Below are 126,784 nucleotides of genomic sequence, written 5' to 3'. Positions count from 1 at the left end.
TACTGTACTCTGATAAAAATGCAGCACAACTCCAGACTCATACTTTTCCTATCCAAGGCCTGATCTTAAATCCACTGCTTTTCAGCAGTCGGCATTTCTCGAAAAACAGCTTTATTTTTCATCATGCCATAGTTGTACTATCCCTCTTCCTTTTAAAAATTGTATAGTAATCCAGCAATGCCTATAAAAATATCTTTTCACGAAATACCCTGATTTAGGAATTTAAAATCTTCATAGGTGTTTAACAGCTCTGCTGAGAAGATTCAGGATAGCCACACACACTAAAAACTGAAACTAAGTATATTAGCCTGATGGTGCAAATACATGCTGTAAAGTCCTCTGTCTGCATATGTACAACTTGTGAGGAGCATACATATAGAAAATGTACAGTTGTTTAATCGACTCTCTTTTCTAACTATGGCTATTACAAGATATCAATACACAAATCTAAGTTTGAACAATGTGGTTGTAGAGATATTAATTTACTGTTTTAAAATGCAGAGTAAAAAAAAACCTGCAAAAAAATCTTTTAAATCTTAATATAGATGTATATAAAATTACAGACCACAAATGTACAAAACATCATCCACATACAGCTTTTGTGAACTTTGGTTGAAAAATATCGAGGAAGCAATGGTGACCTCCTCACACCTGTATATTTATTTAGGGAGACAATTTCACTTTACTAAGTGGTTTTGGACATGACATTCTGGACAAGTAATCCATCAATAATCTCACTATATTTGGGTGGTGTAGGGGTGTCAAAAACACCCTCATCAATCCTGTAGTTCTCCTCAGAAGTTATGGGATATTTCTGTACAACAAATGAAGAAATCTGTGCTCTTAATCACAGTGTTGCTTTAAGAAAATATTACAATGATACATGCTACAAATCCATCTCTCTGTCTTAGACTCCTAAAACATGCACAGTTAAAGAAGTAGTACAGCAAAACTGTGACTGACAATAGCTTGTATCTTAATGACTATTCCTGAACAAACATCTTTAGAAAGTGTCATGGTCACTGTAAAATTCATTATAGGCCTCCTGACACTCCTCACTGAGGGTAGAAGAAATCAGGTTATCCTCAGTGCCACTAGATTTGCTCAAAGTAGTAGCCTGCATGCGTTGCACATGCTTCTTTGCGATCACAGAACTACTGTAGCAGGCTTTCTTCTGGCAGCAACCTTCAATCCACATTTTTCACTTTTGCTGAGAGGTGGCCTAAGGAAAACAGTCACAGAGCTAGCTGTCTACTGAGAGGGGCATAACAATACTTTAAACTAAAAATAATAATACTCGAAACATGCAGCAACTCAACCACATCAGGAAAGTTCCGATCTTCTGAAATGAGTCCTTTGTATGTTTAAGAGCTCCAGCTGCTTCAGCCCAGGATGCTGATGGGCTCTAAAATGTTTATCTGATTAAAAAGCTTCATTGTTCCCTGAATTGTCATTTTGCAGTGAGGTTCCCTTGGTATAGGACAAGTTTAACTTTCACATGTCCAGCGACAGTAAGTTCAGCATCAATCTTTTCTGCCATTTCCTTGACACTGGCTAAACTTGTAAAAGTATTTTTTTAAAAGCCAGAGTGACAAAAAGCTAAACATGACTGCATTTAAACACAGATCCTCAAAACTCATTTCACAAGTAGAGATTTATAATACCTTTGTCTCAAGTCTTCCACATGTTGAAAGGAAAAACGAATTCAGTGTTCTCAGGGAACTCATGCAAGATGCTTTCAGCAGGTTGCAGCCTGTAGCAGTTTTGCAGGAATCTCTCAGCAGCCTCCCTCACAGTTCAAAGTCTCATTGTCAAGGTTAGGAGGCATTGGCAGAACTGCACAGCATGAGCTATTTGCAGTGCATTTATGCCTGGTAGCTAAACGTATCCATTGAGGAAAGTCACTGACCAATACTAATATAAATTTTAAAAAATAACATACAAAAGAATTAGAAATAGAAAAAAAAAAAAAAAGAGCAAGCCACAAGTTTTAGAAGCTGCTCTCTCATCTAGATAAAAACATTCAGCTCTTTTGGATGTAGATGCTTCTCTAACACCAGTGAATTTTTTTCACAGCCCCAAACTGAAACCTCCTTTTTCACTGACATAAATTTCAAAACCTTTCAAGGCTGTTCTATCCAGCAACTACAGAGTTTATAAACACACCTGTTCCTATTGTGTTTATTTCCAGGCTTTTGAAGCTGTCCCAGCTCAGGTAGAAATGTAAATTTGCTGTACTACATCCTCTGGTTCAAGATGAGCTGTAAATTTGGAGTCCCAATTGCTGTGTGCTGTTTGTTAAAGAATATCTCCATAAATTGCTACAAAATATGCAGGAAGACACTGCTTAGGATACACCACTGTTTACAAATGTTGCATGAGTTTCTTGTAGATAATATTGCATTCACTTCAATTTAAGTCTTCCTGTTCATGAGCAGATTTCAAGTGGTTCTGCGTTCATAATTCAAAATTATTTGTGGAGTGCAGTCAAAGATGATTCTTTATCAGTTCATGAGCAGCTGCTGTGAGTATTTAAATCCAAATTGTTTCAGATGGGTTCATACATCATATGGTATACTGTTATTGGCTAATGGGATTGTCTCTCTCCTAGCTATAACACTGAAACATGCATATTGGATTACAACTGGAATCAGATTTCCCCACACAAATGGTTACATTTACAAATACTGAACTTGCCTGTTATGAGTTGCCTCTATCACAGCCTCTGGAGTCGCTATTTCCAAGTTTCACAGAAGGAAATTTTTCTCAGTAATATTTGTGATGCAAACAAAAAGGCACACCAACATCAATCAGGTGGATTATATTTCCAAAGCACACACACTTTGAAAATTCATGTTGCCCAGCCTGCTTGGATTTACATGCTTGAGATTATTAAAAAACCTAACCACTTAATCAATAGGCATTCACCAACTGAACACTACAAATCTGTTAACACTTGAAACACTTCTCAGCTCTTCTGTAACATTGCCCACAAATTTATACGCAAATGAGAGTAACAGCAGATCAAATCTGTAGATACTGTACACATTAAGCCTTCAGGCAAACTCCTTTCTGAATACAAGGGAAAATTCTCTGCAGAGGATGTCTCACAGACCGGTAGAGCTTCTATCTGTCAGATGAGTTCTGACAAGCCGAGGACAGAGAAAGGATCCAGCTGCAAAGAACTCCATAGAGCAGACCAGCCAGCAGCTCTTTCCCATCTGCAACACTGAAACCCACCTCTTGGATGTTAACTGAAAAACTTAAGGCAGCTAGCAACATCTCAAAGATGCAGCTTTTCCTTGGTCTGAAGCTCTACTCAGTAGGGCCTTACACTAGAGAAAGGAAGCTTTGTGTTCAGAATTGTGTTCTAGTATATTCACAGTGTTCATTCATTTTGTTCATTTGGAACCTGAAAAACGTTTGGACAAGTGTGTTACCAAGCAGTGATGGGCCAGGTGAGTTTACCCACCTGGAGCTTCGTGATTACCCTCCTGGGGCTTAGTGACTTCAACAAGGCAGAAAGGAAGTGATCTTCACGTCTCTCCCTATGCCCTGCACCCCAGCACCCTCAGGGCTATCCAATGCCATTGCTGTCACCTAACCAGCTGATATGTGAGGAGCAGCAGGACCAGTACTGGCAAAGGAAAGAGAAAGCAAGTCCAAAAGTCCCCAAATCCAAAACCACTTTTCATAGCTTTTTAGGCATGTAATCTCCCTAAACCTAATAAGACATATAGAAACTTTGGAGCTAGCTGCAGATGAGTTTAAGTACAAAAAATTGCATAGACATGTTAACATAGAGCTCTGAGGGCTAAAGTTTACCTTTAAATTACCAAACTACCAGGTAACCAAACTAGTCTTGCCCATGCTGTGAAGGCTGGACCATTGCTAGCATCCAGAATCATACACACGACCTTCACAGTACATGTAGCTACCTCCACATTACAAAACATTTATTGTTCTACTGTATACTAATGAACAGTCAGTATAATCATCTGCCATGCTCTCAAAAACGTCAATTTCTCCCTACTACTGTCTTAGCAAACAACTCTCTCATACAATGATTTCTCCTTAAGTGAGTCACTTACTCTTTCACTGTGTTCAGATCATCCTGAGCCCAAGATGGTTCATACAAAGAGCACCACAGCAGTCTGGTCTCCAGGGGAACATGGCAAGCCAAAGAATGAAGTAAACCCTAGAACTCCCCTTTTCAACCACAGTTCAATAGCTTCCCCCTGTCTGAACAACTACAATAAGCAGAGTAAGCCTTGGTTATAATTATATCTAATTATTGTAAACTTGTATCACATAAAATAGACATATTTCTGCTCCCACTTATAAGCCTTCTTTTTTTCCCCACCAGATCCTCTCATTCCTCAATAGTTTTCCTATATTAACCTAAGATCCCAGTTACTAATCTCCTCCTTCTGGTCTAATACTGAAGCAAAAAACAGGAGGCGCTGAGGGCACTCTTCATTGAGGTAGCCTCAACATTTACCACAAAATTTAGCCCAGCTTGTTCTAAGCCAGCCTCTCACAAGGTCTGACCAGAGTGCTCTGCCTTCTGGCAGCGCTGGGTGTTTCAGGAGACTGTAGATGTTTTCTCATCATAAAAAAGGTCAGAACTCAAAATACTCTGATGCTGCTCATCAAACATCCTTTTAGCACTTCCTCACAAGCCCTGATCAGGCATCACAGAAAGACAGATTTATTTCTTTCATGAAAGAAACAGCAGACCAGAGTCAGAGGATGCTATGCATTTGACTTCTCAGTCCTCATGGCAGCTACCAAACTGCATGTAAGAATGGATAACTGGTGGCAATACCCATGACCAATTTTGCTATAGGTGGCAGTGGTACTTACACAGGCACATAATGTTGTTCAAGGAAGAGAACTAACTGCTTTACAGCCCAAAGAAGAAAGCATAGCACCCCCCACTGGGACAGAAAATGTAAGTTCAAAATCGACTATTCAGGTAAATGGTTTTAACAGACATAGTTTGCAAGTTTAGTCTTGTAGCTTACTGGTCTATTCTGTGATATCTTGGGCTAATTGTGCTAGCACCTTTTATGCCTTGTGCAGTGTTGCAGTTTTGCGTAGTTGGGTGCTGGGAGAGAACAGGGGCTGTGGAAGGTGGTTGTTGTGAAGAGCTGATGGAATTCTCTGCGGCCCCAAAGTGTAAACATCGGCCAATTCAAGGCCAAAGTCGCTGCTGAGCCAATCAGAGATGGATTCATAGCACCTCTGGGAATCACATATAGGAGAAAAAAAAACCCAGAATCAGCTGCATTTTGCCACAGAAGGGAGTGAAGAGATGTAATGAGCTGTGCAAACACCAAGACCGTGGAGGGTGGGGGAGGAGGCACCCCAGGTGCCAGAGAGAAAGATGCCCCTGCAGCCCGTGGAGAAACCCATGGTGGAGTGGGTGTTCCCTCCCTGCAGTCCATGGAAAAGACTGAGACCCCACCTGTAGGCCATGGAGAAGCTCCACACTGGATGGAGCAGGTGGAGACATAGAGAAGTTGCTGTGACCCACGTTGGAGTGAGCGAGCCCCTGCCTGCATTTGCAGCCCATGAAGAGAAGCAGAGACACAGAGATGAGCAAGAGAGAGATTTGTGCTGGAACAGGTTTGCTGGAGGGAGGCTGGTGACCCCATGGAGGACTGGAGAGACATTGTGATTTATTGCTGCCCACCATAGAAGTGATCCACGGCAGGGCAGCTGATGAAAGAGAAAAAGCCCTGTGGGAAAAAGACTCACATTGGAGAAGTTTGTGGAGGACTGTCTCCTGCGGGTGGGATCCCACGGTGCAGCAGGGGGAGGGTGTGGAATGAATGCCCCACCTTGGCCGAGAAGGAAACCAACTTGCAAGGGACTGACTGCAGCTCCCATTTTCCCAGTCCCTGCCCCTGCCCCTTGCCATGATGGGGGGGAAGAAGAGAGTGAAATCATGACTAGACTGAAGTCTGCTAACAAGGGGCGAGGGGGGAGGCGGGGGCGGGGGGGGGGGGGGGGGGTTGGATAGAGGTGTTTTAAAATCTGGAAAAGGAAAACAGCTCATCAAGAAGTAACCGAGAACCCCATCTTTCCCAGTCCCTGCCCCCTTGTGCCACAATCGGGAGGAAGAAGGGAGCAAAATCATGACTAAAGAGAAGTCTGCTGAGAATGGAGGGGTGGGGGGAAGATGCTACAGAGACCTCCATTTTCCCCAGTCCCTGCCCCTCTGTGATGCGAACAGGGGTGAAGAAGGGAGCAAAATCCTGACTAAAGTCTGCTAAGAAGGGAGTGGTGGGGGGAAAGTGTTTTAAGATCTGGTTATGTTTGTTTTAAGATTTGGTCTTGCCCCTGACTCCGGTTTCACTGTGTGTGTAGTGTAATAAATTAGACAGTCGTCTTTCCTTCACTCTGTGTTGAGTCTGTTTTGCCCATGTCGTTGATGACAGAATGATCTCTCCCTGTCCTTATCTCGACTCCTGAGTCTCTCAATATGTATTTTTTTCCCCTGTCCAACTAAAAAGGGGAGTGATAGACCGACTTTGGTGGGCGTCTGGCCTCCAGCCAGGGCTAAACCACCACATGCAGATATTAAAAAGATATTATCAAATGGCTAAGGTATATATGCGTGTGAAGTTTGACTCTGGCCTGGAAAAGCTAAAAAATTGAGTAGAAAACCACCATAATGTATTTTTTCTCTGGAAAACAATGCCTCTGTCACTCAGAGTAGCCAAAGATGAGTTAAAATGTAATAAAATGTAATACTTTTTCAATAACACTTAAGTAAGCAGCATAAAATCTATTCACAGGGAATTAAAATATCTCTCGAAAAAAAATCTGTGGAAAATCAGTTTCCTTTAAAAAATCTTATTTTAACATATCTAATGTCTAGCAAAATTGTCCAGCTTCAGAATCCAAATTTAGCAGGTTTATAAGTGAAATAAACAGAATTTGTCAAATAGTTTCATTAATATATTTGCAAATCTGAAAAGCCCAATTGTCTGACCTCTTAGGTTTTGCATTATTTGTTATGAGTGCTATAGAATGCTCTGAATTTTGGCACAAATTATTATATGTTTAAAAGATCATACCAGCAGCACGTTTCCCTGCCCATATTGTGCAACAAACAACCCATGATGAACATCAAACACTGAATCAGCTTAAAAACAAGTCTGCAAATATACCAGCATGCAGGAACCATTTCTAAATAAATGCTTTGTAAAAATAAAATAGCATGAGCAACTGAATAAAGTAGAAAATAATTCCTAAATAAATCCAACAGCTTAAAAAACAAAGATTCTAATGTATATTTCTGTTATTTCTCTTCGAAGGTACTCTTTTTCAAACAGTCTAAGCAGCAGTACCCAGTATTTCCAAGTATCAGGCTGGCTGATTAGGAAATTATCTCTAATTAAGCATCTGTGGCAAAGCTGTCTGTCCTACTAGGCTAACACGATTAACTGTAGACAGCAGCATAAAAGGAAGACACGTTGCTAACTTTACACCTGGCCAGCTCCCACTCCCAGAGGACAGCATGTCATGCAAATCAACATCAGGATCAACTGGAAGTCTGTTTCTTACAGCTCACAGGTCAGCTCAGGAGGATTTAACCAATTTGCTAAGTATCCTGACTGCATGTGCTCCGTTGTTTATTGTTTTCCTTTGAAAATCTTGGTATAAGCACATTCCAAAACAAACAAACTTTAGAGTATAGATTACTCTCCTGCAGAGGCTGTATAGGAGCTTGTGGAAATACCAGAATAAGTTACAATTTGTTCACTTTCTGGGGATTTGCCTACAGGCATGAATGGAAAGGTCAAGTTGTGAACCACAATACAATGAAAGGCAGCAAATGAAAGGGCAATTAAAGTTCAAAACCACATAAACTGTTAAACCAGCACATTTACATTTAACATTTATATTATTGAACCCTTTGGCTCCACCTGTTCCAAAGGAGACTGCTCATCACCCTACCCACCTCCCATCTTCCTTGCATAACAAGATCTTTGAACAACCTCTCTGTTTCAACTCAAAAGCCCGACCCTGAGGCCATGAATGCTGCAATGCAACCTGACAGGTTTCCCAGCATGGCCACATCTCTGCAACCTCTGAGGCAGAGAGCTCTACAACTCATTTCAACGTCGACCTAGAGACCTGAATGAGGCAGGAGCAATAGGTCCTAATTCTAATTGCTTCCTACCAGCAATTCCATTTGCCTTTGCCTGACACAGTGACATACCAAGGTGGGTGTTACACAGAAATTCTTTGAAATAGAACAAATACTGCATGCATATACATACAGGCTCCAGGGAAGGAGAAAGACCTTGAATGAAATCCATGGGTTTCTCAATGCACTTTGGCCTCTCAGTAGTAACTCTGTGGCTCATTCACGAAGATCAGATTCTTACAAGAATTATTGGGTGATAAAAACTCAACGAGAATGCAGGATCCACAGCTCCTGACTGAAGGTGAAAGTAAAGAAAAGTGGAACAGCATAGATTGGAATAAGATGTTATCTTTTGCCTGCCAGATGTGAATTTGAAATTTTGGAAAGCATTGTCTCTGGAAAGATGTATACCGGTGTTGAGGAATACCAAAGGTAGCAATTCCAGCATACTGCTCAGGCCACAGAACGAGGAGCTTGCACACCGATTTCCTGCAGAGTGCAAAGTCATGAGGTAAGGAGCCAGACTCTGCACTGTGGCTGAATCTCAGCTGGAGCTACTTGTGTCTCCCCAGCAGAGACGCAGCAATCATACTACTCAAACTGGTGCTCTCAGCTGTTGTAGTGCTATCGATTCTCAAGCAATTCTCCCAGTTTGTACAATGCCTTGCCTCTTTTTTTTTTAAAATATGATATAGAGTCTCCTTCAAATTAACAAGAAACATCATCTGCTAACTCTTCATGGGGAATATTTAATCAGACTAAAGAGGAAGGCACAGTTTTGTAGTCTCTACTAGGATCAGCTCTTATGAGCCAATCCCCAAACAAGCAGCATAACTATCCTGAGAGCACGTGACACTTATAACAGCTGAACATCAGCTGGATGCTTTTAAAAATCCAGCACTGTGCATACAAATTAAATTAGCATATGTAATTAACTGGTTACCATAAGTTATTGATGCACAGGGTTCGGCTTTACCATTATATAAATAATCAGAAGTGTACTTGCTCTTCTCTGTCCACAGCTTGGCTGAGTGCTTCACAAAATCACACTGCTGCAATGTGAGAAACTGATGGAATTCAATTTCATGCAAGCATCTGAAGTTTCCTATATTTCTCCAATAGGTGAAATAATGTTAGTTTCATGTTTGTGCCTGTATATGTAAATTCCACCTCTTATATCTTGCTCTATTAGTTGGCTATTATGTGTAGACTGTATTTGTAAGGCTGCCCGAAAGTGGCCCTACTACATTACTAGTAGTGACCTACATATGGAGACTGTGTGGGTGTTAGGTTACTACAGCTGAGAAACATTAGTCTACAGCTCTTCCTCCCCTTTAGTAAGAATGCTTGTCTTGAACTCTGTAGATGGGAAGGGGATTGCTTGGTTTGTTCATAATCTCAAAGATGAGAACCTTGTGGAAGAAGGTTTGGTACTCAACAAGAAAAGAAGCCAACATTAACAGGCTCAAAGCAGCAAACAGCTGATGATTATTATAATCATGTATCTGTATTATGGTTCTCCCAAAGCGCATTGTACCCTTAAATGATTAATATAAATGCTTATATATAAAGACTCAAAGAAATATCTGATCATTCATTTTATTTCAAAGACTTAAAAAAAAGGAAGAAAAAATGGGAAAAAGGACAGAACAGGGTAGAAAAAAAGGGTACTAATCTTGTTTACTCTGAGAGAAAACACTCTGACTCTAAACTATAAAGATGTATATTAAGTGATTTCTAAAACTGAGCATTTTCCTCAGTGAACACACCAAAAAAGCTTTTACTGGCAATACCAAAAAAAAACAAACCCAAAAATGCCAATAAAGCTTGGTTTTTCTGGTTTTTAATTCCCCCTCCAGGTAATCTATGGTCTTATACTATCAAAATACAGACATGTTGGTTCTCTTTTAATATGGAAAAGCAATAGGAACCCAAAAAATGCTTAACAGGAATACTTTTCATATATCAAACTGTGTACTTTCAAAAGGCGCTGCGTAAACACGACACTGAAAACTATGATAAGGAACAGATATGTCTCATCTCAGAGATGGTAGTATGATCAAATAAACCATAAATAACATTGTACTTATTTTTCTTATATTGGTAACATCATACTATCAAAGTTATTGTCATGAAGCAAGACATACTGTGCTGCATAGATCACACAACAGGATAAAAACACCTGCTGTTTCAATGAGCTTATAGTTTAAATGTAATGCAAGGAATGACTGACAGATGAAAATAGGTTTGCTAATAATACTTGTCAACTTGACTAGAAAAGGCTTTCAAAATATCTCCAGTGGTGTTCTCAGTGGAAAAGTACAATGCCTCTTACCCTTGCAGGTTAACATTGAATTCACAAGATGATCAGTGAGAGAGTATCTGGGACTATATACCATATTCCTTTCAATTGCATGCAACAAAGTTAATGAAATTACAGGATTCACTCTGATATAACTGAGCAAAATCCATTTAGATACTTTCATTATAGAGTTTCATTTGTATTCATTCAGGTAGAAAGAAGAAAACATCAAGCATTATTTTTTCTTAGTTATGCTCCTAAGGCATCTATTTACAGAGAAATTAAGAATTCGTTAAAATTAGAGCTATAAATGGCAAGATTTTTTGAAAGAGATGAAAGAAGGAAGCACTGCTAGCATCCAATCATTAATGAGAGGTTAGGTATTTCCACTAAGCTGCTCAAATGATTTAATTTACTGAATGTAAGAGGAAAGGCTTTTCCTGATGTGCAAGAATGGGCATTTGCAGAGAAACATTAGGATTATCAGAAATGTAACAGCCAGGGTCTGTCCTCAAAACCTTGTGACATTTTGAAAGCAAGATGCACATTAACGGTGGAGGCAAATCTTTACCTGCGGACACAGAGCACAGCTAACAGAGGCAGCAGCTGTTGCTAGCACAATTTTGTTTCATCCTGCCTGAGTCCCTCGCAGCTACTAGCTTTTAATGTACTTATTGACAAAAGTTTTTATGATCTTTTCCAAGGGACTTTTATTCTACAGCTATTGGATACATATCATTCAGTACACACTAATGCTGGCATCATGAATGGAAATTCAATTGTGAGGTAACACAGCCACAGTCCTAATGTTTCAAAAACATAAACCCTACTTCCTAGCTGCATAAAATAATGTAATAGGCAAAAAACCACTTTAATAGGCAAAAATAATTTAAATCGGCAAAATAATTAAAAACATTGACTATATTAACAAGCAAAATAACTGCCTACAGAGTTCAGTATGACATCAATATTAAGAAGATACAAAGCTTCTCAAAGTACCCCTGATGCCACAGCTGACACGGGAGCAATGTGGACTCACCACAGTTGAATTTAAATAGAAAACCTCACTATAACAGTGGGAACTCACTTGGCTCCCTCAGCTGAGAAACCAAGGGTTGAAAGAAACAGCCCAAACCATCACACTCTTTTCCTTCTGTATACGAGTCATTTCACACCAAGGAAGGTCTTTTCACACTATGGAAAAGGTTCATTCTCTGAAGTACCGAGAAGCTCTGATCCCTGACAAAGTCAAGAGAGATGCTTCTAAAATATTTCAGCATCTTGCCACAGATGTTCGAGACTGCACATCCTAGGTCTTAAAGTGCTGTAAGTTGTGACATTGTGAAACAGAGATGAAAAGGAAAACATTTCATATCAAACTCCTTTTTGCCCATGGAGATATTTTGCAAATATGAGGCAAATGGACAGAGAGCAAGCTAATACCCCAATGACTGGGAAGTTGTAACATAGCTGCTTTAACCTCTGTGAAGCAGCTTTCAGGTGCATGTGCCAGATTATGGATTCAAGGACCCATGGATCTTTATTCTCATCCACACAATTATTCTTCAGCAAAAGTATCTAAATATGAAGAGAGCTAAGTGAGAAGTTTTCTTTAAATACATATAAAAGCAAAAAAAAAACCAACCAAAAAACCAGCTTGGATATATATAACCATCACATAACTGGAATATTCAGATTTAGAGGAAGAAAAAAGCATTACTACACATAATGAAACCACTAGCACCACAGTAAGAAACATGGAGAAATAATGCTACAAACTGGAAAATTACTCCTACCTGAAAGATGTGAGAGTCTTTTCCATTTGTCTTACCAGATAGTCATGAAAACCTCATGAAAATAAAGTCTCTTCTTGGAGACAGCAAGAAATATTGATTTTACAATTAAATACCCATTGAAACCCAGTGCTCAGATTATTCATTAAGATTACTGTTAGCTTTTCTGAGGCTCTGAAACAGTATTTTCAAAGCCACTAGAAAATCACTAAAGAAAATAACTAATTTTCAGTGGGAAAACCTGTTATTTCAACCAAAGAATATGAGAGATCAGAAGAGATATGTAAGCAGGTGAGAAGTACTGCACTACTCAAAAACATTTGGGATTTTTATTTCAGCCCCATTGACCTAAATTGTCAATCAAAAATCTTGGCAAGAAGAAAATCCCTTCTTTCCAAAAAAGTATTTTGAGGTGTCTAGGGAGAAAAAAAGGTCTTGCTAGATACCTTTGAACACTTTTAGTATTTCTTATCAGAAATGAAAAATTGAAAAAAAATTTATTTAAAAATATTTTAGTAACAAATACCTGGCTTACACAAATTTCATTACTTTCAAATTAGAATATTTGTAAGAAATTTGTTTTCTAAAATTATTATTTTCCATAAAATGTCTGCCCCATCTAAGCAAAAGATGAAAGAAAAAATTAATCTGAAAATCCTACAACATCTAAAATCTCAGCTGATGACAAAAATTAATCTTCTTAACTGCTTTAACTGGTTGAAGTTTCCCCAATTAAAAATTATTATTCCTCAAGGGGCACTTTGTCTATACAATATGGAAGCACAGAGCTGTGAAGCTCATTAGTAGAGAGAGAATTGGAAAACCTTTGAAGGCAATCACACAGGAAAGGAAAGTCTGTGTGCAGGAAAGCCTGCGCTAGGAAGAACTGGAAAAGGATTGACCTAACTAAAACCAAAACAATAAAAACCCAAATAAAAAACCCACACCCCACTATTTTTTGCTTAACGAGGTATACTAAATAATAAAATCTGAGATGGATTTATTCTGTTTTTCATTCATGTCAGAAAGGTTCCTCTTTTATCCACTCACATTTCTTTGAATATCATGCATCCATTTAGCTGCCATGCATCTCTATTTCACAATATTTGTATAAGGCAAACTATATAACTGGAAATTTGAACAGTTTTCGGAAAGTTTTAAGAGTTCTACTCCTTAGATAAGCTGTTTATAAGTAGCTTAACAGACTAATATTTCCTGCAAACTTAATACTACCCAATACAGTGTAAGAATATATTCATAATCTGCATTTAAATTTTATTTCAATCTAGATTTTATCCCATCTTTTTCTCACAACATCACATATAGAGTAAAACAAGATGTACCACATCTATGTCTGTACCTAGAGGTGTTTGAGCAGCTCACTGAACAATACTGCCTTTAAAAATCAGAAACCTTTAAGTACATATAATAGAAACCATAGTATCACACAAAACAAGGCAGAAAGCTATCTTAATCCAAATGTGAAACTTAGAGAAACTGAACAGTATAATGCACATTCTCTGAGTAACTCAGCTACTGAAATGGATGAATCACAGGCACAAAAGAAAAAAAGCTCTCTAACAAAAGTATCACTGAAAATTATTCTTGAGCAGGTATCTTACAAAATGCACACACAGCATCATTACAAGAACAAGAAGTACAGCAATCACTCACTTTCCTTATGTACCAAGAGTTATTAGTTCACATCTGTATGCCTGGAGCATACTTCTCTATCTAATGAGCATGAGAGAAAGCATTTTTCAGCCTCAACTATTCCCATATGATTGCTAGCGTTCACCATTTAGGCCAGGGCATCATTTCACAACTAAACAAAAGCCAAAAGAGTCATCATTACAGAGTATTATGTAGCAGAATACCTTACAACTGCAATGCAACTAACAGAGCATGAAAAAAACATAAGGATCAAATCATAAGGCAGCTTAGGGGAGCACAAAATATCCCCAAGGAATCTCAGACTTGGACTTTTCCATCATTTTAAGCAAGCTTTGATTCATCTAACAGCTAGAAGCACGTCCCTGTGTAGGTGATTGGGCACATAGCTGGGTGGTCTGAGACACAACCAAGTAACTAGACACACCTAACTAGAAGAACATCTTCCTTTGTCCCATTGCAGATAGATTTTTTTGGCCTCAGTAAATCTGGGACAAAATTTAGAAACCATTAACAGAAGGAATTAAGGATCTCAGACTTGTCCTCATCTCTTGTCACATCCAAGAAGGGCTGGAGATTTTCCTTGACCCTCCTTTTACTGTTAATATACCTACAGAAGGACTTTTTATTATCTTTTACAGAACTGGCCAGCCTGAGTTCCAGTTCAGCTTTAGCCCTTCTGACTTTCTCCCTACACGATCTCACTAAATTCCTATAGTCAGCCCAAGACACCTGCCCCTTCTTCCAAAGCTCATATTTTTCCCAAAGATCTTCCTGGATCTCTCTACTCAGCCAAGCTGGCTTCCTTCCTTGACAGCTCTTCTTCTGACAGACTGGGACAGCCTGTTCATGTGCCGCCAAGATTTCCTTCTTGAGCAGCAACCGACCCTCTCGGGCTCCTTTGCCCTCAAGGGCTGCCTCCCATGGAATCTTATTGAGCAGCTTCCTGAACAGTCCAAAGGCAGCCCTATGGGAGTCCAAGGTGCTTGTTCTGGTCTCTCCTTTCCTTACTTCTCCCAGTACTAAGAATTCTATCAGCTCATGATCACTGTGCCCCAGGCGTCCTCCAACCTTCGCATCACCCACTAGGCCTTCTCTGTTTACAAACAACAAGTCCAGCAGGGCACCTTCCCTCCTGGGTTCATTCAGGAAGTTGTCTTCCAAACACTCCAGGAACCTGCTGGACTGCTTCCTCCCTGCTGTATTGTACCTCCAGGAGACATCTGGTAAATTGAAGTCCCCAATAAGGATGAGGGCCAATGACTGTGAGACTTCTCCCAGTTGTTTAAAAAACAACTCATCAGCTTCCTCCTCCTGGTCAGACGGTATGCAGTAGACTCCCATCACTCTCTCTCCCTGGTTACGTTTTCCTCTGATTTCTACCCAGAGACACTCAGCCCTGTCTTCACCATACTCCAGCTCCAGGCTGTCAAAGCATTCTCTGACATACAGGGCTACCCACCTCCTCTCCTACCCAGCCTGTCACACCTGTATAGTGTGTAACCAGCAATTGCAGCACTCCAGCCACATGAATTATCCCACCATGTTTCTGTGATGGCAATCACACCACAGTCTCCTTTAGTTACAAGGAATTCTAATTCCTCTTGTTTGTTACCCATGCTGCGTGCATTGGCATAGATGCACTTCAGCTGATCTATTGATCTTGATATGCCCCAAAGGAAAAGAACACAAAGTAGTCTATGCATTGCTCTTCTGGGGCATGGTGCTCTGCTAGAGCACTAGTCATAGCACAGTCTCTAAAAAGGACAGGAACTGGTGACAAAATAAACACGGAAGCAAGTTAGTGTTCCTATGACAGTGAGCCAAGCACTGACATCATCTCCCCATCCTTAAGTGTCAACAGCTCATAGTGCATTCCATTTTGCAGCACTGTCACTGTAAAGTCTTACGATAGTGTACAGATTCTTTCGAGAGAAGTGAAGCTGTCTCTTGTTTATTTTATGTTTAGAAAATTTTACAAAATATGTCAGGATGTGTTGCAAACATTATACCAATTTATTTTTTTTTCTAACAAATATATCATTTTAATTCCTACAAATAATGCACATCCATGTAATTGTTTATTTGCTAAAAAGTCAAGGATCATGTCACTGCAAATTGAGAAATAAGCCATGTTCACAGAGATAAGGGTTTTTTATATAATCATGCATGTCATTATCAGATATTTCATCAAGCTGTTATTATTTTCCAACAGTAGATTTGACAGTGGTGTACTCACTGAGATGTCTTTAATTGTTAATGTAATAGATTTCAAGTTGTCATTGATGGGTACTAAAATATCATTCAGATATCAGCATCAGGCACTGAACTTCAAAGTGAGTCCTGCTGTTCAGTGATTACCACCAATGGAAAACTTTCGCTTTTAAAGATTACACTTACCATCAGATGTTTAATAAAACTTGCACCAACTGAAAGCTTTGTTAATTAATTAATATAATTAATTCATAGATGGGGCTACAATAAATATGCACTACTGTAAAAAGCAGTATCTAAAATATCAGTGTCCAGGACTTTCCTTCTGTTGTGATAAAGAAACCAAAAATAAATCAACTGTTGGACCACACCAAGCAATATGAAAATTGTGCTGTATCAGGCAGAGTGTGAAGTAAAACAGTACACCATAAAGATTCTAAAAGAAAATGGGAACAAAGCTCATGTCACAATCCCAGTGCATGTAATAGTGAGGCTCCCGTGCTAACACAGTACTCTAGCAGCCAGAGGAAGAACTTACATCACAAGCATTTTGACTTTCAGGTTAAATGGCTCTGACAAAATAACTTGTGTTCTGAAATTAAAGAGAAGTCTTTCCTTGTCCAATGAAAACAGCCTAGTGGTCTACACTTTTGGCTGGATACACAAGAGAAAATGTTGGGTCTGGGATTTCCCTCACGGTCTGGCTTTGGCAAACGGCAAGCCAAAATCACCTCCTTGCATTACTGGCTTAATCAAGGGCAATACTTGAGCCACTGCTTCTGTTTCCTTACTTTTTCTTCTGGGTGCTAAGAAAAGATCGGTGACTTTATGTGACACTTCTTAGTGGGAAATCAATAACTACCCCCAAGAAAATTTTGTCCTGTCTCAACATCCATTAGAGATGCACAGACTAAGAACTCTAGCTGAACTGTACCTTCCTAACAATATGTATTCACATTTTTGCTAGCACTATTTGCTTTTCATCTAGTCAGTAGAGTGCTTCTCTTCAGAGATTTGACAGATAAAAAGAGGCTGAACTCTTCATTATAATCTAGATAATGAAAGCAAGACATTTGGTGCTCAGACTTATTCAGAAGATCCCAGAAATTCTCTCTTCTGTTTCTCACTGATGATGAGCACTTGTTCCCTTCTTTAAAGAAGTTTCCACCATCTGCATTACTGAAGACTACCCCACACTCACACCTAAGTGTCTTAAAAAGCCAATGACAGAAAGCTTACATGGTGTCTGAGCTACAGATAAAATGGCGCCTGTTTAGCAACTTCCATTAGATCCACATCAAGAGTGCCTCTTCTTCCTGGGGTAATTTAAAGTATTTGAAGTGGACAAAACATTGCTAAGGTTTGTCACCTACCTTTCCTGTCTAAGAGAGAAAGAACAGTATAAACTTCAAGGTTGTCAAGCTCATGTATTTTGAGAGGGTTTGTGTGTCACTTATCAAGCATAATTACACATCAGAATATGGTCAGGACCTAGCTAAAGTAAACTGTAAGCTCTTCCTATTTTAACCTAATTAGGTAACGACACTAAGATTTTCAAAGAATTAAACTAATACAACATGTTACCTCTTTAATGCTTTTGTCATTACGCACTTTTGTTTTGTTTAATGTGAACCAAAGAAAGCAAGAAAAGTGATTACATTTGACAAGAAATTTCTTCCTTTCAGCTGAAGCTGTGCACATGTGAAAGACAGCAGGATCTGACTCTTCAATAGAAAGATCAATTAAAGACAATGAATCTACCTGTAAGAAGTTAGTAGCCCAGCAGATAAAGGAGCCAAGTCTAAACTTCATGCATACCTCAATATTACTCAATAGGAACACTTGAAGTATCACAGAAGGAAACTCCATTACATCCAGCTTTCAGGCTTTCCCGTACCAACATACAGCTTTGTCCTTAGTTAACCTAACAGCTGGCAACAGATGCACTTGGGATCTTTTTCCAGGTAAAAATCAATTAACATCTGCATTAGAAAATGGGCAAATACACATGAATACCAGAATCACTAGAGAGGTCTTAGAAAAATTGGCTACCTACAGATTTCTAGACTACATTCTAATACTGAGAAAATATCAGAAGAAATTTTGGAGCCAAAGTGAAAGATGAAAGTCAAATCTTCTGCACCAATGTCATTGATCTCCACTTCCATCTATAGGCTGCATCTATACCAGAAATTTCATTGTTTGTTTATAACAAAAAAGCCATTCTTGTCCCAAAGTTATTAAAAAAAATAATTAAAAATTACTGATCGTTTGAGCTACTAACAAAAAATTCAATGTAGCTCACACAGAACCTTAAATATTTTTTTAAATTCATATGACGGTTTTTCAGCCTTCTCCTTGCCTGGATGAATACACAGTCCAGTTTGCAAAAGGAGAAAAAATTTTCTCCAAGCAGGTTATTAACAAGAATCTATTTACACTTTCATATGCTTTGCTTACCTAGGTTTCAGCTGTTAGAGAAAATAAAAAGTATTTTTCAAGTCACTTTAAAAATGGCAACATATACTTGCTAATTCCTCTTGATGCTGAAAATATGATGTTTATAGAAAAACAAGCGTTATCTGATCTACAAAAATTTGAATGTTAGCAATTTCTAAATGCAGGCAAAATATTAATTTGTGTTGAGGGGGTTTTCTCCCCACTTCCTATTCACTGAGATATATTTTCTGCTTAAGTCTAAAGTGGATCTTCAGTCAGGACAAGAAAAATTTTAAAAAAATTATTCCTTCTCCACTGACTTTCCACTAACCAAGCAAAACATATTTTTGGAAGTTTAATTTTATAAACTTCCATTTACTATTCTGATCATATCACAAACACCTACATAGCATCACCTAAAGTTAACAGAGAAGTTGGCTAGCATAATTTGAGACATACCAAGTAGCAATAATGATTCTTTTATAAAATCAATTTATCACATTGAGATTTCAAGTACCACCTCACACTCTTGGAATTTTTTCCTTTTCCTTTTTTTTTCCTTACATGTGAATAAACTCTAAAGATCAATTTTTCTAACAGCTTCAGGTTATTGTTAATTCAAATGTCTGCCTGTTGGCTTCACTCAATAGTTACCCCATTTACAGAGTGTATTATCTACCCTTTGCTTCCATTAAATCCCAAGGACTGCCTCCCTCCAGGCTTTTATCCAGGTAACAAGCACATCTGAGACACAAGGGACAGAAAATGTAACCTTTCAAGCCTAAATCTGGTGTTTGCTGTAGTCAGTCAGTTAACTCCACTATTTTCCTGCATAGTTAAATTATTAAAACTGTCCCTTCTGCATATTTCTTGTATCTTCTGTAAATATGGAGTCCAACTTGAGGCTACCTTCTTCATATTTATTTTGTCAGGCTTTTATACACTAACAAGTAAAAAATGGTTCAAAAGAAGAAAAGAATACTGACAAGTCACTTAATTCATTGAATGACTAGGTACCGCTGCTATGTCATTGTTCTCTAACTCGCTAGGTACATGTTTACTCTTGACAAACTTCTTGTTTTTTGAAATCAAAGCTTGGACTATTTTTTAAAGCAATTATTTTTTCCTAATTTTTATTTTCCTGTTGGTTTGCCAGCCCTACAGGTAACCCTACATATGAAAAGCCCTGTCTGGTTTGCTACCAGACATATCTATTAACTCTCAGTTCAGCACCCAGCTTATACAGGGCACCAGCACCAGGGCTTATAGAAGAACATAGTGTGAAAAAATACCAGTTTTAGAGAACAGACATGATTACATCAAGGTCAAGAACTACAGCTCAGGAGCCAGCAGTGCAGAAATGTGTAAAACAGATTGGGAAATGGGATGGGAATGGAGATCACTGGTCAGTGGGACCATATGATGCAGTGTCTCAGAACTCCTGCATCCTCAAAACTGCAGGAGCTGGCAGGGACGGGTAGAGTTGTTGAGAACATTAAGGACACAGAGGGCGAAAGTTCTTTGACTTCTCACTCATCAATAAAAGATAAAATTTTCATTGACAAGCATTTAGGTTTTGCACTGCCTTGAGTTTATGTGGTAACCCACTTCTGTCACCATGAACCACATAAAGCAGATGTACGGCTGTTCGCTTCTGGCACTGAACGAGGCTGACGTTGCAGGCCCTGATCAGCACTGCGCTGATACAATAGTGGTGGACAATTTAAAAATTGTAGCATCATTTAAAAAACACACACAGCATCTTCACATGCCACTTGGCTTCTCAAATTCTACCCCATTTACTTTTCCTCAAAAAGCAGTTTTGAGGCTGGTCACACTCCTAGGTTCATTTATTTAATACATTTGAGCACTGAATTAGGCCTGTGCCCTTGTCTTAGGCTTTTGTTTCTTCATAAAACTTCAGTAACTACTCTACTTGGACTGTTCCATGTCATAACACATTCTGCCTATATTTTTCTTCTCTGCTTCACAGGTTAGTTTCTGGGCTAGAGTCTCTAGACAAACACAGTTTATAACCTGATTGAAGAAACTACACTGCAGACTAATGTGTGCTCAAAGAATTGATATCGGTACATTACTATTGTGAATGAATCAGATACTGATAGCAAAGACAGGTCTTCATTAATTTGGAAAAATACTCTAAGAAAAACAGTAAAGAAATTCCTATAGAAGTCTCCTGCATAATGCACAGGAAAAAAATATTACAAAGCATTTCCACGAAAACAAATTATTTCCATAACTTTAAGGCTAGTTTTCTGGGAAAATAAATTTTCATGAGTAAAAGAGCAGTAAGTTCTTTCTTGCTCTTGTTCCAGATTTCACAGAGAAGTAACAGCCTAAAAGAAGGAACAAATACATTAACTTGACAGAAGTTTTTCTGGGATATGTTGTCTTCCAAGCACAGCAGTAAAACAGTAAAAACAAACAAACAAACGCAGTAAAACACATCACAATAGTTTAGTTGCCATGCTTTATCTTTTAAATGAAGAAGAAATGAGAACCTCCACCCGGCTGTTAAAATAGGTAAACCTTGGAAAATTTAAATCGAAACAAAGTAAAAAAACAAAGCCTGCCTCTAGACTCATCATTGCAGAGAACAGAAGCTAGAGGATTGTCAGAAAACCTGTGTATACAGAAACTTCACTAACAAAATTATTTTGAATATTCACCAGCTACTACATCAAGTGTTTCAAGGCCAGGGAGCAAAGGGTAATTGTAAAAAGAAAAACCCCACAAACATCTTCCCCGGAGACTAGAGAAAACATACAGGCAGTGAATCTAAATTTCACATGGAATAATTGACTACAGCAAAAATAATTAACTGAAAAGAAAGATGCACCTTGGGTTAGATATTCCACAGTAGTATATATGATTAGTGAAATAATTTCCTGTCTGCATGCTGCAATATTAAGAATTCCTCCTGTGAGGGATGCTTTTAATATGTTGTTCACTTTTTCTCTTTTCATCAGTAGATCAAAGGAAGGTTAAAGATATCAAAAGAAAAAATCTAGTATATATGATCAATATATTTGCCAGTCTCCTATCATCTGATCTGGAAGAGTAAAAAAACATCAGATAGAAAACAGCTTTTGCAATGAGTTCCTTAAAGCAAAACAATTTAAATAATCAGAAAAAGATTACATTCTTTCCAGAGACTGGAAAGACACATTGAGCTCAATTCTATTATAGTAATATATAGACAAGGCCATCTTGGAGTGTAGCCTTTCCTTGTCCTTAGAAAATACTGAACTATTAAAATAGCTAAATCATTTAAATTTGTAACTTATACACAGATTTTGAAGAAACAGTTTCTTGGGATTCTTTCATAAAAGCATTCTAGATACTTAACTATCAATACTTTCTGTATTAAAAAATGTGCAGATTTTCTGAAATTAAGGTTAAGACTACTTCTTGTCTAATACTTCTTGCTTTCTTAGGCTACTAGAAAATACGATCTATTTTAGGATGGGACATACTGTCTGTGTTAAGGCAGAGTAAAGTCCAAGGTACCTGATGCAATTTAAGAACATTCAGGCCATGTATCAGACATTTGTTTTCCAATTAGAGTAGCGATTATTAAAATAGACCCCAAAGTAAAAGAATGTTGCTTTTGCAGGAGTAAAAGCAGACCAAAAACTTCCCCTGGCTTTTTGTTTCAACGTAATCAATCTTGAGTGCTTGTATATGTGTTCTACTAAAGTGTGTAAGCATCAGTGCCAGGGGAGGCTTTCCCACTGAGCTATGTCTGTCAAAAACTCTAAATAAAATGCTTTCCATCTGCTTACTAGAAGCATTTTTCATAAAAATGCTTTATTAATATTATTACTTGTAGTTGTTTTAGTTACAAATATCTAGGACAACTACATTATATGTCTATGATATATAGCCTCTAATATAATCTTAGATTTGTTACATAAATCCAAACTGTTAATTTCCTCCATTTCAGAAGCACTGAGAAATTGACCTGATGTATGGTTTTAATACTCTCTGGAACTTGAGAGGGCTGGAAACCACAGTTTGACAATATATGAGCATCTGCAGCAGTACAACAGCAGCACTCTCCTCAATACTTGATTTGGGATTTTTCAATTTTCCTATTCTTTTAAGATGAATAACTGATCTAGAAACATAACAAGCTTGCCTTGATGTTGAACATGCTTTAGCAGGGTTTTTTTACCCAATCAGGACTTTCATCTTTTAACTAGTCTACTACTTTACCTGATGTTGACCATTTCCTCATAAGTACTCCACTGTTCAAAGGCTCAAATTAAAACTATATAGATGTCACCTGACACAAAAAGAACAGGTTGTATAATATCACTTAAACTGACATCCCAGGTTAGTTAGTTTTAAATTCTGCTTTCTGTGCACTGAAGTAATTTCACATTTTAATCTGTGGACTTGTCTGCTCTTTTATAGTTAAATATTATAAAATTACTAAACTACTCCCTTAATTTTTTTCTGTCTGGAATATCAAAATTGACAAAAAAGCTACACTCTGAATGTCTTCCAGTGAATTACCTTTCCATAATTAACAATTTCATCAGTTCTGATGGGGAGGACTTCCATCATTTTAAAGATCAATGAAAAACCAGTAAGAAAAATGGGACACTGTTACAGGAAGAAAGTTTCACAGCTATTATAAGTCATTTTTTCTACTTTTTACATCAACAAAGAAGGGTAAATATCAAACCACTGTCATAACTGAAATTAATACAGCAGTTTCTCCTCTGGAGCCACTGTGGTAAGCAATAGAAAGCTTAACTAGCCTCCAACACTGGGAGGGGATCCCTGGTAAGGGCTCCTTGTGAGTTAACTCTCATCAGCCCTAACGTGACTTCACTTTCCATCCATATTCATAAAAAGAGCATATTTAGAATAGAGAATTTACTTTGGTCAGAGCCTTTTCTGGTGTATATGACCAATCGGCTTCCTAATTTAGAAAGGCTCCACTGCTATAGAGTAAAAGTGATTTTAGCCTTTGTGCTCTGAACAATGTTTTAATATTTTTATTGGAAATAGAGACAGTTAAAAAGTTATGGGAAGTCCTTCTATGTCTATCCTTCCTCTTCCTGTTTCAGTGACTGCAGCAGAACTAGAAACCAGCTTCCATCAGCTGTTCCCTGACCCACAGCCTTTTCTCTGAGCATTCTCTACTACCACCCATCAGTGCAACACCCTGCTTTTACCATCTGCCTCAGCCTTGCTGCAAAATACCCGGTTAGCTGCTGGCATGTTTGGAATGTAGTGCAGACATCCAGCATTTATTTAGAGAGAAATTAAACAGATGGTTATATTTGACAGTTTTGGATGTTCTGGCAGATATATTTGGATATATTAACAGGTCATAATTCACAGGTGTCATACACACGTGTACATACTATTACTGAATTAGAGACTTAAATAATTTCTATTTCCACCTCTGATTTTTCCAGTATCACATTTAAAGTATTTGACATCATGTAGCAGGCAAATGCATTATAGTCACCTCTATCAAAAAGTCTGCAAAACTGTTACGCAAATGGCTAATAAAGTCTATTTTGTCCCACCTTTTAAGCTTCAGAAATGTAATTGTTGAGATATATATTTAAACAAAACAGCTAAGCACACTCTGCCAGGAAAAAGCTGAATAATCCTGTTTCTGTCTTAGTAAAAAATATATGCAGCTGATGGGGAAGGGAATAAATACACACAGTGATTGAAAAATCAGAAAATAACCTACCTGAAATATTGAAAATACTGAGATGGAGATAAGGACTAGCTTGAAAACAAACAGCAAGGCAGAAGCACAACCAGTACAAATCTAGTTTCTAAGGGGCTTGATAAATTCTGAAATATATATTGTCTTACAGCAGAAAAGGTCTAATAAACAAAGGAAAATCACATAGCACACCACTGCTACATTTAAAAAAATAAAGTGTGGTAGTACATCAACTGCTGTTTCTCTTCGTGTCTTTGTTTGCCTCAGCATTAATCTCTATCATAACATAGAACTTGACGCTTCCATTTATATTAGGTGTTGTGGTGGTGTTTTTTTATTTTAAACTGGGCATAATATATTTAAGATAAACTTTTAGAAGAATGTCATTGAATGGACTTTCTGATCAGAATTACCTTCATGAGTTTGTTGTTTCACTTCTTGTTTTAAGTGACTGTTTTTCTCTTATTTCAAAGTGTTTGAGTTCTAAGTTAGTTCCAGGAAAACATTTTAAAAACGCTAAGCCTACACAGTTTTTTTAGCCCATCATTAACATTCATATAATAATTAATAGTACAACTTTAAAATATATTAATTATACCGTTAGGCTAATTTAAGTATTAAGACACATTAACAAGTTATCATGAGATAAAAACCTGCCATATATGTCATGATTTAAGCCTACATGGCAGCTAAGCACCACACAGCTGCACACTCACTCCCCCCATGGCATGATGGGGGAGAGAATAGAAAAAAGTAAAAATGTGAAAAACTGTGGGTTGGGGAAGGGCAGTTTAATAGGTAAAGCAAGAGCCACACGTGCAAGAAAAGCAAAATAAGAAACATTCACTACTTCCTATCAGCAGGCAGGTGTTCAGCCATCTCCCGGAAAGGTGAACTCCATCATATCTAATTTGTACTTGGGGAGACAAATGCCATCACTCCAAACATGTATGCCCTCCCCTTCCTCCCTCCCTCCCTCCCTCCCTCCCTCCACTTTATATGCTGAGCAGTACATCATACAGTATGGAATATCCCTTTGGTCAGTTGGGGTCAGCTGTCCTAGCTGTGTTCCCTCTTGTTCACTTCTTGTGTATCCCCAACCTACTCACTGTTGGGATTGTGCAAGAAACAGAAAAGGCCCTGACAGTAACTAAAACATCCCTGTGTTATCAACACTGGTTGGGCACAGCAGAAACCCAAAACACAGCCCTCTACTAGCTACTATGAAGAGAATTAACTCCATCCCAGCCAAACCAGTACACATGTCAGATGATGCATCTAGTATCTAACTACCTCTGTGCATCTAATTACCATCCAGTAAAATAGATTCTCCCACAATAAAAAAATTTCTAGAGCATTTCACAGGTGATCCCTGTAATACACTTTGTATGTGACAATAAAAAGCATTCCATTATACAATACATCTTAGCAGTTTTCTGAAAGGGAAAACCTAATGAATTCTACTTTATTCATCCCAATAAAGCTCCAGTAAAAAACAATCTACTCATGAAGGTACCTCTCATTCATTTCTTGAATTATAAATTGATATTTTCCTTCTGTTTGATGTACTTTATTTTCCACCAGAGACAGCCAAGATCTGATACTTTAATTGAAGGTCATTAAGTCAGACTTGATGTTAGAAATAGTAATTATTCCTGTCCAGGGACTGAAGACTCCTGCTGCTCTAACACAATACCCAGAACACTACACTGCAGTAGCAAGTTATTACTTGTGTGTGCTTGAATTGATGTATAGGTGCATACTACATAGGTACTTTTACTTGAATTAGGAATATGCTTTTGAAACAAATATTTAGTTATTCCACCAGCCAGCACTTGGGATCACACCTCCAAATGCTCTTAGAGCATTCTTCTAGAGAAGATTAACCACAAGACACACTCCAAAGACCAGCAGACACTCCATCAACAGGACTAGATTAAACCTACGACCAAGTAGCCCCTCAGCTCTTAAAAATACAGCATGAAAGTCAGTTCCTCAGCACCAGTAATGTGTCTCTACAGATCTTTTGCTAATGTACACATAAGCAATGCCCGCTGAATGGCAGCCTACTACTTGAAAGCTGTGACCACTATTGCTTTGAATTTCTTCTGCCTCCACAAAACTGTCTATCATCTGACCCTTGCATAAGTTATGCAACTAAAAATTAGTAGAATTTAGCTCACAGATAGGTTAGTAATAAACCCAGGCACTTTCAGGCAGAATTGTCTTATCATAGTCCTGAAAGAGGAATACTGAATGGACTTTAATAATTATGACTGTGTAACATTGCACCCAATTATGGTAACTCTTGTACTGTGTATGGGCCTCTTACTGCAGTTTTACACAATCTTGTTTGGGGAGATGTTGTTTGACACAGTTCAGTCAGAGGGTATTACAAAGATCTTTGTAGTCTCACAGGCAAATTTATTGTGGAAAGCAGGAAGGGTTTCTATTTCTACAGAGAAGTATAGTGGTGCAGAAGTTGCAATGAAAAGGATATCTAAGATAGCTGTTAAAGAAAATTTTAGAATGGCCATAGACATAGTACTTCAAAATATTTCAGATTAGAATAGTGCCAAGGATTCAGGCACATAATCCATTAATGTTTTCCTGAAAAATGAGTTAAAAAGAGTACACTGAAAACTCTTCATAGTGCATAGCAAGTAATAAGCTTCCTGGTCCTCTGCATAAGTGTTATGTCATAGTTTTCAGAAATCAGGGATTAATTCTATCCCCCAACATGTAATTCTTCTAACTTGAAACACTTCATTTCATTGTTCTGGTCTCTGCTTATTTTTTAATATTAAAATGCCAAAACAAATTATTTACAGACAAATTTCATGTAATTTTGTTAAGTACAGCATATTTTGCTGTAACTTCATGTGATTTTTGGCTCATGTAACAAGTTTATGATGAGTTACAACTGGTGTCAGTTACAGAAAAGTCAGATGTTGCAAAATTGGTGGAAGCAAATTCTTTTTAGAAAATAATTTATCTATTATCCAATTTTTTCATTTCACACCTGTGACAAGACTGTGACCTGATTTAAAAAACCAAAAACCTCCAAAGAAGCCTCAGTCATGGCATTCGTTCAGTACACACTACAGTATCAGAACGCTGTTACCAGATCAACCTGAGAGAGAGAAGGAGCTCTCCAGAGGCCTTTTTTTCTCCTACGTGGAGAATGGCTGAGAAAACAACTGCATTTGCAAAATCTTACAGCTGTGTGAACTGATAGAAGTAGGTAAAGGCTAAACCAAAGGGAAAAGCAGTGAGATAACGCTGTCTGCCTGATAGCACTGACTTCACAGGAAAATTGTGTAACAGAGCACCTGTATACTGCCTCCCATTCACAGATGTTTGGTAAAGGAATGTGCAATGCAAGGCATTTGGAACCTAGAAATAAGAAAAACCTCATACCTTCTCCATTTATTCTACTATTATTAAAAATACTAAAATAAACTAGCTTTGCCTTTCACACATTCATATTTTTTTTACCCCTACTCATAGTGTCACACCTAAAATGAGACCATCCAACTGACTGAAGTAGGAACTAGGTTCTCTAGATTTGTTCAGCTTCCCATCTGAGAGTATGACAGAAAATAAGAACAGCCAGCTCTGAAGAAAGAGTTATCCTCAGAATCACAGAAGATGAGCGATCAGCATAAAGAATTTCAACATGTTTTTCTGAGGTTTATCTTCCCTTTGAAACCATACAAAAGAATTAAATCTGCCTTTAACTGGCAGAGATCAAAGGTATCCCTGCACCCGAAATGTAGCTTAATGTTTCATTTATTTCTGTGACGCAGAAAACAACAAACTCACACAGTTCTAAACAGTTATTCAGCCACCTGAAACTATTCCTCTGGGACAAAAAACTATTAGTAAAGGCACTCTTCAAATGTGCAAAACTGGAAATATGTTCACCCTACTGTCAAATGACAGGTGATGTTTAACCATAAAGTTTGAGCATGTCATTAAATATCTTCTTCTGGCACTTCCTCCCTTCTTCAAGAGAGACATCACCTTGCAGAGTACAAAAGAACTGGACACAGCATGGTACCCCCACCTTCTCCCTTATGAGCTCCCCTGCCTCCCTCGCTCCAAAGATGCAAAATAGAACCATGAAGACAGCATTATTATTCTTTTTCATTAACCAATACCTCAGGTCTTCACCCTAGCTTTTGGGATTTCATAAAATTCATTCCTACTATCTGAGAACAGCAGAAATTAAACTAGTCATGCATGTAATCATGCAGGAAGTTCCCTGACAACACGCTTGCTGCTCTCACAGTATCTCCATAAGGTGCAGAGCATTCTCAGCGCTGATTGATTTTAGTGAAAACTGAGGATGGAACGGAAGTATTTAAAAAGTGTTTATTTGGAATGTCATAACTGTGACAGCTACAGATGTATATGAGTTTTTAAATTGCCTCAGTGTTCACTCATCCACAGTGAAAGTCTGAACTGGTGACAAAGTAACTAAGGCAGGTTTAGGATCAACAAGTCCTACATCAGAGTAATGTAGAGCATCACAATGGTATTCTTACACATATAATTAACAAATAACAAGAAATTACTAATATTGGGATTCAGCTTCTGCTCTTGTCCCCTCAAAATCTTTTGATAGCTATGTGATACAATAAAGTTGCCAAAGCGAACATCTTGTTTTCATTAGGTCCTCACTCCATTTACACTTCTAAATTGTGAACATATTTGAGAAAGCATACTGTCTAAAAATACTCTCTTGCAAGAGTTACTTTCCTCCCTCAAAAGCAGTCCCTGGCAGGAAGTTCATATTTGTTCAGTTGGAAATACATCCACCTCCATAGCTAGACCATCTTCAAAAAAAATCTAATTGCTTGCTGTTACAAAAATCATACTTCAACCTCATTAAGAGGCTGTCATTAAATGACACTGGTTCTCCAGTGACACATTACCTTTTTCTGGTCTCTACTTCATGAAATCCTGTGGGAATTCTCTCTTCTCTTAATGTTATCTCACATTAAGTGCAAGGACTGACTCCTTTCGTTTTCTGGTGTATACCAACTTGTACAATCAAGACTTCTCCTTGTGCCAGCCATAATTTTGACCATGAAGAGATTAAAGTGAAATCAGACTATTTTTATTCCTATTCCCTTGATTCTAATGAAAGAGATTAAAAGATTAAAAGGATATTATTTCACTATTCCTCAGAAAAACTATATTATAATCTACAATCGATAAATGTTTTCAAAAGAGACTATTAGCTCACTTTTCTCCCTGAAAGTCAGTTCTATGTAAATACAGTGTTATGTCAGCATGAAAAAAAGGCAAGGAAACTTTGATTAAAACATGTCAATGCTATAAATACAGATAGAATTCTACTGTCTTCTGGAATGTGAGCTCTTGTCCTCAGGAGAGTTTTTTAGATTCACAAAATTAGATCAGTTGGTAACTGAGTTATTTTAATTAAGATACTATCATTCTGTATTCTTTCTGATTAATTCTGATAAGATCTGAATTACTTTGTTTGAACATCCATAATTTTTCCTGCCTAAATTGCCTTTGAAAAACATTCAGCTCTGTTGCCTATGAACAATTCAATTGTAACCGCCAGCCTATCATTTTAAATTTTATAATATAAAAAGCTTAACTTTAATCCTTATGATTCATCTATTGTCAAGTTGAGTTTTTATTATTCAAAAAATATAATTTCTAGTTCTGATGAATTAGCGTCTAAAGGCTAAATTGCTACACTTGAGTTCAAAAGCTCTTCCAAAAGAATCCTTATCCAACTATAAAACTGTTACTATTAAAATATCCAAAATCTGTAGCTTGCCTCTTAGCTTTATGAAGTTCTCTATTCCTACTTTCCTACTTGCTCAATATTTTTCATAAACACCATATTTGAAAAGTCACACTTATGAAATTCACAGATCAGCAGTTCAATTATTCACTTTGCAAAGAATTCTTGTATTCAACTGCAAAATAAAAACACCTGGGCAAAAGGGATAGAAGGTGGCATAAGAAAAGCAATAACTCAGGATGAATACTGGTTAGTGTGTAATAGCATGGTATGGTGCCTTCTAAAACCCTCACTCCGTCTATAAAGCCACTCTACATATTTCATATCAGAAACATACATTTCATCCTCTCGCTCCGTCTATAAAGCCACTCTACATATTTCATATCAGAAACATACATTTCATCCTCCACTGTTAAGAAAAATGGTCTCATCTCTATTTCCCTCTGAAAGGAAAATGCCAGAAGACCAAATTTAGAGTATTCAGAGAACAAACAACGTGCATTTAAGGTATGAGTTGGATATTTATTTTGTGCATATTTTGTAAAGGTCCCCACCCTTCTTTCTACAAATATTCAAATACTGATTAACTGACTTTTCTGAAGAAATATATATATATATATACATCATAAGCAAGCATTTTTCACATAAAGTTAGATTTTCAATGTCACTCTAAAAATGCTGAGATTAGAGCCATGGGAGCAGCACTCGAAGCAAGAATATCGAATTTCTACTGCACTTTTTTTATATTTACAACATTCCCTTTGATGTGATATTTCTATCCACACATTAGGCGTGTCAGGCTGGTGTTACTGCTTTAGTCTAAAAAGTAACATTTTCTGTATCATAAAATCATATCCAGAAAAGAGGTTAAAACAACATAACAAAACAGATCACACAAGTGCACAGCTTTACAAAATGTATTTCAGCTATGGAAATTCAACCTGATACTCCAGCTCTTGCTCCCTGAAAAAACTCTAAGGAAAATAGCAGTTTAATTTCCCTTCTCATCTTCCACACGGTTTTAATGTAACTTCTGCAGAGCTGCAGGTTGAAAACGTATTGAGCTTCTATGAGTCTTAACCTGTCTGCAAAATTCTGGAGTTACATGTTACTTGTATATTCCATTGTCCTGACTGTCGATTTTCAGAACTTCTAGGGAGAGACGATTCTTATTAATTTCTAAATCTGCTTATTGAACTGCAAACCCCATGGAATTTCACGTGGCGTTTCCTGCAGTGAGTGAAGTATTCTTCCCAATAATGTAAGCAATCTTTTAAATGCATGCTTTATGGGCTTTTTGAAGTATAGAGTTTTAGCCTTTAAAGACTATGCAGGCTGTATATAGGGAATTTTTTCAGTTAACAAAACAATCTGTTCTTACCCTTCAGCACCTCCATACACAAAAATCTCTGGAACACACTTTAAACAGGAGGCCTTGTCACCATTGCAGCATTGGACAGTTTTCAGTAAATTTGACTCCAAGGGAGAAAATCATTAGGGTTTTTTTTCTAGAAACGGTATCAGAGACCTAATTAGAAAAGAGACTTAAGCTGTTACATGAAATGAAATATTTTGTAGTACATTTGTCTTTTACTTGCTTATGCACCAATCTGAAACTATTCCTGACCCGCATTGACATAAACTCTCAGAATTTCTGCAGTTGTTTAGACTGAAACCATTCCAATTGTTAGTTTATGTGATGACACTTATTTCTGAAATGATCATTATCCTGTACAGTCATCCTTAATGTTTATGTAGTATACGGATATAAGATGTGACAAGTACTTATAGAGGTACTCTGTGTTATGCCCTGGGACATCTCCAAATAAAATTAGCTCGTTCTACCTGCTAAAGATGCTTTCTACTCACTCTGGCTGTACAGGTTTTAAATAATCATCCTCAGGATTATTTCTGTTGCGTGACTGTCATGTCAGCAATAATAAGTGATGAATAGAAAATTGTGGTCTACGTTGACTCATTTTTTCATGACAAATTCACAAAAACTTGTCACGAGTACCAGAAATTACCTAAATATTAATTTATAGAGGACAACAAATGAAATTCAAGTTTTCAAGTCAAAAATAATTCTTTAGTTTGTTTATTTTGTTTGCTTGCAGGGTGGGGAATGTTGGTGGTGTTATTTGGGGGAGGGGTTCGCACTAAAATATGAATAACGTATTGCTTCTCTTGCTGAGAAGTTACTGTATTACAAGTGTAAATTTCAATGGTTAAGTTATGTTTTCTTCTGGGCTGGTGAAGTAAACTGAAAACAAAATTTTAAAGGGAATATAGGGATAAAAGGCTGGACCACATACATACCACCACAAGGGGAAGAAAAAAGAAGAAAAAAGAAGGAATGCAGGCAAGTAAGTAGTCAGTAGAGGACATATCACTGTCTGAACAGTGGCTTTCCAGGATCCACTAAAAATCCTGTTAATGACAACAGGATCACGGTCAGATAAACATGATACTCTGTACTGGCTATATATTTTACATCACCACCAACCCCCACTTGCGAAATAAGTGAAATTGAAGAGTGCACTCATCTACATTAAGCTTGGTATTACTATCAGAGGTAGGATTCTAACATTCTCTCCTTTATCATCCAGCATACCAAATAAAACCTGTTTCATGTTCCACTCCTCCATCCCTATCACCTTACCCAAATATACACCTAAAAAAAAGGACTTCATTCCAGAGTCCCTGTAGGAGCAAGAAACAGCTCAGAAGCAGGTCTAATTGGTGTGGAAACTGTCCATAATATATTTTTTAATGATTGTAAGAGTGATGTGAAGGGAATATTTATCAGACATGGATTTCTTTTATTCCTGAAAGGTCATATTTGGAAGGAACTGAGATGAGTGACTTTGAACTTCCCAGTCTTCGTCTCTGCCTTCTTTTTGTAAAGACTGTTTTTTTCTTTCAGTCATATCAGTAGTCTTTGAAAAGTCAATAAACCTTTTTTTTTTACATCCAGCAACTTTAGAATTATTTTGAGATTAACTGTCAGGAGCTTTTACGTTTTGTGTTGTCATTCAACATACAGGCTGAACTTCAATTTTGGAGTTTTTCTATTAAACTATCTTTGAATAAAATCCTACTCAGTGCCATTGAGATGTGAGCAGACTTTGTATTAATTTAAGAAGTGTGGAGTCCACTTTCTTTCTGTTTGGATCCACAGACAGGCACTAATTCAAACTTCTAGTTACAAAGATAGTTTATCTACTAGCCTTTGCTTTTATTACAGAGGCCATTAAATGAATTACTTTTGCAGATTAAATTTACTGTCCCTGGGAAACCTATAATATTAAGATTTCTCCAGTTGCCCTATTAGGCAGCAATGATAAATCATATAAGATAACTATTAACAATTATTAAGTCTGCAGCTGATATGCAAGGTAAAAGTTGCTGCTGCTGTTGACTTCAACTAAGCCACTGCAGTTTTCATTAGCCCAAGATCTTTCCTCAACTGATGAAAACACCAGAATAAACAATACCTCTAGTGAATTTTGGGGAATTGAGTTTGACGTATACTAATAAGTAGTCCTTAAGACACAAACTTGTGTTTTAAACAGGCATTCCAATTCCAGTACTAATGACAAGCCTCTTGGTTTCTAAGGGATTTGATTGCAAAGAAAAGAATCATCAGCTTTTGTGTTCCAGCACCTGCTCTTCATGGACCAGGCAACAAACGAAAGGTCTAACCCTTCACAAGTATTTCAGACAAGGGTCAATAGAGAGAGGATGAACCCAAATATAATCATGTGAGCCAACAAGGTAAAAATTATTTACAATTGTGTATGTTATGAGTTCTCAAGAATAGTTGTATTCATAAATTTCACCTAAACACTTTAGCTTGAGCTCTTTCATCATGAAAGGTGAAAATAAGAAATGGTATTCCCCTTGGCTTCATCTGGACCAGTGCAGGAAAACACTCCTTAAGTATTTTGTTAATTTGCAATATAATAATACACTACTTTCCTGTAAGTTAGCAGTAATTAAACTAAAGTCTGACATGTCACTGAGGCTCTAAGTCAGCATCTGCTATCACAGAGCTATTATTCAATAGTTTACAGATTCAGACAGCATGTTACACCAGTGACTCATATTTTTAAGATTTATTGATAATCACAAGGATCATACAGTTGTTTTAATAAATACTATATTCATCACAAAATATCCACTTACGTGCCATACTTCATTTAGCAATAATAATTTTCATTTTTTCCCCTCAGAAAAAAAATTGTATTCAAGCACCCTGTTACAATTTCACATAGAATAGACAGATGTTCTTAGTGCACAATGCAACTTTGCTATTTTAGGTATATGCCCAAGCTTCATCCCTCCCTTCAGCCTTCAAAAAAGAAAAGCACCTTGATAGACATACATGAAATTTCTCATAGACATGTCACTCCAGCTGCCTCAAAGGAAGTAATTTATGTCCACAGTGTCAACCACCATGAGAAGGAAAGGAAATTTAACCTTTCTTGAGACAGTAGAAGCAAAGAAAATAGTTATTTAAACTTTCCCAAAATTTAAAAAACAAAAGTGGATCTAATCCAAACAACCACAAAAGTTAAAGTTAGGTAAAAACATGAATATTCCCCTTGCTTTCTTCAAAATAGTTCAAGGGCAATAATTACAAGTGCATCCTTTCAAGTTTTAATGCTGGGAGAACATATGTGCTAAAACATTTTCTTCATGAAGACAGAAAAATGGACAAATAGATACAGAAAGACAAGACAGAGAGAAACAGCTCGTTTGAATCAGTGGGCTTATATACAGCACTTGGTGCCACGCTATTGTGTTTGTTAGGGATTGGGTTTCATCCGTTTTAAAGCAAACACAAATAGTGATTTGGAACTAAAATCATCAAATATCTTGAGTTGCAAGGGACCTATAAGGATCAAGTTCAACTCTCGGCTCCACACAGGGCCAGTCAAGTCAGAGCAGGGCACTGAATGCATCATCTGGACACTTCTTGAACTAGATCAAGGCTAAGCCTTAATTCAGAACTCAGACAACATTCTTACCACAGAATGCTCAGGTGTGAGAAATTTCAGCGTTTCTCTCAATTTTATATTCTTCCAAAACACCTATCTTTTATAAATGTCCTACCTCAAATTGTTAGCATTAAATTACAGCAATAATAATGACTTATTGCTGACCCGTTATCTTTGACATTCCAGAATGACACAGAAGGGCTGAAAAATGTGGTATTACATTCAATTCTCTTCTGCAAGAACAGATCATAATTCTAGAAATTATAATTTTTCTTCTAATAAACCAATCATCATCTAACTTTTCTGTTCATAGATCAGTTCATGAAAGTTTCACATTACTACGCATATAATAAGGAAAAAGTTTATTAGGAGATATTAAGCAAAATATTTAAAATGCTTATCACACAAGGCACGCTACTGTTTAGCTGAAGAAAAGTAGAAACAGGCTTAGAATAGAATTTAAAAACTAGGAATAATTCTATCTACGCAAGAGACAGAAAACCAGATTTCAACTCCAAATCAAAATGGCAAGTCTGTGTTACATTTGTGTTGGTATAAACTTTCAGTACTGAATCTTAGGTATTGAAATGGCAGCTTAATACAACGTAACTTCAACCACAACTTCGTGCTGTTGACATTGAATGGTTCCTTCTACACAGCAGTCTAATGAGCACCATGCAACTTCAGTTTGCAAGGGTTTTGCTAGGTGGCTAATTAGTTTGTCCAGCTTTGACACATAATTCTTTATAGGTCACATATAGCACATTTGAGAAAAAGCTAGATGACATAGGTTCAGATGGTTTAAAAACCTAAAGTTATAGTAAGAACAGGTCCAGACAGAAATAAAGGGGGTGGAGGTTGGGGGGTGTGTTTCAGTTTTCATACATGCATTTCACCTGATAAACAGCAGAAAGAAATTCCTCTTGTGCTTACTCTTGTAAAGGTCTTCAGGACTTCACTTGCGAAAACCATTACTTGCATATGACAGCAAGGCTCCCTGTGTGTCATATGTGTCAGGATTTCAGTTGCCTCATTACCCATTTTGGATAGTAGAGCTTTACAGTTTTCCCAAAGTTTTAATTACTGTGTTACTGCTAATTGAATTACTGCATCCCCAGGCATTCCACAAAACCAGACTCAGTTTTCACTACTGCAATCCATTAATCTTTTGATAATCTCTTCTAGCTGGAGTATTATTTCCATGTTGCCATTCCCTTTGCTATCTTTACTCTCCCATTCCACTAATTTTTCACCCAATTATCAGTACTAGTACCACCACTGTCATTTATTAACACTAAAATAAAACTGACTCCTCAGTCTCCCACTGAGACTGCTGCTTAATTTCCAGTGTTAATTACCAATATAGTATTTCAGAGACATCATTAGTGGATGACAGTCATAATTAGGCATTAGTATAAAAATTTATTATCTAGATATTTATCACAACTGAATTTTGCACTGTGTAGAAGTAGAAACAGTTGAAATAGGTAATTAACTCATCATGCGTAGAAACATAGTCAGCAGAGTTCAAGAGGAGAAACCAATGCTTGGCTTCTACCACAAACTACAAAATCTAAGATTACACAGCATGGTTTTGACTTTTTCTAGACAGCTAAGTGAAGATTCCTTTTGTATACTGTACTTCTGTATTAATGAATTTCTACTCGTTCTTTTCAATGGGCATTGGTAACACTAGAGTTAGTAAATTGTCTTGCAATATTTCCCACAAAATAATATTCTGCAATGCAGAAGAGAAAGCTTTTTGACTTTAATTACTAGCTCATGGGCTCAAATTGGTACCTGGGAAATCTCTGAGGAACACGAACACATTGGCTGAGCTTTCTCCCTATACACAGCTTTACAGATATTGACACCAAGAACCCATTCCCTGAAAGGCAGGCTGAGACCACTGCAGTGGCACTATCATCTGTCAGGTATTTTTCCACTCTGGCAACAAAACGCACTTCGTATAAATCCAGGTTTATTCATTTCTAGTGCATTGGCCAGTAAAGAAAAATCTAATTAACTGAACTGCAGTTAAAAAAAAAGAAATCAGCTGGACTGACTATTTATCTTCAGTTGTTGCTTCATATCATGTCTGGTTTACAACTGAGCATTTTCATCCTAGTAATTTGTGAGGCATGTATAAAGAGCTGACAACACTAGGTGCCAAAGAAGCAGCAAGCTTTCTACTCTAAAGCCAAACACCGTGCTTTATCTGTAAAATTATAGGTATGATCTTCACCAGAGGACTAAAAGAGTCTTCTTTGTCCTTAGTGGGCTATATCATTAGATAATATTACTGTTTTTATTGCCTTCTCCATCCCTTGTTGGAGAACCAGGATGGCAAAAGGAGCACAATTTCAGTTCGACAAAATTCATTGAGCTAATATGGTTAGTACTGGAAAAAGACAATTACTTCTCACTTCTAAATAAAATAGCTGTCACAGAAGAGAATATATAATTCAAAGCTATTAAAAAAGGGGTTAAACTCTTTTGGACCTGTAAAATAACACCTGTCCAGACTCACTAGATAGCACACTTGCTAACCGTGCTTCTCAGCCAGGGTCAAAATGAAAATGTACCTACCATTTGTGAACAGAGAAGCACAGAATTTGCCTACTGAGTGAGTCAAATGTCAGGTCTTTTTTCAGTACTATATAGATTGGTGCCATCTGTTCAGAGCACTCTTAGTTCTGGCTTAGGTATGAGAAATTAACGACTGAGAAGAGACTGAATCTTCATCTGTGTTCCTTAATTGTACTAAGAAAGATCCTTACATGTCATTATCATAAGGATTATATATCTATATTCCTGTACATTATTGTAAAAGCTTTTTAAGAAAAGTAAATATTTTAGGGAAGAGCAGCAGCAGGTTCTATAAATAAAGTCACAAAGTTATTTTCCCATAAGATTTCTAAAATTCTACATACATATATGTGCAAGTTTAGAAGTGCTAGCATTCAACAGAAGAGGTTATTTTATTTAGGAAATGAGCCTTTAAGTATTACAGAAACAAGATTTTTGCACTGAATAGCCATTCACATAAAGAGAACCTTTTGGACAAAGAAGATCTTTATACAAATCACTTTTCAGTCAGAGGCTTTCTGTACCCAGATATATAAAATTTATGTAATTGAGATTAATGGAAGAGAATTTTTTAAAAGACAATGAGAATCTAAGCTTTGATGTCTCATTTCCTCAGCTCCTACATCACCAGTGATGGGAGAGAATAAACATATCAGGGAGTGAAAACTGTTCCTATCATTATTATATAAGTGAAGACAATTTTATTGGTTTTGTATATAATAATATGCATTTTATATATATGAGAATTCTGAGCCTTGTATGCATCCCAGTACAAACACAGGAATTATTGATTAGAGACTTACTGTGAAAAACCATAGTCAGACAAATAACAATATAGTTCAGTATTAAAGAATTCATAATGCTACATGTGGATCCTGCAATTTATTCACAGCCATAACTAGTCCACCGACTGAATTATGATTCCAACAAGTGTTTCTGCAATCAAACCCAAATTATTTGATGACAGACCATAAGTGGATGCACCACCCAGACTGGGAAAAATAATATCTAAATCATTTCTGAACTGGAATATGTTAATAAAATCCCCTTTAAAACACTTTCATGATTTCCCAGGGGACTACAAAGTATTTATGCACCTAGAGTTTGATGAAGGACTCTAGTAGCTAGCACTCTTCCAAATGCAATCACAGAATTCTCTTGCATGATAGAAGCTAATTATCCAAAATATTGCTAATTGTGACTCTTAGTTATGCTACTGTTAGTCAAAGATATTCTGCTAAATTCATATTTCACTGGAACCTGTCTGCACACATCAATGAAGAAACAAAGATTACTCGTTACATCAAGTTTCAGAAGAGAACCAGAACACCCCTAGTTATTCATGCAGAGGCAAGCTTGGCTTCTCAGGATACAATGCTTCACAGGGATTTGTCTACTGATACTTTGTTGACAACAGTCCAGCCTTTCCACTACCATAACCTTTATGTTCCACAACTGATGTTTTAATGTCAAAGTCTATCCAAAGTCATAATGAATAAGCTTTCCAGAGTTAATTTTTTATTGTTTGAGGTTTGGGGGTTTTTTTGCATTTTATGTGTTGCGTTGCCAACTTCTTTGGGCAGGTGTCTAAGATAACAGTTAACTCACTTATCTAAGTTCTTGCCAGGAAGCATAGAAGTATTTGCTATGTGATCTCCCTTGGTTAAATGAACTAACTAAACAGAAATATTCTCCTTTACTGTAGTGATTTCCATTAAGAAACCCATGAAGTAATTCCAGCCTCATCAGTGGCATATAACATTTGTGTCAATGTAGAGTTTCTGCAGTTGTTGGACTTTGGTGACTTCAACAAGGAGTTTCGTTGGAAAAAAAAATTCAATGAAGGAAGAGTTGGTATATGAACAAAGGAGTTTGGCATTTAGAAATTGATGGGCCTCAATATTACCTACCTGAGGGTGTAAAGAGAGCTGCCTTATGATATTATAAGGCCACTCTTCACAACCTTTGAGAATTCATGGAGATCAGGGGACATCCCAGAACACTAGTAAGCCCAGATCTTACCAACCAACCTGATCACCTTATGTGACAAAGTAACCTGCTCGGTTGATGTGGGGGGGAAGTGGTGGACATTGGTTATTACCTGCATTTTTCCAAGGCTTTTGATATAGTTTTCCACAGACTTCTTCTAGAGAAATTGATGCATTACAGTACAGGCAAGTGGTCCATGCAGTGGGTGGGGAACTGGCTGACAGGCTGCACCCAGAGGGTGCTGGTAAATAGCTCCTTTTCAAACTAGCAACCTGCCAGAAGTGGGGTCCCCTAGGAATAAATATTGGTCCCAACATTGCTTAATACCTTCATAAGTGATCTGGATGATGGTGTCAAGTGTACCCTGAAGAAGTTTGCTGATGACACCAAACTGAGTGGGGAAGTGGACACTTTGGAAATGAGAACAACCATCCAGGAAGACCTGGATAGGACTAGAAGAGTGGGCTAACAAGAACCTTAGAAGTGTGAGGTCTTGCACCTGGGAAACAACCCAGGAGAGCAGCACAGTCTGGGATATACCCAGCTGGGGAGCACCTCTGTAGAAAGGTACTTAGGGGTCCTACTGGACAAGCAGCTCAATATGAGTGAACAGTGTGCTGTTGCAGCAAAGCAAGCAAACGACATGCTGGATTGCATCAACAAGGGCATCACCAGCAGACAGTCTTATCCCACTCAGTGCTTGTAAGACCACAGCTGGAATACTGTTCAGTTTTGGTCCCTGCTATACAAAAAAGAAACGGACAGGCTGGAGAGGGTCCAGAAGGGCCACAAAGATGATCAAAGGACTGGAAAGCCTGCCATATGAGACAAATTGTGTTTTTTCAGCCTTAAGACTTGGGGGGAGGGGCTTATGTTCCAGTATTTAAAGGGTGGCTACAAAGAAGATGGATACTCCCTTTTTACAAGGAGTCATATGGAGAAAACAAGGGGTAATGGAATAAAGTTACTTCTAGGGACATTATAATTGGACGTAAGAGGAAATTTTTTCACAATAAAAATAATCAGCCATTGGAATAATCCTCCCAGGGAAATGGTGGATTCCTCAACATTAGACACTTTTAAGATTTAGCTGGACAGGGTACTGGGCTGTTTCATTAAGACCATGCTTCAGAAAGGCTTGACATGATGCTCTTTGATATTCCTCCCAACCTGGTATTCTATGATTCTAAGATTCTTTATACTGGTCACTTCAGTGGCCGCTTAGTGAATACAGCTGTAGAACTGTGCATTACTGGGAAGACAATTAAGCACAATGGCATGCTTACCCAAACCTTGAGGGGACTGAGAGCCTGGTTTTCTTACTTACCTCAGACACAGGGCTGAGATCTTTGACTATCTGTGTCTAACAGCCCCCAGATTTAGTAGCAACATGCCAGCTGCATTTACACTGAGGAAAATGTTGCCATGTACAGAGCAGGAATTTTAGGGCACTCATCTAACAGAGGAAGTCTAGTTAGGAATGGGGCTTTACAGATCTGGTAAAGGTTTAGCATGGAAAACTCTGCAGCTGACTAAGGATCCGTTGACAGAAGACTAGAAAGTCCTGGAGGGACTATTCTTATACACTTTCCAAACTCAAGTTAAAGTCTTTGTGCATTTAAATTACATCTTCATCTCAAGGTATAAAAACTTGCCAAATTACTGTGATGAGAAAGGAAAGAAAAAAACAGAACACAAGCTATGTTACTATAATTATAGCTGAAAGCATCACAAGTAGTCTCTTGATAACACAGTGAAAGTTTACCACATGAAAAATATTTATAGCAGTAAAGAATATTCTTGAAAGTTTTATGAATTAAATATGTTTACAGATAAGAGTCAGAAATCAATACAGAGCAGAATGGATACAAAAGACTAGCAAAGTAAAGCTATATACATACGCCACGGAGTAAAGTTTTACCAAGTACAGCTAATGGAACCTCATTGATTTCACAATTTTTGTCAGATTTCTCAGCTTTCTAGTAGGGAAACAAACCGGTACCAGCCCTGGTTGTTTCTACTCCTAGTAATTACTCCATCCGGAAACTAGACTTACCTCCTACAGAAATGTTAAATTCTAAAGATACCTCCCCCTCTTCCAGGCAGACAGAAAAGCAAGAGCTGTGGTAACTAGTTATATTTTATGATTCTGCTGCACTTAAAGGTAAATCCTTCAACTCATATTAAAGCATCTTACTTTCCACTAAAATAAAATCGTATCGTCAGCTCCCATTTTGGCCTGACCTGTCCTAGAGGGAGCATACAGAAAAATTTAGTATTCTGTCAGTTGTCACTAACTTAGTGAGAAAGATTCTACAAAGCCACAAAAACTATAACCGAAAATTACCTCAGTTTTAACATTGCTAATTAATTACTGATAAAGACCTAGAAGAAACATTCACATTGTTTTATCCGTGGACAGATACAAGTAAATACACCGAATATATAGTCATATAGCTTCCTGCTTGAACACCATAGTCACTAATATACCACTATGCACAACATTCAACATATACTCTGGAACAATCATCACAAATTCCCAACCAACTATTTGGCATAATCTGATTGCTATGTTGCTCAAGCTGAAATTGGGCTTGAAAACAGGAAGGAAAAGCCTAAGTGCTAGTTGTCAAACACTTCCACATCTTTGCATATTTATGAAAGTCAAGATGTGTTAGGTAGTCACTCAAACATGGAAATGAAATATGCAAAAAGCCCTGAGCAGTAGCTGCACTCTGCTTTAACATGCCAAAAGTCAAGTAGCTGGCTCTGATTTAGGAGGTATCTTGCTGAGGAAATTATTTTGGTTTTATTTATTTCAAAGCCTGATAAAGTCTGATAAATAGATGATGGGATTTCCATGTCTAACACAAACTAAAACTATATTGAAAAAATCAGAAGCCAAATTTGTATATTAACTTTACATTCATGCTTCAAAGCATAATATAATTTGAAGTTGACAGTGCTTATCTGACATACTCTTAATGTGTTGGAGGGCACAGAAAGATAAATCAATATATTGATTTTTTTTTTGATGTCTTAGATAATAACTTAATCTGGCATTTCAACTGCTGGAAAATAGTGTTCTGTTCTCCTGTTCCACCGTACTCCTGGGAACTCCACAAAGACAATATGCAATAAAAGATTACTAATTTTTCATGAGTCTGGAGCAGAGCTTACAAAACATTCACAAGATCTTGGTACAGACTCCACAGAGATATCTCTAGAAAGCCAAGAAAAAGCAATAAAACAGGTTTCCTATGTCCCTGATAGTCAAGCACAGCAGTGCTGGAGGAACAGAGAAAGCAGTAAAACCAGGCTCAGTGGCTGAGGAGAACCACCTGAGCCAATTCAATACAGCTACTGACATCCCCTACTCCTTGCTTTCAGTGGCATGCAACAACATTAAGAACCAGAGATAAGGATGATGACTAAATACTGACATACCAATCAGATTTTGGCATGAGGTGTTCATAGCTTTTTTCTTACAGACTTAAACAAAGGTCCTCAAGATCCTCTCTCAGTGACTTTTTTTATATATACAAGCTTTTGGGCTTGCTGACTGGTGTTTTAAAGATCCATCATAGCTACAGGCTCCAGTTGAAGCACTCCTTGAGATACACACTCAACACCATAATTAGAGATGAATTCATCAATAGAAGGGATGAGAAAGCAGCTAGAATGTAGTCACCAGCACTAACTGTACCTTGCAAGACCACCATGTCTCTAGATGACCTGACACCACTAAACAACTTAGTGATGTTTTTTGTCTGGAGTCTAAAACTATGTAAAAGCAGCTAGCAGTGGAATACAGCTTCTTTACTCAACTGTATGTGTAACTAGGAGTAATACAAGATCACAAGATCACAAGAATCACAAGGTTGGAAGAGACCTTTGAAGATCATCGAGTCCAACCATTCCCATCCTGTGCTAAACCATATCCCTAAGTACCTCATCTACCCTTTTTTTGAACACATCCAGGGATGGTGACTCAACCACCTCCCTGGGCAGCCTGTTCCAGGCCCTGACAACTCTTTCAGTAAAAATTTTTTTTCTAATATCCAATCTAAACCTGCCCTGGCACAGCACAATACAAAGTATTACAGACCAAAAAAAAATACCTGTTGGGTTTGTATATGCTCTTTTGATAAATTGCATATCAAAGTTTGCAGATTGGATCAAACATCCTGTACCTTTACATAAGATGATTTGCCAAGTACAGACAACCTGAAAGTTGACAGCAGATAAAAGCATATCAGCATTATTTGGCATTTTACTGCTCTACTGAGAAAAATAATTTTGCATCTTGCTTGCCTTTCAATAACATCCCATTATATTCTGTGCCTACAAACTACCAAAACCCACCAGCTTTCTCCAGGAGACTCATTCTGAAAAATAAAACATTCTTTTTCAGAGTATATTTAAGAGGAGAAAAAAAGACATGGAGAAACTGAATAGGCATGTTACTTACAAAGTCACTTGCTTTGGGTTGGTTTGTTGTTTTGGTTTTGGGTTTTTTTAACACTCCTGCCAAGGTCCAGCCAAAACCAGATTCCAATTTCCTAGTATTAGGAAACTGAGCAAATCTTTTTCTTCCCTTCCTCTTCCTCCTCCCCCAGGATCCCATGTGGCTAATTTTCTTGATGTTTCCAATTCTCCAACAAATTCACTATTCCATGCTAAGTAAACTGTATGCACACATTGTATTCAACTCAAAAGCAGTAAGGTGACCTATAATTCATCTTTTCCCTATAGACCAGGAAAGATCATGTGTGACATATAATGGATACGTAAAATACCACACATCCCCCCAGCATTTCTAACTCAACATAAGAAACAGCAGAAAGAGTGATCAGGGATTGAACAAGATTCCTAGTAACATAGGGAATATGGGGCTTTATTTGGATAGGTAGACTAGCAATCAGGTATTGATAAAATTTTTTACCTCACTTGTCCTTTTGATGAATAACCACTGGGGGACAAAGGGGTAAAACACATGCAAAAAAAATTAAGGTAGTCATTGGAGAATGACTCTGTTGGGTCTGATGTTCATTATGTCCACTCTAGTAAAACACTCAAAACTTATATTCACAGTTGTTAATCATGCATTCATTGCAATATGTTGCTTCAGTGGAATTATTGTCACTTAAATGTAAAGTGACTGGGGGGAGTGTCTAGATGATCTCTCTCAGAATAACATTCTACTTGTTCCCTCAGCAGTTCTGCTTATATGCAGACAAATGTAATATGCATAACTCTGTGGGTGCAGTTCTTAATCATAGGCAGCATACTACTGAATAAAAATTAATAGCTCAGGAGTATAGTCATAGACATTGATTTGGACAGCTTGAAGTGCATAAGGGGCAAGTTTATATCTCAAGACAAATGATGTTGTGGATGGAGTATTGCATTAGATTAAGACTAGAGCATTTAGCATCTTCCAGATCTGAAGTCTATGGATTTGGTATGTCTTACTCCACAGCTAAAACTGTAAATACATCTAGACCTTATAGATGCAAAGACTTTTAAAGAAGTCTTGAAGAGTTATCTATCACTACTGAGATGGAGTTCATAATGCTTTTAGCTTTCTTGCTAGAAGCACTATTATTTTGGCTATAAACTACAATTTTAAAATTGCTACCTACTCAGAAATGTTTAATGCTCATCTGTGATATTAGAAACTACATGTTACACTACCCTATGAGGATATGGTGGTTTAGGCCTGGCTGGAGGCCAGACACCCACCGAAGTCTGTCTATCACTCCCCTTTGTAGTTGGACAGGGGAAAAAATACATACTGAGAGGCTTAGGAGTCAATGTAAGGACAGGGAGAGATCATTCTGTCATCAACGACATGGGCAAAACAGACTCAACACAGAGTGAAGGAAAGACAACTATCTAATTTATTACACTACACACACACAGTGAAACCCAGAGTCAGATAATGAAAAAGTACAACCAGATCTTAAACAACTTCCCACCACCACTCCCTTCTTAGCAGACTTTAGTCAGGATTTTGCTTCCTTCTTCCCTCCCACTGTGGCACGGGGAGGGCAGGGACTGGAGAAATGGGGTTGTCAGTAGCACCTTCAACCTCCACCCCTCCATTCTCAGCAGACTTCCCTTTAGTCATGATTTTGCTCCCCGCTTTCCCCACATCATGGCACAGCGGGGGGCAGGAACTGGGAAAATGGGGGTCTTGGTCACTTCTTTATGAGCTGTTTTCCTTTTGTAGATGTGCTGGTAGGGGGTTTCTCCAACACGGGTCACAGTATCTTCTCTATGTCTCCACCTGCTCCATGCAGCATGGAGCCTCTCCACAGGCTACAGGTGGGGTCTCCACCTTTTACATGGACTGCGGGAGACACCTCCTCTACCATGAGTTTCTCCACGGGCTGCAGGGGCATCTTTCTCTCTGGCACCTGGGGCACCTCCTCCCCCGCCCTCCCTGGCTTTGGTGTCCGCACAGCTCATTACATCTTCTCACTCCCTTCTCCAGTGCCAAAATGCAGCTGCTCACAGTTTTTTTTCTCCTATCTGTGATTCCCAGAGGCGCTGTGACCATCCCCGATTGGCTCGGCCCTGGTCAGCAGCAACTTTGGCCATGAATTGGCTGATGTTTACAGTCTGGGGCCTGCAGAGAATTCCAGCAGTTCCTTACAGCAGCCATTTTCTGCAGCCCCCATTCTCTCCCAGCACCCAGCTACGCAAAACTGCGGCAGAGGGGCATTAAAACAATCTCTCTCTCATTCGAGGATAGCTGCCAGAAGGATGAGAAGCGTATGATCTGTTCAACTAAACAGTCACCATGATTTATCACCACTAAAAACCCGCTTGTGTAGTTTAGGGTAAATTTCAGCCATGAAAAAAATCCCTAACTAAAACAATTCCCCTAAACTAAGAAGGAGGAAACATAATGGACACAAAGTTAAAATTCCAGCATTAAAAGCATTAAGAGTTTCAATCTCAGTAAGTGTTAAGAATTGTTGTCTGCATTCTAGCAAATACTTGAGTCTAAAGGACACCAAGATCCAAGCATTCAAAATGTACAGAAAGCCTCTGGGGTAGTACCTTTAATCCCAACCTCATGTGGCCTACAAGTTAGAATATGAATTTAACTTTATCATGAATTAACTTGATGTGTCCAGAACTCTTGTTCCTAACAAAATGACCCCTGAGTGAACTTCTAATACCCATCATAGAAAGAAATGGACAAATCTTAACCAGTATTTGACAGAAGTGGAAAAACACCCCTTTAAAGTACCTGGGAAAAGAATTACAGGTTACATCCCCAGAGAAAGAATTCCAAGATATATTCCCAGTCATATATATGGTCAACTTTGCAATGGAAACATCTGGCATTCCTAGACCATTCTCAGGGTAAAGAGTTGCTGTCTGCTATAAATACCCTAATGTAAGAGAAAAGATAGTAGGATCTCTAACACATAGCCAGCCCTCTTTCTTGCACCACTTCCATACTTATGCCAATCCAGCAACTAGACTTTGTTCAGCAGAATTACAACAGATCAATATCTGGGCAGATGAATGTAGAATTGGACTATAATAATTTTAAGATCATCATCTGGTTGAAAAAGCTACCTGCAACTCATTCTTGGGTTCCATATTCAGTTATGAAATTAGGTTGGTCTTGCAGGAATTTCAGAATTGTCTGGTTGGTTTACTGAATCCATTTAGGGGCTCTGTTCTTATTTCATTGTTTTACCTAGCAAACCTTCATGTTTTCTCAGGATTTCTTCTAACACAGGCAGAGAGGAGAAGCTGAGTTTGCATTAGAACAGCAACAAAAAAAAAAAAAAGTATGTGCTACAAGTTGATTTTTCAACCTCAACAAAATTTTTTGCCCCTCTCCTCTCTCAGCCACAGCTCCTGTGCAGAATTAGGGCTCTAAATTATGCTGAAACACTATAACCAACATAGGTAAGAACAAAAAAATAATCAAACTCAAAACTCAAGCCAAATGTAAAGGTTAGAAAGCTGCGAACCAAAGAAAGGAAGACTAAGATGAAATCAAATATATTTTCATATCATAATGGTATTAATAAACACTATCTGGCCACCCACACATCTAATTTTTTATGGAAGAAAAATATTTTCTTTCCCAATACCCTTCCCAATAAGAATAGTGCTCATATCTCTTTTAGTGCTGAACTGCTTCTTTTATGGTCAGATACAGTACTCAGTATTTGTACAAACCCAGGATCCTTAATATTGGATTAAGGGATTACGAGCAGTGGGTTTTGCAGCCTTTTTCATTTTCTCACTCCTATCATACCAGCATTTACTGAGTTGAAGTGTGCTGGAGGCAAGTTCAATTTCCATCTCTGCTCAGGGGAGTGATTAAATTTAGCTGATGCTGAGAAAGAAATTCAGTGCGATGAATGTAGCAAGTCTTGACTGCCAAGTCTATGAGAAAGGATTAGTACCACAAGCAAAACAGAACTACCAAAACACCTGCAAAAAATTTACACATAGAAAGAGTAGGAAGGGAATAGAAATTTAATCTTTTTCTGAAAAAACAAAACCAATGCACTAAGTCCAGGACTTAAGCATATTAAACTCAATTGTACATTTCAATACCAAAGAGCATTCTAATAGTACAAATTCAGCTTCATTAGAATAATATTTAAATCAGAGAGCTTGGAACATTATTTGATATTTGAATTTTGTGACTAGTTGCATCATTTTTATAAAACAAAATAAATCCTACATTTGGTGTTTCACTGAAGCTTGGAATTGATTGCAATTGTGCAGCATTTATTTATTCCTGACAATACAACATTGCATGTCTGCCTCTGTATGGGAGAACTATTCAAACATTTGCTCCTGGCAAACTGGAGTAACCTTCCCTATAACCTGAAACTTTTCCTACAAACTCAAACAGCGGTTGTCTCTTCATTCAAAGAGATAATGAGCACTTAGAAATTAACCATTGCACAGAAAAGACTTCTTATTTTTGAGTTAGACATTAGTCTTTTTTCTGTAACATAATTAGGTTTAACTGACCATATTGCCTTTTCAAGACAAGGAAAGAAATGTATTTACACAGCACAACAGAATGTTCTACATTTGTACCATTTAGAAAGAGCACAGTGTCATCTCAAAGGCATAGTGTCATCCTTCTCAAAAGGAAGGATTAGAATGTTTCCCAAGATGGAGGCAAGAATACAACGAACTTTTTAAAAACACACTTTTTCTCAAGGAGGAAAACACAAGGGTTTTTTGGGGCTTTGCATTTGTTTGGCTTCCTTGGATTTTTTGTTCTTTGCTTGGGGTTTTAAGAAAAACATGCAGATCCTCTAGAAGTGAGGCCTGAGAACTTGATTAAAACTAAGGAATAAAACAAGCCCAAAATTATCTAATCCCATTTTCATCAAATGGTGGTTTTGAAACCACATCCATTTTGAATTAGAAGTAAAAATGAATGTTCTTCTAGTTACAAGTAATTCAGCTTAATTATGTCAGATTCAAGTATATCAATATCAACAAAAATCCTGTTCGTCACAAATTGCACAAAATCATTTTTATTTAAAAGCAACTCGATTTGATAAATTACCACCCACAATACATTTGTGGCTTAATGTCTGCTTTAAAGAATGACTGCATATACAATTAATTTACCCTTAGCTATGAGCACCTAGAAACCTTGGAGCTGATATATAGGTATTCTGGTTTTACCAATACTCCATAATCCCAAGTGTGCTATTTGTACCAGCTTTTTTCAGAACTTGTAAATGATGAAAGCTACTACCTGACTACCACCCCATATGCCTTGAACACTTAATAGCAAGGAATGTACCCATTCCCCATACCAAGTGGCTCACATCAATTCTGGAATTGTTTTGTCCAAAAAGCATAATCAAATCGTAACATTTACGTATCTAACAGCCACAGTGATTCATGACTTGTAGCAGAAAAAAAATCTCACCATACCAAGGAAATTGGCAAGCTTCAGATAACACTTCATAAGCAAGAGTGCACTGCTAGATAACATCAGGACAGCTCTTGCCTGGTATTGTGCAAGCTTTTTTATACACATGAAATAATTCTAAAAAAAATGGTTCTACTAGTAAAGCTGTACTATTGCTTGGCCCATCTGCCTAAAGCAATATCATGGTTTGTCTTTTTATTTGTTCATTTAAGCAAAGTCACACGGTATGAAAAAAAAAACAGTTACCAGAGTAGAGTCCAGTTGTCCCTTCCAGATGGTCAATGCTAATATCAGCATATGAACACAAAGCTCTAAGAGGCATCCAAATATTGCACCCAATACATAGGTAGCAATCTGTTCTTCACATTAGGTTACAGCACCTCTTAACAATTAGACTTGAAGACACTTGAAATGCTTACTGTGTAACCTGAGTCAGTTTTTGCTACCATTGTGACAATGTTCTACTCCCAGGATTAAAGTAATTTCACTTTAAATACTTAGACGTGTGACAAATTATATATTTCAAATATAAAATGTCTTCTTTAACAGAAGTTGAGTTTATTAGAATGTTTATGCTCTAAGCCATACTAACACCATTCCTACCATAATTATGTGATGCAAGAAATTCCCCTGAACAAAGATGCCAATCACCACAGCAGCTGTTAACAGGGATGAATTCTTTACCTCTGCAAGTCTGACATGGGCTGGTGTTCCCATTTGCTTGCACATTAGCGTCAAAAAAAGTAAAACAAATATACCTATAATCACAAGACACAATTACCTAATGACAGAAGTGAAAGAGGTCCTTGATTTTGCAGAGCCATCTAAGAAATAACATTTGTTTTCGTAGCTCCCCAAGAGGTACAGCTTTCTTAGCTGTTATCTATACATGTTCAGAAATACATATTTAAAGAAATGTTAGTAACGTCTGCATTTCAGCTTGCTGGAAAACAAAAAATAATTAAATAATGAATTCTTTAATTACAAACACCCATGCAGATCTCATTTTCTCACCTATGTCTTATCAGATGGCATTTAGATTATATGCCATAAATACATAACTGCCAAGCCATTTGAGTCTTAACCACTCTTTCTAGAAGGTTGATTTACTGTTCAGTGGTGAGGCTTTTATAGCATCAACATTTGTGACATCCAATCAGCTAGTGAGCAAATTCTGCCACTGGTGCACATTATTTACGATATGATAAAGGACAGAGCTTACAACATTCATTTAGATTTTGTTTTCAAATAAAAAAATGCATTCGGCAATAGTAGAAACAGCCCACATTTTTAAAAGTAGAACTGATCTACAGTGCTCCACCATGTTCACAGATTCAAATCTTCCACATAAATAAAAGATGAGATTTGTTACTCTAGATACAACTCTTTCGCACAACACAAATGAGCAGTGCCCTGTGTTAGAGAAAAAAAACTGAATGCAAAGAAGCCATGGGTGGATAGTATGGGCAAGCATTCTAGTTGGCTAAGAACCTAGAGTTAATTAAAACAATATACAAAAAGTAAAACAAAGACTGCTATACAATCCATAACAAGTTAAGCATTCTCTCACATAACTAATTTCTGCTACATTTATTATTGAGTATATAAACTGGAAATTGAAGCTGATCTATGGTGTTTGAATTTTGGGAGTCATATTATTTATTTACTATGGATTTGTTAAAATATTTTTCATTATATCCTCCCACAGGTATTAGCAGAAAGATCTTTCCTGAAAAATTTAAAAGGCCCTTCTTACAGATAAAATGAAACTCCATCAGCACAAGTATTTGATAAATAGAAACTAATGAACTATTATTTAATGTCATCACAACTGTCAGAGGCCTAAAACAACAATGCTTAATTAAGATGATGTGTGCCCCAAGTCTTCTCCCAGGAAACTAGTGAATCACAGCAGATATTCTTCATTGCCAAGTACATTCACAGAATTATATGAACACATCTGTTAAAAATATATGAATGGCATGAAGTCTCCTGCTGTTAATTCAGAATGATTACTTGTTAAACATAATTGTGGCAGGAGGGAGGTTGTTAACTCTTGTTTATATTAGAATATAAAATAATGGAGAAAAAGCAGTTGTGGCATTTAAAGAAAGGTTAAGGTACTGTTTGAACAAGATTTATACATTTCAGATTAAACACATGAAATACCTATAAGAAAAATAATTTTTCCCTGTGGTTTTTTACTCCTGTGCCTACTAATTCAACAGACTTCAGTGCCTGAATAATAAAGTAGGCACAGTGGAACCCTTTATTATTTCTGACTACTAATAAATTATATTTTCTCATCATTGAGCAATGACTGCTTCCAAATCCTATTACATCATTTTGTGGCCTGTTTACAGAAACAAATGCATTACTAGATGAAACTCTCACTGCTGAAATTGTATTGCATCTAATGAAATATTTTCTATACGTTTTGCCTCCTGTATACATTGCCCTTCCTTTGAATATCAGAGCCAGAAGTTATATAGCTAACTGAAATTGAAAGAGTATAAACCTGAAATTATAGAGTCAATTCAGGTCTTTTCTTTCAGTTTTCTTTCTTAACTTACCATTATTTTACTTGTTAAATGATGGCACATCTTTCTGGGGTAGACCTCAGAAGAAAGCCTCAGTTTCTTCTCTGGTAACTATTGTTTATCAAGAAAGCTGTGATTCAGGAAATCCATTTTAGAAACACAGCTATTGTTATTCTAACTCCAACCTCCCTCAAGAGCACTACTTCCACAATAGAAATTATATTGCCCTTAACTACTGAATTTCAGGCATGATGTTTTCCTATCCTCTGGCACATCATTAGCCAAATCAATTTGCCTTTCCCAAGAGTTAATCAACTTGTTGATTAGTAAAAGGTGCCTCAGCTTGACACTTCAGCCTAATTGGCTCAACTCAAAGCACTCTTGTTCCTGAACTTTGGAATTAAAACAGGGAGGATTTGGAAGGGAAGATAAGATAGCATCGAGAAATATCAAGAGACAGACACAAGAGACATTTTCAACAGGCAAAAGCATACAGTTTCAAGAATTGCAATAGAACTGTTTTCATTAAAAACAGTTGAGAATAGCCACCTACCTTCAATTGTATGCATTCACAAAAAGTCAGTATTACATCTATTGCTCTTTCTCTAGGCATCTTTGCCCAAAATAAAATATAAAATTCTTTAGTTACAAACAGGGTTCACATAAACACAATATCTTCAAATAGTGACATATTTAGAAGTGTTTTTTGCTAAAAAGTGCTTATCTTTGTCCCATAATTCAGGCAGTAGCTTGTACATATTTGAGAATGAAAACTGGAAAGCTCTCAGAATTACTTTTCTGTTAACACTGAACCAAAACATTAAAAGTTTCAAAACATTTGTGACCTTACTGCAGCTTGCTGCAGGAGGGGAAGAGAGACTCAATAATACAGCGACTCAGTCCTCCCTAGCAGGAAACAGTGAATTATAATAAGAAAATCTTTCATTCCTCTCCCCACCCACCTCAGGTGAATGTGTTCATTCACTGAGAGCTCATAGACTCTAAGTTGTGAACTTAAAGCCACTGAAGTATAAGTTCCACATTCAGAAAGAAGAGTTAGAATGAAAGATGGGTAGGTAAATGGATTTAGCACATACTTAGAGGAAGCAAACAATATATAAGCTGCATATGCAAGATACACCCGTGTCTACAATGACAGCTTTCAAAAAAAGCCTACCATCACAACTAAAAAGGGAAACATAATGCTAAAGGAAGAAATGCAACATCTGGAAGAGAAACAGCATTTCAAAAACCATGGTGCCCCCAAAAGTAACTCAAACATCTATTTGGCAAGTTTTACTACTGCAGCTTCTTGATTCCTATTCCTTTTTTTTTTTATTTCTGTGTTTTCATAATAGAGACTGAAGCCCTGTAAGACTTTTAAGATTAAGATATTTAAAAACACAAGAACTAATATTTCTATTTAAAAAATCTTCCTCCCCATTTTTATTGTACTTTAATATTAAGCAAATGAAGAGAAAAGCAACATAAAATATACTGTTTAAAACTGGACCTAACTTTGAGAGCAATCTCACAGTAATCCAAAAGCTTTATTAGCACCTTGAATTATTCAAAGTTTAATTTCTGATCCAAAACTACTGAATACAGAGAGAAAGGTTGATAAGAAATACATGGCAAAAATTGTTGAATTAATCATCATACAGAAAACAATACAAGGGCTATACATAATTTCAATAGAGTTCAAGCTCAGGATTATGTATTAAAAGAAGTTTTGAGTCAGAGATACTCTGAGAACTCAAGCTGAGGAAGTTTGTTTTCTAACAGATACAGTATTCACAAACCTGGCAACAAAGCCAACTGCATGCTATTTTAATCTCCATACAAAGAAGAATGTTAACAAGATATGTCTTCAGACTCAAGGGAACCACATCCAAAGTCAAATGGTACATAATTAAACCTGTTTGCTCAGAATTCCACAGCCATGATATTCTTTTGAGTACCAATAGCAAACTAAACCTATTCACCTAATAAGTTTGACATTTGTTTCAAAGCAGTACCTCACAACACCGAATAATATTCATTACATCTCTACCTAAAATATGAATTACCACAAACTGCAAGGAGAGTGGAAATGCAACACAGATATTAAACCTCCTGATTTTTTTCCTGTTATGATTTATTTTCAATCTGTAAATATACCACCTTGCAATTAAGAGGGTTGGGTACTTCTTTGATTCTTTAAAAGATGAAGAATTATTTTTATTTCTATCTATTTTTATTTATATCTGTGCAAAAAGTAATTTTGATGCATTGAACATTAAGGAATCTGCATTATGGGTTTTTCATAACAGACATGAGTTTGAGCCATACACGGCTCACTGAGGCAGAGGAAATTTCACTAGCTCCGCAATACAATTCAGTCCTCTCAAAGTCATGGTCACTTCAGGAAGCAAGCTACTACTTGATTAACAGATGATGTCTAGTCCTAGGTTCTTTAAAAAGAAGTCTGAAGCTCTATTGTGAATTTTTTAATCCCTGGAATTTTTGCTCCTCTTTTTTTTTTTTTAAAGTTATTACTGTAACCTGGAAAACTACTGTTGGGTATGAAGTCTTCACTCTAATTGTTTTGATATTTTTATTTGCTGTACTGGAATTGGTTGGACTACATTTATAGTAGTGATAAAGATTTGGTTTTGTGAGGGGGGGTTTTGGCTTGCTATAATTACAAGGAGTAATAATCAGCATGAAAGTGTCAGTAGAGGAGATGAGGTTTGGTCAATGCCAGTTCATTAGGATAGGTTTTTGTGTGGGTGGTATGTTGAGTTAATCATTGAAGGCTTCGGGTGGCAATTAGTATGCTGTGTGCAGCGATGCTTGTTCATGAGTTTTTGTGGGGTAAGGAGGGCTGTAGGAATAAGTATGACTGTTGGGAGGATGATTTTTAACATTGTAGTAGCTGTAGGTTGTGGAGTTGCTCTGAGCCATGGGTTTGTGTGGTGGGGACTGGTATAGCTAGCCCAGTGCCTGCTTCACAGGCTGAGAATGTTAGTATGAGTACTGGTGTGAGGGTTGATGCTGCTATTTGGTTTTCAACAGGTCAGATTGACAGGGTGATGTACATAGATAATATTATGCTTAATGTAGTTATGTAGTCAATAGTAATGAGAATTAACAAAGGTAACAAGACAGAACCCATACTTTGCAAGTACCTTTCCTCTTAAATTTATTTAGAAGCAGTCAAAGTGAGCAGAAGTATTTAGTTGATAAACACAAAGAAAAATCTAAGGATCATCTTCATATGCTCAGGCACTTTAGTCTTGACCATGGGATGCAGTTTGAATCTTATGCTGTACCAAATCCAGTAAGAATCTACTAATTATGCTTTCCCCCTTAAGTGAGCTGACAGCACATCCAGCAGCCACTAGATGTTCTGGCAAGAACAAGCTTCACACAGAAAGCAATAGCACCTGATTGCTAGTGTATGGGCTGGAATTCAGTGAAAATTGCCTTGCCTGCTACACAGTAAAGAGCAGCTTGACCTCAGCTGTTACAGGTGCTACATATTGGACTGCTGATGAAGGCATTCTTCTAGGAAGAGACACATGGGACCTGAATCTGGGCTTTCCAATTCAATAGTTGTTTGCACAGAAATCAACAGAGCACAGAAGGATTACCACTTGAAATGGGAAGCTCTAGTTAGATTGCCTGTCATTCCCTTACCAGCACAAGCATGTTCAAATTCACCAAACAGAAATGCAACAGATGCCCAGTCCAGTGCAACATTTTATACCACTTTTGGATCTCCACTTGGAAAACAGCAAGAGTATTTTTGTTTCTTTTTTAAAAAGGGGTACTGAATACTAGTCTTCAATCCACAGGAGAAACCATTGCAACTTGGCCACAGCAAAGACAATATAAACCATTAACATATCTCCACTGGAAAGAGAACTGTTCAGTTAATTAGCCATGTTGCTGGCAGTGATCATCAGCATAAGATTCTGCAGCAATACTGCATATCTCCATTTCCTACTTTACTGTATCAAAGAGAGATCATCACAGCACCTTGCTGAAACACCCTTCTGCACTGCAGAACTTTTTGCCCTGGGCCATTGTGCATTTTACATGTGTTCTAATTTATACAATCGCAAAAGCAGAGAGTAACATTATTACAAGATACAGGTGCCCCTAGCTTTCTCTTTGCTGAACAAGACTGAAAAGATAAAGCAGTTGTCCTTTCTCGAGCTTCACAGAACGTCCCGGACAACTTAATTTTATACAATATTTATAGGAGTGAATTACTAAAATCAATTCTCACTCCAAGTATTAAATATAGATATCAAATAAAAGGAATTTACAAGTAATTTACAAGTACTTCACCGCCCCCTGCAGTCCATGTAAATACATTGCAGTCTGCAAATACAGAAAAACGAACTTCTGCACATTCCTCACAAAGAGCAGCAAGTCAATAGTAAACCCACTGCTAGCTGAAACCCAGAAGTCACATTCTTATGATATTGCCTTACTCGTTGGAATCAGAGGAACACAATACTGGAACTTTTTAATTCTTCAAGAAACACTCTAGCTATTTAGAGGATGTGGAAACATGTTTTGTCATTCTTTCAGAATCAACCAGATTCCTCAGTGCTACTTCTGGCATTTAGTTAGTCTTTTGGAACTTGACAGAAGTTTGCAGTGCGCCACCTGAGAATTTTTTTCTGGTTACTTACCATAAGTTTTCAAAATTAACTGCATTCTTTAAATATTGCATTAACTAACCCCTCAATAACAGTTAGGCATTGCATTATTTTAACACAACTTATGGCCTTAATATGGCATTTTGCTGAGATTTGTACATCACTAACTTCTCTACATGGATATTCTAAGACAATATTTTTCGCCCTGCTGGATTGCTAGAGAACACTTGACAGTTATTCTTGGGCCAGCTGCACATACCTGCTAAAATGCAAATTCTTAAAAGGACTTTAAGCCTCACCTGCTCTGTATTTTGTTTCATAACCTTCTTGTTGCATCTAAAGTTTGGGTTTAACTCTACTCAAACAGCAAAAGTTCTGCATGCATTTAATTATGAGTAATTAAAGAGAAAATTTATGTAAGTTTTCCACACATGATGGGGCTCTGGATATTAACATTACTTTGAAGACCTGTTCAAGCACTGAGGTACGTAATCTCTGATGGGACTACAAAAGCATAGAGCACTGTGCTACTATATTCCTACAGAACAAGTATCAAGTACCTAAATTAATAGAAGCTAGTAGGTTCTTCATCTCTAACATGACAGACCTTCACATTTTAGTGTTTGAATTCTGTTGTAAAAAGATACTCACATTATGGCCAGCTGCCTCCTTAACACTGTTAGAAAACAGCTCTCTCGTGGTGCTATCAGAATACCTTCATTCTAACTTAATTTACATCTGATTTGCTTGGATCTGTGAACATAACTTTAAGTGACTATCAGATTTTGCAATATTTTTGTCCTTAAAGAAACAACGTTCATACCTTAGAACAACAGCACGATACATCACCACTAAAACGCAGGCTAAACTACGTTTTCTGTTGCAGGCACTGGAAACAGTTAAGACAAATCAATGTCACATTTCTTTTTAAATCAAAATTAAGCTTTTGCAGATGCGTTCTTGGCTCAGCAGAGATCGGAAAAAGCCTCGTACAACAGGCGTTCGAGACAGAGCACCGACAGCACCTCACAGCGATACAAGCAAACAGGGGGCTTGAAAGCCCCTCCAGAAAAGGCACTAACAGCTCGCGCAGTTCGCTGGGATTTCCCGCCCAGAAAACGCGCCAGGCCCGCCGGGCTGAGGGAAGCGAGCCCTGCAGGGGCGCCCCCGGCCCAACACAGCGAGAGCCCCCTCAGGGAGCCCCTGCGCCTCCCCCCGCCCCTGAGGAACGCTGAAAGCAGCCCCCTCAGAAACCAGGCTTCTCCCGGCCACCTGCTGGTCCTTAGAAAGCGGCGAAGCAAGCGGGACACCGCCCAGCCCGCCGGCTAACAGCGGGCGGCGGGAAGGGCAGCTCCGACGGCCGCACCGCGGCTCTCCCGCGCGCGCCGCGCCTCCCAGCGTCTCAACGGCCTGACGCCGCTCTCTGGGACCCCGGCTGCCCCCCTACCCGAGCTATCCCTTCCCGAACGGGAGCTGCTATACGACAGTAATGCCGAGTCCCGACTAAATACCCGCCGCCGTCCCACCCCTTCCGGCACCGCCCTGCCTGGCGTCCCAAGCAACGGCGGCCGGTTTACCACCGCCGTGCGTGCGGCAGCCGTTGCTACGCGGCGAGCGGAGCCGACAGCGGCTGAGGGGCGGCTCGGTGCCTGTGGCCCAGCCCGCTCCCCCCTGAACCAGGCCACGGCCGAGCCTCCCGAGGAGCCCTCGCCCAGGCTGTCCCGCGGGAAGAGCAGGAGGAGCCAGGCCTCGGGGAGCACTTGTGGCCCGGACACGGCCCCGACCGCCCCAAGCCGTAATCTTCACACCCGGGCAGCCACCTTCTGAGGCCTTCGAGACCTTTATCAACCTCAGCAGTCAGAACGGGGCCCAGCTTTCTATGACTACCAGGGGTAAGGGAAGCGTCTGATCAGCCTCCAGGACAGAGAGAGGGCATTTTTCAGCCACGTGCACCTGACCAAAACCCCTACCAAGCACAAGACCAAAGACCAACTGTTTGCCAGGATCACGCACAGCAACAAGCACCATATCAATCACAGACCCTATTATCAACGGGGAGCAGGACAAGCCTCTTACAAGCTACAGGTGTCAGAAAACATCAGCCAGAGGTACATTCTGGGACAAGGCTCTCATCAGGAGGCAAAAAATGTATCAGTCATATGCACCGGGATTAGACCCTTACCAAGCACAAGAACCAGAAGGTGCCTATCAGGCATATGCAGTAGGCCAAGATCACAGTCAAGCATATGAACATGGTCATGGCCCCTATGAGCCACATGAACCAGGTTACGGTCTCCGCCTTCCAGGATACAGTCCGTATGATGATCAGATGCCAGATCCCAAATCCCGAATGCTGGCAATTCAGAATGCAAAAGCCTATTTACTGAAGAGCAGCACGACATCTGGCTTGAACTTGTAAGTATGAAAAAGGGACGCAATTGAAAGGGGTAGGAAGTATGAGTGGAGAGGAAAGTAGTGTTGGCTAAGAAAGAGAAGGATGCCAGGGGGTGTATATATAATGGAAGAATAAGTTATAAATGCAGTGTTTCATCGCTGTGATACTTGTGTGTATCCAGCATCTTTCAGAATCAAAATTCCTAAGGGAATTAATAGAGTTCAAAGGGAAATTGATTTGATTACGACCAAGTTTAAATTCAGCTTCAGCTCCTAAAGCAAGTGCAATATATACCAAAAAATGGAAGATGGAACTACTCCTAAGTATACTTTAATCAGGCCACTTTCAAGTCTAATTTCCTGTAGTGCTGCAAGATTCCCTTTCATCTAACTATTCCAACGGTTTGTCTAAAGCTCCAGGTGATTTGCTTCTACTTTTGATATTAAAAACCATAATATTCTGACTTTTATATATAGTAGGCCAATAATATTTACATTTATATGGCAGATATGATCATCTTGCTAATATGCTAACAAAGATCCTGGATGAACAGCCCACAAATGCAGTAGACATAATTGAGAATATCAGCAAAGATGTGAAGTGGGCTCGGTTTCAGAAAAAAATGGACACTCTTCGAGATGAACATGAGATTCTTCCAACATTTGAAGCTGCAGAAAAACGTAAAGCTTTGTTCCTCAAGGCAGATGGAGAAGGAGATGAAGAACTGGAAGAAGAGATAGTGAGTTAATATCAGAGAAACATAGATATAAAAGGGAATAGGTGGGACAATGTTGGAAAGGGAAAGGAGGAAGGGAGGAATTTGTGATGTCCTCTGTAGTATTGCCTCTCACAATCATATAAATAATTGTAGCCACATTACCATATGCCCTCTTCATAGTTGAGTAGGTCTCATGTTTGGTTATGAAAAGAAAACCCATCTGGTTACTAAGTTGGGATTTTTTACAGTAGTAAATATCCTGAGCCTTTAAAATCATAGATGTTTAAGAGATGATGAACAGAATGTAAAGTTTCATATCTCCACATGCCAACTCATGTGGTATTCCTTCACCTAAACTGGCCATAATTCTGGACACCAGTTTGAGCATATTGTGCACAGCTGCTATTGTAAAATAGAAAATGGAGAATTTTGTGATCCTTCCAGCTCCACCTGTGGTAGCAGTCTGTCCTTCTCCAACTACAAAAAAAAATAGCAAGAACTACTAGAATTGAAAATCCACTTACTAAAACAAGGGATTTTTTTCAGTATTCAGTTGTTTATATGCAGAAGCATTTGTAACCAATGAAAAATTACAAGAATTCTTATAATAACTAACAGAAACGAATCAACAAGAAGTTAATTTTCTTACAAAGTTACCAGTTTACATTCAAATTATTTGTCATTGTGGAATACAGAAACTAACAACAGAAGTTATAGTCTTTCTGCTTTTCCATAGCCTATCACTTCTTTTATAGTAACAGTATAAGATTGTAAAAATGGATAAAAGTAGGGTATTTCAGAACATAATTTAAAATTCTTCATACTCCTGTCTATGTTGTTTCAGTATAAAAAGTCTGGAAAGGCCAAAGAATTCAATATGACGCTAGCACTATTCACTCCAAATTCCTTCCCCTGCCATGTACAGCCTTTAATATCTTTGTCTGTGTGATATAATCCCCTACCCCCTGAAATGAGAGAAGGGTGATAAAGCGAATAGAAGTACTTAATGAAACTTTCATTACCAGTACTGAAGGTCTCCTTCCACTGAAGACCGCAGGAGCAGGGGCCAGTATTTTTTTTTAAAGCAGGTAGCTTTATGCGGTTTTGTTCAAAAGAACAAAACACACTCCAGAGAAATATTGTTGCTTTGGTATCTAAATATATAAAATACGTTGTATATTTTCCCCAAATGCATCTCCCACAAACACAAGGAAACACAGTGATACCATTTGTGCAAGGCTTCTTACACAGCTGAGATGCCCTAGCACTGGAGCTCTTCGTAGATCTTGTGTAAGAATTTTGACTTTCTTAATTTTGCAGTAATTGAAAGTGAGTTTGAATTTTTAAATCCTATATTCCAAAAGCTGCAGTTCACCTGTGTCCTATTCTTTACCCATAAAAAGGTATTTTATTTTTTTCTAAATTATAGTTGAAGATGTAGTGAACAAAAGTCTGCAAAGCATTTTGAGAGAATGAGTGGCACTATGAGGAAGTGAAGTATAGTGTTCAGTGGATGACATGTTTAATTTTTCAAATAGGTAATTATACTGCTTTTCAACTCTAACTCCAGATCTTCTTTCTTAGGGAGAGTCCCCTCTACCTAATGTGATGGAAACAGCCTTTTATTTTGAACAAGCTGGAATTGGCTTGAGCAAAGATGAATCCTATCACATATTCCTTGCCCTTAAAAAATTAATTAGTGTTCAGCCAATCCAGACCTGTCGCTTCTGGGGCAAAATCTTGGGCCTGGAGATGAACTATATTATAGCTGAAGCACAGTGCCATCAGGAGGAAGAGGAGGAGGAAACAGAAGAGGAAGTTATTGAGGAAGGAGAGAAAGGGATGGATGAAGTCCAAGATGAAGATGAGGAGAAAGAAAAAGAAGATGAACCACCAAAGTCCACCTATAAGCCCCCACCTGTCATCCCAAAAGAAGAAAATGGGACTGGGGCTAATAAATATGTCTACTTTGTCTGTAATGAGCCAGGTAAGCCATGGGTGAAGTTGCCTTCAGTGACTCCAGCCCAGATTGTGTGTGCCAGGAAAATCAAGAAGTTCTTCACTGGTAGGCTGGATGCTCCTGTGGTGAGCTTTCCTCCATTCCCTGGAAATGAGGCCAACTACCTGCGTGCGCAGATAGCTCGGATCTCAGCAGGAACCCAGATCTCTCCCATTGGATTCTACCAGTTCGCAGAGGAAGAAGGAGACGACGAGGAGGAAGGGGGAGTAGGAAGAGAAACATATGAAGAAAACCCTGATTTTCAGCCTCTTTCTGTGGCTGAAATGGTGGATTCTCTCTCCACATGGGTACACCATACCCAGAGTATTCTAAAGCAGGTATGTTCTGGCATAGCTCACATGGACCTTGGATACCATTCACACTGCAGTACTTGTAGGGTTTCAGGATGTAAATGAAACTTCTCATGTGCACATTTGAACTATTCACCAGCAACAGTATTGGACTGAAATACTTTTCTACAGGAAATAAGTTTGATATAGTAGATATATAAATGTCACACTTATTTACATAGAACATATATTTTATATATCTATATATTTAGGAACCTCCTAGGTTTAGGGCTTATTTCAGTAGTGTTTTCTTGAGATTGAAACCTGTCTGTAGATAACAATATGGAGTTAGGCCTTAACAGATAAAACTAATTTCTGGTAATCATTTATATTAGGGGTTTTTTTTGTAAGTCCTTATTTGACAAAAATGTTTTACATTCTCTTTTCTTGAGTAGGATGCTAAAATGCAGGTAGCTTGTGATTCTATGCTAAATGGAACTTATTTGATGTTTTGTTCTTTCTGCACAAAAAATAATGTGTATTTTCTTTCCTTCTTTCAACACCGAGGTTAAAATAATATTCCATTTCCCAAGGGTTAATAATTAAATCCAGGGCATAGTGAGATAGCAGCCAACAATTTGCAGTCCGTATATTACTATATTGGCTTTCAGGTCACCCCAGAATTGCTACCTGTATCCTCACCCACACCCCCACCTCCACCCACCCCACCCCCAACTACTTTTAAGAGCATAGATGATTTTAAATCTCTATAAAACAGTATTATTTAAGCCAATTTATTCCTGTATATAGTGCATTTGGCTTCTTCCCAACTTCATTAAATTAATTCAGATATTATTTGCATGCTATTACAAACTTTTAAGACTCATGTATTTTTTCTTTTATAAGGGAATGTTTTTGTCCACAGTTAGTTTGCTTCTAGTTTGTTTTTTGTTGCTTACTTTCTTCTTTTCTTGCAAATTAAAAGGCTTAAAACCAAAATATTGAAAATAAAATTGTAGCATAAAATATTTTGTGTTATCAGGCTAGTGCTGGAAAGCGGTATTATTAATTTGATGATCATTGCTGTATGACTTTCTGGCCAGTCTATGAATTCAAGAATGTTTGTGTAAAATAATAGGTAGGAAAGAATGTTTAAAATTATTACCAGCAATAGTTGTAAAAATGAAATCTATATGCATTAGAATCTTAAGAAGATTATGTTATGTTCCTCTGACTGGTAGCTAAATAACAAGGCCGACTTTAAAAGGAAGGGGAAAAGCCTGCAAGTTAAGCCTCTTAATCTGCAATGACTAGTAATCTAGCAAGGATATAAACCAAACTGGAGAAGAGTACCAAACAACAGAAAGCTGAAAACAGAGGTATAAGGTTATTCTGAAATAGTAAGCAGGGTTGAGGGAGTAATGAGTGATATATGGAACACCAATTATGGAATATCTAAGTTTCTTGCCCCAGCCCCCTGCCCACTCAACTTGTCAACTTGTGCCTGCACCAATTGTTCTGTCTTGCATTCTTTCAGTGATTATTACACTTAGTATTTCTCCTATATCAATTACAGGGTCGCTGCGTTTGGCTCAATCCTGTTCAAAAATCAGAGGAAGAAGAAGAAGAAGAAGAAAACGAAGACGAAGACAAAGCAGAGACACCAGATGAGGAACAGCAAGAAATAGGACCTCCTCTTCTCACTCCAGTCTCTGAAGATGAAGGTATCCTTCATGGAATATGAAGTTTTTGATAAAGAACCACTAGGAACATTGGCACTTAGGTAGTTAATACTTGAAGTTATAGGTCTCTGACACTTCATGGAGCAATACAGTTTGCCCCTGTAGGGTAAGCATGTTCTTTTATAAAATTTATCAAAGCCAAAATAATTAATTAATAATTAATAATAATTAATAGTATTGACATTAAAACTGAAATAGTTGGGTTTTCTAGTTAACAATCCTGTTGAGAATAAAGGGAAAAAATGCCTCAGAGTTGTCAGGTTACTGTAAATTCAAGACAGCTCACTACATTAAATACATTCAGCAATTTTTCCATCATCTTTTTAGACCAAAAATAAGTGTGTGTGCACATGTGAGTAAATAAATATATATATGCACACATGTAGATATACGAATAAGAATTCAGAACCTGTAGCATATTACTGCTGAAAATCACAAGAAAATGGGAACCTGCATATTAGACTGCATCAATAGTAAATAATTCTCCTACTTTCCATTCTTTGACCAAGGTGAAATATAACTATATAATTTATCCATAAGAAAAGAAACAGTAGTGAGTAGTACTGAATTTCAGGAGCATGGTCTTTCCAGTATGTGGCTCTACTAGCATTCCTGTGCTACCTACCCATAGATCCAAACAACCTGTTTGGATACAGCGCCTGCATTTATTGTTTCGGACTTGCAGCTCCTCTAACATGCAACTTAATATAACCATCACTTGAATTTTGTGAAAGTCATGCAGCTCAGTCAGGGTCTTATAAGTCACTTCACTCATAGATTGTGTGTTTGGCTGCCTCCAGGAATTCAAAACATCCCTGCGTGGACAGCTCAGCCTTCTACAAACCTGATCCCGCAATACGCTGTTGCAATCCTCCAGTCTAACCGATGGCCTGGAGCATATGCTTTTGCATCTGGCACGTGAGTAGCTAATTCACATGGTTACAACACAAATAGATACCCGCCTAATGAAGTCAAAATTGCTTTATTATAAATTTATTGACTGAAATTCAACTATTAAACTGTTCAACTATTGAGTGGACTGCTGGCCACTACATGTGTACAGCAACGCTAAATATGTATTTAAGACTGAAATTTAATAATCATTTGAAAGGCTAATACAAAGTTAATGGATGTAACTGTCCAGTTAATACTTGGGCACAGTCCTGATTTAAAACCTGTATTCTTGAGCCAATAGTACTTTTTACAAAACCAGCTGCATGCTGTGGTTCTAACATGCGTGTGTTTTCTCTACACACGGTGACAGAGTCAAAGTAACAGACTCAACTCGGATCAATGTGATCAATGTTGAGCTCATTTATTCAAACACACACAGAGCTTATATATATATTTCTATATCAGTACACGAGTTACGTTACATTGCTATTGGTTATATGCTCTGTTCACGTGCCTTACACGCGCCTCACTATTGCTAACAATTGGTTAAAGCTACACAGTCACGTTAGTCCTCGTAAGGCAGCTGTTAACATTCTTGCAGTTTCTTCTCTGGTTCTCACAGGCTTCTGCTCTCCATTACTACATGCTGATTGTGCCTTGACATGTCTTCTGTTAGCCTCTAGGCCTGATTATATGGGGGTCAAGCCATGCAGCTATAAATATGGGTGAGGCACATGCCCACTTCTCTCAAGATACATTGCTACACACACGGTACAGTCATTACCTCTATGTGCTTTCAAATGGCATGGAGTCGGTCTCTGAAATGGCCCTTTGTTACCAATGTGAGGTTGGAATGGTCTTGCAGTATAGTGCAGTGACAGAGTATAGCCTTCATCATTTTAGCATTTGTAGGTTTTTAAGTGGAAGATATATTAGCAGTTAACAAGAGATGCCATCTTTCTACTACTTCTGTTCTAGGATATCTGCTCCACAGTGACTTCTTACACAGCCGATTAAGGAAGCCTGACAATATTTCCACTGATATTTGGCTGGGAGGAGAATGTGTGATCTTTTGCTTCTCTTTCTCAGGAAATTTGACAACATCTACTTTGGCTGGGGTCATAAATACAGTCCAGAGAACCACACTCCCGCACAGCCTCCGCCAGTGCAAGCAGAATACCCCAGTGGGCCAGAAATCACTGAGACAAGAGACCCCACTCTGGAAGAGGAACTGGCTTTCAAGGCTGCAAAAGAAGCAGCCTTAGCTGCAGATGAGGAAGAGGAAGCTGAAGATGTTGAGGATAATGAAGAGGAGGATGATGATTAAAATACGTGGAGGGGAGCCATTTTTATTTGAAAAGTTTAAACATTTTCATAATTAGTCATCAATCAGTTGACCTTAAAATAAATGCAATTACAGCATGTCTTCTTTTTGATTTCTGTAGCCTACTTTCCCCTCCTGGCCTGCCCCCCAAGCCCACCCATGCATTGCTTTCACCAGGAGACAGCACAACAAGACTGCCTTTCATTAGACGAGGAGGCCACTGTTTCCTGTAGCACCGCTCTGACCGGCCTATGTACCCACCCACCCTGCCTCCCCACACCGTTGCTTTTCTAACCCGCACTTCAATGCCTATAGAAATGTTACTTGACAAAAAACCCCAGCCCCTAACTGCACAGCACCGTCATGTCTAGGTGTGACCGCACACTACTTAAACCCACTTCCTGTCCCAGTTGGCCGTGACAGGGCACAACTTTTACGTCAGCGCCACCTCAGGACTCTCGACAGACAGGGGTGTGCGATGGGCCACCTCGCGCTGTTTAGCCACCTTGGCCTCACGCCTCTTTCTCTGGCCTCCCCCATCAGCTTTTGGCGAATGGTACGCTCCGCCCTGGCGTCTGCCCTGCGCGGGCCAATAGGAAGCGGCCTCGGGAGAAGTTGAAATTCTGGTGGCGGTTAGGGCATTGCCGTGGTCGCCTGGCGGCGGGAGGGGAAGGCGGTCTCTGTAGCGGGTAGTGTGTGCCCGGCGGCGCGGTGCCCAGAGGCCGCGGGGATGGCGGAGGAGGGGGCTGTGACGGTCTGCGTACGTGTGCGGCCGCTCATCGATAGGTGAGGCTCTGCGCCGGCGGGAGGGCTGTGTCTGGGGCCCCCCGTCCTGAGGCTAGGCTTCGGTGCCGCCCGAGGCCTCGGGATCCTTCGGCTTCCCGGGGCGTTGCTGTGCCCTCTCGCCTTCAGATGGGCCCCGCTGCCGCCCTGCGAAGGGGGGGAGGCGGGGACAAATATGTGGTGTCCGTCCCGGTGAAGGAGGGAGAGCGCTGTAGCAAGCAGGGCTGGCGGGAGCCTGGGCGAGAGAGGCGCTCGCGGTAAGGCGGGGGAGCTGCGTGGCAGGAGCGGAGTCCTAGCCTAGTAATGCTAACGGGGTACCTCTGGTAGCATCTCATTGACCTCGTGATGTTAGCAGTGCAGTATCTCATTAACCTCGTGATGTTAACAGAGTATCTCTTATTTTAGGGAAAATGCTCTAGAAGATAAAGTGTCAGTCCACTGGAAAAGTGAAAACAATACTATTTCTGAAGTGAACGGTACAAAAGTGTTCAGTTATGGTAAGAATCTGGAAGCTGTTACTTCGTTTTGATGCTTGTGTGGACCTTTGTTACTGCACTGCTGGGACATACGCTAATTTAAATGACCTTGGCTTTTGCAAGTCCATGAACTTTTGGTTCAACTCCCTGATTTTGAAGGACTGGCACTGGGGCCGTAGGATTTCTGGCTTGGTCAACACTATGAATGTGCTTTTCAAGTCAGCTTCCTGATGGATGTTTCTTGTTCTTCTGGTTTGTGCTGTAGAGTGAGTTTGGATTATATGGATTATTTTCATATGAATTCTGGTTATAAATGGACCAGACTAGAGCTGGTCCAGAGCATTTAGGTGTGGAGGAGCCTGGTGTGGATGTTTCATTCACTTATCTGCCTCACTTTGAGTCTCTTCCTGTTGATCCACTCATAAATATGAACATTATCAATACAAAGACATTTTTCTCCACACTAGGTTCTTCAAACATCCTTCAAACTAGGAGCTTAATAGGTAGTCTGTCTTGTTGGGTTTACAATCTTTATAGATAAACTCGCCGTTATTTGTCTTAGGCTGTGTCCATCATTCCAGTGTTTTTGTTTGTCGGTTGGTTTGGGTTTTTTTACTTTTCTGGTCACTGTATCTTTTTCTATTGTGGGTTTCTTAATTTTAAAAAAACCCTGCCTTAGTATCAAAATAACTTTGTTTGATTTATCCTATAAACAATCCAATGCCTGTTTATAGGATTTGAATTCAGCAATGACAGCTTGTTTTTGACTTCCAATACAATGGATTTAGATACTCTATTTTAATTTCTTTTTAAGATCGTGTCTTTCACTCAAGTAACAACACTCAGCAGTTATATGAAGGTGTAGCTGTTCCAATTATACAGTCAGCTGTGCAAGGTTATAATGGTAAGTTTTAAAATTGTTTAAATCCCGCTTGTGATGCGTTTCATAAGTACTTAGTAAAACTTCCATCTTTCTAGGCACAATTTTTGCTTATGGACAGACTGCTTCAGGGAAGACATACACCATGTTGGGGAACGAAGATGCTGTGGGCATTATCCCTAAGGCAATCCAACACGTTTTCAAAATTATTTGTGAGGTGAGTGATTCCATTAAATTGAGTGACTGAAAGGACTAGTAATATTTGTGATTTTTGTGGAAACAATAATTCTATGACAAGGAGCTTATGAGGGAAATATATATTATATTGCAGTTGCTTTGCTAACCTTACAGGATGAGATGCCCCCTCACTGGCAGGGCAGTATGAAAGCCTTTGAAGTCCTTGACTTAGTTGTTGCTAGACAATGTTTACATTAAAACATCCCAGTGTTATCAACATTGTTGTCATCCTAAAGCCAAAACACAGTTGCTAGGAAGAGAATTAACTCTATCCCAACTGAAACCAGGACAGGCAATTATCTTGCTTTTAAAGCTGGCTACGAGATACACCGTTAATGCAGCTAGGAAAAGTTGGGATAGAGGAAAAAATATTCTGTATTTTTAGGTGCTAATGTGCAAAGAGGATGGGGGAAAAGTAATCTGTGAAATCATATCCAAGCATATGCCTTTGAGTTATAATGTTCTCGTTAAAAGTCTCCATTGATTAGTCTGATTTGTTTAGTTTGTATTTGTTTTGTTGTTTAGCATTTTCTTTAATTCTCTAAACATTAGATTCCAGATAGAGAATTCTTGCTGAGAGTTTCTTACATGGAAATCTACAATGAAACCATTACAGACTTGCTTTGTGATACCAGAAAAAAGAAGCCTTTGGGAATTCGTGAGGATGTTAATGTAGGTGGATGTTATGTAGTGTAAATACTGTGCCTTCTTGGAGTAAAAGAAATAGTTTAAAATTTGAAAAAGCAATCTTCAGAGTTACCTGGTTGAAAGCTTTTCTCTGACACACTGTATAATTGTTATCTTCAGAATTAGCAAAAAGACACTTGATGTAGTAGAATAACTGTGACGTTACACTTGCTGTTGCTGGTTTATCTTTATAAATATAGGCTTGTTCCCTTAAGTTTTCCAGGATAGTATATTTTATTTTGGAGTGAATACTTGTGAGTGGTCTAGCTAATAACATTTCTACAAATATTATGTTAAGCCTCTAGTTCAATATGTTAGAGGTCTTCAATAGATATACAGAGATACATATCGTCTACAGAATAATATACTTTTCTTTCACTGTAAACATAGAATAACCATCAGGCTAGAACTCTTCAGTAGGATGATCTGTAGGGAAAATAAATCTGTGTTAATGCCTTCTATGGTTTCCTTAAGTTTTGTAGCAAATAATTAAAATTGGTTGTTTTGTGAGGGTGGGTTTTTTGTTTGTCTAAATGATTAATGCTTTTGGAACTTGGGAAGAAGAACTCATCAGTTGCATAATTATGGCATTATAACAGTTACTGGGAAATATTCTCCCGGATTTCCTCAGAAATGGTCCAGAAGAGTATTTCCCTTACCAGTTTTATTTTTAAAAAGGTTTCTAGATCTGTGTTTGATTCCTGTGCCTTTAGGCTACAGTTCTGATAAAGGTCTAAACTTTCCCCATTCCCTGTGTTCAGAATAAAAAGATATTCAACCGATGCTCCTTTTTAAGAAGGAAACAAACCAGAATAAATACTGTAATTATTACAGTTAAAATTTATGATAGTTATTACAGTATTAATTAACATAATTGTTAATGTACTGAAGTGAGTTTTTAGACTTCGGTAAAACTTTCTACTGTTTTTGCTCTTAAGAGGAATACGTATGTAGAAGATCTGATTGAAGAGGTGGTGGTTTCCCCAAACCAAGTTATGGAATGGATCAGAAAAGGAGAAAGTAAGTTGTTTATTCAGTGACAGCTGCTGTCGTAGAAGAGCACTGATGTATCATATCTAGAATCATGATGTATCTCTTCATGTATTCTATTTAGAAATTAATGTTTTTCAGATTGCTTGTATCTGAGATAATGGACAAAAAGTACAATTTTAAAGCAGAAATGTTCCAATATTGCTTTTTGACAGGAAATCGCCATTATGGAGAAACAAAACTGAATGAACACAGTAGCCGTTCTCACACTATCTTCAGAATGGTAAAAACTGCTTCACTATTAGGAGGGCTTTTAATGTTTGCAAAGTGACAAACACTTTATTGCACCCTCTTCTAGATCATTGAAAGCAGAGAACGAAGTGACCCTGCAAATGCAAACTGTGATGGAGCAGTGATGGTATCCCACTTGGTAAGTTGTACTCCAAGAAGTTATTTAATAAGCATTTCAGAGAGTTTGCTATTACTACTTGTTTGAAAGAAGAATGCTTACAAGGATGTTCTATTTTTAACTTCAGTCAGACACTTCTTAAACAGAAATCATCTTTCTGGTCATCTGTATAGTGGGAGACTCCTGGGGTGTTACCTGGAACGTATCTTCCCATCAGAGGGAATTCTGACATGAGATTAATTCCTAGGCAATTAATTCATGCTGAATTTGAGTGTAATGGGCTGTTGCCAGAGTGCTCCTGTGTTCTGTTAAACACAGCTTCCTTCCCCAGCTGACAAGTTTGTTTCCTACACGTGGTTCCTGACCACTGATAAGCCAGTGAAATGATTTCTGAAGTGGGTAACTTTAAGGCTTCTCTGATGCTTAAATTTAGCTGTTAAATTAACATGTGGCCTACAGCTGCAGTGGTCAGATTTTTTTTTTTTTTTTCAAAACCAATGCCACTTAATACTACTTTGGTAGACTACTAGTACATAAGTATCTTAAGCAAGGGGAATACACTGCTGATCTCTAGGACAGTGTTTTGGTTTTGGAATTCCTCTCTATGCAGTTTTCCCTTGATTCTTGGAAAACAATGTAAACCAACTGGAGGAATGAAATCAATGTGAAAACGTTCAAGCTTGCTAAAGTCTCCCTGATCACTTTAATTGAGAATTGGGAGTAGTACTAAATGAGTCACATTGTGGAAAGAACTTTCTGGTTTGTCTTCGTGTGGAAGTTCTGGGATCTGAATGTAAACACTGCTTGTGCAGTATCTGAGCAAACTGCTGCCCGCTTCTTTCTCACTGCAGCTTATGGGACCCTTCTTATACCATGCTCTGCCCTGCTCTCTGGCTTTACAGTAATCTCTATTAACAGGGGGGACAGTGAGTTTTATGTTCTGTTGTTGCTTGATGAAGTTAGTATAGGACTTTACCCTTCTGAAATAAATCAGTTAGGGCTACTTGTACAGGCAGATCATTATGGGATGCCACAACGTTCTGGGTGACTTTGAATTAGATAGATGGAGACCCTGACTCAGGCATTTAAGTTCTTTTGTTCCTTATCCCTACACTGGCAGGTGGATACATGCAGCTGATTCAGGACAGGGTGCTAGATAATCTCATCAAGGCTTTCTTTTTCCATGAGAGATTGAACCAGATGACTTGTGATTCTATGAAGCTTCCTACAATTTTAATATATATTGAGAAAATATATATTTTGGTTACTAAGGTTTGAAATACTGTTCAGAGTTGTATTAGAGTTCACACAAATGTATGCCATGACCTTATGAACCTTGAAAGATGGTTGATATGTGTATAGAAGCTATGGATTACTCCCACTAATGACAGACTTCTTGTTATTTTTCTAAGTAACTTTAGTTTATGAAATTCTTAACAGATTTAGAATTGAGTGAAGAGGTTCTAAAACTAAATTGCCTCAGAACTAACCTATGAAATATTAATGAATTTGCAGAACTTGGTAGATCTGGCAGGCAGTGAGAGAGCTAGTCAAACAGGATCTGAAGGTGAGTATTGAATGGGCCTCTCCTGATTAATTTCCTTTCTGTCATTCTCTCAAAGGTCAATGTACAGAAGTAGTTAACTGATCTATTGTGTTACTTACTGTTTATAAATAACTTCTTTTCCCATTGATAAGGTAGGGTCTATTCAAGGAAAATTTCAGGAAAATACTGAAAGTACTGTAAAGTACCAACAACTAGGTGGTAATACAGTTTGTCTAGAGTAGCAGGTCCAGCAACTGTCACGCACTGAACTAATAGAATGGAGATTGGTGTGTAGTAAAGAAATCATTACAGGCTTGTGGGGACTTGTACACAAAGGTGAAGAGTAAATAGATGGGTCACTCTTTAGCTAAGAAGCTCAGTTGTTAACAATGACAGCATTAAAGTTGGGTTGGTATACTTGAAATGTAGATATGGGCATTTGTGAAATATAAATGGGAAAGAAGATTGAAGTTCTTATGGCCCTGGCTACATACTATGGATGGATTATTAATACTTATTTGTGATGGATTGCTATCTTATTTTTACTATTATAAAGGTCTTGGTACTACCTGCTGATGGGTCATAGTGCATTGTGGCAATTGTAACTCTTGAGTAATTCCTCTGAGCATAATGCAGCACAAAAGCTTGGCAGGTTAAAAATGTATCTTATGGTTTTTAAAATTATTTTTTAAAATCTAAAACATTATTGTGTGATGCCTAGGTGTCAGACTGAAAGAAGGCTGCAATATAAACCGGAGCTTGTTCGTTCTTGCTCAAGTTATCAAAAAACTTTGTGATGACCCCTCTGGGTAAGACTTTGTGTTTGCATGCCTGTTTGAAGAAAAGTAATTAATGACCTAAGCAGTTAAAAACCTTCATATATCCTATTTTATGTGAATAAGTATTTAAGTAATGTTAACCTCTAGAAAATTTTTACTGTGTCTTTTTTCTGTACAAAAAATATTAATTCTTTATTGGTGTTTCTTTTTTCCTTCCCACTGTTTCCTCAGCTTCATCAATTACAGAGACAGCAAGCTGACTCGAATTCTGCAGAACTCCCTTGGTGGAAATGCCAAAACAGTTATTATTTGTACAATTACTCCTGCTTCTTTTGATGAAACACTCAGTACTCTTCAGGTAAGACTTCTTGCCTGTTTTCAAGCATTATTATGACTCAAGGCTTCATTGTGGACAGGTTGGAGGAGTGGATAATGTAATCCACTGGATCCATAGCCACTTGAATCCTTAGTGCACTTACAAGTTGCAATATTTGTTTTGTATACAGCATCTTTTTCCAGTTGTCACATTGTACTAGGCTGTCTACTAGAGCTTTCTGGCAGCTGGAACAGCTCTTTGCTTTGCAGGCAGTAGATAACCTGTTGTCTCATTTTCCTTTTCCAAACGCATTTATAGCTACAAGTCATTGCTTACGCAAGATGTTAGGTAGGTCCTACAAGAAAGGAAGGTAACTGAACTGTTCATGAACTTTATTCTTTAGGTAGGCTTATCTTTGGTTTTAACAGTCTCTTGAGCTTTTTATTAAATAAAAAATAACTTGCTGTATTCTTGCCTAACTTTTTTCCAAGCAAAGAAAACTTATCTTTTTTCAAAGCTTGAGTTCATAAAAATAAGCAAATTGAAATATTTCTGACCATTATTATATATTGCTCTGTATCTAATAAAGTGTCCCTTTAATTGTGTTGGGAAATATGAGACAGACTAAGTATTTTGATATATTTGTTCTCTTAACTATTGGTCATGAGAGAATATTCTTCCAGTTTGCCAATACAGCCAAAAGAATGAAGAATACTCCAAAAGTCAATGAAGTACTTGATGATGATGCCCTCCTGAAGAGGTATCGCAAAGAAATTCTGGATCTGAAAAAACAGCTGGAGGAAGTATGTAATAAATTATTAAAATTAATCTAGCCTTAGTACTGAAAGCTATTTGGAAACAATTTCAAGAGAAATAATTTGTAGTCTGAACTTGCACCTTAGTTTGCTCTCTTCTGACATAATAGGTAGTGAAGAAAGTACATATGTACTTAACTAAGGGTCTGTTGTAAAATACCACATGAACTTCTGAAGTATTGTAAGCTTATGATAATGTTATAAAAAAAAAAAACCCTAGCTACTCCTTTACAACAGAATAAATATTTGGCTCCTTAAATTTGAAGAGACCATGCATTAGGGTAGCTTGCTGTTCTTTGACAATTGAATCATAGTTCTCAAAGAGCTTCAAGCTTCTGGCAGCATGGGGAGGTCACCTTAAACAGTATTAGACTTGAAAGAATGCTTTTTGCCTCTAGAAAACTTTGAGGCTGTGTTGTCTTCAAAGAGAACACAGTCTCACAAGTAGTTGTAGGTGGTGATAAGGTCTCCCCTCAGCCCCCCCTTCTCCAAGCTAAACAGCCCCAGCTCCCTCAGCCGCTCCTCGTATGATTTGCTCTCCAGCCCCTTCACCAGCCTGGTTGCCCTTCTCTGGACTTGCTCAAGGACATCAATGTCCTTTTTATGATGAGGAGCCCAGAACTAGACACAGTACTCAAGGTGTGGCCTCACCAATGCTGAGTACAGGGGCACAATTACCTCCCTAGACCTACTGGCCACACTGTTTTTGATACAAGCCAAAATGCCATTGGCCACCTTGGTTGCCTGGGCACACTGCTGGCTCATATTCAGCCTGCAGTCAATCAGCACCCCCAGGTCCTCTGCCTGACAGCTCTCCAGCCAGTCTTCCCCAAGCCTGTAGCGCTGCATGGGGTTATGTCCCATCTGCAGCACTCTACACTTGGCCATGTTAAACTTCATCCCCTTGGTCTCAGCCCAGCAGTCCAGTCTGTTCAGATCCCTCTGAAGAGCCTCCCTACCCTCAGGCAGATTGACACTTCCTCCTAGTTTAGTGTCATTTGCAAACTTACTGAGGGAACATTCAATCCCTTTATCAAGGTCATTGATAAAGATGTTGAATAAGACTGGACCCAGGACTGAGCCACGGGGGATGCCACTCGTGACCGGCCTCCAGCTGGATTTGGTTCCATTCACCACCACCCTTTGGGCCCGTCCATCCAGCCAGTTTATAACCCAGCTGAGGGTCCACTTGTCAAGGCCAGTGGCAGCCATTTTCTCAGTCAGAATACTGTGAGAAACGGTGTCAAAGGCTTTACTGAAGTCCAGGTGGACCACGTCCACAGCCTTCCCCTTGTCCGTTAAGCAGGTCACCTTGTCATAGAAGGCGATCAGGTTAGTTTGACAGGATCTGCCTTTTGTAAACCCATGTTGACTAGGCCTGATCCCCTGGCCATCATGCATGTGCTGCATGATAGCTCCCAAGATGACCCTCTCCATGATCTTCCCCGGGACTGAGGTCAGACTGACAGGCCTGTAGTTCCCCAGATCCTCCTTCCTGCTTTTCTTATATATGGGTGTCACATCTGCCAGCCTCCAGTCAAGTGGAACTTCCCCAGGCTGCCAGGATTGCTGATAGATGATGGAAAGGGGTTTGACAAGCACATCTGTCAGTTCTCTCTGCACCCTCGGGTGAATCCCATCTGGCCCCATTGACTTGTGGGTATCTAACTGGCCAAGTAGGTCGCTAATCATTTCCTCTTGAACCATGGGAATTTTGCTATTCCTTCCCTCTCTGTCAGCCAGTTCCTGAGGATGAGTACTCAGGGAATATCTATCTTTACTGTTAAAGACTGAGGTAAAGAAGGAATTAAGGACCTCAGCCTTGTCCTTATCCCTTGTCACTGATGTTCCCTCAGCATCCAGTAAGGGCTGGAGATTCTCCTTGCCCCTCCTTTTACTGTTAACATACCTATAGAAGGACTTTTTAGTGTCTATTACAGAACTGGCCAGTCGGGGTTCCTGTTCAGCTTTAGCCCTTCTGACTTTCTCCCTACATGATCTCACTAAATTCCTATAGTTTTGGGGGGCTTTGACCCCTTTAAATACTGTCTGCAGGTAAACTGTAGGCTAAATTGTTATTTTTATTGTTAAAGATAGCTCTTCCAGACTTCAAGGACTGTGTGTAATTGCTTTTAAATATTAGTTGTGTATCTCTGTAGGAATAGCTTGTGCTTTTAAAGTGTCAGTTTGATTAATATTCTCTTTATGGAAGGTGTCTTCGAAGACTCAGATTCACGCAATGGAAAAAGACCAATTGGCCCAGTTATTGGAAGAGAAAAATTCCCTTCAAAAATTACAGGAAGATAGGATACGAAACTTAACAGAGATGCTGGTGACTTCTGCTTCCTTTTCCTCAAACCAGAATAGAGTAAGCACCTGTTATAGATCTTCTTTAACTGAAACAATTTGCAAAAGGTAGTATTAAATACGGTGTTACATTGACAATAAAGAGAAGTTTGACAGGCAATTTCCATGTAATTTTTCTTACTTTTAAAGTGATGACTTTCAAAATTATTTGTGAGTATTAATTCACTGTTGCCTTGTAATGAACAAACTGCAGAGGCTTTTGCTTTCAAACTGCTATGCTGTCATTTAATTTTGAAGAGATTTCAAACTGCTTCCTAGTTAGCAGCTGCTAACTGTTATAGAAATATCCTAATGTGACATCTACTTGCTACTTAGTACTTTGGTTGTATCACTTTTTTTTTCCTGTAAATACTTCCTTTTTTTAAAGGCCAAGAGAAGAAGAAGAGTTACCTGGGCTCCTGGTAAAGTAAACCAGGCAAACGTGGGCTATTTTGAAGACTTTAAAAAACCGAGGCTGACTGAAACAGAAAAAAAGACGCTGTCTCTGTCATCACTTCCAGACATGGAAGACTGTAAGTATCTTCAGGAAAAAAGAACAGCTCTGCAATGCAGCTTTGAAATGAGGAATAACTCCTTTTGGATAAATCTAAGTTAAAAAGCAAATTAATCTGGTGACAATATGAAAACTGTATTTAGTTTACCCAAATTATGTTTCGTGAACCCGGTTTTGAAAGAGCTGTCTGTAGTCAAAAAGGAAGTTACACTTGTCTGCCACCAAAGAATGCTGCCTGGAATGGAAGGGTGGGTTTTTTATTTTAAAAGTGGGAGTATGAGCCTTGCTTTACCAGGTGAAATAATGTGTACCAAATTCCTGCTGGGTTACTTAATTTCCCAAAGGGACTAAATTGACTCTGTGATAGTGCCAGTTTAAAAAAAAAAAAACAAACAAACAAAACCAAACCCCAAGCAAACAACAAAACCAAATGTCCTTGTATATACTTTCCAAGAAATTACCTTTTTTCTTTCTCTGTCTTCTGGATATTCAGCTTTTAACTTATTGAAACCAAAGTAAGACCTATAAGGTGAAAGGGAATGTCTACAAATACTTCTGCTATGCAGTCTATCCCAACTCCCCTTTTTGTTGCTTTTTAAAGTAGTCAGAGTTAGTCTTTAACACAGACCATCCTTACAAACTGTCCCCTCCTGAAAAAGGAGGGGGGGAAAAAGGTGTGTGTGAAATTCCAAAATCCTCAGTGAGAGTAGCGAAGTTGCATTATTCAAAGATAAGGTTGAGAAACAGAGAAATTAAAGGACTTATTAGAGGAGTGAGGGACGTAGAGTTGAACAGAAGAGAATAATTGGACAGTATTGTTGCTGAATTGCATCTTCTTACAGCCTTATTACTTAGCTGTCAAGCTTTTTTGCTTGCGTAGATTGTCAGGGTTTCTTCTTGGGGAGGGGGCAGGTTGTGCATATGTGCTTTTATCTTTAAATCTTGCAGGATACTCTTGAGTGGGTCTTTCCTTGACACTTAAACACTTTTCCTACTCTTTGACTGTATATTCTGGATTTGTTTTAATATTCAGTAACTTGTGATAAGATGGTCAGCATAAGTGCAGAGACTGGGCTCTAGTGTTGTTCCCTTTCATAAGAGAAAATTGTGAGGTTTGGAAGTCTTATTCAGTGTGCTATGCTAATTGTTTCCAATGTGATAAAATTCATTGATAAGACAGTAATACTTGTTGCCCAGTATAAAATGTATTGCTACTCTGTATTTATTAATACTCTTTTCTTTTTTAGCTATTTTTGAGAATTCTGAACATGACAACCCATGTTCAGTGGTTCCTGATCAAATTTCAGATGTAGAATGGACTGCCGGACCTAATATGAATTGGGTAACACCATAATCTATTTTGTCTAATACAGTGCAAATACATTATAGGCTTCTCAGTAAGATCAGCCTTACTCTTCTGCAGAATACCAGTTTTCTTCTATATAACTGAAGAAAGTTATATAGAAGAAAACTAGTGGCTAGAAAGTAAGTTTCCATGTCAGCTTTGAAGTTGTGGGATGGTTCTATTATTCTGTGGGTTTTGGTGAGTGATCCAGTAATTTCAAGAGGATTGGCCATTAAGACAATAAACAAGGGATATAGCATTCAACTTGCTTGATCTTGTAGATCTGTTGACTGATGGTGGTTGTTTTTCTAGACTCAGAAAGACTTTGAAGAATCTGTGCAGCTCTGTGAAGCGCTAGCTCTAGAAAAGGTCAGCCCCTTTTGTATTTTCTAGAAAGAAGACTGACATTCCAACAACAGTTTCTAAAGTTTATTGTGTTGCTTCTTTAGGATATTGCTGTAAACAAGGCCAATGTCTTGCAAACCAACTTTAATAACTTGGTATTGGAAAATGAGCAGTTGAAATTAGAAATAAATGAAATCAAGGAGAAACTGAAGGAAAAAATAGAAATGGATGAATTTGAAGCACTGGAAAAACAAACACAAAAAGATCACGAGGTAAGGTACAGTAAAGATTAGAAAACATCTGAGCATAGATAATTCCTGAGGTTATTCAGTGTGTATATGCTTACTTGTTAATTCACAAGCAGGTGATGTTATAAGCTGTGTTCAGCAACAGAATGAGTGATTTAAGTTGGTTTTACTTAGTGTACAAAATTTTTCGGAGCCTCATTGGTTAAACATGTTTTTATGTGTGTATCCATACATTATATATGCTTGATCTGAATTTCACCCTACACTTCTGCAAGAAACAGTTGTATCCCTGCATGAATACACTGATAATTGTTTTAAAGTTAAAATGTGGTTGCTAAAGCATATTTCACATATTTTTTGTACAAAACAACTTGGTATACAATCCAGGATAGCTCTGGCTTTTGGTAGTCCATTGAACTATGTGAGTTTATTTACTTAGTAATAAAATATTTCAAAATAACGGTGTAATATCTGTGGAAAATTGAAACACTGTATTTTTGTGCCAGGAAGTCAGAAAAGGTAAACCTACCTACTAGGTAACTTAGGATGTAGGAACTGCTGACTTTCTGTTCTCTTTACCTCCTCGTACGATTAGTGGAGATCTGCCTTGTTTATCTAAATGTTTTAGGTTCTGATTCTGTAACCTAAACTTGTATTACTTGTATTAGGTTCTAGCTGCCCAAGGGCTAGGCAGTGAAATAAGTCACAGCACCCAAATCCTAAACAAAACCCCCAAACTAACAAATTGAGGTTTTGAGCCATGGATGTAGTATTCCATTCCTTTCCTGATACCTTCTTTGCAGATTACTTTGTATATGCTGGTCTGTTTAATATCCTCATCCTGACCATGACACTGAGGTTGAAGCTGAAGTTGCATCCTTTTATATTGTTCTTTCAGGTTACAATTTCACAATTCTATTATGTTCTTTTTTAGAAGACCCTTTTTGCATGCTGGTCTGCCTGCTACCTTCCTTATCAGCCAACACTTAAATCCTAAGTTACAACTTTTCCTGCAAAGCTTTTGTGTATCTAACAGATGCAGTATTGTAAAATAACTTCAATTAAAAGAATTGCTTTTTTAATGATTCACACTTTCAGTTGCGTATCTGAAGACAGTCCATAAAACATAAGCATTTTTGATACCCAGGTAGCAGATTAATTATTGCAATACTGAATGGTCAGATAATTCACTAAATGCATTAGTTGAAATTCATCAATTTAAATCATCACAGGTGTAAACAGGTAAACTATATTCTAATAACAATGTTAAATGACTTCTGACAGTAGTATATTGCATCTTGACTTCTATAACCATACCCTGATTTTAAGCTTACAAGTTGGGGTTTCTCCTTAACTACAGAAATGCTCACAGGGGTGAGCGTGTTTTAAAGCTTTTCACTGATCTTAAAATTGCAGATTAGACTTTCTCTCTGCCTGTGTTTGTGACTACAGAAGGACATGTAGATAAGTGCTTATTGTAAAGCTTTTCTAACAAAGACCAAAGAAGACTTCTTCAATCTTAGGAGTGGCTTAGTATTTAGTCTTCTACCTGTGCTTCCTTTCAGAGGATGTCACTTGAATGTGTTCATGGGATGCTTTACCTCAATTTCAGCACCTTCTCATACTTGTTAATTACAATTTAATCTATTCACTATCGGCACTGTGTCATAAAAAGCTGCTTAACATGACTAAAACTTGAGGTGTCATATCTGTAAAACTTCTGCATTAATTGCTTTGATCACATTGCTCTTGCTTCTCGAGCTGTTGTAGATTAAATTGGACATGAATCCTTTCTAATTACTGAGAAGCTAAGACTAAGCTTTGCATCTCATCTATCCATTCGAAAGGATGTTTGGCAGCTGATCAAATAGATGTATGTCTGTGTATATGGTTTGTGTGCTAATTGACAAGAAAACACGATAGACCTTGCTTATTTTCATGGTGTTAGCACCTAAAATTACTGGTGTGGGTGCTTTCTAACATCCTCTGCAATTTTGCTTCAATTTGCTCCACAGATACAGCTAATGCATGAAATTACCAAGTTAAAGAATGTAGTTTCAAATGCTGAAGTGTACAATGAGGAGCTTGAGGTGAGCTTGTCCGTGAATTTACATGCACGAACACTTGTATGAAATGTGCTTGGCTTGTTTATGTAGAAATACTGTCTGCTGAAGACAACCTCGACATCACTGGGCTCTGGGCAGTCTTAGCAGCTATAAAGAGGATATGTCGAAAACCCTTGGACCACTACTATGTACAAAGCAGGCTTTTATTAAATTTACATGAAAAAACAAACCAGGCACTAGAGTCATCTTTTTCCCTTTCCCCCACCCACCCCATTTTAGGCAGAAATACACTCCAAATTGGAACAGCTGAAAGACAAAGAAAACAAAATAAAAATGTTACAGAATCGTGTGGAAGAACTGCAGAAAGAAAGAGCAGAAAAAAAGGACACATCTCTTTTAAGGGTAAATTTTTGAGTTTTCTGCTGGGTTGAGAGTTTTGGTTTTCTTGGAGGTGGGTTAAATTCAGATTTAAATTTGGTATAATTGAAATCCACTTCCCTACAGACGTTAGGACAATCTTTTTTAGAAAACTTGAAATGCTAATTACTACATTATTGTACAGTAGCACTGTGAAGTAAAGCTGTAGGAAGTGGTGCTTTTGATTCCATGTCTCAAAAGACCTTGCTACTGTTCCTTTTAAAATAAACTTACGAAGTTTTCTGAGCCTGTATTTAATTTTTAACCATGCTATAATTTGTCCATGCTTGCTGTATTAGGGCTATATGTTTCTTTGGGGTTTATTTCTTTGAGTATTTATCTGGGGTTTTTTTCAGGGAGATTGTGATAAACTGATGGATGAAATTCAGCAGCTGAATAAATCCCTCTTAGATAGTGAAGCTATAGCCTTGGATGCCAAAAAAGAATCTGCTTTTCTCAGAACTGAAAATTTGGAGCTGAAGGAAAAGATGGCAAGTACTTGTTTAAACTGCATTTATACCTGCACAAAATGCTGTTCAGGGCTGGTCAGCTCACAGACTAGTGAGGAATGGGCTTGGTAGAGATGAGAGATGGTAGAAATTTGGAGAAAGCTAAATGACTCACTCTCAAAGTAATGTTTTTATTATGAGGTTAATGGAAAAATTCTCACTTTAAGAAAAACATTAAATAAAAATAGAGGCTTCTTTCACAGGAGGGTGGCTAGTTTTAGGTTTACCAGTAGAGAGAGCGCGAGCAAATGAGCAGTCTTTAGGGAGTCACTTAAGTGATAAGTCACTTAATAAGGATATAAGACTCCAAACCTGATCTTGCCAGTGAACAGAATAGGAGATGTAAACTTGAAGTGGGATGGAGCTTACTTTGAGCTTTGAAGGAGTAAAGACAACAGAAATCCGACAGATGCAATATTTAATGTTAAGCAAGTAGATTTTTATTTTGTGTATGAATTGTATGTTGGTTTTGTCTCCCTGAAGAATGAAATTTTAAGTAATTACGAGCAAATGCAAAAGGATGTTCAACTCTATCAAAGCCAAATAGAAGCGGGAAAAGCCAGTTACAAAAAAATGCAAGCTGACTTGCAGAAAGAGTTGCAGTCTGTATTTCAGGAAAACACAAGGCTAACCTCACTGATGGAGGGTAAAGTTCCCAAAGGTACTGTTTCAGGCGGTATGCTTTTTCCCTTCCCCCTCTCTGTTTTCTCCATAATTGTGGTGGGATAGGGAAGACTTTGGCTCTTGTTTCCTCAAATACTTGGAGCTTCTCTCAGTATCTGCTACTGCTGGCATATAGTAACTGCTTTAGCCCTTTCTTGAACTGTTTGGAGAGCTGTTTTGTACTTGGCATAAAGATGGTCAAGTTAATGAAGTCTGCCAGGGAGAATCTAAAGTAAACTGGATGTCAACTGAACAAGTGATGATGAAATTTAGATGAGTTGTTTCATCTTTTAATCCTTGGTCATTGATAAGTAACCTTTTCTAAAGTTATACTGATAGTACATCCAGAATGCGTTATAAATCCTAATTTAAAACATACTTTTCTTCTCTTACACTCTCTTATTAGTCTAAATTTGTTAATTCTTTAGATCTGCTCTCTTTTGTTGACCTGGAGAAAAAGGCAGCTGACTTAAAAGGAGAACTAGAAAAAGCATTGAAAGAGAATGCCCTTCTACAGAAGCAAGTAAATGAGCTATCAGAATTTCAGTCTCTACCAAATACTGTTGAGATACAGCAGAAAGAGGTAAACAAAAAAAATACTCTTCCTTGTTTTTATATTGTACTTGATGCCTGAAAGCCAGAATCAAAACTCAACAGCCTTGGTGACTATGAAGCAGGTGTTCCTTATTGCAGCGTTGGGCACACAGGGGATCGATCGCTCCCCAGAATGTGGGCGCTGTTTAAAGCAATATACAGATTAACTCCACGTATTCATTATAATTTCTAAGAAAAGGCAGGGTTATACAAATTATTTCCAGCAAGTTGTTTACATTAACTCCTCCCAGATAGCACATGCTGAGTGACACTTAGGGGGGCTTCTGCTGGTCTTCAGGGATGAAGGCTAAACGTCTTCCTCTCTTAGTGCATGCTCTTTACTTTTTTCTCTATAGTTACCAAAACACATTACTGAGCTCAAAAATACATTGCTATACAAACTAGTTAGGAACCCCTTTTAGCTGAAAACAAGATGTACTCTGTCTCTTAATTGGCTTTTCATCTCATTACTTGACTCCCATATCTCACTTTCTTTAGTTTCGAGGCTGTTGCACTCTTATGGCTAAATTTTGTAGCCAATTTCACAAAACAGCCCACGAGGTTACAGCCATATTCTACTAAAATCCAAAACAAATCTATTCTTAAAACTCACAAATTAAAATTATATTCATTGTCTCTTAAGCTACATCTGCATCAATCTATTCAGCATTATTGCATTTCATTGAACCATACTTGACTGGTAACATTAATGGAGGCCTACTGTATATGAAGTGTTAAAGCTAAAAGTTGTCTTGAATCAAATAACCTGCCTTATTTCTAGTCTGACATCTGCCTGCCTGTTTGCTGTGCTCACTATTGATAACTCTGTGTGTATGTTTAATAGTGTTTGATCCTGGCTTAGTGTTGTAAAACTGAATTTTTGTCTACTTGGACATGGTATGTCCAAGCAGATATGCTGCTTGAAGCAAGAGATTTAACTTGCAGATTCTGGAAAGCTTTTCTTCTGTTTCCTGGCAGGTCAGAGCTAAGCAGACTAAGTTTGCTATAAATGTGTCTTAAAGCGTTTCTTTGCAGACACTTTCTAGATCCCTGTATCCTTAAATATCTGATACTAAGCATGCAGAGTGAGAATTACACAGGACAAGTAATCTCACAGAATTGTGAAAACTCTGCAAAAGTTCCAAACCACCCTTCCAGTGGTTTATATCTGTTAGTTTACATCTCACTAGGTTTTGTTTATAACTTTAAAGTCTGTGTTGTGAAAGAAGTATTGATGCATCTAGATACTCAGTTTAGGAGTTATAGCTAGGAGTATCAGTCCAGTCCCACCTCAAACATAGTAAAAAGGAAATATTTAAAGAATGTCTGAAGAGTTAGAGGAGAAGTTTCAAGGCTTTGGAAGGAACTTATCTGTCTTGCTGCTTTGAAGCATCCCTTGCTAGGCAGCTCCATCCGAACTTTTGGGCAAGTTCCTTTCCCAAAGTAAATCCCAATGTACTGTGCTGTGTGTGTGTTTGTACTTTATTTCCTACATCTGCAGATGATCAGGTTTTTTATTATGCAGCTGTGAGAAATACTGATTTAGAAAATGCTAATAATACTCTTTCTCTCTTGGCAGATTCTTGAAAAAAGTGAGGAGCTACGCTTATTAAAATTGGAGAGAGAAAAGCTGCTTTCTGAAGCAGCTGCTAACGAAATTAGATTTAAGCATATGACTGAAGAAATTGGAAAATCAAAAGATGATCTAGCAGAGGCACAACTTAAATATGTAAAGTCTGGCCAGGAATATGTAACGCTTAAACAGCTCCACGAAGAACTAGAGCAAAAATTTGTTGCTGCATCAGAAAACAATGAGCAAATGAAGCTCCAAATAGATATTCTATCTAAAGAAGCAGAAGACTCCAAAACAACTTTGGATGAATTAAAGTTAGAGGTCAGTGTCGGATTTTTTTTAATACTACAAATGAATTCCTCATGTCTTATATGTAAAAAGGAACAAACTTCAATGCTTTTTTGGGGAAGGTATAAATCACATTAGCACTGAAATTCCTCTAGCATGAGTGGAAATTACCAGGTGTATAAGGTTCCAGGTTATATGTTCTTGATTTCATTTTTTGATTTTTCTGCCATTCTTAAGTTGTATTGTCAGTATGCAAATTTATTTTTAAATGTACTGTTACTACCTGCTCTAAAGTCTTAGAAACAAGGTTTCTTCATCAGGAACTGAAGTCTGTCTAGTTTGAAAGGTCTTCTGTTCTAAGGAGAATCACTGTGTAAATTTGCAATTAGAAAGGGGGGGGAACATTTTAGGAGGAAGAGAAGGAAACTGAACATGCTTTTTTTTTTTTTTTTTTTTTTTTTACAAGGCTTTTGGTGCTGATATGTCTGTCATATTCCTTCTATGGATTTGATAATTCCTCATTTGATAATTCCTTAGCTACGCTTAGGAACATCTGTGTGGTGTTAAATTTTAGTAATACTTCTAAGAGGAAACCACAGGAGGGTTCCCTAAAAAATACTTAATGTGGGCAAGAATATAAGCAGTGATTTGAAGTAAAACGATCAACTTGTTTTGTTGGTGAAAGCTGCTATCTCTCACCCTTTCTAAGCTAATATAAGATTCTGTGAGCACATGTACACACTGTTTAGTTTCACATTAAAATGAAAGTGCCTGGTCTTTTCCTTGATAAACTAAAGCTCTCTGGCAAAACAAAAGAACTGGAAGAAATTGCAGCAGAGCACAAACAACTTCTTGAGGTAAGAGAAGATTTTATTCGGACTCAGCAGAAGTTAAATGAAATGGAGCAATTAAAAGAGCAAGAAAAGGCTATGGAATCAAGACTACAAGCCAAGGATTTAGAGATCCAGTCAGTTCTTCAGCAGCTTACTGAATGTCAGGAACAAATAAGAACTTTAACCCAGGAAAGAGATTACCTGAAGGAAAAAGAGGAATCTCTCCAAGCTGAGACAGACCAACTCAAAGAGGATATAAAGGATACTGTTTCAATGGTAAGATTTCTGCCTTTATAGAAATGGGCTGTATATGTTGAAGGGGAAGAGTGTAAGAACTATATTAAGTATAATAATAAACTATATTGAAGTATATAGAGGAGTTGAGGTTTGTGTGTTTGGTTTGTTTTTTTTAAACCAAGGAGTGCTTCCTAATGTTGCAAAATACTTCTTTTTTTTTTTTTTGGTGTGGATCTTCTTTTATTCCTAAGAATATTTTGGCACATGAAGATCTGAGAAATGCACAGAGTTCTCTTAAGCAATCCCAGAACACTGTTAAGGAGTTACAGAAAACTATTTCTGAAAAAGAATCTCAGATTTTGAGTGTTGAAGAGGCACGAAGGAAAACCATTAAAGAGCTTGAAATACAGGTAAAATGTTATGCATTAGTTACATGAAAAGTATTTTTAACTTTTATTTTCTAATCGTAAAGTATTTCTAGTTCTCGTGAAAACAAGACTAGTTAGGCTGCTTCTAGTCTTTTCTGCTTGTCTGTAAAAAAACTTCTCTGTCTCTGATATGAAGTGGGCAAGAAAGTACTGCTGCCTGATCAAGGGTTACCTGGGGTAGGAACGAGGCAAATGGTTTATAACGCTCAGTCCCTGTGAGAGGTGTAGGGCACAGTTGTAAATGGCAGCTCAGTTCCCAACACAGCAGAAGGCTGATCCACTGGATTTGTGCCTGGTCAACAACTGATGAAGAAGGGTACTGAGAATATTGTATGTTACACAGTTACTTCCATGGAGCTGTTGGAGCTAGTCTGGAGGAAAGTCGCAAAGATGTTCAGAGGGCTGGAGCATCTCTGCTATGAAAAAAGGCTGAGAGAGTTGGGCTTGGAGAAGAGAAGACTCCAGAGAGACTTCACAGAGGCCTTCAGTACCTACTAGGGAGGGCCTACAGGAGAGATGGCGAAGGGACTGTTTACACAGGCATGTAGTGACAGAACAAGGGGTAATGGTCTTAAGTTGAAAGGGAGACGATTCAGATTAGGTATTTGGAAGAAATACTTCCCTGTGAGGGTGGTGAGTCCCTGGCACAGGCTGCCCAGAGAAGCTGTGGCTGCCCCCTCCATGGCAGTGTGCAAGGCCAGGTTGGACTGGGCTTTGGGCAACCTGGTCTAGTGGAGGGTATCCCTGCCCATGGTGGGGAAGGTGGGAGGGAATGGGGGGTGGGGGGTGTGACTAGGTGATCTTTAAGTTTCCCTCTACTCCAAACTGTTACGCAATTCTCTATGAGCTGCCAGAGCCAGTAATTCAATGGTTGTCAATTCAGTATTTGCATTGTCTTGAAACAGATGTGTAAAAATAATCCAGCAGGTGTTTCTTATTTGGCTTCTTCCTCTCCAACTTCCAGATAAAAATCTGGCCAATATTGCAGAAGAGACTGCTGAAAGGTTGGCATTCAAAACAGGTGACAATGGCTGAAGGTTCAGTTCTAGAGCTTTTCTAGCTTGGTTACAGTGATTTGAAGTTAAAAATACTGTAGGAGAGTGAATCAAACAACTTTCCATTTAATTTTGGCTTTCAATTAATGGAAATAAAGTCTCTGCACATGTCTTAACAGATATCCCAAATGACAGAAGAGATAAAACTCATTACATCAGAGAGAGACCAGCTTGCTGAAGAAAAATCAGAAAATCACTGTAGAGAAAGTGATGAGCTTCAGGCACTGAAGGAACGAATCTTTCTCCTTACACAAGAGAACAGTTCCTTGCAGGATAGGCTGGATGGCTTACTTGTGAAAAAAGAAGAGTGTGGTGAAGAAACTTTGGTAATTATGCTATGGCTGTAATGGAAAGCATGTTTATTTGTACTTTCACTTGAGTGAAACTAATTTGCAGCAAAACAAGCTGGAGAAAAGTGTCCTGCTTCTTGACTGTAGAACACAAAACACCAGGGTGGTGGTTGTTCACTTGAAGTATATTCCACCCACATCGTTGTATAAATTTTTCCTGTAAATAGAACTTTTAACTTGATAGAGGATGGTGATGTTCAGAGTTGTTTTGCACAGAGATGTTGTTCTGTGAGTAGCTGAAGCTAAAAATTGCTCTTCTGGAGAGGGTGGTTCCACATTTTCAAAGCAGAGTGAGAACTGACTTTTGTTCTTGGCCATGTATGTTAAGGGACACTTCAGCCAAGGTTTGCTGTAATTGGACATGCCAGTTGCACACATTATGTGTGTGTATGCATACATTTCAAAAAAGTCAAGTATGTGTATATATTTTAATACTTAGGAAGGAAATGGACAATTTTCAAGGCAATACTTGCATTAACACCACTGCAATTTACTGGTAAAACTAGAAATATAGATAAGGTCTCCATAGTTTTGTTGGTAGAGGTGTGTAGGGTTTTTTGGCTTTTGGTCTTTTTACCCTCTCAGGCTTAAGCTATGGAGTTTTACTTCTGTAATTTGTTTCAGAAGGTCCTCACTTCAACTTTTACACATCTCTTATTTCAAGAAACTTGATTTTTTTAAGTTCAGTCAAATGTCACTATTCTGGAAAAATACAAACCTCTAAACATTGTTTCTATTTGTTTTACATAACCTGTCAAAAATCAGAGATGTTTCTCTAAAGCTGCTTCCTCTAATGCATTGACTTCTCTAAAATAAGATACCACAGATTCAAGAAAAATCTTGTGAGCAAGAATTACTTCTTCTGAGAGAAGAGCTGAGTCAGGCACAAAGGAAACTGCATGAAATGGAGGAATTGAAGGCCAATGAAACTCAAAGAGAATCTGAAGAAATGGAAAGAACGGATTTCGTTCCAAAATTGAATGACTGTCAGGATGTAAGCACTCTGACTGACAGAGAAGATGATAATCTTAAACAGGATCTGGAGAAACTCCAGAATGAAATAGACCATCTAAGAGAAACTATACAGGAGATAACTAACAAGGTAGAGAAAAATAGTCCTATGCCTGTAGGATAACAGCTTTAGTCTTAAAGCTTCTGTCTTAACTTTTGGAAGTGTTGCTTGGGTTTTAACCTGCTCTATTTGTATCATGTCCAAAGAATTCAGAGATGCAGGAAGAATTGAGATGTGCCCATGACTCTCTCAGACAACATCAGGAGACTATTGTGAAGCTGAAAGGAAATATTTCAGAGAAAGAAAACCAACTCTTGAAAGCACAAGAGGCATTGAAAGAAGCAACTGATGAACTGCAGCAGAAGGTCAGATGACTTTTTTCAAGTAAACTAAAACTCCTCTCAGAATTGGCATTCCATGTGTTCTGCAGACTTCAGTTTGTAAGGGCTCAGTAAATGTAGTAATGAAACTTAATTAAATGCTTTTCCTTTTTCTCCCCTGTACTGCTTCCATAGAAACAGAAACAGTGAAAAAATGATCAAATGCAATTTGACCTGCAAGCTACAACCATTACTTGTAACTAAACATGCTTTAGTGCTGAATGATGAAATAGTATGTGGAATCAATACTGCTCTTTGACCTCAGTGCATTTTCCAAGTCTTTAAATTTTTAAAATTCTAATATATTTAGCTTTGTAACTCTGAAGATACTTGAACAACTAAAAGAAAATTTACCTGATTCTGTAGCTTGCTGCACTACTAGAAACTTCTTATTGCTTTATTATTTTCATGTCTGAAGCTATTGTGGTTTTTAGAAGACATTAATGCCTGTTACAATCAAGTCTGATGTGGGTAGAGCAGTGAAGTAATTTTTATGGAATTATAATGGCCTGCAAGTTTTTCCTTTTGTCTCCCAATGAAACAGAAGCACTGAAACTTGATTGAGGAAAATTGTTACATCTTTACTATAGTAGTAAGTTAATAGAGGTGTAGTCTGTGAAACATTTGACTTACAACAATCCAATTACACTCTTTCTAATCAGAACCTGGTTGTCATAGAATCATGGAATGATCTGGGTTGTAAGGGACCCCAAGGATCATAGAGCTCCAAACCCCCTGCCACAGGCAGGGTCACCAACTTACAGGCCTGGATCTAGATGAGGTTGCCCAGGGCCCCATCCAACCTGGCCTTGAACACTTCCAGGGATGGGGCATCCACCACCTCTCTGGGCAGCCTGTTCCAGCACCTCACCACTCTTTCTGTAAAAAAAACTTCCCCCTAATATCTAATCTAAACCTTCCCTCCCTTAGCTTCAATCCATTCCCCCTTGTCCTGCCATTGTCTACCCTTTTAAAAGTTGATTCCCCTCCTGTTTGTATGTTCCCTTCAGGTACTGGAAGGCTGCAATGAGGTCTCCCTGCAGCCTTCTCTTTTCCAGGCTGAACAAGCCCAGCTCCCTCAGCCTCTCTTCATAGGGGAGGTGCTCCAGCCCTCTAATCATCTTGGTGGCCTCCTCTGAACCCTCTCCAACAGTTCCATATCTTTCTTGTATTGAGGGCCCCAGGTCTGGACACAGTACTCCAGATGGAGCCTCATGAGGGCAGAGTAGAGAGGGACAATCCCCTCCCTGTCCCTGCTGGCCACCCCTCTTCTGATGGAGCCCAGGATACCATTGGCCCTCCGAGCTGCAAGAGCACACTGCTGGCTCATGTTGGGTGTCATGGTGGCTGAGAAGCTTAAGCCCTCCTCAGCAGGGCTACTCTCAAGGAGCTCTTCTCCCAGTCTCCCATGTCTGGGATTCTTCCAGCCCAAGTGCAACACCTTACACTTCACAGTTTTGAACCTCATTAGGTTCACCCGGGCCCACCTTTCCAGCCTGTCAAGGTCCCTCTGGATGGCTTCCTTTCTGTCATGTCAACTGCACCACTCTGCTTGGTGTTGTCTGCAAACTTGCTGAGGGGGCACTCAATTCCATCATGGATTTCATAAAGATGTTAAAGAGCACCGGTCCCAAGACAGACCCCTGGGGGACCCTGCTTGTTAACAGTCTCCACCTGGACATACAGCCATTAACCACCACCCTTTTTCTGCATCCTGTCAACCAGTTTCTTATCCACTGGATGGTCCACCCCTCATATCCATATCTCTCCAGTTTAGAGATAAGGATGTGGTGGGGGACCATGTCAAAGGCCTTATACAAGTCCAGGCAGATGACATAGGTTGCCTTCCCTTTATCCACCAATTACTGGGACAACAAAATTTATTAAATTTTTATGTTACTGCTTTGGTTTTTTTCAAAATAGTCTCTATACTAGAGACTACTAGAAATATTAATACTTGTTCTAATTTGGTGTTTCAGCTCGCTGAAGTTACTGAAAACCTGACTTGTGTCTCCTCTGAACGTGGCAAGCTGCTGGAAGAGAAAGAACAAATTGAAAGAGCAATGAATGAGCATAACTGTCAGCAGCTTGAGAAAATCACTTTACTTAATCAGGAGAAAGATGAGCTACAGCAAATGATAGAGACTTGTAAAGCAGAAAGAGAACAGTTAGAGGCTGAGTGTCGGGAAAGCAAGGAGCGAGTATGTATAAAATCTCTTCAGTAGTTGTTTTAAAGGCAAGTTGTACTACTCCAGATGATTTCAGTCATGAATCCTTCTGCTATTCAGTATCTCTTTCTCTCCCTTCACTTGTTCATAGCAGCAGTAAACCGAAAACTTAGTTTCCTAATCCAATCTGGATTTTTGAATCTTTTTTTCCTTCTCCCTCCTCTGCGCCCCCCCTTTCCTCTTCCTGTCCTGTTGGTCCCTGTGCCACACTGGGTTAGGCTCTGTGGTCAGCCACCTGCGGCACAGATGCTCTGCATTGAGCACTGGACAGCAGGGGTAAGCTGGGCTGACTGACGTCTTAAGGGCTTCATTCTCTTACTGCTTCATTCTGGATTGATAAAGAGAAAGCTAAACCCAAAAAGAAACTGATTAATTATCCTATTTTACCTTCCTGATATCTCATTTCCTGGCAGATTAGTGACTTCAATAATCGTAAGTATTTCCATGAAAAGTATGGCTGTATTGATGCTATTTCAGACAAATTCATTCTGATGTCGTTAACAAAAATCTGGGTGATAAGTTCTAAAGTTAAAAGGAAGCCTCTTCTTTTCTCTGCCACCTCCTGAATGAACATCCATGTAATACCTTGTTCTGCAGTCCTTAAAACTTCTGACAGAAATAGAAAATCTACAGGAAGAGCTAAAGCATCAAAAAGAGCAAGTTGATTTCCAGAAGAACATGCTAGCAAATGGAGAAGAGAAACTGCAAAACACTGAAGAAAAACTAAATGAAGAAATAAACCAACTGAAAGAAAAGGCAAGTACAGTAATAAAACTCCTAGAAATAATCTAGAGGACGTCCTTAAGGACTCATTAGAATAGCAGGTATTTACCCAAGGTAACTTATGCTGGTTTATTGGTCCAATGATCATGTCATGATAATATAAACTAGCAACAGGAGTTGCTGCTGCTAGTTAAGTGTTGATTTTTATACTTTTTTATATATTTTTAATAGGTATCTAAGTTGAATGAGGACTTAAATTTGGTAACTCAGGAAAGGCACCAGCTGCTGGGAGAACTGAAAGAAAAAACTGAGAGTGAAAGGAGTGACCTTCAACAGCTGGAGGAACAGTGCAATTTGCTAGCACAGGAGAGAGATCAGCTCCAGGAGGTGCTGGAAGGTATTCGAGCAGAGAAGAACCAACTGGAGATGAACCTGCAGGAGAGTGTTGATAAGGTGTGTTACCTTTAATCGAAGTATAATAGCCATGAACACTTGATAGAGGAAGACAGTTAATTTCTGAAGCTGTCTTGAAAAGGATCTTATACGTATTGAAATTATATACACAGACCGAAGTCTATTGGCATGCTTCAACTCCTGTCTTGTGGAATGATATTTAAAGATATATGTAAAATTCTTTTGCAAATGTTATTTGAGGCTGCTTTATCTATAAATAAATGAGGAAGCAATAAATGCATGGGTTTCATTACCGAAACACTTAATGGGCATGTTTTTAATTAATTAAATGGAACAGTATGTTTTGTAGTTGGGTTCCAAAGTTCTGAAACTAAAGCTGACAAATTCTGACACTTATTTCTTTTCTGGATGAGGCATATCTTCACAATAGCAAAGATGAGCCAATTGAGTGATATCCGTTGAGCAGCTGTCCTTGCTCAGATATTGAGTAATCACTTCAAATATCTCTAGTTATCTCAAATCTGTGGTGGGAGGAGAACCATCCTACTCTCACTTCTGGTTCATCTGGTTTTGAGTATCAATTATCTTGCTGTAAAACTTCATTGGAAATTCAGAGGTTTAGTGAAAGGAATACTAGTTCTGTAATAAACTATGAAAGATAATTTAACAGCACTCTGACAACAATCCAAGTCCTAAAACTGTATTTAATCATTTTTAGATAGTTCTTGATGTGTACCCTACTCAAATTGCATCTCTGCTTTGTGTTATTCATCTGCATAAACAGGAATGGCAGAAAATATTTCCAAACGTGCTAATAGCATACTTTGTCTAATTCTATACGTGACTAAGGGTTGATTAAGATGCTGGCTGGCAGCCTTTGCTTAGTTGAAGGAGGAGAAACTTCAGAAGAAAAAAATATTTGAAATTGTACTCAAACTGGAGCAGGGCTTTTGTGCCAAGTATTGACTTCTATGAAATATTAAATGGCCTGGTGTGCAGGAGGTAGATTCACATGCTGTCTCAGAGCTTAATTTTATATTTCTTGCTCTATTTTTGCTCCAGATTCTGGAAACTGAAAAGGAATTGAAGGGGCAACAAGAACTGCTAAGCAATGAGAAGATCAAAGCCAAAGAAAGGGAAGAACACTTGTTAAAGGTTCAGAGGCGATCAGAGATTTTGGAGGAAAGCCTAACAGATAAAGTGAGTAGTTTTAGTAGCTCTTCTACAAGTCTGTCTTATGTTTTATCACTGATGTACTAAGCTTTTGCTTAAGACAAATCCTATTTAATTTTTAATTGTCAGCATATTGTTTCTATGGGTGCTCAATAACCACAAACACAGGCAAAGGGGCTTGTGCAAGTTTTAGTCATGTTTAGAAATAGCATGAGCTTGTTTTGGTCTTGTAACCAGCTGGGTTGGTCACTCCATTACAAGGGGCGTTGATTTTTCTGTGTGCAGGCTTAATGCATCAATCAGTTGTACTTGTATTCAGACTTTAAAAAGGCACTAGACACTATGAACTGAAGTGGGTTTGGAATCCTTGTACACTTTCAAACTATCTATTATTTAGAAAGTCTTTTACTTTATAACACTTTCACTTTGCTTTTCACGTCAAACTTGTAAGATGTTTTTATCTACAAAGGACAATAGAGGCTTGCTTCATATTGGCAAATGTTCTATTCACTAGAGCAGATATAAAGATAATCCCATTGCCCATCCCTTCCTAAGTTTCTTTTAAATTTCTTGTGATACAGACATATGTTTAGTGCCTCTGTTTCCACTTGCTCTACTGAAGAGCAAAGCTGACGAAAGCAGCAGAGTTCTCTGGGTATGATGCTCTCCCTTTTAATTTGTTTTCAAGCAATCAGAACACCAAAATTATATTTAAACTTCTCTTGCTGTTTGTGTGAATTTTAGAGTTATTGGAAACGGAGCTCTTTTGCATTTGACACAAATGGAGTGCTTCACACGGGAGTACACAGACCAGAATAAAATCATAATTCTTGTTTTTTCTCTGATATGGATTATAGATTCAACAGTTAACTGAGATGCTAAGTAGCGTGTCATGTGAAAGAGACCAGCTATTGGCTGAAAGAGCTAGTCACTCTTTCCAACTTGAAGAACAAATCTCATCAATTAATCAAGAAAAAGATGATCTACAAAAACTTCTCCAGGATGTCAGGTCTGAGCGGGACCTGCTCAAGACAGAACTGCAAAAAAATTATGAGAAGGTTAGTGTTGCAAGGTACATGCTTAAGTAAGTCATCACTTCCTTTCTTGAATGGCACCTAAATATGTATGCTTTTATTTTAGTGTGTTGAAACAAATGCAAAACTAGAGTGTGCTCTAGACCAACTGAAGCAGAGAAGCTTGAGTGATGTGTCCGTTCAGGTGAATCCACTAGACAACACAGAGCAGATGGCTGATGACAGCCTGAAGGAAACAACCTTGAAAATTAAGGTAAACTTACTTCTCTCCTTATTTTAAAGATGGATGTAAAACCTTAATACTACTTGTTCTAGGGCATAAGCCTTGCTTTTGTGTGCAATCCATAAAATTGTTTGCATGTCATCGTAAGATGCCGAAAGCCATGGGATCATTTGATTTGCCCTTGCTGGTCAGTGGCTGTGCATCCTGCTCCAAGAAGGCTAAACTGAACTTTTCAGTTGAGGCCTCTCACTTGATTTCATTACTGTCCAGCCACCGAGTCATGTAGAAGCGCTTTACCATTTTGACTTTGCAAAATCCTCCCCTTGTTACTCCTTATCAAAAATAAACTGGCTTCCTGTCAATTACTTTTTCATTAAATAGCTTCTTTCCTCAAAATAGCAAGTTACTGTAATTCCTCAGAGCTTTTGTTAACTATCCTGAGGACACTTTATCACAGATGTCAGAAGTACTACTAACCACGTGAAAGCCCAAATAAAACAGGATTTATGAATATGCATGAGACACTTGAAGATTGCCATTGTACTGAAGGCTGCACATCTGTGTGGCAGGTTCGGGTGTCATTCTATACACGCTAGAAAAGCCCAGAGTACCACTTCAGTTAACAGGAAAAGCAGAAAGGGACTGTATTGCAATAATCAGTTGTGTAGCTTCCTCAATTTGTGCCCTTTCTGCCCTCCATCGGCAGTAGGGAGCTACTAATGAGGGAAGTAAACAACAGCGACTAATCGCTTCTAATGGCACTCTCCCTATCTGACTTTCGGAATAGGTAAGATCTTGTCTGCCTTCTTGTGTGATTTTTCTCAAGTATTTTGAGAACAGTTGGATGCAGGGCTTATGCTAGTTCCAGTGTTTTACTAGGGAGCAAAGAGTTCAACTGGTGAATCCTGCTTCTTGGCAGGACACCTTGGAGGCAGTGTACCTTGGAAGCTTTCCTTTAAAGACATAAAACCTAGCTTCATGTGTGATACTTGAGTTGCAGTTTATGGGAGGTGCCCTAATGCCTAATGCATTTCTTGAGCTGCTTAGTGCTTGATCACTTCTTTTCATGGCACAGTGTTATGATCCCTTTCTTCCAGCAAAGGACCAAGTTAGATCAGCTTGGGAACTCATCCTGAGGGCAGTTCAGGTGGCAAATGCATGAACGGTCATTTCAGGTCTGGTCTACCAGTCTCATTGTGGCTTGGCAACCTAAATCATGACAAGAAATAAGATTTTTTTTTTTTTTTCTGGAAAACTAAGAAATTCTTTGCTGTTGTGCCTGGCTTAATGGTTTTGTCTTTGTCCTGTTTTCTGTTGTAAAACCAATACGTACTGTTGAGGTTTGTTTTGGAGTCTGATAGCTTATTTTGAGATTCTGTTTATAGCTAAAACTTCTTGCCTAATTGTGACTGAATTAATTTGTTTCACTTCCATTTAGGAGCTTCTTGAGAAATTCCCAAATATACAGAAGAGGTATGAATGTCTCTCCACAGTGTCTCTGAATCTAAGGGATGAGCTGAATCATCAAAATGTGGTTATAGCTGTCGTACTGTCTCAGCTTTCATCAGAACAGAGTAAACATGTCAAAAGACTTCAGAATGAAAACGAGAAAATAAACAAGCATCTCCAGAGCTTACTGAACAAACTGAAGGTACCAATTTATAATGCTGAATGTGGATGCTTCATGTTAACAGCTGGGGAGCTGCGTGCTCTGGCATAGATTTTTGTGAATGTGTATCTTGTAGCAAATAAATAGGTAGTAGGTACTTTGCAATCTTGGAAAACCAGAACAATTTAAGTTAATCAACCATAGTCTTGTACTGTAGTTCAACTGCTTTGCATGGTATTATTTCATTATTGTTAATTAATTTTGATTAAGGGGAATAAAATTCTTTCTGTGCCAAATGAATCAAACTACGGGCCCCTAGGTACGTATTTTTATTGTGGGGGAAAGAAGCCCCAGAGATGTGAGTTTACTCTGCAGAACTCCCCAGGTAGCTTGATAATTTCATTAGCCATGCAACCTTCCTCAATTTGTAGTTTAGTGAAGAAACTGATTCTAATTATCAGGAAAAACATTAAGGGAAATTGGAAATAATTTCTGTTATCATATCATTGATGGTACTCCTGCATAAAGGTGGTATTTCCCTGTTTATTTACCATTAAATGTTAATGTGTTTTGTGGGGAGGGGAGGGCTGGAGAGAGGACAAGGCTCATATCCAGTGTTTTTATACACTGGACTTGATCTTGAGAACCAGTCACCTCTACAAATATCCATTAGCTAAAAAGCTTAACAAGTATTCCTAAGAGCCTCATTTCCTAATTTCACTTAGGGTTTTTAGATTTTCTTCTCTTTTCTTTCTCCATAGATGCCTTTCAACTTCTATGGTTAAAGACATTTAAGTAGCAATGTTGACTAGAATAAAGCTTTAAATCAGCATGGTAGTAGTATTCTTCTTGCAAATCATCTTCACCTTTCACAAGTCTCTTAAGAGCAAATAAATACAACAAATACTACTTTGCTTTTCAAAATCTAGAGTGACGGAATGCTGTCTAAAACTTTTTTCCTCCCCTCAGAGTCCTAAAAAGGCTGAAAAATCTAAAAAGAAGAAATCTTTAGAAACACTGGCCCAGCTACAAGTCTGTGTGCCATTGCTGTACAGTATGCATGAGCTTAACTTTCTCAGTCACGTTTTAGTTGTCCTGGACATCGATGGACTAGGATAGTAAATAGATTTGATTACAAAACTGGGAATTTCAGCTGGATGTGGGGTACAGTTTTAAAGCATACTCACCAATGCATTCTGTGCTTCTGCAACAGTTTCTGTTCGGTCGTGTTTGCTCTAAGAGAGGAGAATATCACGCTGCTGTTCACAAGTATGAAATGGAATTGCTTGAAGAAAAGAGAAAACAATATCAGCTACAAGCTCAGATTCAGTGTCTCAGGAAGATCTCTTTGAATCAGAGTGAAATGTCTTCTCAAGAGTTAAACATCACCGGAGTGCTGCAGAGTTTGAACCTGGATGCAGAGGTAGCATTTCAGCCAATTTTAAGACAATACTGCTTGCCTATTTCAGGGCATGGGTTAATGTGGTGGTGTTAACCTAATGGCATTGCTCTTATCTGTTAAGACTTTACTTAAGGGGGCAGGGGGTGGAATTTGTAATATTTTTTTTTTGCTGCTAAATTCATAATGCAAAAACTATTTTATACAATAGCTTCAAGTGAAATTATTTAGCTCATCAAATAGTAAGAATGTTACTTCCTTCTCAGCCCCATAAAATACATACCTTTATTAATATGCCCTGCTTTCCCCTTCCCACCTGCCCCAGGAATATAGTTTGCCTTCCTATTTTGTCAGTAGGCTGTAAGTGTAGCAAAATTCCGTTTATATGATAACTAGATGCCAAAATAGACATCCTGCAAATATTGATACAAAAGAGAGCAAAATGTATATTTAGACATACAGTTATCAAAGCAATATTTAAACTTGAATCCTTTCTCCTTTTTTTTTTTCTAAGAACATTCTCAAAGATGTATCAGAAATGGAAAGTGAACTCCTTGACATAGAGGCGGAGTTACAGAGGGCAGAAAGTGCTAGAAAAGAAACAGTGCAGTTCTGGGAAGCTTGTTCAGGAGCTCACTGTGCCACAGAGGAACTTAAAGAAGAGTTAAAGAAAGATAATGAAAGGCTTTTAGAAGTCGTAAAATTCTGGACTCCTAAAGTAAAGGTAAAGCTGAAACTACTTTAATTAGAAATGTATTTTGTGTAAGTGCCCTGTAAATGCCTCTAATCTGATTGAAACCCAAACACAATAGGATGCTTTTAAAAATTTACTAATATAGTAAGTGCTGCTGATGATAAATACTTACCAACAGATAGAATCGTAGAATTGTTTAGCTGGCAAAGACCTTTAAAATAAAGTCCAACCACTAACCGAATGCTGTCAAGTCCACCACTGAACTGTGTCCTTAAGTGCCACATCTACATGTCTTTTTAAATGCCTCCAAGGATGGTGACTCAACTGCTTCCTGGGCAGCCTGTTCCAGTGCTAGACAACCCTTCTGACAAAGGATTTTTCCTTATATCCAACCTAAACCGCCCTGACACAATTTTAGGCTATTTCCTCTTGTCCTATTGCGTGTTACTTGGGAGAAGAGACCAGCACTCACCCAGCTACAATCTCTTTTCAGGGAGTTGTTGAGCCATAAGGTCTCCCATCAACTTCCTTTTCTCTAGGCCAAACAGCCTCAATTCCCTCAGCTACTCCTCACAACTTGTGCTCTAGACCCTTCCCCAGCTTTGTTGCCTTTCTCTGGACGTGCTCCAGAACCTCAATGTCCTTGCCCAAAACCGAACCCAGCACTTGAGGTGCGGCCTCACCAGTGTGGAGTACAGGGGGACGATCATTTCCCCAGTCCTGCTGGCCTCACTGCTCCTGATACAGACCAGGGTGCTGTTGGCCTTTCTAGTAAAAAATTGTGCCAACGATTGTGTGTGTTAGTGACATCCAAGAAGTTGTTCTAATGTAGCTCCTTTGTTTCTGTAACCTTGGTGTCTGTTTGAGTCAATGCAGGAATACCATGAAATTGGCAGTGTGTTGCCATCTTCTCTTGTGTTCCTTGCTGACTCCCCATCTTTTGGAAATGAAACTGGACTCTTGAGTATTAGTGATCCCGTTTCTCATAGCAAGCATCAGAAATGGCATTCGTGTTTCAGCACCCTCTTTGAAGTTAATAGAGCCAAGAACCTTCCTGTTTCTTCCCTTATTTCTAGCTGATTCAAAACTTAGCTAAAACATGCCTGTGTCATACTACTTATTTTCAGATACTCCTTCAACTTTCTTCAGAGCTGGATGCCAGAACTGGCAGTTATTGTAAAAATGCTGATGTTGAATTGAAGCAGAGACAAGAGACAAATGAAGAGCTGTGTAGGGAACTAAACAGTCTTAAAGACCAACTGGCCCCCAGTGGCTCTGCCAGCCTCGCGTTAGAAGAAGAAAACCACAAGCTTCGTGGCAAATTAAGGGGTGCAGAGCAAGACATAAAGGTGCTGATACTTGTTTTTATGGGAAACTTCTCTGGTGCTTGTCTGTTGAGTGAGAGCATTTCAGACTGACTAGAAAATAGATTGACAGCAACTATAAATCTGTGCCACACAATACACTGGCCCAGAGTGCACTTTTACTTTAGCAAGAAAAAAGCTACAAATATCAAGTATATCTTGCCTGTAATGTAATTATTTTAATTGTGTTTTCTTTATACAAATAGATGCCAGTTGAAAACTCCATATGAAATGTTCCTTTTTGGTTTTAGAGTATTGATTTTAGTAGTATGATACTCTTGATGCTTCCTTTAAATATATGGTGTTCACTGTGTCAATGTGGAAGCTGGAGAAGGCCTGGGAATTGAGGGCTAATTTTCTCTGTCCTATTTTGTCATGGTTACTCTTATTCAAAGCACTTAAGTCTAACGAAAAAAATGAGTATTCCAGAATACTAAAAGGTGGCAGAAAACAGTGAGTGAGGTAGACTCTAAGAGTTGCCTGTAGTGTTGTATTTATCTTGTGTGAGTGTGTGTGTGGTTTGGGGGTTTTGTTTGTTGCTATTAAGAATCCAACCATGTGCTGTTACTGTTCTATCTCTTGGCCATAACTGTTCATAACTGATATATCCCAATAGGCTATGGAAGTAAAAATTCAAAAGCTGGAAAATGTAATAAATGAAGTAGGAAAAAATGTTGAAGAAAAAGATGACACGATAAACAAGTTAAAAGCACAGATAAGAATACAAACAGCGACAAGTGAACTCACCCAACTGCAAGCCAAACTGATTGAGACAGAGAATTGCCTCAAAACTGCATTGACACAGAATCAGAGTCTCCAGGTATGAGCAAAATACTTATGATAGAATTATGGAATAGCTTGGGTTGGAAGGGACCTCAAAGCCCATCTAGTTCCAACCTCCTGCCATGGGCAGTGACACCCTCCACTAGACCAGGTTGCTCAAAGTCCCATCCAGCCTGGCCTTGAACACTGCAAGGGAGGGGGCAGCCACAGCTTCTCTCCTTCTTTCCTTTAGGTACTGGAAGGCTGCAATAAGGTCTCCTCAGAGCCTTCTCTTCTTTGCTGCTCTTATCCTCTGATCTCTGAGAGACATTAGAGTTGTAGATGAAACCATAGTCAATTTATTGTTCTGTATGGCATTTGTAGAGTAAAACACTCAATGTTCAACTCGCCTGTTCAGTGTGCAGTTTCACATTCTACCAATGCAGCCTTCAGAGACATAATTTAGAACACATGGTTTCGTATTAGAAGCTGAATTTATCACTTGTCTGTGATGCATTTCTGACACATTGTTTTTTAAAAAGATTAAAATTTAAAAAGGGTGAGCTATTTTGTGAGCTAAACTTGCATACCAGGTCCACATTCCCAGACTTGTACCTGCAAGTAAACAAAATCAGCAAAACTTGTTAAAATATAACTGTGTAACACCACAATTGACATACCAACTGGCCCTACAGCCTTAGTTGGTAATCTGGGTGTTCTTACTCTAAAGCAACTGCCTGCTCCCTGCACAATGTAGCAGATCATAGTAAAGATACAACATAAGTGACCCTTAAACTCATTGTGCAGTAACAAGCTTTTCATTCTCAGTCTTACTTTCTTTCCAGGCAAAATTAGATAAAGGTGCTGAGTTGTATAAAGAGGAAATTGATCATCTCAAAACACAATTGGTAAAATGTGATATGGAAAGAATGAAACAGTCCAACTCTTATGATAAGCAGTAAGTTCAAATTTTACCTTGTTACAATTCTCAACTGCTTCGTTCTCTTGGCTTCTCCTTTTCTCTTACCTTTTTCACACAGAACAAGTAGTAAGCATTTGGTTTTAGGTGTCCTAGATTTTACTGTAGCCAGATTCTAAAGCAGTAAAACAATATACATCTCAGGTTGGTTATAAAACACCTTCCCTATACACCTACCAAAATTTCTCAACCAGCCCTAAGTGAAACATCTGTTCTGATAAAAGCAGTAATCAAAATCAGTGACAGAATGGTCATAGAATAACTCTAGTCCAACTCTTTGTTTTCTGCACTTTACTGAAAATCAAACTTGACAACCAGATTTTACTTTTGTATGACTTTGGGTCTGTTTTGTATCTGATGGCTCATTTGGAAATCTAAGTAGCTCTGCTGCAACTGTAGTAATTATTAAAATGAGGAATTTCTTTCTTCCTTCTTACCCCATATAGACTGGCTAATTATAAAGCTCTTGTAGAAGACCAAGTTGAACAGATCAGAAAACTAAAAGAAGAACTTAGAAGAGCACAGCAAGAGCAAGATGCTACTGGTAAATTCAAGATTAATATAAGGGACTCTTTCGTGTAAAACATTCAGTTTTATGGCTGGCTGGTTGAAGTCCAGAGTGAGATGTAGGCCTCTTACCTCAAAGTGCACAAGGAGGATTGGGGACTTTGGAAGATGGTACAGAAAGCAAAATGTTAGCTGCATGTACACTGCATTAGAATCACAGCAGTTCTTGCATTTATTTCTCCAGACATGTCTGCACTTCTGGTGGGATAAGCTGCAGTTGTAGTAGCTCATGTTGCCAGTTCTTTTCCTTGGCTGACTTCACATAGTGATACCTTGTTCTAATCATAATTACAGCGTACCTGAAACTATCTGATTTATCTCTGGAAGGCCCAATGAAGAATATTTGAAGTTTGGTAATACCTCCCTGGCAGTCTGCATATGGGGAGCTATGTTTGTGTACAAAAAAGAACATCTGTTGTATTTGCAGCCTAGTTTTACATATGAGACCATAGGAAGGGATAGGCTTAAGGGGTGTTGGTTCTAAGCACTGTCCAAATAACACATACCTTTATATAAACTGTTTCCTAGTGGTGGTGGAAAAGGAAGCTCCTCAGCAATCCCAAACGCCCCTTACTTGTGGTGGTGGCAGTGGTATTGTGCAGAGCACACAAATACTTGTTCTAAAATCTGAACAGACTAAGCTACAGAAGGAGAACTTGCACCTTAAGAAAGAAAATGACCTTCTACAAAGGTTAGTATAAAGCTGACATGTCAGATGATTTGTTATTACTTAACTATGCATGTCATTAGTGTTTGTCTGGGATGCTTTACAGAAGTAATTATTAATTTTAGATTTTCTAGACTCTTTCACAAAACCTTTTATTTAAAGCTTGTATTTATTGCTTATACATCTTCATGGCTTTTGAACTTTAAATTGCTTTCTTATGTAAGAAAGCATCTTGCATCTCTTGAGCTGGAAGACAGCCTTGTATGTTGGAAGGAATTTTAGCTTAGAAAGCTACTTTAAATTTTTCTTAACTAAATGCTAGCTGGGTTTTTTCTTTTCAGTAACGAACTCCAACTGAAAGATGAACTTAGAAAATGGAAAGAAAGAGCACTAAAGTGGAGAGAACGATGCTTAAGAGAAACCACTGCAGAGACAGTGCCAAGGTCTCCAAGGAAAACAGTGCCCTGTTCTCTTAAAGAGCAAATGCCTTCTCCATCCAAGAAGCCTGTCTCTAAGGAAATTGTGATTCCGGATGTATCAAAGCCTCTGGCACAGGCTTGTCCAACAAATTTCTTTGATAATTCCTGCTTGGATATGCTAACAGGTATGCAATGCAGTTGGTTGTCCTATGAAGATTAGGCAATTATAAGGAGTGGGTTGAGTTGAGGGCAAATACCCTGTAGCTTCCACGTTCAGACCCGAGACTTGCAGGTTTTTGTGACTGGTTAGTCAGCTGACTGTTGAAGGGCTGACCAGCTGGAGCCAGGAAGCTTGTGTAAGCTCTACAGAACCTCAACACTTCAGAGTCCTTCACCTGCTGCAGATTACACAGACTTGTCTTTTGCTTTGTGGAAGTGTTGGTGGCTGAATATCGTTGCTAGATGAGCTCTAAAATGTTTTGCTGTTACATTGTTTAAGCAGAAACTTCTGCAAAACTATTCAACTGCTGGTTAATTTTTTTTCTAATTTTCTTCAAGATGGTAGACATACACAGTCTTTCACATGGCAGCTGCTGGTCTGCCTGGCCCCCAGCTGCACTAATAGCTGTCTTGATAACTTCTCCTCAGCCCTGCTCAGGATTTCTTACATCTGGCCTGGTGATTTCTGGGGAAGTCCCCTGATGACCTACGCTAGTGTTTTAATGCTACTGCCCTCACTACACTTGCTTCTAAAAACTTTGAGGAGGCCCCAGCAGACATGGTGAAGGTTTCACCAGTACTGAATATGACAGAAAGAATATGATTCACTGCTGGGTTTTGTGATGGCCACCCTGGTGATAGTACAGATCCCCTCACAGCACAAAGCTCCTCTGAGGCAAGCATTGATAGCTCACATTCAAATATCTAGTCAAGATTAAACTGCTGTATTTCTACTTCTTGTCTAACTGGGAAAGCTTAAGTGTTACTTTAATGTTCTTGTCTTCTATATAGATACACGACCAACAGGAATACAGCCCACAGATGATCTTAGGCGCTGGTTTGGAACTTCAGATGTAGATAAAGCCCCTCATTGCACCACCCAGTAACTGAGCCCTGTTGTAAGATGCCTCTGCAGTGGCCACATCCAGAATCTGAGTCTACAAAGAGAATTGCTTCAGGTCAAAAGTCTTAAGCCTTTCCACAAACTGTGGGAAGAGTTCTGGTGACATCCAACTAAAGTTACTAATTTATTGTTTATAGGGTATGCAATCAAGGTTTTGTTTTAACTTGGTACAGTATTGCAGCTCAGGCAATTATGATGCCAAGAGTAACTTTGTACTTAGCATCAGCTTTCCATGTACTTCCAGGTCCCTGTCTGAAGTGGGGTACTGGATTTTTTAATGGCGAGCAATGGACCTGATGCTTTTTTGGTACTCTGGAAAACAAACTGACCAATCAGGGCTGCAAGATGGACTGTTTTACTAACCTACTTATCTGCACTGAGACCTGCTTTTTTTTTTTGTTTGTTTTGTATGAGAAAATTTGTTTGGACAATAAAGTTTAATGTGTGTATTTTGGCTGCTTAATTGTGCTATAGCTAAGGATGATGATTACAACATGTAGTGTCCAAAGACTATCTTTTACAGTGATCTTGCTACTTCCATCACTACTGTGGTTCCTGTCTGTGTCCTCTGTAACTTCCTACAGTAATTAATTTGTATGGAATTTCGCTGTTGCACAAGTCTCTGTTTTCTTTAATTATTTCTCCTCAAGTCTCTCTGTCAGAACACATGTGAAGTTCAAAAGACAGCTCTTCCTCCCTTTCCTTCCTCTATGCACTTCACTGTCAATGAAATAGGAATTTGGCACTCAAAACCCCAGAACTACTCTATTAAGAATTAAAATCATCATAAGCTGAGTGACTTGGGTGCAGAAGGAGGCAGGACCAGAGCACCCATGGGGCATTTAAATGCAGTAAAACCTTCACAGTCACTGGTCGGTGAGTGATGATCAGCGGTGACAGGGATCACTCAGGTGTGTGAAATCGGGCTGTACGGAGAGGTTCCCTCTATTTGTGCACCCTGTGCAGCTCCTTTGACCTGGAAGCTCCCCAAAGCTCACTCTTCCCCTGATGTCATGTGACCCCACCCTCTAACCTTGAAAGGGATTAAGGAGGGCAGCGACTAGGGGAGCAAGCAGCAGAGCTTAGACAAGACAGCCAGCCAGCCCACCCGCCGGGCAGAGGAAGTAGGGGAGCTCAGCCAACTGCCAGGTGAGGGTCACTAATCTCTGGTAAGGAATTGCGTGATGGTGTCTACCCGGCGCAGGGCCATGACCCCAACACCTTCCAAAGTGGAAGTAGGAACCCAGTTCAAAAACCACAGAAGCATGTTGCAGTGCAGGTCTTGGGCTGCAGGGAATGTCACAACATGCTTGCAGCAGGAGAGAGCTCTGACCATGGCTGTCTGAACTGATTAGGGATCTCCTCATCCAAGCAGCATAACTACAAGAGGAGGTGGATGTGCTCAAAGATAAACGAGACAGGCTCATGAGCATCAGGGAGGCTGAAATGGAGATAGATGAGAGGAGCCAGGTTCTGTCCTCCCAGCCACAGAAGTGTGAGTACCCAGCAGATAGTGTCCAGGACCAGAGCGACCCTGTACTCTCCCCCAGGCAGGACAGTCTAAATGAAAGGGATGAATGGAAGCAAGTACACGGCAAGGGCAGTAGGAGAGTGCCTTCCATGCCTGTCCTTCCTCCCCAAGTTCCTCTGAGCAATAGATAAGAAGCCCTACTACAAGGGAAGCAGCCAGATAATGAGACAGCTGATAGGAAAACTACTCCTGAGGTTGCATTCCCTAGGACAACAACCCCTAAACAAACCATGAAAACAGCCTCTGTTAAGATGAAAAGACAGGTCATTGTCTTAGGGGCTTCCCTTCTGGAGGGAACTGAGGGCCTGATCTGTAGGCTGGACCCTCTACCAAGGGAAGTCTGTTGCCTTAAGGGAGATTCAGTTAGGGACTTAACAATACATAAAAGAAAACTGAGGACCATTAAGAAGGACTTAAGGGCCCTGGGACACCTGGTAGGAGGAGCTGGAGCACAGGTGGTGTTTTCCTCCATCATTCCTACTACAGGGAATGTTGGGGGATGGAATAAGAGCCAGGAAATCAAAACCTGGCTCAGAACATGGTGTGAGAAACAGAACTTTGGGTTCTTTGACAAGGGGCTGGCTTGAGCCTCATCAGCCTTGCTTTCTAGGGATGGGGAACACTTATCCCCAAGGGGCAGAAGGATACTGTCAAAGAAACTAGCAGGGCTCATTAACAGAGTTTTAAACTAGATAAGAAGGGGGAGGGGGACAGGGCCAGGCTATGGATGGGCCAGATGGAAAAAAGCCTGGGTGTGGTGGTCAGGTTACTGAGGGATGGTGTGCTGGCAATGACCCCTGGTCAGCCGCCCTAGTTAACCAGGGGGTTAGTGTGCTAATTCAGAGTAGAGATGTAACTACTACTGATGGGCTAGGTAACTTAACCAGCTGTCACTTGGGAAGCCTGGCTTCCCTATGGGGCATATCAAGATCAATATATCAGCTGAAGTGCATCTATGCCAATGCACGCAGCATGGGTAACAAACAAGAGGCATTAGAAATCCTTGTAACTAAAGGAGAGTGTGATGTGTTTGCCATCACAGAAACATGGTGGGATAATTCACGTGACTGGAGTGCTGCAATTGCTGGTTACACACTATACAGGTGTGACAGGCTGGGTAGAAGAGGAGGTGGGTAGCCCTGTATGTCAGAGAATGCTTTGACAGCCCGGAGCTGGAGTATGGTGAAGACAGGGCTGAGTGTCTCTGGGGAAAGATCAGAGGAAAACAAAACCATGGAGAGAGAGTGATGGGAGTCTAGTACAGACGACCTGACCAGGAGGAGGAAGCTGATGAGTTGTTTTTTAAACAACTGGGAGAAGTCTCACGGTCACTGGCCCTCATCCTTACTGGGGACTTCAATTTACCGGATGTCTCCTAGAGGTACAATACAGCAGGGAGGAAGCAGTCCAGCAGGTTCCTGGAGTGTTTGGAAGACAACTTCCTGAATGAACCCTCCAGGGAAGGTGCCCTGCTGGACTTGTTTGTAAACAGAGAAGGCCTAGTGGGGGATGCGAAGGTTGGAGGACGCCTGGGGCACAGTGATCATGAGCTGATAGAATTCTTAGTACTGGGAGAAGTAAGGAAAGGAGAGACCAGAACAAGCACCTTGGACTCCCATAGGGCTGCCTTTGGACTGTTCAGGAAGCTGCTCAATAAGATTCCATGGGAGGCAGCCCTTGAGGGCAAAGGAGCCCAAGAGGGTTGGTTGCTGCTCAAGAAGGAAATCTTGGCGGCACAAGAACAGGCTGTCCCAGTCTGTCAGAAGAGGAGTCGGTGAGGAAGGAAGCCAGCTTGGCTGAGTAGAGAGATCCAGGAAGATCTTTGGGAAAAGGGGGAAAAATATGAGCTTTGGAAGAAGGGGCAGGTGTCTTAGGCCGACTATAGGAATTTAGTGAGATCATGTAGGGAGAAAGTCAGAAGGGCTAAAGCTGAACTGGAACTCAGACTGGGCAGTTCTGTAAAAGATAATAAAAAGTCCTTCTGTAGGTATATTAACAGTAAAAGGAGGGGCTTCAGGTCCGGTGTGAGCTTAGAACTAAATTAGTTTGTCCAAGAGTTTTTTATTTACTCTGCCTTAACAAATGCAGGTTGAATGGCTGAGTACAAAAAGGTGAGTTAGTAAATTGCTAGTTTAAAAAGAGCAAAATTTATCATATGAGTATTGTCCTAGTTCAGTAGTTGAGAGCTACAACAGAGGAGGTTTAGGTTGGGTGTTAGGAAGAGGCCCTTTACTGAGAGGGTGGTCGGGCACTGGAACAGGTTCCCCAGGGAAGTGGTCACAGCACCGATCTGGACTGAGCTCAGGAAGTGTCTGGACGATGCACTCAGTCCCGTGCTCTGACTTGGCTGCCCTGTGTGCGACCAGGAGTTGAACTTTTGATGATCCCTATGGGTTCCTTCCAACTCAGAAGATGCTGTGATTCTGTTGCTAAAGAGAACTTGCTTAGGAAAAAAATCCTTGTGTTTTTTTCCATAAGATTCTTGGTGATTTCTTGAATCCCTTAGGGAGAAGGTACAGCTAACTGGTGATCCTTCTGGCTCTTCCTGTTAAGGAGAAAATCGTACCTCTAAAATCTTGAGTTTCACTAGATGGCAGCATCTCAATGTTTCAGCAGGAAATTACGTTCATATAGAGAAACTTACCGGTTAGACTACAAATCCCAACAAGCACGGCAAAAAACAGTAAAAAAACTTCCTTTTGGACAAAGGTCTGTAAACATAACAAGCTGTTTGAGATCTCCTGGTGAGTGACTATATTAACATTTCTTTTTAAATGCTTTATAGAATTGGTGTGACAAATGTTCATAAAAACAGACTTTTAGATTGAAAAATGTCTTTGTAGTGCATTTTGCTTCTAAAGTGTTCAGATGATTTGGGGAAGTACTTGAGTAATCAGTTGGGAAGGGGGTTTCCACTGAAAAGATGTGACAACAAAGAATAAGGAAGAACTTCCTCTGCTTTCAGCAAGCAGTTTGAGCTCATTAAGATACTCAGGACTTGCCACAATTAATAGAACCTTTCCCAGAATGTGAAATTTGAGGAGTTGCACTTTGGAAAGCTTGGCATGTTAGAGAGACAGCACGACCTAGTTGTGTGTTTAATCTCATCTTGCTGAGCTTGCTTGGTATTTTTCACACATCAAAACAGGCCCAACCTTATATAGCCTGCCACCAGAGGCACCCAAGGAGATGCTTTTTACTTGCCAGTCTAAAGAGTAATGTTCAGGCATTGTGCTTTCCCCTAGAGGTAGTCCTCCCACTAAGAGCCCTAGAGGACTCAACATCATACTGCAACTAAACAGGACAATCTGTGATATGATTTGATGGCAGAGGTATTCTGAATTGTGTCTTGTTTTTGGAAGGCATTCAGATCTGAGTCCCAAGGAGTGTTGTTTGCTCATCTCTGTTAAAAGTTCTGTGACATTTTCTACCTTCACAGGTCAGCAGAATGGGTCGGCTTGACGGGAAGGTCATACTGCTGTCTGCAGCAGCACAGGGGATTGGTCAGGCAGCTGCTATAGTAAGTTGGAAAACGTTTGTTCTCCTGTACCTAAGCTAAGTCTGTAATGCTAGCATGTCTAAGGACGTGTGCACCAAAAGGTTCCTGAATTACTGAACCATAACTGAAGCCAGAACTACACACTGAAAATTTCAGGGCATGATAGAGCCACTGCGCTGTGCCATGTGTGCTTTGTGCTGTTTGCATTTCTGGAAGTCTGCAACTCTGAGCAGTGGTGTGAGGCAAGGATAAGGGAAAGATTTGAGAACAGCTGCAACTGCTTTTCTAACAATACAGGACTGTCATTGTCTGTGCCTTCAGTCCAATATGCTGCTTTGCTCTGGGGGGAGATCAGGAGGACAGAGGGAATGTCTCCTGATGTAGGCCTGGGTACTGCAAAGATCCCCTACGGTAAAGCCAAGGTGTCTGCATTGATACTTGGTGTGGCCAAGTCTACACAATACTAACAGCACAGCTACATTGTTGCTCACAATGAGCAATTATGAGAAATCCTTTACAAATTTTATTTAATTACTGTTAAACAGAATTCAACATACTTATTAACTTCCTGGTTACCATTTAATTCTTTTTGACCAGTTCTTCCCCTGCTACTTCCTTTTTCCATGGTAGATAAATTAGTAGAGGTATCTCACTATCTCTGTAATGTAATCAACAAGCCAGGAAACACTCCTGCAAGTAGGATTTTTGTCAGATGTGAGTTCCTCATGCATGCAGTTAAAAACACAGAAGACTGTTGATCCTGGCACTTACATTAAAACACACAGTCCAATGAGTAGGTAATTTTCTCAGCGATTTCACGTTGTAAATACCCCACAAGGCTGGCATGTTTAATGCCATTATCCACTGAAGATGCACTTGAGACATTTACTTTGAAGAGTTGGAGCTACAGTCTGAGGTGTCAGACTACAATGGACATGGGGGTTACGCTTTAGCATAGCTGTTGTATCAGTAAGTGCAGTGCAGAGAAAGCAGGTTTTGAGGTGAGCACCAAGAATGAAGGAATATCTCTGGTTAAGTATCAAAGCAAAGTAATGCTTCTTTTAGTACAGTTCTATTCCAGTTATTTGGATGCAAAGGATTTTTGTAAAGTTTATATACCATCATTCTTTTTTCATGACTTGTGCCTTTACTCATCAAATCCCATATCATCATTTAAATCTAACAAGACAGACAGTTCTAGCCATATGTATTAGTAATGTGCTTGCTGGTCCCTGTGCAGCTAATAATGGCAATAATACTACCAGCTGTCTTAGTCTGGTTGCTGGTTTTATAACTTTTTATGGCTTTTTTACTTTAAGGAAAAGATCTTAAATCTGTCTTGTATCATGTACAGTTATTTAGCTGTCCCCAGGGTGCATTGTAATTGATGTCCATCACTCTGACATGCCCAGAATGAGAGGTAAGAGATCAGCTACCTTCAGCCAATTTATATTTCAAGCTAAAAAGGAAATGAGAAGAAAACAGATTTTATTTCTGATAAGGTCTGGAATGTCCAAATACAAACTGCTCCTCTTGTATTCTTCAGGCTTTGGCTAAAGAAGGAGCTGAAGTAATTGCTACAGACATCAATGAACCTAAGCTGCAGGAACTGGAGAAGTATCCAGGTAAAGGACTTACAGTAGGAGTTAATTCAGCTCTTGCAAGTTTTGTTATAAACTGGCTGAAGTGCAATTTGAGGAGAGGGCAAACTTGGGAAGGCCAGGAAGAAGGGAAGGTATGTTGGCAACGCTTCATTCTGTGGTGTGCAGCATGGCAGAGCCTTGGCATGTACATACCACAGCATCAGCACGTTGGGCAGTGTTATCCCAGGCACAAGGAATAAATTTGAGTGTGTTACTATCCTGGTTCTGGCCAGGCCAGAGTTACCCTCCTCAGGCAGCCAGCCCAGATGAGCTGAATTAATTAGCCCAGGATGTTTCCCACACACCTGGCATCACTCCCCCATAAAAGGGGTTGGCCGGGGAGGGGTGCTCCTGGGTGCCTCCAGGGCAGTCTGAGTGCAGCTGGGGCACTGGGGCCTCATGACATGCAGTGCTCTGTGTTACCATTGGGTCGCTAAGGTACTCTGTGTTACACTGGGTGTGAGTGGAACTTGCCACAAGCTGTTATTGTTCCCCTTTCACCGTGATTTTTGTCAGTAAATTGTCCTTATCCCAACCCACAGAGACTCTGGCTGTTTCTCCTCTGGGAATGAGCAAGCAGCATGTGTTGCTCAGCCACTGGTTGGGGCTGAACCACTGCAGTCATGTGACAGAAGCAGCTGAATTCTGCTTCCCAGCACGGTGCCCATTCGGGTTACCTTCTGTGCTCACTAGGTGAATTGGCAAACACATCACTTTAAAGGGCATGGAATAATGTCTCCAATCACAGGAACTAACCTGCACCTATACAGAAAGTAGACTTAGTGCCTTGTGCTTCCGTGGTCCGTGCTAAGGAACACATCAAAGGGCAGCTGGCTAGTAGCGTTTGTATGTCTTCAGAAACTAATTCCACCCACACGAGATAAGCCAATTCTGTTTGTACAAATGCTCAGTCCTGAGGGCTGCTTTCCTCCTGGTATCACAGGAACATACTTCCAGGAGCAGGTTTTGCATTGCTGTGTTTTGTAATCTGAGTGACACAAGTGTGGGGCACTGTATTCAAATCATTTTTTCAATCTTGAAATAAAAAATAAGACTGAAAAGTTTTACAACTGAAAATGCTTCCAGCTTAATTTGACAGAAGGAAGTGGATTTAATGAATACCTCTTATGGAGTGATAGTCAAATATGCAAAACCCCCTTTCTCTGGCACAGCCTTTAGAGCAAATGTTGTCTCTAGTGTCTGGAGTTCACGACAAGCGATCCCTTTGTAATTCTCTGGGGACTTTAGGACTTCCAGGTTTAGTCTGAGGGTGTTTAGGAGAATGTTGCACTCTTAGCTGTTCCTTTAAATTTTTCCCTTTGCTGGTGCATTCACAAGCAAAGAGGTCATTTTCCATATACTCAGAGACACTTCCTTCCTTTTGACATATGACTCGTTAAGCTATAATTCATCAAGGCTAGGAACATTGTGATCTCTGAGTTTTATCCAAGAGAGGCAATCTAGCACTGATGTTAATCACCAGCCTGTAGTCTAATTGCATTGTTATACACAAATCTCTTCAGAAATGTCCATATCTTTTAATTAAGGCATATAGAGCTTGCTCACAAACTTGTCAGTTTGGTTTCAGATGGAACAGGGTTTTATCCGTTTCAAATCAAATTCTCCCATAATTTAGACGTCACTCAGATGCTTTACAGTATTTCATAGAATCGTGTGCAGTGGACAAGACCTGTGGAGGCCATTTAGACCTGCCTACTGCTCAAAGTGTCTCTGGCTAGAGTGGCGGCTCAGGGCTGTGTTGAGGCAAGTTCTGAACATCTCCAAAGATAGAATTTCCTCAACAATCTCTGTAGGCCGGTGTTCAGTGCAACTGCCCTCATGGTTTTGAAATAATAATGGTATTCTTAAAAACAAACATAAAACCTCAAACAAAATTCCACCAGAACCCACAGAAACCTTCCGTCAGACTTTCCAATGTTCCAACTTTTCTGTTGCCTTTCATTCTTCCACTGTGGGCTTCTGAGAAGTTGGGCTCCATCTTGTCTACAACTACACACTGAGAGACTGCAAAGATTTATTACAGAATCACAGAATCACAGAATCTTAGGGGTTGGAAGGGACCTCAAGAGATCATCGGGTCCAACCCCCCTGCCAAAGCAGGCTCCCTATCTCATATCTCATATTACACAGATTAGACCATGTGTCACTGGTTGTACATGACTCTAATGGGTGCAAAAGCTTGTTATGATTATACAGGTCCTGTCATTCTTCAGCCTGAGAGTATAGTGGAATTCAAATTTAGTTGAAATGTTTTTATGGTAAATGATGCTAACTGATCTGCTTGTCATGCTGTGAGACAGTCAAATCACTTGATCTTTTTTATTTCCTCCTGAAGTTTTAAATAGCATGACATGCTGTCCCAATTTAACTGCTGTGCTACCTTAAGTGTAGCTCTCACTCTTTGAGTCTTCATGTCTTGGTGCATCACTGCGGGGAAACTGTTTCTGACAAGCAACTGGCTGGAGCTGTAGGTGCTGTTACAGTGAAGCAAATACCATGTTTTTCCAGGCATTCGAATACGGGTTCTGGATGTCACCAAAAAGGAGCAGATAGAAAATCTGGCCAAGGAGATTGAAAAGATTGATGTCCTCTGTAACATTGCAGGGTAACCAACTTCTATTTGATCCTACTGGTTTTCCCACTTTTCCCCGTCCTCCAGAAGTACTTTCTTTTACTTAAATGGTGGTTTTTATTTTTCTTGTTTAATGCATTCTGTACCTTTAATATAAACTTCTCCATGTGTTCATCAATACTGAACTTTCTGTGCACAGCCATGCTACCCAGGCCAAAGCAGAGTGGCTCTGGGATTTGTTTTCCCTGCTCTGCGGGTGCCCTGTCCTGATGGCTTTGGCCCTCCTAGCCCCACAGTGAGCAAAGTTGGCATCTGCTAATGCTCTACTCTTTTTATTTCCCTGTCGCCAAGCATTTCTTTGCACATATTGAATCTGCCCTGTGTCCCTGGCACTCATCAGAAGAAATAGACTGTTGCTTGCTTTCTTTGAAAGAGCTCCTGGCCTTCCTTTTCAAGGATGGAAGAGTTAGCTGCTGCAAAATAGCCATGGAAAGGCATGTGTAAAAAGCCACAGAGATGCAAACCACAGACAGTAATCCACTTCGCATTCTTACTCTAGGTTTGTTCATCATGGAACCATTCTGGAGTGTGAGGAGCAAGACTGGAACTTCACTATGAACCTTAATGTTCGCAGCATGTATCTAATGATCAAGGCATTCCTTCCCAAGGTAAGGCTTGGTTGCCTGTGACACTTAGTTTCTGCTGTGTTGTGTTTGCAGCGTGAGAAGTCTGAGCTGTTGCCACTCTGCCAGCGTGGGATTTGAGATAAAAATGCAAATCTGCAGTTTTGGATGGGGGAGGCCTTTAGATTATAGCCATCCTGCTCTAAAGCATCCTCTGCATCGTGTAATCCTTCGAGCAGGAAATCAGTCTAAAGGGCAAGGTAGAGAAGATGAATTCAGGCAGTTTGTCCTGTGTGATTTGTAGCTAAAATCCTTCAGATGCAGAGCGGTGAGGGAGGCATTGCAATGCGATGCTACCGTGTTACAATATAGCACACAGCTGCAAAACACCACTGCTACAAGCTATTTATAGATAGTCTGCATTACCCTGAATCTTAGGATAGTTTCCAGAGCTTCTTGTGAAGCAATTCGGTACCACCGATGCCGCCACGCTGGTTATATCAGAACCACGATGCTACATCATCTAACCAGAACAGTTAGCCAGTCTGGCAGCTCGAGGACACCTCCTAGCTTTGGGACTACAAAAATCTGTGGGCTGGACCTGCAGATGACAAAATAGTTTGCATTTGAATGACATAAATACTCTTTTGCAGATGCTTAAGCAGAAATCTGGGAATATTATAAACATGTCTTCTGTGGCATCCAGCATCAAAGGTCAGCAGCTTGCTAAAGTTCTTTATGTAAGTCTTTATAACAACAGGAATGCAAAATAAACATTGCACAACTTTGGATTTAGAGGACACTGACAGTGCTGTGGAGGGATACAGTTAAAGAACTAAACACATTGACTTGTACGCACACAAAAGGGCACAGATAGAAAACTGCAGAAACACTAAAGTCTTTGCCTTCAAGCTTGTGAATCTGTCCTAAATGGTTTGCAGCATCATTTCTACCAGTCTGCATTAGTTATAATGGAATTACTTCCAGTGATATATTGCTACATGTGCTCTTCAGAGAAACAATGAAGAAATGACAATTATGCAAGCACTGTAGCTGTGCTTCCCAAGGAAGCTTGCTGGTGACTAACAGATGGGTCTCTGCTGCTCCTCAGACTTTGTTTGCTCTGCTAACTTTCCTAGACGACTCCCCAGACTTAGGCTGTTGAAAGAGGGTGTGCTTTGCTCAGTGTTTGCCTGAGCACAATTCTGGCAGTCAGCATTCCAGTCAGCCTGCCCTGACAGAGAGACTGCAGGTGCTGCAGGAAATGCTGGCGTCCAGAAGCAGGGCATGCTGAACAACCATGGTGCACTCTCTTTTTAACTTTTTCTTTTTTTAAATATGTCTCTACACTGCCTTCTGTTAGGAGTTGTGAACAGATGTGTATATAGTACTTCAAAGGCAGCAGTTATTGGTCTAACAAAGTCTGTGGCGGCTGACTTCATTGAACAAGGCATCAGATGCAACTGCATATGTCCTGGTAAGTATTCTTACATTATTTTGTAAACTAGGAGCAGATGCTAGGAGGCCAAATTTAGTCCAATATTACTAGCAAAGAATAGGCTTGCAAGTGGCAACCAAAGTTAACCAGCAACCTGAAAGAACAGGACATGCTTGAAACTTTGCTGAGATTCACAATGGCAAGGTTACTTCAGTAGTTAAGCTGTGTGTTTAGTCTGTTCACCTGGCATGTGTGCAGTATGTGTGCATTGCCTGGGATATGTATTGCATTGCCTGGGATGTGTGCATTGCATTGCCTGGGATATGTGTATTGCATTGCCCGGGATGTGTGCATTGCATTGCTAAGGGATGTGTGCATTGCATTGCCAAGGGATGTGTGCATTGCATTGCCTGGGATGTGTGCATTGCATTGCTAAGGGATGTGTGCATTGCATTGCTAAGGGATGTATGCATTGCATTGCTAAGGGATGTGTGCATTGCATTGCTAAGGGATGTGTGCATTGCATTGCTAAGGGATGTATGCATTGCATTGCCCGGGATGTGTGCATTGCATTGCCAAGGGATGTGTGCATTGCATTGCCTGGGATATGTGTATTGCATTGCCCGGGATGTGTGCATTGCATTGCTAAGGGATGTGTGCATTGCATTGCCAAGGGATGTGTGCATTGCATTGCCTGGGATGTGTGCATTGCATTGCTAAGGGATGTGTGCATTGCATTGCTAAGGGATGTATGCATTGCATTGCCCGGGATGTGTGCATTGCATTGCTAAGGGATGTGTGCATTGCATTGCTAAGGGATGTGTGCATTGCATTGCCAAGGGATGTGTGCATTGCATTGCCAAGGGATGTGTGCATTGCATTGCCCGGGATGTGTGCATTGCATTGCCCGGGATGTGTGCATTGCATTGCTAAGGGATGTGTGCATTGCATTGCCAAGGGATGTGTGCATTGCATTGCCAAGGGATGTGTGCATTGCATTGCCCGGGATGTGTGCATTGCATTGCTAAGGGATGCGTGCATTGCATTGCCTGGGATGTGTGCATTGCATTGCCCGGGATGTGTGCATTGCATTGCCAAGGGATGTGTGCATTGCATTGCCCAGGATGTGTGCATTGCATTGCCTGGGATGTGTGCATTGCATTGCCAAGGGATGTGTGCATTGCATTGCCCGGGATGTGTGCATTGCATTGCCCGGGATGTGTGCATTGCATTGCCCGGGATGTGTGCATTGCATTGCCTGGGATGTGTGCATTGCATTGCCAAGGGATGTGTGCATTGCATTGCCTGGGATGTGTGCATTGCATTGCTAAGGGATGTGTGCATTGCATTGCTAAGGGATGTGTGCATTGCATTGCCTGGGATGTGTGCATTGCATTGCCAAGGGATGTGTGCATTGCATTGCCCAGGATGTGTGCATTGCATTGCCCGGGATGTGTGCATTGCATTGCTAAGGGATGTGTGCATTGCATTGCTAAGGGATGTGTGCATTGCATTGCTAAAGGATGCGTGCATTGCATTGCCTGGGATGTGTGCATTGTATTGCCAAGGGATGTGTGCATTGCATTGCCAAGGGATGTGTGCATTGCATTGCCCGGGATGTGTGCATTGCATTGCCAAGGGATGTGTGCATTGCATTGCCAAGGGATGTGTGCATTGCATTGCCCAGGATGTGTGCATTGCATTGCTAAGGGATGTGTGCATTGCATTGCCTGGGATGTGTGCATTGCATTGCCAAGGGATGTGTGCATTGCATTGCCAAGGGATGTGTGCATTGCATTGCCCAGGATGTGTGCATTGCATTGCTAAGGGATGTGTGCATTGCATTGCCTGGGATATGTGCATTGCATTGCCGAGGGATGTGTGCATTGCATTGCCCAGGATGTGTGCATTGCATTGCCCGGGATGTGTGCATTACATTGCCTGGGATATGTGCATTGCATTGCCAAGGGATGTGTGCATTGCAGGGTACATGTGCATTGCACAGTATCTGAATTTTCAGAGAGATAGCCTGGGAAGTGAGGAGGAGGGACAGGCTAGCAAACTGGCTAGCCACTGTTTAACCATCTGAAAAGTCTTGAATCTAATGCTCCAAAGTCTTGCCTTCTATTGAAATTTATAATCTTATGCTGTGTTGAGAGGTTTGCTGCCTTTCTCCTGAATCACATTATGAAGCTAAATGCAAGTGTTAAGACCTACGAATAGAACCAAAGAATGCATTTTTTTTTCTGTCATGATTGTTGATGCAGTTGAATTTTAACACTGAATTCACAATTTTGCTCAGGAACTGTTGACACACCATCTTTGCAGGAAAGAATCCAAGCCCGGCCTAACCCAGAACAGGTAAGAAATCCATTCCTTAGTTTGATCAGTCATATATATGTTTAACTCCCTTTAAATATATGTATATACACACACACGTAGTGACACGTGCCCGCATTCAAGCATGTCCCCTATTTCAAAGTCCCAATGATAAACGTAACGGTAGTGTCTCCTTTGATAGCTTGGTCAGCCTGTACTCAGACAGAAGTCTTAAAATGATCAGAAAGCTATATTGCTTAGTGAATGCAGAGGTCTGTCAGCCACAGAAGCATTTGCAACTGTTGGGTACTGTAGCCGCTGCAAATGTAGAAGACATTTTCTACTGCAGCATGGGACAGCCACAAACCAGGGCAAACCCATGACAGAAAGGTCATTCTGGCCTATGCATTTCGAATTATTTGGGATGCTGAACCATACTGACTGGATCACTGTGAGGTCTCATTTGAAGGGCCTGGGAATATCTGCCACCAAAGAAGGATTTATGTTGGCTTTATTCCAGAACCAGAGGTTTAGGTCCAGTCTCCTATTATCTTCAACCTGAAATCCATGCTACTGTTTCTTTTTCTAGCATAAATTCCCTACTCAATTTACTAAAGCAAGTTCTGGCTTGTGTCTGGTTTTGCTTTGCATATGTCATACTAATCAGATTAAAATAATTGAGTTTTGATATACTGAATGTTCTTGTATATCTAGGCATTGAAAGACTTTCTAGCCAGACAGAAGACTGGTAGGATGGCTACTGCTGAAGAAGTGGCCCATCTTTTTGTGTACTTGGCCTCTGATGAAGTAAGTATGGAACAGTAACATTTCCTGCCACAGAACCCCGCATTACTTTGCTGCTCCACAATAGAATTTGTTTAGAATATTATTCTAAAAACAGTTGATCTTGTACTGAGTTCAAGCCACAAGACAAAAAACGAATGCTGACAGTTGTTAAGGCATTATGTATTTGGTGGTTTCATGTCATCTAGGCAAACTGACTGACCTCAGCTCACCACAGATGACAGGAAAAATGAGCTTGTCTGCTTTTCCAAGTTTGCATCAAAGCTAGATCATGTTTTAAGGAGTAGAATTAGTAGTCATCACCTACCTTTGCTACTGAAGAGAGAATACTTGTGTAGAGCTGTTGGAGACTTTTGCTTAAAGGGCTAATGCTCAGCGTGACTATACCCCTTCAGTGTAAGGAAAACAATAGACCCGCAGAGGCTGTTATGCACCAAGCTCTTAGGGACCACTGCAAATACCACCAGCACTAGTGAGCACACTTCAAGGGTATTTCCAATGCTATAAATTTACTATGAACCTAAAATTGGGCTGGATTCCTCTGGGCTTGTCCAGCAGTCCTACTGAGCATAACAGAGTATTTCAATGAAATTGCTTCATTCTTAATGTTGCTGCCTATCAGTAATGTCCTGCTCAAATTCATCTTGGCTTTAGAGTTTCTGTAAAGCTACTGTTTTCTTCCAATCTGTTAATAAGGTTACCCCCATAGGTAAGAGATTCAAAGTCTAGTTTATATGAGTTTGTACACTCAGGATGCATTCTTCCCTTAATGCCTCTAATAGTACTTTTGCTATGCTCACCTGAGTTAGCTGAATGGCTTCCATTCCTAAATTGGTTTATATTTATTCAGTTATTTTTATAAATTAAAAAAAATATTTTAAAAGAAAGCCCTTTTTAAAATTGAAATGTTTCCATCTAATTAATAGCCATGAAAAATTAGTTAAAACTCTGGTTATTTTTAAATGTAATTTCAGTCTGCCTACATGACTGGTAATGAACTAATCATTGATGGAGGATGGAGCTTGTGATTGACCCTACCTGCAACTGGAAATCCATACCACGGAGGACAAAAAGTGAGGATCGTGTTTCTCAATTAAGATGCCTTGCAAAGATTCAGATCACACACGTGATGTATTTCAAAACAAATCTGTAGCATTTTTGCTGTTGTCTGATTGTTCTAGACTGATCTTACTGATTCACTCTTCCCTAAACAATGAAATGCTGGTATAAAACATACCTGATATGGCTTCAATTTATGACAACTCCAAAAGCATAGAAGAATATCGATTTAATGTTTATGTTTTCAGAGGGCAAAGAATATGTAAGGTACAAATTCTGAGTTGTGTTTTAAACAAATCGGAGTAAAAAGAATTAAATACTCGATTTATTTTCATCCTGCAACGTGTTTGGAAGCCAAACATTCACAATTAGGTTTCCTAGTAGCTTTGACAGACTATCCAGAGAAACCAGAGTGACCATTATTAAATCAGCCACATGGGTCCTGAACTAAGTGTGGTTTAAACAGAAGAAAGCAGAAATAATAGCAAATTTGAAGACTGGAACATTTGAATCATTTTGTTACTGGTAACAGATGTTCCCATATTAGAGAATGTACTAGTTGCGAATTGTACTTGGAAGCACTTTCTGCATTGCAAATTCCCAAGTAAGTTCTTTCTGCTCTGCACTACCCTTAGCAAAATATATTAGAACTGTTTAGAAAAACAGCCTGAAATGTTGAAAAGAATCTGTCCCAAGCCTGACATCACTTACAGATCCAAAGTAGGTGGTGCAAGGTGGTCAAACACAGTGGATACATGGTGTAGGAGCACGTGAAACTTCTCAAGTATGCAGCAAAAAGTCAGTGTATGTGCACACCTGGTTTATGCAACTGCACAAACCCAGATCTGGGGCAAGTTAGCCAGCTGGAATGTGGAAAAGCTGCAGCACAAAAAGCAGGGCAACAGATTATTGCTAGAAGCAATAGGATTGGCCACTTTGTGCAGTTTGGGAGGGTTTTTTTGTGTAAGCATATATCCACTATAGACACTGCCTTGATGAAGCAGAATGATGGAGAAGAGCTTGCTCTACTGCTTAGGAATAAAGCTTAAAGCATGTAGAGATCAGATAGAATCACAGTCAGTTCAGAGTACATTACAAAAGAAGTCCCAGTGGGAGAAGTAGAGGCCAGCACTGTTTCATTAATGGTATACACCACTCCTACAATGGCCTTGGAAGGGTCTCTTTTTCTTTTTCTCCTTCCATGTACAGAAAGTACTATGCAAGGACATCATCCTGGTAGGCATGGATATGGGCAGGGGTGGGTGAAGCATTCTTAAATACACAGGTGGATCTTTGTGAATACACTTCTGGCACACAAGCAAAGGGAGTGGATTTTATCACTCTATCTAGAGCCAACATATTCCCCTTCAAAAAGATGTACTAATATTGGACAAATACTGTCAACTCTCTTATGCTCTGTGCTAGGCTTTGGTGATCTATTGTTTGATCCTCAAATACCAACACAAGGCTGTTTCTCTCAAAAGGACAATCCCTACAAGAGTTTGTGTTGAAGTTTCTATTGTGATAGCACCTGGTAACTTTGATTTCTGAATCAGAAACTGTTATTGCAAAGGCTTATACTCTTGGAGAAAAAACAGATCTTGATCCAGAGGTATAAGGTAATGAATAACCTGGATGTCCAAACTGTTTTATTCATGTGCTGTTATAACTGACATGGACAGCATGGGCTGACTGCTGATAAACATGGTTACCCTTAAAAATAAATTGTAGACAATTTTGTGAATGAAGCTGTATGCAATTTCATATATATTCATATATTTTAAATACATATATAGATAGGGGGAATTAAAGAATAAACACTGCTGACTAAGATCAGTAATCAGAAAGCAGAGAGGGAAAAACATGCAACATTTTGTGCATGTTTCTGTAGCAACAACTGCCATGTTTCTGAAATTATTGCTTAAGCTTTTCAAATTAGCTGAGGAATTAATATAAAGTATTTGATGTCCAAGATAATGTCTAGTTAAAATCAGGCTTTTTTGCAAAAGTTACATTTGCTTACAGTTTTCAAAAAAAAAAAAAAAAAGTATTGTGGATTTTGGCTTTCTCACACTCACTGTGGGTTTAACTTTTAGTCATGATTGGAGATTTTGGATCTTTTATTGTTTGTTTTACAAAGTTTTTGAGAATCTGGTATTTCACTCAAGTGACGCTGGCAGCCAAGCAGGATCAAGTTGAGGCAGAAATCCAGAGTTATCCAAGATAGCACCACCAGTGTTCACTGACGTAAACTCAAACGTTAAAAGTTCAGGCTGACAGGATACTGTTTCAATGTTTCCAGAGGTTAATAAGAAGGCCAAAGTTCTTCCTCTATAGGAGGTGTAGAAGGCTTGCCCTGAAAAGAGAATCTCCCTACAGTAACATGGGAAACTTCCTCTGTGCATTCTGAAAGCATAGTTGAGAGCCTGAGAGAAAATTCATTACCTATATATTACATATTGCATACAGAACTTTAGTTAACATTTCTAAGCTCACTGGTGCTTGCAATATACAGGTGCTACTGAAATGGTCTTTTATTTTTTGTCAAAGCACTCCTGCAAGAAAATGGGATGCCCTCTGCTGCTTGTGTTGCACTAAAAGCACAGAGATAGGCATTTTTTCAGCTGGTGGACAAAAAAAAAATCCAACCCCAAACCAGTCTCTTGCCTCATTAATGCTTTTCATAGATGTGTTAACAGCTACAACTCTGACATGTCATGGGAATTTCCAGCTGGAATTATTAAAGTAGAATGCTTCTCAGTGCTCTTGTGACCTCTTAATTCCCTGGTCTGTTTCCATGGAACTGGGCAATCCTGTTTCTTTTCATTCTATTCCAGTGACAATACGAAGAGGAGTTTTTTGACTTTTCAGATTCTAGGTCAAACTTATCTCTTGTTGGGAGCAGGTGGAAGGAGACTGACTTTATCCAGCATGCCCTTTTGGAAAACTGTTCAAAAACCAGTGCTGCTTTTCTCTCACACTTGTAGTCTGCTTAATTCCTTGCAATGCTGCTAGAAGCAAAGTAGCAACATGTTACATTTGAATCTTTCAGGTGCAGCTAGTGTGTATTGCAAAATGAGGTTTCCCACTCCCTCCTGCGCATACACGTGAGGTGGACTTGCTTGGTTCTTTAGAAATGTGTTGATGGCAACACCATAACTATGCAAAAGTAATTTGTTTTTATTCTTTTGCATGGCTCAGTGCAACTCTTTTGCATACATCTAGCAGAGAGTCACTAGGAGATCCTGAACTGTGCTGCCATCTAAGGCTGCAGCGGTCTTTCCCCACAGCCACAGGACAGGCTCAGTAGAAAGCAACCTTTTCACTACCTACCGGTTACAAGGCAGTGACATGGGCAGTGGAGGACTGTGTGTGCGAGACACCCATCTCCTTCCCTCTCACCCTGCACCCGCTTGGATGCCGTGCACTCGCGGCTGGTCCCCAGGCTCAAACCAACGTGGTGCCTGTTGGACAGCCCCGCCTAACCACCCCTTGTCACAGAATCACAGAATTGTAGGGGTTGGAAGGGACCTCGAGAGATCATCAGGTCCAACCCCCCTGCCAAAGCAGCTCACTGGCTCATTTTGCACAGAGAGGCATCCAGATGGGTCTTGAATATCTCCAGAGATGGGGAATCCACCACCCTCTGGGCAGCCTGTCCCAGGGCTCTGTCACCCTCACTGTGAAAAAGTTCTTCCACATGTTGGTGCAGAACTTCCTATGCTCCAACTTGCAGCCATTGCCCCTTGTCCTGTCTCCACAGACCATTAAAAAGAGACTGGCTGTTTCCCCCTGTGTCCCACACTTGAGATATTTATAAACATTAATAAGGTCCCCTCTTAACCTTCTTTTCTCTAGGCTGAACAGCCCCAATTCTTTCAGCCTTTCCACATAGGGAAGATGCTCCACTCCTTTAATCATCTTCATAGCCCTTTGCTGGACTCTCTCCAGGAGATCCCTGTCCCTTTTATACCAGGGAGCACAGAACTGGACACAGTACTCCAGGTGGGACCTGACCAGGGCAGTGTAGAGGGGGAGGATCACCTCCTTTGACCTGCTGGCCACACTCCTCCTGATGCACCCCAGGATCACATTGGCTCTCTTAGCCACCAGGGCACACTGCTGGCTCATGGCCAACCTATCATCTACCAGGACCCCCAGGTCCTTCTCCACAGAGCTCCTCTCCAGCAGCTCATCCCCCAGCCTGTCATGATGCATGTGGTATTTTCTTCCTACGTGCAAGACTCTACACTTGCTTTTATTGAACCTCATCTGGTTTCTTCCTGCCCAGCTCTCCAGCCTGTCCAGGTCTCTCTGGATGGCAGTGCAGTGTTCCTGCGTGTCAGCCACCCCTCCCAGCTTTGTATCATGTGCACTTGCCGAGGGTGGATGCTATTCCCTCATCAAGGTCATCAATGAAGATGTTAAAACAGGACTGGACCCGACACTGAGCCCTGGGGAACACCGCTAGTCACAGGCCTCCAGTCAGATTCTGCTCCACTGATCACCAACCTCTGGGCTCGGTCCGACAGCCAATTCTCAACCCACCTCACTGTCCACTCATCTATCCCATGCTCTCTCAGCTTTGCTATCAGGATGTCACGGGAGACAGTATCAAAGGCTGAAGTCAAGGTAGATGACATCCACTGCTCTCCCTCCATCTACCCAGCCTGTCATGAGATCATAGAAGTCTATGAGATTGGTCGAGCACGGTCTCCCCTCGGTGAATCCGTGCCGCTGCCCACCAGTGACCGATTCGCCGTGCCCAGGGGTAGCTCTGCGCCCTCCCAAGCCCCAGCCTGAGGCTTACACCGCCGGTCTAGGCAAGTCGTGCCTTTGGAGGAGGGACTGTGGCACTAGCGGCGGCAGCAGGGGAGGAGGAGCCAAGGCTGGCAGAGAGCTGTTGCCGCTTGCAGGCAGCGGATTATCGCATCCCCGCCGCCCTGCTGACGGGCTGGCCGGGCGGGAGAGGCTGCGCAGGCAGCGGTTCCTTCTCTCGGACCCTCGCCGTTCCCCAGGTAAGCGCTCTGCCCCTCTGCCTCGCTGCAGGCTGGAGGCGGCCGGAGAGGGACGGCGGGGCAGCGTCAGCGGGCTGCCTCTGACAGCAGGAAGCTGCCGGGGGAGGCGGGAAGGAGGTTGCATCAGGGCTCGCTTAACGCCTGGTGGTGGATGATGATGCGTGCTTTGGGCGGGGGGGCGGGGGGGGTTGTGCTTTATTTTTAATTCCGTTAGTTGCTCTGGCGGTGGCTGTGGTATTTGATCGATATTCCTTTGTCCCCTGTGTGCGCGCAAAGCAGACTGCTGACAGTCACCAGGGCGACAGAGGTAACGCCAAAGGCATGTGCAGGCTGCCCCTGCCACTCATCTCTTCAGCTCTTCCCCCTTCCTCCCCCCTGCCAATGAAAACCCAGTCAAATGACAGGATTTGATAAAGAGCTCTAATGAAAACCTTTCTTGTTTCAAAGCAAGGTAAGTAAATTTTGCAGAGAGGCACTAAAATAAGTGTTTCTCACCGGTTTCCACGGTACAGGCCTTAGCCCTGTGGTACGAATTCTGCTCCATGGTTTCTCAATCACCAATTTTGTTTGCAGAGGGGGTGAAGTTTAAAAATCAAAACCAAACAAAAAGGAAAAAAAAAACCCAAACAAATAAAAACTGGTGTGAATAAACTAACTACTCACTTTGATCACATAAACCAGCTGCCTGTTGCTTGAAAGTATCGGTAACTCAAGAACCTGACAGCATGAAGACCTGTCACAAAATAGATAAGGGCAGCATGTCCACTATTGGACCCCTTGTTCACACCTTGAAACCATTCCTGCTAAGCAGGGCATCCATTCATTAAATTTAAAAAGAAAAACCCCACCAAAAAAAAAAAACCCAACAAAATTGAAGACCACAACTGCTTGGTCCCCTAAGTAGTAATGAAAGACATAGAAAAGTACTGGAATTTGAGTAAATTCACACTTTACATTTGAAAAGGAAAGCAAGCAAAACTATTACCTTAGCAGACAATTAAAATGTTTCCCTATCCCTCTGTGCCTTGGCCATGTCTCAAGTCTGTTCCATATAAGAACAGATCAATCAAAACCACTCAGGTGTTACACATCTTTGTTCATGGCATCATCAATCATTCCCAAATATCAAACTTCATTATAAACTGAAGGCTTGATAACTGTGGGAATCAGCTCTCTGACTGACTTCCAGCAAGTTAGCAAGGAAGGAATTTCTTGGCTTAAAAGTCCTGGCTTAGCTTCAGTGGTGTTTTATATGGCTAGAACAATGTAGATGATCTCAAGGAAACACCACTGGCACTGAAATGTAGTTGGTAGAGAACATATGCACAGCTTTGCTGTAGCATAACGTCAGCCAGACTTGTCTTCAGATGTGTGCATGTGGCTTGCTGGCTCAGGCTTGTGAAATGAGTAAGAAGTCACACACAAAACTTCTGACATACACAGAAGTCCAGTGCCATAACTCTTGCTAGCATCTATGGGACAAGACGTTGGCCACTTAGACAGTAAATACAGCAACAATTATGCACAAACAACGTGGCCCTTCTTTCCCACTCTGAGAATTATCTCTGGAATATAAGT

General features: G+C 39.4%; 3 protein-coding genes across 3 annotated transcripts; all 3 read left to right on the top strand.

Moving 5' to 3' along the window:
- Positions 1 to 54,994: 54,994 nt before the first annotated feature.
- On the top strand, positions 54,995 to 66,183 carry LOC311191156 (radial spoke head protein 6 homolog A-like; the record flags this gene model as incomplete). The annotated part of the gene is given in 14 exon segments (XM_084263255.1): positions 54,995 to 55,019; positions 57,762 to 58,096; positions 58,151 to 58,529; positions 58,532 to 58,614; positions 58,618 to 58,662; positions 58,664 to 58,709; positions 58,712 to 58,856; positions 58,858 to 58,962; positions 58,964 to 59,233; positions 59,721 to 59,952; positions 61,516 to 62,268; positions 63,797 to 63,944; positions 64,763 to 64,880; positions 65,946 to 66,183. Coding segments are annotated over 14 exon segments (2,922 nt in total).
- A 727-nt stretch (positions 66,184 to 66,910) lies between these two features.
- On the top strand, positions 66,911 to 104,662 carry CENPE (centromere protein E; the record flags this gene model as incomplete). Its single annotated transcript, XM_084264068.1, has 44 exons — positions 66,911 to 66,966; positions 67,369 to 67,460; positions 68,254 to 68,343; positions 68,418 to 68,536; positions 69,109 to 69,228; positions 70,182 to 70,263; positions 70,449 to 70,516; positions 70,592 to 70,663; positions 72,158 to 72,209; positions 72,910 to 72,997; positions 73,199 to 73,325; positions 73,967 to 74,086; positions 76,311 to 76,466; positions 76,833 to 76,977; positions 78,206 to 78,300; positions 78,616 to 78,672; positions 78,753 to 78,920; positions 80,912 to 80,986; positions 81,242 to 81,364; positions 81,736 to 81,870; positions 82,372 to 82,549; positions 82,980 to 83,134; positions 84,725 to 85,039; positions 85,804 to 86,115; positions 86,328 to 86,486; positions 87,679 to 87,885; positions 88,727 to 89,011; positions 89,128 to 89,286; positions 91,281 to 91,502; positions 92,127 to 92,285; positions 92,484 to 92,705; positions 93,729 to 93,866; positions 94,697 to 94,897; positions 94,980 to 95,126; positions 96,535 to 96,747; positions 97,919 to 98,128; positions 98,619 to 98,828; positions 99,926 to 100,147; positions 100,779 to 100,982; positions 101,770 to 101,882; positions 102,350 to 102,447; positions 102,999 to 103,161; positions 103,479 to 103,741; positions 104,568 to 104,662. The coding sequence occupies 44 exons, from the start codon at positions 66,911 to 66,913 to the stop codon at positions 104,660 to 104,662; spliced, it is 6,690 nt and encodes a 2,229-aa protein (XP_084120194.1).
- Positions 104,663 to 108,303: 3,641 nt separating this feature from the next.
- Positions 108,304 to 120,512, top strand: BDH2 (3-hydroxybutyrate dehydrogenase 2; the record flags this gene model as incomplete). The annotated part of the gene is made up of 10 exons (XM_084263254.1): positions 108,304 to 108,321; positions 109,650 to 109,730; positions 111,256 to 111,334; positions 113,882 to 113,978; positions 114,505 to 114,613; positions 115,222 to 115,282; positions 115,932 to 116,045; positions 118,309 to 118,367; positions 119,040 to 119,132; positions 120,104 to 120,512. The coding sequence occupies 10 exons, from the start codon at positions 108,304 to 108,306 to the stop codon at positions 120,155 to 120,157; spliced, it is 765 nt and encodes a 254-aa protein (XP_084119380.1). The 3' UTR covers positions 120,158 to 120,512.
- Between the last annotated feature and the right edge of the window lie 6,272 nt (positions 120,513 to 126,784).

The sequence above is a fragment of the Gallinula chloropus genome (assembly GCF_964237585.1).
Source record: "Gallinula chloropus genome assembly, chromosome: 4".
Classification (NCBI taxonomy): domain Eukaryota; kingdom Metazoa; phylum Chordata; class Aves; order Gruiformes; family Rallidae; genus Gallinula; species Gallinula chloropus.
The sequence above is the reverse complement of the archived record's forward strand: the minus strand, read 5'-3'. Positions and strand labels throughout refer to the sequence as shown.